The 144,179-nt window shown below is 40.0% G+C and overlaps 3 protein-coding genes across 4 annotated transcripts; 2 read left to right on the top strand and 1 right to left on the bottom strand.

Moving 5' to 3' along the window:
* Nucleotides 1-49,866: 49,866 nt before the first annotated feature.
* Nucleotides 49,867-93,755, top strand: LOC113163055 (RNA-binding Raly-like protein). 2 transcript variants are annotated; one of them, XM_026361368.1, is made up of 8 exons: nt 49,867-50,122; nt 80,286-80,361; nt 81,368-81,415; nt 82,676-82,857; nt 86,276-86,389; nt 87,452-87,621; nt 90,285-90,323; nt 91,862-93,755. In XM_026361368.1, exons 1-7 carry the CDS (start codon nt 49,867-49,869, stop codon nt 90,315-90,317), a joined length of 879 nt encoding a protein of 292 aa, XP_026217153.1. In that variant the 3' UTR covers nt 90,318-90,323; nt 91,862-93,755. The 2 variants fall into 2 exon arrangements, with proteins under 2 accessions (XP_026217153.1, XP_026217152.1); XM_026361367.1 differs by having other exon boundaries at nt 86,273-86,389.
* A 22,439-nt stretch (nt 93,756-116,194) lies between these two features.
* Nucleotides 116,195-119,010, bottom strand: rbis (ribosomal biogenesis factor). The gene is made up of 4 exons (XM_026362096.1): nt 118,934-119,010; nt 117,124-117,239; nt 116,898-117,014; nt 116,195-116,813 (listed from the first exon to the last, which is right to left on the bottom strand). Exons 2-4 carry the CDS (start codon nt 117,232-117,234, stop codon nt 116,745-116,747), a joined length of 297 nt encoding a protein of 98 aa, XP_026217881.1. The 5' UTR covers nt 117,235-117,239; nt 118,934-119,010; the 3' UTR covers nt 116,195-116,744.
* Nucleotides 119,011-120,729: 1,719 nt separating this feature from the next.
* On the top strand, nt 120,730-126,590 carry LOC113163459 (carbonic anhydrase 1-like). The gene is made up of 7 exons (XM_026362095.1): nt 120,730-120,922; nt 121,173-121,370; nt 122,709-122,827; nt 123,119-123,211; nt 123,328-123,390; nt 123,482-123,637; nt 124,901-126,590. Exons 1-7 carry the CDS (start codon nt 120,889-120,891, stop codon nt 125,018-125,020), a joined length of 783 nt encoding a protein of 260 aa, XP_026217880.1. The 5' UTR covers nt 120,730-120,888; the 3' UTR covers nt 125,021-126,590.
* The last annotated feature ends 17,589 nt before the right edge of the window (nt 126,591-144,179 follow it).

The following is a 144,179-nucleotide window of genomic DNA, read 5'->3' as shown; positions in this document are numbered from 1 at the left end:
ATTGGACATTGTCACCATGGCGCGCTAAGAAATATTTACAGGAAATTGCTGGCATTTTGTTCAAAACCTAGACAACGAGACAATTTTACAATTTTAGAACGGCAGCATCATTATACAGAAAGCAGATCTGCAGCACATTTACTCCCCAGGCAGGATGGGTTTTTAGGACTATAACAGGTGCACTGTCAGATTCTGTGCCTGTTAATTATGTTTGCCTGCGTAAGTAGAGCTTGTAATTTTGTTTGCTTCCTCCAGTAGCATTCACAGCTTCTTGTGCATGCACTTAAGAAGGGAAATAGATTTTGTTAGTGCTGAAAAGCCAGACAGAATTGCATTAAGTACTTTAGGCAAATGATATATAGCTTATTATTCAGGTCAGCGTCAGTAAAGCTTTCTTAAGTGGGCTTAAATGGGTAGAAGCTGCTTATATAGGTAACATTTAAAATCATGGCTATTGAGTTTTGTTTAATCGGTTTTAATTTAAGGATATGTTTTAGTGTTTTAGCAATCAGCATATTAAACACAGGTAAACCGCATTTGCTCGGTGCATATCTCTTCGTAGAATGCAGTAAGTCATATGCTTATGTATGAATGTCACAAGAGAGCTGAAAGTGGAGAGCGGCTGGAAAGGACAGAGCCTCAGAGCAATTAAGAGTTTAGTGTCTTGCTCAAGGAGACACTGAGAGGAGTTGACGGTCGCTGGGGAGCTAGTGACCACCTTTAACATGAAGCCTGTCCCAGTTATGACCATATCTGAAAAAAAAAAACAAGTCCTGCTAAATGGCTAATTTGGGCCAGATTTTATTTTCATATTTTAGTAGGCTGCCGTAAGTCTTTCCATCCTGCCTTCCAAACATGATTTTATAAGCTAGTTTATTTTAGAATTAGTTTTAATGAATACATTTGGTATGTGTTATTATGTCATCTGTGGTATGTCTTTAATCATCAGAATGGAGAAATATTTATGTTTGCTGTTTCCCTACAGTATCTACGTCAAGGAACCAAACCATAATTAACATTTTATATATATTTAAAAACTCACAGCAATTGGTTAAAGCGTCTGTCATTAATATTTTTTTTACTATCCTCTTGTGTAAAATATAAGTTTACACACTTTAAAATATAAATTTACCAGTGGTAATACATGACAAAGAAACCTCCTTCAACTTTAACTTGAACTTCAACTGTTTGCAACTGGACTGCAGAGATTATCAAAGGACTGCTGCTCGATGCTTGTACACGTCCTGCTTTGGTTATAAAGGAGTACCTCCAGACCTGTTACAGACGGTGAATCCAAAGCAGGTCTTAATGTAGAGACGAATCAAAGCGGCACATTGATGCATTATGGGAAAACAGGTAAAGTAAGGAGTCTGCAGTAAAGTTGCTTACAAGCTCAAATTCCCTGGCTCCTCTCCAAACTGTCACTCAACTCTTTGTTGACTTACCCAGCTGTAATGAGAAACACTCAGCCGTGGCCACCCCTTGAGTCCAGTTAGCTTTTTGATTTATTGAAATCCACTGCTGGCCTGTGCTGAGTCACCAGCTCTGCGGTGAAAGTCAGACTGATACTTCATAGCCCCTGTCTGCTTTCACTCCACTTAGTATCATCACACTGTCAGACATTTTTCTTTGTCTCTATTGTTGCAAAGGGGTCAGTCATTTATCTAGAAAAGCCACAATAGTCCAGGGACACTTAACTGAACTAGCAACATCATTACAATTACATTTTCTAGGCTGAAAGAATAAGTAAAGTATTTGCAGTAGTTATGTCATAGAGGAGGAAGTCAGGAGGAATGCCAAATAAAATTACACTAATGTACCACAGTTGTGATTAGGAATAATTAAAATCATAAAGCACTGGACGACATTAGTCCAGCTGGCTCTGGTTATTGCACAAGACACATCACACAGCATTAATTCAAGCGTTTTAGTTTCAGGCTCTTTGTAAAGCCGTGTCTGAATGAATACTTTCCCAAAGATCAACCTTTTTTTTTAAATGTGGTGCTAATAGAAGTGGAACATAATTAAAAATACATACGGCGCATAGACGTAAGTCAGCGCATAAAGCCCTGCAGAGTGCCCCTGTCTCTTATGAAGCATTCGTTTGCAATGGGGATTCACATTATCAGGCCACATTCAGTTTATTCAAGTAGTTCATGGACAAATAAAAGTAAAGGAGCTTTATTCTGGAGGCTCTGGTGTTCATGTCATGTCTACTGCTTCAAGTCGGTTCGTAACCATTAACAGCTTTGTTTCTTAATCAAATGCTTTAACTAAACCAATGCTTGTTAACTAAACATAACCATGCCCAATATTAGTATGACTTAAAAATGTATTTCAATCTCCTCTAAGATTTTGTCTGCACCTGTGATACTGATCACTGATTAACAATACAAGTAGACACACCATCCTCATCACAACATAAAATAAACAAAATGCAGCAATCTGTGTGTTTTTTTCCATATTGCGACTTTGGGTGAAAATTGTTCAGAATATGTAGAGCATGTAAATCAATCATAGGCAATTAATAAACTTTCCAAATCAGTAGTTTTTAGGAGCCTTATCGGAGCTTCCTTTCAGCATTCGCCTGTTCCACTTGCTGTATCTTTCTTCAGCCTGCATCTCTGGAACATTGATGATAATCACAGAAACTTTAGACATACGCCATCACCATCTTCAGACATCTTGTTTTTCTGACCAATAAACATCTCACTGTTGTCCCATTACACAAGTTGTCAACTTGCTTTTAGACGTGCTACTTCAAAGTCCATATTTGTTAACCTTCATTTGTCATAGACTCCCTAAGCCGATCCCAGGCAATTACTCATTGTTGAGGATGGGAAGATGAGCAGTCCATAATCAAGCAGCTCAGAGTTAAGAAACTCTTTGTGATTGATAGCGAGTTGTCATTAATGGAAAAATAATAAATGCACACTGTGCCACGAGGATGCCTGACAGGCAACGGAATTGAAAAAAGATGAATTAATTACACATCTTCTCATTGAAACAGTCTATGGATCACATTGCCGCTACTCACTCGAGTAGTGTTGCCTTTTTGTCCTTGTAAAAGTTTCTTTTTCAAGTTTTACTGCTTCTGCGGATTTAGACCTCAGAGATATATTGTTCGACAAGCCTTCTGATTGTGGTTGGGTTCATTTTTTTAACTAGTTAAATTGATTCTCTAAGCATAAGAATACATCTGGGGGGATTCAGAATAAGGTTTTAATAAGAAGTTTGGCCAAGTCATTAAAAAACTTAATAGTCATAAACCATTTATTTCTAATACTAATAATACTGAAGACAAAATAGCATCCAGCAGCCACAGAACTCTCCTCTGTACTGTATGTGAACAAAGATGATCTCTAAACCCTCTGAACACACCATGCTCTATTTTTGTTTAAATATAACAGTGGGGGGAAAAAAAAGCATCGGAGAACAATGCGAAGGAATTTTGCAAAGAAATTCACTGTGACAGAGAACTGTGTGAAAATTGTTCAGACACAAAAGCCACAAAATTATCCCTCCTTAAATTTCTTATAATCACTTCTCAAATATGTGTGTGTGTGTTTTCAGGAATAGAAAACGCCATTAAAAAACACAGAATAGTCTGCATCGCTCTGCATTAACTGTCATTGTTGTGTTGTACTGTGGGATTTTTCTCAGGGGGATGTGTTAGCAGACACAGTTTGTTAAAGCCCAAGTGCATGGTGACATATTAAAGAGATACCACCTTATGTTCTTCAGATAGCAAGGATCAAACTAGTCCCCCCAAGGGGCTGCAGTCCATGAATGTCAAAACATGTTAAGTCAAACTGTGAATTTTTGCAAAACGGGATCCAACAACGCTTCAAAGTGTTGGTCATCTGACCATTGACTTATCTATATAATTTGATCAATTTCCACAGAGAGTTAATTCAGTTTGTAGTGTTGCGGGGAGTTTTTAAAGTAGGAGCGAATCTAAAGACTTTCCTCTTGAGAATGGCACCAGCTACAAGAATACAGGATTATAACTGGTTGTTTCTTAATAGGAGCAGAAGAAAAGAAAAAAATAATAAATTAATGGTAATATTATAATATAAATATTAAATATACCAGCTATGTCACTCTGTTTTGTAGCAGTAAGTAAAGTTAGTATTAACTCCCATCCAGCCAGGATCAGCTCTAAATTCATTGTGAATAAACCTCTGCCTTCTTACACATAGGACACATTCCCGGATTCACAGATCCAACATGGGGACTGAGTTGACATATCACCACCAATAAGCAGGAAGTGGGTCAGGCAGCATCTCCATGTGTATACAGTACTATCTATGGGTAGCATAAATATTTAGAACAATCCTCTGTGTGCAAAGATGATGTGTGGGCTCATTTTGTCTTCCACAATAAAGCACTATGGGGATTGACAAGAACCACGCTATTTGCAAAGCGTGCCATGCCAAATACAAAGCGCACACTTAGCAAGAGGCCGTTCTGGTGTACAGCTACTAACAGGGCATGTGGAGTTTTAGCAGACTCGTGGCTTTGATCAGAAATTTATAATGTTGTCTTCCTTACAGATTCCATACAGAGTTTGTCGTCACCATAATGCGTGGCTGATCAGTACATTATTAAATATATTGAGTTTGTGGGAAGAGAAGTTCTCCCTGTTTGCAGTGATGTCGTTTCTAATATGAGTTTCTGTATTGTTGTAGCACATCTGGCATACACCCAGTTTCTGGTACTGTGTAGTTTGAGGAAAGAGCAGGATGAATTTTCACTCATGCTCATATAACCTCTTATTGTAACAATATAAGACTAATAACCGAAGGACTGGATAGTACTTAATTGATTCAGAAAATATGTAATCTAACATATAATCTAATATATTATAATGTGAGTACACTACAAAAGCATAATCGTGTTTGCAGTTAGTTGCATACAAACATCTTATAAGGTCACATCCCAGATCACCACGTTGCCATGTCGTGTGCCAACCCCAGAACTATTTTTCATCAGTTTGTATTAGTATTTTGCTTAAAGCAGAATTTGTAAATAGGCTGCTTGCTGTGAGGAAAAATCTGTCAAGGTCTTACAGGATGTATTTTCATCACGGTTCACCAGTGATGCTTCTCATCATTCTTTCAGTAAAAACTGGCAATACTTGATGCTTACATAATAACTGGCTGGAAAAGCATTAATGCATTGCAGAATCACTTGTCATTGTTCACTGCTAGATGTAGTGCATCTGCTGTCCTACCAGAGATCTACTAATGAGCTGTTGAGGCTTTCAAAAGCCTAGAATTTCCAAAAATAAAAGTCAGCAGAAATGACAGCAGGTTTACACGGAGTTCAGCGCGCACTTTTCATCATGGCACAACAAACAACTGCGGCACAGCGGGGGGTAAAGCAAATAGTAATGTGTATGCCTGGGAGGAATAAAACAACTAGGATGAGAGCAAAGACATGTGAAAGGAGGCAGGTTGAAAGAAATCAGTTTCAATTATGCTGATAAAGGTCAACTGTTGTGATGACAGATTGTTAGGCATACAACAAGAATCTACATTATTAATAATCCATACTTTCATCAAACATGCTAAAGATTCCTGAATACTAATGATTAAACAGCGTATATGGCTCATATTGCTATGTGACTATTGGCAGTACATCTCCTCACCATCGGGCTATGATGAGTCGTATGATTCTTCAAAACCCCCCAACAGTCTAGAGAAGACACCAATTATTTTGACTTGATTTGACATGTAGGTCACATATCTCGTCTCAAAAAAGTACAACCTTGGTGTCATGTTGGAACAAGTGGGTGATGAGGCGAGGATGAACTGGAGGAATTCTTAGATTCCTCTTATATTTCATGTTGCATGTGGTAAATATGAGCTCTGTAGACAGTATATGAGTGCATCTAATGTATCTCTTGTACCATATCTTGATTTATTTATTTCTTTTCTCTTTTCCCCTTTTTCTTATATAGATATACAGTATTTAAATACATGTTCTTTATTTTATATTTATTTAAAGGCATATTTTTTGTAGATGTTCATATGCACACGTGAAGTTCATCACTTTTTCATTGTATATAATATTCAATAACATTTCATTTGAGCTGATGGATGCTTCTTGTCAATTCACATAAATAGCTTTGTTCATCCTTTAGTTTGTTCCAGTAATCCGGCATGTTACAGCTGTTTTAGTAGTTCAACTAGCAGACGAAGGTGAAGATTGTGTCTAATCTCAAATTCACACTTTTTTTTTTTTTGGTGTTCCACAAAATTCAATTGTTTGTTTACTTCTGTTTTCTGTTCATACTCCCTTTGGACTGAAGTTAGCTGTGTCCAATTATAATTGCAAAGTGTCTTTAAAGTAAGTAAGAAGTACAACTTTCCTATCATAAAACAAAAAAGAAACTTTAGTTTTTTTTCTTTAACTTCCTCCTCGATTGCATATCAATTTAAAGGGGCATTGCAGCTGCTGTATTTAGTGTTTGCACTTTCGCTTTGCATTAGTGATAGCTTTAAAAAAGAAAGATCAAAGAGTATGCAGTATAGAGGATGTACTTATTTTCTTCTTGCTATTAAATTGTCATATTCAGTGTTTTAAATTGTACACATCCCACCTAAAAATACTTTTTAATATAGGAATTAATGTGGAAAATAATCAAGTGCCCCTTGTAATTATCCAACCGAAAATGTTAAATGTGGCTGATATATATAAGAGTGCATACTGTACATTGCAAATGTACCCAGTGGTCTTAGTAAGTGTCACTTCCAGGCTCACACACATAGATTTCTCCAGACAATGTGACAGCAAAGTCATCTTATTTCAAATGCAAATGAATGAATGAATTCATTTATTTAGCAACATGCTGATTTTCTACTTACTTCACATAGCTGCCTGTTTTGAAGAAGAGTGTCAAGAAAATGCCCCAAAAAAAACAAAACTAATTAACAAAAGTGCAGATTGTGTCTGGTCCCACAGCACAGCACGAACATGACATGCAGGACTAATTAATTATCAGCTTACTGCAATGTGATCTCAACTGTCTGCTCCTCACATTCATCCGTTGCCTTTATCGCTCCTCTAGCAGCAGTAATTAAGCAAAGCTTTGTGTATGTTTGTCTTACATTTGGGCTAATTAGCTGTAATGCATATTTAAGCATACATGGCTGTATCGCATGGGCTCATGTGAATGGTGCTATGAAGTTAGACATGGCGATGGGGATGGAAAAATAAAGGGGAATTGATGGTTACAAGAATCATGGGTAAATCTGTTTTTCAAATGCACCCAGTGATGATGTATGAAACACTGTGTTTAAAACTACTCTATGGCACAATACTGGAAACTTTTTCCCATTTAGTTCACATGTTCAGAAAATGTGCACATGCTATGCTACTGTATCTGTTCAAAAAAGCATTTCAAAACCCATATGGAGCTGCTGATTTTCTTGTCTTCCTCTCTTTATATTGTAAAGAGTTTTCCGGCAGTGTGGTAAAAAAAAAACCCATCAAGACCGAACAAGTAATGATTAATTCATGAAAATTTACATAAAGGTTTTACAAAAGAAGTGAATGATTAAACAAATAGCTGAGTAAGTGCTTCATAGCATGTTTGTTCTTTTTTTTTTTCTCATGTATGCATTCAAAGAAAATACTATCTCACTCAGTGAGTATGTGATGGTCGTCCTTGCTAATAATACTTGTGTGTGTTGATGTTAGCAGAAGGGCAAGCAACAAAAACACTTCTGTTAAGGGTGCTGGATATAGTCAAGGTGAGAAAAGCAGATGTCTATATGCATTTATATGTTTGCTCTCTTTGCTTTTACATCTCGCTTTTCCACAGATTTGATATGTGGAGGTTATGGGCCTGTAACCTTGTACTTTAGTTCACTCCAAGTTAAGACATTCTCCAAGGCAAAGTGCTGGAACGCATAGACTGACAGCGCTTTCCAAAAAAACACAAGCTTTCAAATGTAGTTTCTTTACTTTTCCCTCATCTGCTTTCACTAGCAGATTTAATTTTAAACAAATGCGAATAAAGTCTGGCTCCTTCCAAGTGACTTGAGAATTAAGCTGAAAGTGCAAATTAGATGCAGGCTAAGCCTTCTGTGTGAAGTGTATCGTTTGGGAGCATAATTAATATTCATATAGTTAGCAAATAAGCTACAAATCCCTCATGAGTAAGTGCAGTGTCTCAACCAGCTGTTTATGCAGAGAAACAAGCAGAAAAGGAGTCAAAGTCAGCATTTGCTACAGGATAAACTCAAATTAAGTTCAGCTAGTTGAGAGGGTCAGAAATACTGTTCTCTGTTAAAATATACATCATCATTTCCTGGGAAGATTACTTGAATTTGTCCCTGAGATTAAGCTGAAGCTTGTCTAAACAGTTCACAGTAATAAAAATGGAAGGATGGTGACAGGGACACATCTATCTAGAAGTTTCCTGATTGAATAACTAATCTTTTCATAGATAAAGACGAGTCATAAATTAGCTTTTTTCAGTTCAGAAGCCCGTCATTAATTATAAGTTGTGCTTGAATTCATTTTTGTTAAAAAACTGTTTTGATTCATTTTGATTTTCTTCCTCTTTGGAAACTGTGCTAATGGAAGAGCCTGAGGTACCACTGGTAAACAATTACATTTATGAGTATTTCAGTGTTCCAGTGACTTTTTCCTTTTTTAAATAGCCTTGGCCAAATAGCTCCCAAAAAAGCATAATAGGAAATGTGTCCCTGAAGAAGTTTTTAGTGATTATGAAACAGTGTTTGTGCAAGAAAAAGTTCTGCCAAAGATTGAAGTACACTGCAGTTTTGTAAAGAAAACATCCAACACTGCTCCTTCATGTTCCTTTTTGTCTTACTCAGAACGACCCCAAAGAGAAGGCTAATCTTTGCAGCGTGAAGGTAGTCTTAGTCCGGCTGTGGACCACCACTGGCTGTGCCCACAGATTCAGTGGATTCACATTCAGCTGTGGCTGCTGAATAGCAAGTAGCATAGCGGCTAGATGGATGCTGTGACTAAACGGAGCTAACCTGCACTCGACACTGTGTTATTAGGCTATGACGCTGACTGACGGTGGCTGGCACAGTTGATTGTGGAAAGTTTGCCTGTGTTTAACTGTTACAGAATAATTCTGATTTTACACATTACCTCATGTGCAACAGTCATCTAGTAATCCCAGGGTTAGTGGTTGGACTCCTGGTTCCTCCTGGCCACATGCCAAGTTGTCCTTGGGTAAGACACTAAAACCCTGTAGTAGAGCTGTCATCTATTGTATGGCAGTTGTCCAAAAACAGTTTCTCTAAGGGAATCAATAAAGTATGTCATTATTATTATGATGGTTAAACACTTTATGAAAACCACACAATACCACAACAACAGCTTCACTCAGCAGAGCTATAGACAGCAGTAATTGTATACTGTTGACATTTTTATGACAAATTAATGCAGAAAACCACACCATACAACCATACATACTTTTTCCTGTCACTGTATATCCATGAATGTGTATCTGTATTACACAACCTGACTTTACAGTTTGGATCAGATGGATTGATGGAACTTATTTCATCTGTCTGCTGATAGACAGCAAATTCAAGTCCAGTGCATTTAGGTATCTGCATAGCAGAATATGAATCTGCTCCAGCACCCCCCCACCATGACCAACATTATGCATTTACTATTATATTTAGTGGTGTATTAACTAATACATCACCTGGCTGGACATGCTATAGCACGGTGGCTTCACTGTAGCTGGGATTATGACTGGGATGGCGCTGTTGATTGCGACTATGGTCCTGCCTGTGCTTCACTTGTTGTGTTTCTGACATACACTATATGAATCACTAAGTAGCAGAGTGACAGGGCACCTGCAGCTGCAGTGAATGCATATAGTCGATCACTGGGGGGCTGGAGCTGATCCCTGCTGTCACTGGGCGAACAGGGTACAGCTCACTCTAGTTCTCAGATCTATACCTGTTATGCATAAACCTGAATACACAATAAACAAAATGTCTCTCACTTTCTTTAACCCAACTTCACTAAAATGTACCACATTTTCACTGCTTCACCCCAATGTCTGTCGAATTAACCTACTGTATATATCTATTGCTATGTTTGCTTCAATTTTCAAATAATAGCTGAAAAATATTAGTTTCCGTGTCCTCTTGTCCTCACTTGCACTACCAACACATTTATCATTTTCTGGAATATCACACCAAAGGACAGAGGTTATTTTTACCACTATACAATACTGACACATTTATACATTTTTGTCGCACTTCACTTCCCATTTCCTCACTTTTACGGTGCCTGAGATATTGCAGGATAGTGTTTTGGAAGTCTGCAGAAAATTTAAATCATGTCAGAACAACCTGATCCTGCAAGTCCAAGTCATCCAGCAGTAAAACTGTAGCACTGTGGGCAGAGAATTTTAAAGCCACGGGGTACATGGCACACTGCTGAGGTTGGAAGCTGCTCCTCTAGCTGCAAACCTCACATGCCAATGGCACCAAAAAAATCCATTCACTAACACTAAGGTTCAGTGGCAGGGAACAATAGCAGGCGAGGACCCCTGGACTTCATTTTGCCCTCTGCTTTTTGCAGGATGTGTATAAGCAAGACCTGCATGGATCCCAAAGTATTACTGGCCACTGAGAAGCCTTTTTCCACTGTAAACCTCTGCAGAATCTGATGAGGAAGGATGTCTGTAGCTTCTGCAATGACCACTGGGAGATCTCCTTTCAGGAACACCTGTACATACAAAACACCAGACAGACAGCTGCAGGAAGCACAAGCGTATGTGGCCTTGGAATCGAGCCTACACACATGCACCAAAGCACATCACATTCCGCTGTTTATCCCTTTGTAAACATGTGTAGGGGTCAGTGTTAACCACCATTCATCAGACGTGCAGAGTTCTTTAATAAATCAAAATCAGAGACATCCCAGGTGTTGTTTTTTTTTTTTTTTCACACTTGCAGTCAGACATTAAAATGGGAAACATACAATGCTTGAATGCCAAATTTTTCTCCGTGGATTTCATAAGTGGCCTTGAATATCCTAAGGGCAAAATGACAACTTCAGGTGATTTTGTTTTTGGCCACATCTGCTGCTGACAAATGATGGCGCGAGCCGTTACATAATTTCACTGCGCGTTCACTCGTACCTCGCAGCTCCTTTGTCATTATGGACACTGAAAAGAGCAAGAAAGAAGAGGCAGCAGTCGTGTCCTTCAATATCCACGTGTTTTGACCTAATTTCTCATCTCTTGCTTGCTTTTTCTTTCTCTGCATTTATACAGAATATTCATTAGTAAGTCCATGCTATTACCATCCATCTATTATCCCAACCCTTGTGCCCTCATAAAGGTTGCGGTTGTGCTTGAACCTGTCCCAGCTGTCATTGGGGCAGGAGGTGGGGTACACCCTGGACAGGTCGCCAGTCTATCACAGGGCAGACACGTAGAGACAGGCAACCATGCACGCTCACAGTCATATCTATGGGCAATTTAGAGCAACAAGCTCTTACCATGCACTGCATAACAGGATATTCCCTTATCAATGCAATCAACACTAAAGTTTGCCATTTATGTTTATTTACAGCTAATTACTAGTTACATACCGTAAACTGCACTGTAGTGGAAGTCTGTTTCCATGGCTTTACCAGGCTTGTACCACATCCTTTGTACCTTTCCTGATAATTCCTATTGTTCATGCACTAAACACAAACGTTTACCATGTATGTGCCGCAGGATTACCAAGCAAAACTTGACTGTTTACACACTATAGAAAGTGGAACTGTGTTGTAAAAGGAAGCTTTGTTGTTTCCTCGGTATTACCCGGCTCTAACCATGTCCATCTTTGTCTGTGTAAATGCTAAGTAATTAGCAAAATGTCTAGTGAAATAACCAAGTGTTTAAAATGTGAGAAATATGTTCAGTACGACTACATTATTCTGAGAAAATCAGGGGGAGCAGCCATGCACAAAGCAACATATGCGCCAGGTACAGCGAGATTCTTAAGTAAAACATTAAACGTCAGTAAACTAATATTGTTGCAATCTAGTCTGCACAGTCACAGTTGTACCAATTTCATGCTTCTGTGATTGGACTAAGTAGTTAAGTGGTTCAGCATCTGTGTAAAACTCCAATGAGATGTCCGTCATTAGGAATCCAAAGAAGTCCTGTTCCTACCTGTCCCATATGCTTCAATTTTCAGTGCCACAGAGAAAGGGCAGAGCACTCAGAAGAATAGTAATGCAGCATGTAAACAAATTGACTGTCGTGTACTTATGTTAATTAATTATCAAAAGGCCATGCGCAGCGCACTCCTAAAGCAGTATGTCTCAGTCCCACAATTGTCCTGGCCACTACACGGCCAGGAGAGTCCTACTATTTAGTGGTGAAAAGGTCATCCTCCCCGGGTGCCTCTGGCAGCCACACTGAAATGGAAATGTCCCTGTGCAATGTGACAATTAATCTGACTGCTGTTAACAAGGGAAGTACCTGCATCTGTTCAGAAAGACCTGACTTCCTTACTTCCTTCTGCTTCCTCTTTGTGTGGGTGTGTGTGTGTGTTTCGGCTGGGATGGAGCTGTGACACTGTTTACCTCCTTTTTCAAAGCCAATTATTTTGTTCATCAGAATGTAACGACGTGAGTTATTTTTTCAAGCGCCTTGTCAGTGACTGAGCACAATTAATGCAATGCAGAGGCCAACATTTCCTCAAGACTCCTCTCTCTCTCTCTAAACTTAATTGGAAGCGTAAATGCTTGGTAAGATGACACTGCAGCACGCTGTCAGTAAACTCGAGTTAAGTTCGGTTGCTCGTGTGGGTCTGACCGTCTGACTGTCTGCGAGCGTCTGAACCTCTGACCTGTCAATTCATAGTTTTGTTTATCTCACTTGACAAGACATCAAAATGGGTATTACTGGGAGGGGAAGGAAAACACGGTGTGAGTGAATGCAGAACGCCTGTAATTGGGTCTTTTTTTTACAGCCGGAAAACACGGAGGCGACGTGCCTTGGTTTGCATGAGAATTACAGCTGTTGACTGTTATTTTGACAAGAACCACTTTGACTATTCAACTCAGTACATATATAGAATGCATCTAAACCGACAAACAACCCAATTCAGTCTGCAGGGGCATGGGTAAAAAAAAAACAGTGGTGGCCTCTCATACAGAATATTAATCTGGGTTCGGGATGCCTGTAAATCAGCCCCTTGCTCCATGACAATCATTTGGCTGACATTTCTCCACCTGGGTGTTATTGTCATTATTGTGGCTGCACTGACTCGTGCGTAAAAACAATTTAGCCCTTGTCAGCCCCGAAGTATATGATAGCTTTAAGGAGGTATGAGGAATTGTTTTATTTTTATTCTCCTTCTTCTAGATACTGACTCAAACAATGTCACTTTAGGCAGTTTATAAGATTTGGTGCAGCTGCATCGGGGGAAACTAAAAATTTTATAGAACTTGTTTCACATATGCATTAGTACTCACTGAATCCTGACACACAAACTGTGTTCTACATTCAACTTTACTTGAGCTCATTCAGCAAATGTCTCTTTGTGGTAGTATGGTCTTTTACATATAGAGCTCCAAATGTAAGATAAAATTGGTGGACTTGCCCTTTAAGGATAAACCAGATTTTAGAGCACAGAAACCAGGCTAAACTGTCTAAAAAGGACGTAAGTCAGTCAAAATCAATATATGATGTATGACCTGCTGAATGTTCAGTGATTTTGCACTTGCAAAATATGACATACCTTTTCAGATCAGAGGTTTCTACTGATCATTACCACCACCAGGTTCCACAAAGACTGGTCTGCTGCACTCTATTTACCTGACTCAAGACTCGAGAAAATGATTGTGAACCTTAAATTAAGAGCTACTGTAATGTTTTGTATCTCCAAATACAGATGCATCTATCTGCATGAGTTTGTGACTCTGATGAAAGCGTTACCTGACGTGCTATCCAAAGTCAAAAAGATAGTTTATCTAATTTAAACCCTGTACCTGTTCTGATATCTGCTTTGTCCCATTTCAACATATAAATGAAGCTATAAATGTAGAGAACCGTTGTGGAGCGGCACAAAATAAATAAATAAACGGTGTAGGATCCTCGTGTTATAATGAGATGCTTTTATCTCGAGAGTATGAGCAGCGAATCTCATAAGCTGCAGCTGAAGGTTAGAAAGAAGAACAAAGATAGCGGAACATGCTGCGCCATAAAGAATAATGCAGCCTCAAATTTCACTTTGCTTCTCTGCCCGATGGAGTAGACAAAATCAAATCCTTTATAGTAAGTTCACATTGATGGCAATTTTATTAAATATTGTGTTACTCAGGGAAGATAAAACTTGACAAGTTCATTGTTTTTTTTTTTTATATTAAACTAATATTTTCCACTTTAAAATAAAAGTCATCAATCAGATTTTTAAAATGAAAGTGATATGCGGGTGACTGTATGTTACACACTGTAACTCTGAAGCTGTATCCCAGATTGATCTTGCCGACACCCTTGTTCACTCGTGGAAAGACCAAGCAAACAGCCTTTAGGAAACTACGGTAGTTTGTCAGAAATTCAACAGAACACCTACTGGTGTATCTTTTTCCAGTGCAGCCAGACAAATCAGTGTGCCTACACAATAGCAGCTGGGCACAATGGAAGGAGCTGATTACCTTGCTGAGGAGGTGGAGGTGTACAGCCTTTCACCTGTAACTCTTCATCTAACAGGCTACAGGCGACTTTTGCTTGTTAGATTACTTCCAAAAAAAAAAAAAAAAAGCTCTAACAAATACCTGAAATGCCTATTTGATGAACAACCTCTGCCGTCGCTGACCTTTGCTTTCTCTGTGACGACTTCACAATACAAGACGCCGTGTTTTGAACACTTAATTCGAGGCGGTGACATCATGAACCTGGGCTTTAGTTCAAGATAAAAGGGAAAACTGTGAAGCTGCATACTAAAAGTGTGGAATGCTAATACTAGATTGTTGGAGTGCTCATTTAAAGATTTAGCATGAAGAGTAATTTTGTCTTTTAATGAATCAATCAGCTCCATCGAACGGCTAAACACTGTTTTTTGTATGAGAAGAGCCGTCAAAGACTCAGGAAGATTGCATGTCTGCTCATGTTTCAACTTGGCCAGAGCACAATCCATTCAACTGATTCTTATAACTAAAATGCCCTCATTGACAAATATCCAAGACTCAAAGTCTTGTTTCTTACCCGCTTTAGCAATTCTTTAGCATGCAGGTAAATTGACCTTTGCTGCAGTGAACACTGGCCCAATCATCTGTGTTGCACCTGTTTCAACACAGACTCTCTGATGTTGTTGTTTTTCATTGCACACAAGATCAAATAAACTTCAATTTCAAAATAATGCAGTTATTGTAAGGCATCATTTAGCATTTTAGTGATGTTGCACACTGCAGTTTTCTTGTATCCTACCTTTTCATTTTGTATAATTTTATATAATCCCTCCACCTCAAGCTGTAGATTTATAAATGTAACCCATTTATTGTAATAGGCATAAAATCCCCTTACAGTTATGTGTACACACTCCATTTATTTTTGATTAAAATATCCCACACAGTTTCTGAAGACTCCTTCACAAAATGGTGATTAAAGAATACAAATCCTCTCATTGCTTTAATAAAGCAAATTCATTCAGTCCATTTTTGTTGTTGTTGTTTTTGTATTGCAGCAGGACCCCGGACACGTTTAGGTGAAAACTAATTCAATTGACCACGAAATAATGGCACAAAAGGTACTTGGAGGGAGGATGTCATGTTATACAGCACATTCTGCTTGAAAATCCTTCACAGAGGGCGTTTTGTAATTTATCACTCAGAGAAGTCAGGGACACTCGTCCTTTCACTAACATGTAGTGAATCCCACTAAAAATCACAAGTTGTTTTTTTCTATATTTTGCATTGTGCCTGTTGCACGCAGCTTGTTAATAATGTAAAAGCTAAATATTGATTAATGCACCTCAAAAGGAAACACTCTGTATGTGTAGAAAGGCCCAAAAGCCCAAATGTTTTGAGCTCTGCCTCTGATTGGCTCTTTATAGCCAAAGGCAATGTGTAGTCATTCCACTGTGTCATGCTAATGGGGATTTTATACCAGGCAATGAATTATAATTATTTTTAGCTTCATATCTTATTTGATTTGTAAAACCGCCATTGGCAAACACACAGCAATTCAGGTTAGTGCGAAATAAAAGAATATGTGTCTTTTTGATGTCTTTGACCATGATGAGGCTGCTGATCATCCACAAAGATCCCCCCCCCCCATGTCAGAAGGTTGATATAATTGATATTTCATATTTCTGCTATTCATAGAGGGTGTTCCTTTAACCTTGCAAGTCTCTTTCTGGGTGATAAACAGCACGGACCTGAAACCTGAGTGTGCATTTGCTGTAAACACGACAGCATCTTCTAGCTTTACGGTCACGCGTGTGTAAATCACGTCGTGCGAGACATAAATTCTTTATTTTCCTGTATATCTTCCACACCGTGCACTAAAACCGATGCAACATTAAACTGGGTGAAAGCTTGTTTTTAAGCCAAACGACTGTCAATAGTGATGTCAAGCATTAGTCATGCTCTTATATAAAGTGTGGGATTGGATTTAAAGGAATTATGCTGTCTGCCTTTTAATGACATCATTTCCTTTGTCACCTCTGCTCTGCTCACATATTGGCACCATATTGACATCTGTTTACTATCCGGTTCTTAAGTCAGACCTCTGTTGCTTTCTGAATCACCTCATTGACAGTGAGCTAGGTCATTAGCACACGCAGGCATCGATAATTACAGTCTGACACGCTCTGCATGGCAACACGCTGACCGTCAAGTTTAGTTTATAAGCACAGAGATCAATGTGATATGGCAATGCTGACATGTTGCACCAAATGAGCAAAACTGTACAGTACAGCGTGCGACCAAAGCAACGTGGGCGCCTCTGATGGCTAAATGAAAGAAGAGGTAAACACTCAGTGATAAAGGTGCCAAATTTGGCTTCAAGGAAAGTTTGATCACTGTTCTTGGACAACCAATGCGTTGTTCGGCGACTGTAAAGCGTTTTACACTGTGGCTCCCAAAAGGCTTGGATGGGATCTGAAAAGTAAATTAAATTAGACAGTGCTAAAGGTGGAAACAGTGCACCAACCACGGTTATGATGAATGAATGGTGACAGTTGTCTCCAGCGCTGTGCGTTACATGAACTTGTACAGAATTTCGTCTGACAACTGCAGTCAGACGCTAATGCATCAATAACACATTATTACTTTCCTGTCTGGCACAATCAGCAATAACCTACATTTCTTAGGTGTATTTTTTTAACAAATGAGAGCGAGGTAGAGAGGGTTTTTTTTTTTTTTTTTTGCAGGAAGTCGCCTACTATAGTGGTTATGAAAGAGAGTTATCTCTTTCTGGGCTCTGGACCATAAATAAATAAATAAATACACACAGGATGTATTGTATTGTATTCTGTTTTTTTGAAGTTTTCCACTTTTAGCAACACCTTATTAAGACTACAGCTGTGCAAAATGTACTCACCATTCAATTCACTGTCTTTTTCATAATGTATAGATAATCCCGCAATTTAAAAGACATTAAATCGATTCCACTGTGAAGAAAGTTGAGCACAATCCATGGTCTCATAATGGTCTAATGAAGATCTACAAAACAAGCTACATATGCACAACTACCATGACAGAAAGTGACCTTGTTATTCTCAGAACTGTTTTGCTGTTGTTTACTTGCCATCGGTCATTTTATCTATTCCTACATACTGTGGAATTCCCCATGTGGAGAGCAGTGAACAGAGACAAAGTGACAATTTTGGACACAGCTTGTAATATTGTTGTTTGCTGTGCTTTACCCATGCAAACCAAAAATATATCATCCGTTTGTTTCTTCCGGTTTGTTATTTACACTCACGGTCTCAGCCGTACCTTTGTTCGACTTCACTGTTTCAGCACCGTGGACGAGGCGTTGGTGATTTTAAGAACGGGGAGCTGCTGTTTGTTTATTCTGGGTGTGCTACGTTGCAGTTTCTGAACCATGGCCTCATAATAATATAAGAACAGCAGTGTCTGCATCCCATTCTACACATGCTGTCTTTTGCAGTTATGTAAAAACAACAACATATACGCCACCAACATAAAATGATACACAGTAATATGTGTTGACAATACATGCCACTTAGCACCTTCTGGGGTTATTTTTGTCTCCAGATCTTTGTCACTCGTCTTCACCAAATTAATGGAAGATGGATAGCGCCCATCCACAGCCCATTAAAGATCTAACATTATGTGGTCAATGCTAACTTTCTTGAAGTGATATGAAGTGCTACAGTGTCAAACCCGGCTTGGAATTAGTATTATTGTGTGGTGTGTAACTGGGACACAGCTGGCCTAAATACCACCTAAGTTTCAGCACCATGGACAGAGCTCTGGGTCATTATTACAGCATCAGACTTTACTTTGCTCTTCCTCGTTTCTACCACATTCAGCTTCACCACCACAGACACATACTGTTGCTCGTTTGTCGTTTTCACGCCATTTCAGCACCATGGACAGAGCTGGCACGAGATTAAAGGTCTGATGCTGCCGCTAGTTTGTCGCAAATGCGCTTTGCTTCCTCATTTTCGGCACCACGGGCAGAGCTGCGTGCTCTGAGAGTGTGCTGCAGGTTTCTTTTTCTTAATCATTCTTATTCTTCTTATTATCATTTCCCCTCTTAAATGTGCTACCCCACCCTCGCGTCCCTTTCGGTTTGCTCTTAAGAACAGAAACATGCATGTGCATGTGCATGTGTGTGTGTGTGTGTGTGTGTGTGAGTGTGTGCGCGCTCCTGCTTCCACTGAATGAAACGAAAGCATGTCTGCATCCCGCCGTGACGCTGACACCGAGTGGGCTCCGCATCTTTAAAATAGCCAAAGACAAACACACACACACACACACACACACACACACACACAGCCCCGCTCGGTCATAACTGTGGGATGATAAGGACTACCTCTTTTTTACTTTTGGAGAGAGCCAAGCCGTTAGGAGAGCATTCAGCATCAGCTGTTCAACACTGGTCTCTCATTGCTGGAAGTCGGGGCTGAATCAGTCACATGACAGAACTGGAGGCAGAGATCTAGAGAAAAGGCACAGCACTCCGGCTTGCACCGCCATACTGTATTTTGAGCCATATCACATTTTTATTGCAACATTTTACTCCCGCTCGGTGAGTACATTTCCAATGGCTTTTTTTTTAATAACCATTTTTTGTCTTTTTAATTGCCCCTCCTTTTTTTTTATTTTTCCTCCTTTTGCTGGTGTTTGAATTGAGCATTGACATGGTTGTTTTGAGCGTTTTTCACATCTCCAGGCTTCAAGTTTTTAGCATGCAGTTATTCTGATCGAGAGTGCCAAGAGGGTAAACTGGGTGCGTTATCGGTCTTGAGAAAGCTTTTCCTTGCTTGCAGTTTTGTTTCGAGGGTCGAAACCAAGCAGGTTTTGTCGGTACTGAGATTTTTCCAGACATTTATTGGTGGTTTTGGAACCTTTTTATTTTTTGGTTTCTGTCGACTTTTGCTGTTGCTATGCTTTGGTTTGCATTTTGCAGTGTTGTTTGTTGCCTTCGAGTTTTGTGATTTTGATGTCTCGGTGAGATCCCACCGATCCAAACCTTTGCTTTTACTTTGTTCCTCTTTTCTTTAGAAAATGGGAGTCATTTTTAAAGCCCGATGACGTCTTAACGTGCTACTTTTCTTGCAGCTCAGCTCACAGGTTTGTTGGTTTTTTTTTTTTTTCTGTGTTTCTCTCTTTTTTCCATTTCGTTACTTTTGCTGGTGGCTGTGTCGAGTATTTTTTGGATGTTTCTCGTTTTTTTTTTTTTTGACTAGATGATGCTGGGTGGACGAGGGGAGTTTTGATTCTTGGGGGAGTTCAATGCGTTTTTTGTTTTCTGTATCAACGAGGATGAACAGACATTTTCCCCTCTGCAGGTATATAATATGAGTGGATAAGTGACACGTTTCTGTATTTACAATAAAGAACAAGGTGACAGAAATATGCACCTGTGGCTGACGTGTTATTTTGTAAGGCTTGGCCAAATTGCTGATTAGAGGAGGCATGCTTTACCAATGTTATCTGAAGGTTACCTGATGTGATCGATTTAATGCTCCGTAATGCTTCATAGAAAAACGACGTGTTCAACCAATTCAAGACCAGAAACAAAAAAAACCAAAACAAATAAATAAGAAAATAAAAAGGAATGGGTCGTTTGATCACAATGTTTCCTTTGTGTTGAGTTCAACAATCTTCAAGCCGTCGCAGCTGAGGATTAAATGTAAGTAGCTGCATTCAGGTCCCTCGGAAGGATGCACTGTGACGCCTGTAGTGATCTCTCTCTCTCAGATGAAGTATCAAAACTCCAGCCATCCATGTATCGACTCGCAGGGGCAGACATAACCATTCCCTTTGCTGCAGCATGCGACTCTTTGAACTGCAGCAGCCTGGGCTTCACAAGTTGACAAAATACCAATAGGAGAACTGCAGTTTGCACTACACTGCTGCAAGCTGGGTGCAAAGTATCATGCAAAGTACTTAAGTGCCCTTCTTATTTGCTGGACAAACTCAAAGTAGGCCTAGATTTCTAAATACTCAGGGATTTGTCTAATTTGATTTAGCAGGAAGTGAATGGAGCTATTGGCTGCACTGAAAGATGACCTGAAAGTGAATTGATCCTCAGGTTTGACGTCAGGTTGTTGACGTGCTGCAGGACATTCAAACGTGCAAACAGATACATATAGATTGGAAAAGGGCATAGGTCAAAATCAGTTAGTGTCTTCTCTAGGCTGCTGCCGTGTGAGTTTTCTATGAGAGGTTTTTGAGCCACTGTGACGTTGTTGTCTGTCAATGAACTTTTCCTTAAGTTTGAACAGATGAGCGTAGCCTCAACTGCAATCCACATCCCTTCTCCCACTTAATCTGAACTACTGCTAATCTAGATCAGTTCACTGCATGCTCATCACTACAGTTTATTTGATCCAGGCTTGGGCTTTTTTAGTGATCCAATCATTTTGTTTCATTTTTTTAACCCCCATATGTTTTCAGTCTAACAGAACACTGGTTTGTCAATGTAATATTGCAGCTCTATAAAATGTATGAGTTGGAACATTAAGTTTGAGTATAGACTGTTAAGTCCTGGTGTCGTTAAACAGGCTGCCACGGCAGATGAGAATCGGTACAGTGTAATGTGGCGAACTGGGATATTGATAAACACTGAGTGCATTTTAATAAGGCGCGCTGATTAAAGCAAGCAAGATAAAAACGTCGTGTCGTTATACTGTAAAACTGTCTCATGTGACATCTGTGCAGGGCACGAGGCGGGCGTGAATGGTTTTTAACTTGTGAGTCGGTGGCTCAATCATGAAGACACCTCCTCGTCTTGGATCAGGTTCCTTGGAGACAGAGCTGTCATTAAATAGCTTCAAACCAGAGTGTTAGTGTGAATATAGGTTTGATTTGTCTCATTCTCCATCGTTGATTCTCACATTTGGCACATGGGATTTTTCTTTAGAAGCAACTCTGCAGAGCTGCGAAAAGCTGCTAAAACTCACCCAGTCATTAATAATTGAGCACGTGTTACTGTAAGTCACAAGTTGAAAGGAGCGCCTTTAATTCCAAGGCCTTTATATTTAGCCTCAAAGCGCAGCAGCTAAGTGTGTCTTTATGGTGATTTCAACTACTTCTTCAAGGCAGCACACTGTTCCTCCTTTGTCTCTGCAGAACAGAACACAAACATTTGCAAAGAATTTATCAAACCAAGGTTTTATCAATATGTTTTCAGCTGTGCCAATACTTTCAGCAAAAAGTCGTTTCAGTTGAGTTCAAATAGATCGAAATCGGTTCAAACAATTCACATCTTGCCTTTCAAACCGCAAATTGTTGCATCATGACGCACCGACATCTCTTGTTGCCCCAAGTTGAGAGGTATTTCTGCAGAGGCCGTGGACATATCTCCTGCTAAGCATTATGATAGCTTCTATTACATCCTGCGGTGTTGTGTCTCCCCTCCAGGCACGTTTTCCTGTTATCTGGGCCAAGCCAGACCTGCGAAGGAGAAATATGATAGCTCGTGTGACGCTTTACTTCCCCCTACCACAAAGAAAACATGCACACGAGTGCAGGTTGCATCGACGAAGCATGTGCTTAACAGTGAGATGTGTGCAGCTTGCATGTAGTGTTTCGGTGAAGTTAGTGCACTGACTGAATTTTGTATCCACTCATGAGGACAGGGGACATGTAATTAACACCTTATATTGCATCCTTTATGCACATGTGTAAATATTATGGGATGTGGGATTTGGTAGCACGTGCTGTGACCCACATGGACACCTACAAGACTCATCCTCTTTTATATTGTCATTAAGCTTGGCTTTAATTTAGCTTGTTAAGTCTCGGTTTTAGAACGTGCTGTTTGAACCATTAAAGCTGAAAATGTGGAGACAAGAATCCAAGTTTAGGACGACTTTGGTTCATAATCAAAGGCCCTGTGTAATTGCTTGATTTCCTTATTCAACACGTTGAAAAGGCAGTCTGAGGCACGTTGTTTAAGATGCAGTAGTGGGATTATGGTCTTTTTTTTTTTTTTGGTCCATCAGTGCATGGAAACCGTTTTAAAATACTCTTTCATGACCTAACATCAACGGAATGTGTGGTACCTGTAAAGTCAATCTGAAGTCGACAATCACGTTTTTGCTTTTATCACATTTTTCTCTGAAGGTTGCGTCCATGCTCTACCGTGTCTTCAGTTGTAAACTACAGGTTCATCGTTTGTTCAAACAGAATTCAAGTCCAAGGACATAGTTTTGATTTCAGGAGTCAGTTAGGCACACTGAAGAGGCTATTCGATGAAAGGGATAAAAAAGTAAACGCCAGTCCCTGCATTTATTGTCTATCAGTGTAGAAAATGAGAAACGATGATGACATTCACTGTTTTTTTACTTCTTCTGACTGTTTAAAACAGTCACATAACCAAACAGTCAGAAGGAGCCTTTATGTTGCCTGAGAGGCAAAATCCAGGGTAGTAAGTTTTTACAAATCGCTTTTAAATGCATGGCAATGAAGGCGACTCAGTCATTACTATGCATTTGAAAGACACATTTTTATTGACTCAAAGCTTCTTTTATCTAGATTTTTGGCAGCTAATCACTGTTGTCCATGTCTACATGACCCGGAGTACCAAGCTAAATCTGGCATTTACATCATGCTACCCTCGTGTCCCGCTTCAACAGATAAACAGCTTACCTTTGGCACGACTCATTCTGCTGTACCAAGTGTTAATTACTTTACTGTCCTTTTCTGAGCTGTTAATTTGATAAGTGAGGGGATCTCACACTTGATATTCTGGGCAATTAAACCCATATCTGAAGAACAGGGTCAGGCTGATTGACTATTATGGGAACCATTTGAGTTAGAGTGCATCACTTCTGTTAGTCTTGTGCAGTGGCATGCTCAGATAAGATCAGACCAAGTTTTGCTTTAGTCGTATTTTATGAACATTTGTTCCTGAGTGCTTCAATCTCTGTAACTTGAAAGGATGCTAATCAAGACGTTGAGAGAAGTTAGGAAGCAGCGGTTTTTAACTGAATTTTCTTCTATCTGACCTTTCATTAAAAACATTAAAAACATACAGAGAGGTAGAGCTGCGCTGCGTTCGCACGTGTTTGTGTCCAGGGCAAATTCACAGCGATGTCAGTGCACTTTAAAATGGCCAATTAAGCAGCAATCACTTCCATTTCTCTTTATCAACAGCCAACAAATTCACAGGGGGGTTATTTTGAGAGGGAAATAGAGTTTGTGCTCTGTGATGAGAAGTAACCTAAACTCACAATGAAACAATTAGATGCTGCAAACCTTTTGCGTATCACTTTACACCAATCTACTGTTTACTAAAGAAATACGGTTAGGTATGTGCTGGCGCACTACTTTTGTGAGTTCAGTGTGCTTTTATCAATTCTGATACCTTCCAAGGCACAGCTGTGTCAGGTTGAATTGACGTATTCAGCGCAATTTTCTAATCATCAAATTCCTTCCAGCAGTAGCAACAGCATCACATGGGATCAAACCAATCAAAAGGAGTTTTCAGATCGCACATCGATTCGGCATTGCTGCTCCTGATACACTTAAAAATACACATATATAATTCACAACATGCTGTTTTCTGCAGCAACATCTGCTATTAAACTGTAATTTTAGATAAAAAGAGAGAGAGAGAGACAAGCTTGTTTCAACACTCTGAACTTTTTGGCATGTTAATATGTGTTTTTCACATCCGTCTGCAGAGCATCATCATTAAAGTTTAACTCTCAGGCAGGAAGATGGCCGTGCAATAGATGACACCCTAGTTTTCTGTCTTTTCCGAGCATCACGGAAACCCTCTGCTTATATTAAACAGTATACACATCAAACCTTTGCTGTTTTATACTTTTCTACTTTCTATTCTTACTCTTTGTGTGTTGTATTTCAATCCTATTAAAGATTGAGAAAACATTATCACAGTTGCCCGATACATGGTAACAGCACATTCGTTCAGGTCTCAAGTAAATAGCCCCAGATTGCAATAACCTAGTAACTTGTTTCTACCTCATTGTGTTTGTTAGTAATGAGCAAAGGGGCAGAAAATTAAAATCCATATGAAAGGAACAGAATTGTTACACATGTATCGGAGCAAATATCATATCAGAGCAATGTAAAGCTAAGGGCACTTTAAACAGCTAAATGTGGCATTACAAAGACCATTAAATAGCACTGATAAAACAGAAACAGGTCTTACAGTTCAATTTGAAATGAGTTTGAAATTCTGATTGTACTTGTAATAAGAGACAAACCCAAAGGTAACTTATAAGGCACACTTAATTCATTTTGCATTAAAATGCAGAAGCGTAAACTGAACTGAAATTTAGAAATGACCAGAGGATGAAGATAATAGTTGTACGTCCTGCATGTAGCATATGAAACATGTAATAAGGGAGATCATTTTTGTTTGCTGCTCATTGGAATTAGTGCCTTGGACCTTCAGTTTGTCTAACTATCACAAAAACCAGTTGTTTCTTTGAGGCGATAGAGGTTCCGGCAGAAATTTAATCCACGCTTCTCGGACACACATCTGATTTGTCTAAGTGTGATGTGTGATGTCCACAGAGTCCAGTGGGAGGAAAGTAAACAAACAAACAAACAAACCTGAAATAAAAAGAGGCAGAGGAGCAGCGTGAGGCCTTACAGAGCAGCTGGTGGAAGCCTCCAGATGCTGCACAGAAGCAGTGAAGCAGATAATGTCCTGCCTAGATTACCTCAGGGACCCCGATTACAGTGGAGCGTCCTCATCTGGGTCAGCTCCAAGCTGGTTCTGCAGGGATCAGCTGTTCTCACTGTCATCCTGCTGGCCTCAGCTGTCTCTCACCTGCTTGTGACCAGTTGTGGAAACATTGACACACTGAAAACCACAGTCTCAACAGACGATGATACCGTGCAGTACCTGTTGTACAGCTCCGGACACATTTTCAAACTTGCTAGTGTAGACATTGAATATGCATGAAGGCACTTTTCATAAGCATGGAGAGATTACTAAATAGGGCTACTGCACCCAGAGGCCCAAAAGTCAAATAAATGACAACAAAAATGCTCACAGTTAGTTTCAAAAAGATGTAAATGACCACAAAGAGCTACGATGCAACCATAAAATAAGATGCAAAATTGCTACAAACAATGAAAACTGACCACAGGGAGATGCAAAAGGAGAGAAAAAAATAAAATCAACTGCAAAGAGACAAAAAAAAAAAAAAGATCTGAAAAAGACAAATAGACAAAATGACGACAGTGTGGCTGTCCAGAAAAACCAATGTCATGAGGAAATTTGAGACAGGAGGGAGAGAAACAGAGTCAGGTCACGTCACAAATTAGTGTTTACCAGCCTGGACACTCTGTGATCGCTTTACACCAAACAATGCCAGAGGCAAAGAAAAGTTAAATACTGGGTATATGTATGTTTTGACAGAGTGCTCATTTACTGCGGCTGCTCTCAGACTTTCACGTTAAGTTTGAAGTTGGATTTTTCTATTGGACTAAACCTGATGCCACATGTTGGTATGATGGTTCTAGCTATGGAAAATTTAACTGTTTTGCATATTTAATCTCTCTTAAAGTTAATTTAATGGTAATTAGACCATTATTTCTGCACGCTAGCAGGCAATAAAAGTTATTGTGTTGTTAAATAATAACAATGCAAAAACAGATTTCTACAACTGTTTTGTTCATTTATTAAAATTCTAAACGTTTGCACGGGCATTTGGAAGGAATTGAATATTTCGGTGGATTCTGTTTTTATTATTATTATTATTATTATTACACAGTATTTTGTCAACACAGTACTACAGAGAAGATCCACGCATAAGTAGGAGTAATCTGAATTGATATTTCATGGAGATGTTCCCTGAAACAGAGAAAAGAGAGAGAGATTTCAACACAGAGGCATCTTGACTCGCATGCTCACGAGGATCATGACCTCAATTTTCAGTGTCTGCCGCTAGGAAAGCACAGGTGCACTCAAGGAGAGATGGCTAGCTGGCTAGCTAGCTATTGAGTTTGTGTATCCCTGAGGGCAAAAGCATGTCCACCGAGCGAACCTTTTATGTGTCTCTCAACAAATGGTTCACTCAGGGGTAGCGAGGGACCGTTGGTGATGGCGAAAATTTATTCCACTCCACATTCAAACTTTGATTGAGCCTGACAGGGAATCTTTAACTGACAGTCTTGAGGCCTTTCATTCAGGTTTCACATGGTTATTTACATGCTGCCTCCCTTCAGCAGAGTGGTTTTGTTGTGCAGGACAGATCAATGCTTAAATTTGTTGCTTTTTTTTTTACACTTTGTTGCCTCACATTATCGGCTTAATCGGGTTTATCAGTATCAATGACACAAAGTCAGGCCAATAATCCCAACAGCGTGCGCGTGAGTGCACGCATCGCCGCTATTGCGCAACACGCACAGGATTGCACGCTTGCCGGATTGAGATTAAGAATGGCTCACGTCCGTCCATTTGATTAAACTCCGTCACAGAGGCCCTCTGAGCTAAATCTGAGTCGAAAAAAACAAAAAAGGAAAAAAAAAAGACAAAAACATCTGTCTCAGTGAAATGTGACCTTACTCACCAGCGAGCATAAGAGTAAAAATAGAACTCCCATCATTTAATTCCCCACTTATCCGCAAAAAGCAATCTTCTCCTGAAACATTAATAGCTTGTTGACATCTTGCAATGAGCCACAGTCTATCAGGTGGCGTGTGTAAATAAGGCTTCATTCTCCATATTGATTTTTCCTCAGGTTTGACATCAGAGGAAATCAAGGAGCTCATTGCTGTGTGTTCTTGCAGATACCAGTGGCTACTACAGCTTGTACGTCTGTTTTTATCCACTTTCTCCAATAAACATCATGAAACCTGTTCTCATCGCTTTCTAAAGACACGGTTTAGTGAAAACCTAAATGAATCTTAATTTTCCTATAAAGCACTTTAAGTCTAGACGTGTATTGGAGGATATTGATTTTATTTTAATAAGATATGACCTCTTTCTCTCTGGCACATTTGTATGCCATTTCGGTGACCAGTGTTTACAGCACATTTGAATAGCACAATTAAAACTCCTGTCTGCAGGCATTTAGTTTTGCATAAAGACTAGGATACAATACAGATAACACATTCAAAGTAATGAACATTAACATATTTCTGTTTGTTTTATCTGTGCAAAACCTCAAGTATAAAAACAGGGATTTTTGTTAAATGGCTAATGCAGTGGCTGCTTGCTAAGCCTGGTGTTTGACACACAGGCATGAGAGTAGCATCAATCCTATGATCTGTCTGCAAGAAAGCAAATGAGTGTGTTTTCCAAAATGTCAACGCTTTCCCCTTCAGAGCTTGTTGTTTTCAGTGAAGGAGGAAAGAACCTATTACAACTCATGCACAATTTAACAATCTAAGAGTCATTTCATTTCAATTAAAAGTCTGTAAAACTGAAATAGGATATAAGTAAAATTCATTTAAAAATTATGTCACCAAAGCCAAAGGCTAGCCAAAAACTAGAAATGTTTTAAGGTGGTATGTTTTAAGCTCAAACTGAACAGCGGTCCGAAACTGGTAAGACCAGATCACTAAAACAGAAGAAAGCTATTATATTTCTTTTTTATTATTATTATTTTTAGGAGTTAGGGGGAACTAACTGCAAAGAAAATCCATTTCTGTCAGCTTCTGACAAGTCAGTGGAAGACATTGAATATATTTGTCAGGGGTAGATGTAAAGTCGTTGCGAGCCACAGGAGCTCGACTGCTCTGTAATGCAGGTAGAGCCACAGTATCTGCGCACTACAACACTGGCGCAAAGTTGAATGAACTGAGACATCTGCTCGGATCCTTTCTTGTTCTACTATATTCTAAAAGACACCTGTCGATGACATCATGAGGGAATACAAACATACCTGTAATTATGTAATCAAACTGACACATTACATATGTAAATGACATTAATTGCAGACATGGGTTTGAAATATTCATTCAAATTAGTCACATCGTTTAGGCGGGGATCTCTTCCCAGGGCGAGTAATCACTGAACTAATTGGGTCAGTCAATGCAAGTTGATACAATTTGAAAAGCAATTTCAGTTTCCAATTAATTCTCCAGTAAGAGAATGAAACTAATACAGGATGCAAACGTGTGAAGCAATAGCAAGAACAGAGGAAAATTCAACACGCCACCATGACTAGACTGACAGAAAAATAAACCTGAAAGACCAAAAGAAATTTCACTATGAAACAGCTTATGTCATTTTTCAGATTTGTGGGTCAGAAAGTGTTTGCCGGGCTGACAGGCAGTATGGATTTCGACTGTGTCTCGGGAAGGCGATTCGGTGCTTCAGAGGGTCAGTTGAAGGCCAAACTACTTTTTTTTTTTTTTTTACCTTTCTGTTACAGAACAAACCACTTAGGAGAGTTCATAACCAGCTGGAGCGAGCATCAAAACAAATAAACTCAATGCACCAAGCTACCATTTGGACAGTTAACGCTTAATGTTGTCTCACATCTTGATGTCACGATGATCTGTTTTTGTGAGATGATTAAAAAACGTGATTAACATGTTATTGTTTTCATGCAACATGTGTAGAAATGTGACTAAATATGACATTATTTAAATAGAAACATGTCATAGATTCATAACAGACTCACAAATAATCGTATTGGGTCTCTACTCCTGCAAACAGGAGCCTCTTCAGACAATAGTAGCTTAATGTGTAAAGCGTAAACAAATATGAGAATAAAATATCTTAATATATGCAATCTTAAGTTCAAATATTAAGACAAAAGCTCCATAACCTTTTCTATGTTTGCACCAGATTAGTTGTGAACTAATGTTCCACTGGTATTATTTATGTTCATCTGACCCAGAATGACTTTTACATTATTTAATTTTGATGATATACAGTAAAGTTACACAGCAGTTTTTTTAAGATTTAGTCTAAATGGTTGTTTTATTGTTTTATTTATTTAAGTACATGGTCAGAATATTATGCTAATTGTGTTGTTGGCAGGTCAGTGGTAACATTTTACCTTCAGTCAGCACACACACACATAATAATAATAGTAATAATAATAATAATGCAGTTGAGCAGTAAATGGGGACATGGTGATTTGGCAAATTGCATCAGCTCTTAAAAATAACTGCACTGAATTTTCATCCCTCATCCCTTTATAAAGCATTCTCCAAAGAGGAGTCAGAGCTGTTAACAAATACAATAATAAACATGTATCTAATAGTTTGTATGACGAGTGAAAGCCAGCCGAAAACTATTTTACCTCGATACTGGAGTCGAGTGCAGCTGGTCCAGATCTGACTGAGCTCTCCTTTACCTGCCTCTTTCACACATGTAAAATGTTCCATTTTGTGATTTGCTTGGTTTTCTGTTGTTACGTCCACATGGCCCTGAGCTCGTCTACAGCAGAGCACTAATACGCTCATAAGGCTGCGTGTGCTCTCACTAGGCTCCCGTGCCTTCCAGTGTTTATTCAGCTTTTCCCACCTCATTCTCAGCTTCCACCTGCTTCCAGCTCCGTCCATCTCTCCGTCCTCAAACATCTCACCAGAAGCCACTAGAAAGACAGATGCTTTGTCCATTCATTCTGTAATTACATTCCACTGCCAGGTCTTTGCAGGCTGATTATTTAGCTGTCTGTCTGTAGCTTTCTCTTTGTCTTCTGGCACGCCACTTCTCCTGTGATTCAAGTGCTCAGGACAGCAGCACATCCACTGATAAGACCCACATCCAGTAGCATCATCGTGATGACCAAGCTTGACGATGAAAAGAGTTGATACCGATTGACCTGCCAGATTTAGGGGGTTTATTTTAGCTCCTGTTGATCGAGTAAGAGCAATAATGAGTGTATCACCAATGACAAACAAAATAGATGTGATGCATTCATTAAAGTGATGGGAAGAGCTCAAAGAGCAACATATGGAAGATGCGTGCTGGTGAACTGAAGCAATGAATAAACTTATGTAACATATACAATAGCAATACAAATGTTTACAGAACTGTGAAAACATGAAGTTAGTTCTCACAGAAATGGGAACAAATGCCTCTGGGCTTTATTTCTTGCCTTTCATTTTCCTTTTTGTTATTTATATCACACTGTTACCAGCTGTTAGTGCAGATGGGCAAAGCACCAGCCAATTTAACTCCATCCATTTCTGTGTGAGTACAAAAGAAACTGCATATAGTCCTTCTCTATCGGTGCCTCTGTGAATGGCACCATGGCTTTAGCTGTCTCACCCAACCTGACTCCCCCCCCCCCCCCGCTTCTCTTTTGGAGAACCCATTCTTTGATTGTGACACACAGATTTGCCAAGATTTGCCAACATAAAGCTTCTAGTGAGACTGTTCGCGACCAGTCGCCACAAAGAGGAGCGGTGTGGTGCTACAGGAGATGTTGAAGAGGTTGATAACTCTTCAACCTTTTCAAGCAAGGTGCAGAGACAGGAGTTGACGGCAGGGAGGAAAAGTTGAAGGGGATGCTGCTGTGATACACGAAGAGCCCAGATCAATGTTTAAAGAACACATGGTGTAATTAGTAGGACTCTGTTGTGCTTCTATAATCTCTTTTGACACGTCTATGCATATTTTACCAATGTAGGCATGGGCCTTAAAGATCCAGCGGTCCAAGCAATAACTACCAAACAGCTGCACTTTATCACACAGCCAGCACATTAACCTGTCTTGTTACTTACTGCGGTGGTAATAATGAGAAATGGCGTGGGCACACCAGCATGGTGATGAAAACTCCATATGCATATTAGGACATACAGTACATGCATGCATATAAATATTTACAGACAGGCGCACTGTGTTGCCATAGTGTTGCTTTCTTCATTTCTACTGCCGCCATTGGTATCTAATAATTACTGACACACGTGTCCCTGCCCAGCCACTTGGCATAAAGTGCATGAGTGGGAGGACGTGGAGAAGGTCATCTTAATAATATTTGCACTGACTACAGCCTCAAACTCAACAGGACTGAAGGGGTTGTTTTAATCAATTTCAATTCAGAGGCACTACAGGACATCTCCAAGCTGCCAACTGATGGAAGAAAGTGTGACCATGAGGACTGCACTGATGCAAGCTGCAGCAGAATAGCTCTTGTAATATGCATATTAGACAGGATATTCACTCTGAGACAACATATAGGACAGTATGCATGCATTTCTTCATAGTTTGTTTAAAGTGGAACTATCATAAACAATAGTACTGTTAGCTCATCAGCTTAGCACAGCTATGCAAAAAGATTAATGGAAATAGATATCAGCTAAGCTAAGCTAAGCCAAATATTGCCTTTTAAAAGAGAATAAGGGCATTTCTCCAACTGTGCACCTATTTCTTTCTGATAAAGACTTTTTAAAACATGTGTCACTAGTTTTCAGTTACAAACAATTGTTTCATCTTGATGTGACAGGTCTACAATGAGATTAATATAAAAATGGGATGCAAATGAGACAGTCCTTTAACAGGGGTTTGTAAGGCCGAATAGCACAGTGAAGCAATAATTCAGTTCAGCTTGGGGATCATTATGTTTTCTGAGTGGTGTGTGGACACTAAATAGGCAGTTTACCCAAGGCAGTGTGATATAGCCAAGAGCAGGTCCAGAGGGGTTGCTGCGATTGACTCTGCCTTCCAGATATCTAGGGCTGGACTTAACAGCCTCAAACGTTAAATTAAATATGATTCATTTGGACATTTCTGACATCATTATTTTAGCTATTATATTTTTAGCTGAGCACAAAAAAAAAAAAAAAACCTAAATCCATAAACTAGATAACAGTTGTAGAACCCGGATGTGAAAATGCTGAGACATGATCTGCCTGTGAAAGTTTTCATTGTCAAAACTTTTGACTCTAGAGACTTTTGTGAATTTCTTGGAAACTGGAGTCTGTATAAGCATTCACTCGTGCATGACTCCACTGCAGCACGCTAGCAGCAAGTATGAAGCTACATAAATACATTCATTATGTCAGGAATCATTATAGGAGCAATAATATTATTATAGAGAAGACCCATTAGGTTGATACGATGGAAAATAAAGTCATTTCCCAAAGCAAACGTATGACATTTCCTGTCTGTTATCTTTAAGATTAAGTGAATCCTTATGATAAAATCCAGTCATTCATTCATATTATCTGTTAATATACAGTAATGCTATGAGGAATCATGTTTGCTACATTTTGCTCTGACTCATCGTGGGTAAAATAAATGTTTATAAAGTTTCCCACGCAACACCTGTGCTTCCATCCTTTGTTCAATCTTTGCCTCAACCTGCAAACTAGGCTTGTACTCGATATAAAACTTTCTATAACTTTCAGTGTTTGACCTCACTTACAGTAGATGCATATGCAGCATCACCCACCGTCTCGCAACACTCGCACAAACACTCAAAAGGAGTATCCATTTAATGTGTACATATGCATATTATACAGTTCTGATCAGAGAAAGCAACTCTGCAGCCCACACTAACTGTAACTGTAAAACCTAATTTCCCCAACAAAAAGTCTCAGAAGTAAAGGGAAATGCAAAATATTTTCAAACTGTGCTGAATCATGCTGCCTCGCATGGGAAATCAACATATGAAAAGCAACAGAAATATCTCACATAGACTTTCAAGATGGGTTTTCTGTGGCCTTGTTGTGCCTCCTCCTGCTCGTAACGATGTGTCGGTATGTGCCATTGTCATATCCAGGCAACGATTTTCACAGTAATGTTTTAAGAGCTCGACTTTTTGTCCCTATTTGGTTCGGTGCTGCAAAACTAGTCGCCTTTAAACACATCTATGGGCCTTAGCAATCATTATAGGAGCAGAGAAGAAAGCCATGCTACTAAGAAAGTAGCAGAAGATCAGGATGGAGGCCGACGTTCAAACCAACCATCACCGCAGTTTATGTTAACTGTCACAATTTCATAACCTGAATCTCATGTTTATTGCTTTAACATTATGAAAATGTTTTAACCTTAACAAATTATTACCCATTATCTTTTCCTAGTAAACAAGTAGCTTGTGTGCTTTTGAACATTTCATAAACTCAGGTTCATATTTATTGTTGCAGCCATGACAACAAAGGTTCAGTAATTAATGAAATGCTTCGATGGTCTGGATCAGAGTTAAGGGGCAAACAGTGTATGGTTAGAGGATGGTGTGCTGCACACACACACACACACACACACACACACACACACCACCAGGAGAGTGTTTATTTTTAGATGGCACCAGCCCTGATTGTAAGTTGAGTGATTTAATAGGTGTTGAGAAATTTGGAGAAACTTTGCCTGGTTTGAGACATCACCCTGGAAAGGTCAGCAGAAATTAGTGGAGTGGGAGGGAAACTTAACCTTTCCCTGGGTTGACTGACAGAGAGACAGAAGTGCCTTGATTGCAGCCATTGTGTACTCTTGTGTTTGATGATAATTACATATCCTGTTGTTTGCCTGGCTCCATAAATATTTCATGAGCTCCTATCATCGATTTCAAAAAATAGAACATTTTTACTGTCCTGTAGCAGAAAATGACTATAATATACAGTATCTGCGAGGAGGAGTAGCCATGGTTGTTACACAATACTAAGGTCTGCTTCTAGAGCTGACATTCGTGGCCTTTTGCCCTGACTCTTGCCCGCTGGTTTTTGCTGCACATGGAGCATGGTAAACGTTTGATTTGATCTGAAACGCCATTACAACAGCTTCTCCCAATCACCGTAAACAGTGTGTGTCGAAAAGAGAGTTAGCGAAATTCACTTGGTTTGGTTTGGTTTATTTTCTTTCTTGCAAACAGTTAGACAAAATGATCCATGAAGGTGGTGTTTTTGTTTAAACTTCAGTGACGCCATTGTTGGTGATGTGGATTTTTCTGTGGTAGCCAGCCTGCAATCTTTTCCTGGCTTTAACCAAGTGCCTGAATCTAGTAATAAAAACTTATACTAATGATGATGGAGACATAAGTCAGCAAGGTTTTGTACTGAAGAATGGGATGTTGCAGACAAAAAAACAATGCTAGTAATTGAGATGTTATACGTAAACATATTTCAGACCTGTCATTTGTGTTAATTGTGAACATATGGTCATTATGTTAACAGAAAATGTAATTGGGTTGCAATTACATTCCCCACAAAAACACATTTACGACTGCAGTTTAGTTGGAAATAGAAATGTAGTCATTTTTTTAAAACAAGGTTGATAATTAACATGTATCTATCAGTGGTAAGTGACCTCATTATGACTGACTGAAGTACAGACTAAACAAATGAGCAATGATGTCAGTGAGCTTTACTGGTGCCAGTGAGCTTTTGATGCAGGCTTCCAATCTTTATATTAAGCTAAGCTGATCTACTTTCTCAAATTGGTTAATATTAAAGTCATGAATTAAGCTGATCATTTTCTGTATTGTTACTGTTTTCAACAACGCCCATACAGAGACAACAATGAATTGCCTTTACTCACCACTGTATCCATTGATCTAGAATTGGATTTATCGGTTTCTTCTTTGCCCATTATGGCCTGAAAACAATTAAAAATCCATCAGTGAGCCACACTGCTGCATGTGTGAGAGAGACATCATCTTTCTTCCTCACAAAAGATGTCACTGTAATTCTTTTTAATCTGGTGATCATAGCATCACACTGTAAAATACTATTGTAACGTGTAGTATAAGAATACAGTTCGGTAAACTACACATAAAGACACTGTAACAAGCTGGCTGAGTAAATAAAGTGAAAATCATGCACATGTGCAGTTTACTTCTGTATAAAGCGATCACCCAGTGCAGCGATGATGTGGTGATATGATGTGTTTGTCCAACAGCAGAGGTCTTTGGCACAGATAAAACGCTAAATAAAACTCATTACTGTTGTACATTAGGGTGAGTAGAAGCTATTCATTATGTCTTTAAGTCTCTGTGTGGGAAAAAAGTTGAAAATGCTGGAACTATAAAAAAAAAAATACTTATTCTTTGGAAGCATGTTGCTTTTATAGCTGTCAGCATTACATTACCTGTATCTATATCTCAATGGCTCTACCGTGGCGTGTTGCTGTAACATTACAATACCATTGATCCTATACTGAGGAGGTAGAGGTGAAGACAGGACAACAGCAGCACTTAGAGTAGCACTGAACTGCAGAAGTGGCATCCGCACCGCTTTCTGCCTCCTCTGTGTTGTTCAATGAAAATTCTTTACGCCAGCAACTGGAGACTTGAGTCCACTATATACACTGCATAGTAAACATGGCCCAGCGGCGCAAAACAGCATACTTCAGCATATTGATTACTCTACAGAAGGATCAAGACTGTAGCATCTGGAGACACAGTTGGGTTTTGATGAACACACTCCCTTTGAGGACACTTGTGGTTAAATTCAGCTGAACATTAAGATTCTCTCCATTTCTGATGAGCTGTTCAACAGAGGTATTTTTTAAATAAGACCCAGGTGAAGAGTTTATTTTGCTGCCATCTATTTTAACATCAGGGCATAAAAACAGAGATACAATAGCTTAAAATGGCTTCACTCATTGTTTGAGAGTGAGGAAGCCTGGTATAGAGCTACGTTAGCAGAGACACAGAAGGAGAATGCAGCATAGCAATGACGATTCAGGGCATCGCTTTCCATGTGCTTGATGCATGTAACCTGTTTGTTTTGCCTGTTTTGTTTTTCTTTTTCTATTGATTGTCATCTGCTCTGACATGCTCAGGTATGACCCAGTTTTTTTTTTCAATATTTAAAGGTGAACACATTTTAGTGTGCATCTAAAAAAATAAATAAATAGACAAGAAAGAAAAGAAAACCCACACATACGCCCCTCAGCTGCTCCTAGACTCCTGACAGTCTAGACAGTACAGTGCGAGCACCAACTGGGTGCAATCTAAACCTTTCATTATGAGACATCATTATCAGCAAAAGCTAAAACACTGAGGCGCATACGGTAAGAGTTGATACAGTTAACTGCCTGCGCCACAAAGTCAGCAGCGAAAACTGTCAGAAATCTAATTCCTATCACTGACTGCTTGAAGTAGTTTTAAAAGATTTTGGTAAAGTTTGCAGACCAACAGCAAACAAAGAAAATAAGGAACGTACAATTTAAGACCAGCAGAATAACAGTGTCGATGTAGCATCTTTGTACAGCCTTACTGCGAAGGAAAGTGGATGTTTCAGATTCCGACTTGGTGGACTCATTTAAGAATATGAAACATGCAGTACTTTCAAGGATAACAATGAAAACAAGACCAACTTCTAAAGAGGTCACACATTGGATGTCAACATCGATACCGAATGGGTGTTTGCAACAATAGCTGCTGCTTGCAGCTCTGTTACAACTAACAAGTGCCATAAAATCAATACCTTGGTATTTTTCCAGAGTACACCTAGTCTGAAGAACCAGGACCTGGAAATGTGACATGGAGAATATGGCAAAAATAAGCAGATGTCCTTCACCATGTCATATCATCCAGCTGGAGTGATAAATAACAGCCTATTTAGCTGATTTAACCATTGAGATAAGACATCAAACTATGGGAACCAAATAAAAATGTAAACTCTAAACTCATCGATAAGCCTTGGAGAAATGACAGTGAGCATGTTACATGTGTTTCATGAGACGTTTTTTCAGATACATGTGTTTGTATTCATCTCAGCCTCCAGCTTTAGTGTTTTTTTATTATTATTTGCTGTCTCCATTTCCTCTCATTTACCTGCATTTATGAGTCACAAAGCCACAGGATAATTGTACATTTTTTGCTGAAGGCTTTTCAAATGACACATATCTGCATCAATTCACGCTCCTCCAGGCAAATTTATGTCTAATTTATGTCTTTCCATTGATTTGATATGTAATGGAGCCAAGATTTGTTTCCCATTCTGTCTGATCACGGAGTACGCAGTAGTTAGTCTTCTTCATAAATACAACCATATAACTTGAATTTAAACTCTAACCGAAACGTGTTTCAAAGGTGCCAAGACTTTTTTTTGGCTGAATTCTAGAGAAATACACTGTGTATAAAAGATAAAAAGCATTCACGTGTTTGTCTCCTTCTACTCTAAAAATACACTTTCATCAGTAAGTTCCCAGGTGAATCATTAGTAGGAGGAAAAAGTCATTTCACTGCATGCTGAGTGATGGAGCAGGTTCTAGTCCTCTTTGTCATTCAAAGGTTCATCATCAAGACGCACCGTTACCAAGTGAGTTCTTCAGGATATTCCAGACTCTAGACACCAGAGTTAACTCTTTCACATAAAAACAATAAATAACAACTTGACAAACTGAATGAAAAGTTCACAGATTCTTTGTCATTTTACGTCATCAGGACGTACAGTTATCTGAAGCGACAGCAACGACACATACAGTAAATACACTTGTGCCTTTTCTCACATGTTGTGGCCACAATAAGTATCAACAGTTTTAAGCACAATGAAGCGGTGATGTTCTCTCCATTTCTGTTGTTGTCTTCTCAAAAAAAGCTGCCAGGGTCTCGGGTAAGATGGAGTCCCCTTTAAGTTAGCTTTGTTTGTCTGTGCATTCATGCTGCATACATCAGATTATAGCAACTGCGCTGCTGTCATGCGTGATAGATGTCAGAATGTCGGCCATGTAGCCAAGGACTTCAGATGACTTACTTGCAAGACAGACAACAACCCAAACACTTCCTAAACCAGTGAGCAATGACTGTGTTGTATGTCTACACTAGGGAGTTCATACATATTCTGACCACTATCTTATTCTTAAGGATAATTTTTAGCTAGTCTTTTAGCTGTTATTATTTTTCTGCTGGCAGGAGCGTTCCTTAAAGCTAATTAATCAATACTTATCAATGTATAATGACTACAAATAATAGATGCCTCTCCAATGATAGACTCAATTTCCCTAAGTTCCAAGGAACATTTCAGCATGTTTCAGTTGTGTTTTGGTTTCATGTCCCTCAAAATGACCTATTTATTACCTAAACTTACCTATTTATTACCTAAAATGACCTATTTTAGCTCAAAACAAGTCTAAAGCGAGCAAAAACATTGTTCAGGTGACCAGAAATATAGGCTTAATTATTACAATAATTAATCTTGTTGTGCCGCCTATGTGTCCAAAACATGAATTAATAAAGGGCAACAACAATGTTTCCAGTAATCAGGTTCTTTCAGCATCTGTCCTGTGCCTGTTTGGTAAAATGCTGCATGCTAATGACACTCAACTGTGCAGTATATAAGACGAACGTGAGGGGCTGCAGTCAGACAGTTGGTGATATAGTCTTATAGTAGGAGCCTGAGAAGGGGTGCAGTGCAGTAGGTATCTGGTGATTTAGCGTGAGAAGGAGCAGAGGTGATGAAAAAAACATCAGGCCTGTCTATGCTGTACTTCCGAGCTCCTCAGAGAGATGTGAGGCCGTAAACACTAAGCCGCCCGCAGCTCTGTCATACATATTATTGGGTTAGCTGTGAAGGGAACCCAGGCTTAATCCTCTTCAGCTCTGGAAGGCAAAGCAGGGAATCAGCACGTAGTGATAATCATATGACAGTGTTTATAGTTTTATTAAAGTAAATCCATAACTTCGCAACCGGGCAAATAACACCGTGTGATAAGCGGGAATTAGATTTTTAGGTGATTCATTACAGGATTGTAAAACACTGAGTCAAGTGGCAAAAGAGAGAATCCACGAAGGAGGCTTATTATTGTGTAATACTTGTTATTACTCCACCAGCACAACAAATTAACAGGATTCAGCCTTCCATGAAAAAGCTGTTTATCTATGTATTTTAAAGTCCCTCAGGTTGGGCAGGCGCGGCGACAAACGCCCAGTTTGTCATCCGTTACCTCACAATTCTTTGATCATTCTGTGACCTCTCTGCACTCCTCCTCCCCCCCCGCCACAGCGGTTTATTCACATGACGATTCACCCGATACTCTATCAGCATTAATAATGTAATCTGACAGATATTGTATAAGGCTGAGTACGAGGTGTCGCTCACATCAACAAACAAGTGAGAAAAGGGATGATGTGATAAGGCTTGAGACGGAGACAGAGGGAGGAGGATCAAAGGTTTAGCAGTTCACTTCACCTTAAGTTATTTTAGTATTTGACAGATATAGAGCCCCTAATCCTTGTGGATAAAATTTAATGTCTTGCTGTTTGTTTGTTTGTTTTTTTAACCAGTGTGCAAAATTGCTGTTTCATTACTCACAAATATTTTTCGGTAAGAGTCATTAATCTAAATTCGAACTGTGAGGTGTGGAGAGATGCGTTTCGTTTAGAGAATGACAAACCATTGTCACACCAACAGATGAAAGCTGTCCCGTCACCCTCCGAGCAACGTTCCCCTCATAAGAAGCCATGTCATTTGAGTGTTTGAGTCATGTATTGCTCTAAAGAGGATGTGCGCGTTCGTCCACGGCTAGCATGTCATTATGTGGTCTGACTTTTGCACTGTGCTTTAAAGCTTACATGTCATCCAGTGTGGCGCTGAAAGGAAATTATAGGTTTCAGGGATTTAAAGTCCTTGACATCCATTTCTAAAACAGATATGATGCTATTGTCTGATACATATCAATTCTCAGATGTGGTATTTTGTTAAGAACTTCTGAGCCATGTTGTTGTGGCAGCAATCATGAGAAGGCAGGTGACACTTTTCTCTACATGACTGACGTCTTATTTTGAAGGGAACATATTGTCTATGTTTATAAAATATTTGTTGTTGTCTCGTGCAAGTGAGGTTCCCCGAGCTTGAGCAGTGTTATGCACAAGGCAATATGTTACATGCGCTTCATTGTTTTATTATTAAGAGGAGAAGAAGTGTCGAGGGCGGCAGGCAGACTCCATAAGCCTCTTCTGCTACACAATAGACAGCATAGGCTGTCAAGCTGTCATAAAATATACGTCAAGGATCGCGGTCGGTCCACTGTGTGAGGTTCTCCATCGCCTTTATGTCTGCGGTGTGTGTGCGTTAGACTGGCTTTCTGCTCGAGTGTGCACGTCTGCCTGTGTGCAGACGTTTGTGTCTTTTGCGAGTGCATCTACATTTGAGTGCGTATGCACGATATGCCTGCTTCTTTTTGACAAACCTTACACTCTGATCCATTTTACTGAAGTCTGCAGCTCTTCTACTGAACGACAGCAGACCTGATAAATAGCAATATGCCAGAGCGAGCAGAAAAAAAAAAAAAAAGTGTTACACTTCATGAAGCATGATGACGGCTTCATTGCCCAGGGAGGCCCTTGAGGGTTCCCTTGGGCTCCAACTAGCTTTAAAACTCAGCAACTGTGCCTTGCAATTACCGGCTGGAGTAAGTGAGCTGTGGTTTGTCTAGTTTAGAAAGGACAGAATTAGCAGTAATTACTTCCTGCTGAAACTGTGTTTGTATTGCCCCTCTGTAAGAGACACTGAAAGATAAGCTTAAGCGAGGTTTGGGCCCCGTCATCAAGCTCATCTCACTGTGTCTGCAGTTCCTCACAATCCAGAAAGATTCAACAGTGGACTTTTAAAAAGTGTGGTTGTCATGTAATATTGACTAATAATTAAATAATTTTTGTTTCTTTAGATGGTGGCTAATTTAAATAGAGACACAGCATGAGTCAATTAATAAAGCAACATTCAACTTCCCATTTTATGATGAGCAATTTAATCATGTTCTTTTTTCTGCACAATACACTGCCACCTCGTGTATTTAAATTCATAATATGCATTGTTGAGAATATAGTCATATTGTTGAGTCATATTTTCAGTCGTAACAGCACTGTGGCTCCTTCGAGACCTGTGGATTATTTGGATTGAGCCCTTAAATTCACGGACATGTTTCATTTCACTTCATATGCCTTTCACTGCAACAGCTCCTTCACAATTAGTGGGTGCTTTTTCTTCCCAGTGCACTTTCATAGCAAAATGTGTTCAGGTTGACAGGTCTGTTAATTACGTGTCTAAAAATTCGTTTTCAGTGCAACCAGTGAAGTTCACTCTTACTAGGGAAGAGTCACAGAAAAATACCCTCTACAATACATGTGTTGACTGTATGTGATGCACGTGTGCACAATTTTGGCCTCATGCGACGTATCTGTCATGTGCACCATAGTACTGTACATGAGTGAATCATGTATCAACAGTAAGTCTTTCTTAAAAGGCGAGAACAAGTACCTTAATGTGAAGGTATTTGGATTTTTAAAAAATCATGTCATCAAAAACTTAAACATTCAAACACAACTACAATTAAAACAGAGGTTTTAAGGCAGCAGAGCATGTACTCTTATGTTTGTTCAGAAATATCAAATACAGCATTTGCAGCAAACAGTAACATAGCAGCCACAGTTAGAAAGTTGTTTACAGAGATTTGGGGAAGATTTAATTAGCTGCGTCGCTCCACTATGTGATTGAAACCCTCAGTAATGTGCTAATTAGTTATTTCACCCTGTTTTGGTCAGGGGACACATCCATTGTCGATAAGTGAACCGATACTGATTGAACAGGTGCAAACAGAGAAGATTTTAGAATATCAATAATTTCATCACAAGGGCACAACATCCCATCTCCAAATATGTCGTGAAGGAGCAGAAAGATAAAATAGATCTGGGTTAAACGTGCTAACGCCTGGGATAAACGTCCAGTATCACCAGTAATTCCCCAGTTTGCCTTAATGTCTGGCTTCAACCTCTGATGTCGTAGTCATTTGACTGATTGGTTCTCTGGCAGATGTAATTACCAATTGTGTTCAGCTAGGGTCTTTTTTTTTTTATTTCACACAGGCAAGGAATAGACCTTGTCTCAATTAGCTTTTATCTCCTCTCCCTTACTCTATACCTCACACCTCAGTGGCACTGACAAGAATGTTTGTACCTGCTATACACAGCGGCACTATCAGTTCAATCCTTGGCATGACTTTGAAGATTAGTCACCGAACCATGAAGAAGCGTTTGAAGTGTTGGGGATTCTTTGAAGTTTGCGATGCAAGTTTTCTTTTCCTTGTCAATGCATTACACAAAGTTTCAGCTACCTTTGAACATTTAGCCTGGCAATAAGAGGAGGCAGCAGTCACAGGCATAAACACAACATGATGGAGATTTGTATCATCAAAGTCCATCTGAAGGGTATTTCAAACCGATGTTCTCAGCGTACATATCCTACAGCAGCCTTCACACAGACCTGTCAGTGCTATTTTAAGTCATTATCATCTCTTTCTTTGGGAGTACTACTGTACCAGAAAGAGAACTATGCACACTTTTCTATTTTATCACATTCACATATAATTTTTTCCTAACTGACCAACAAGTGGATTTAAAAACGACTGACCTTCGGCCCTAAAAAAACTGTGGTTTTGAGATGTTTATTCCTGCCATGTGGGAAACGATGAATGACTAGAATAAACCTCCTTGTCCATTAGGCAGGCAAAATGGTTATGAATAAAAATGAAATTGACATTGGAAAACCTGCTCATTGAAGCCTGATGGCCACATAAAATACAGCACTGGCCAATTTTACTTGGCCAAGTCAGCTTTTGTGGGCTGAGTTTCCCTGGCTGCTTACCTCAATATGAAATTAATGAATTTCCGCTGACTTGATTGATTGTGTGGCTTGCGGTGTGAACATACGATCAGGGCAGCTGCACTTCACAGCAGACACAGAGAAGGACTTTGCCTTTATGCACGTCCTATTCACAGCTCCCTGCTACAGCACCAGCAGAAATATGTACACAGACTCAAGGAGGGTAACAAAAAAATCATCTTCTCTTGAAAGTGCTTTACAGCGCTATGGGCAAGGGCAGCTACCGCTGCACAGGCCTCTGCTGACACATGGGTCATGGCAAGGCTGCAGATGGTGGAGCAGCCCCTCCGTGCAACACCACCAGACAAGAGGCAATGCCAAATATATCGTGCCTTAGAATAAACCAAACCACACAACATTCATATGCAGAGCCCACAATAAGAGGAAAGTGTGTAAGATCGGAAAATTTAATGACCTTATACAGATAATAATCCTTCTTTCTTCGTAGCAATTCTACAAATGCAACCTGTGAATTTTAAGGTCATTTAAATTCCACTGAGTTGTTGCCAAGCCTTTGAAGCCAAAGAAATTGCCTGTCATCCTCTTACAATACAGACTATTGAGCACAGCATGACACACAGGGGTGCCCATAAATAAGAAATATCCTTCTGCAAACTGTTAATTGTAGGGAGCTGAGAACAAGATTAAATGAAATGTCCCCTTGTCTGACAAAACCTACTGCTGGCTGCATGGCCTGGATGGCTGTTGTAGACGCTGAACTTCAGTTTTGCAGTTTCATTAAAGTCAAACTCTTTTTATAAGTGTAGATTAATGCTCCTAATGGAGAGTTGGTACTTCGTTTTGCTTCTCCCGCAGAGTAGATGTTGACGAATGCTAATTTGCTCCCATTAAAAATTTGTCCCAGCTACAGCTGCAACTTGGAACGCTAATGATGAGACATCCAGATTTAATGAGGAGAACAGAAAGGTCAACAGCAAAATACATTAGTCCCACCATATAACGGCATACCTTTACAATATTCAGCATGTTGGGTTGCACTTATGTCATTGTACATTAATGGTTTGTGTGTATCTACTGTATGTGCTCATTGCAGGTTGCTGATTTGTTTTAGTTTGAATTTAATTACACAAGAAAGGATTTCCATGTAAAAAAGAAAGAAAGAAAAATCACAAAAACAATCACCAACAGCAGTGTGCCATCTGTCTAATTTAGACTCAGCACACTTGAAGGTTTTAATTATTTGTTGGTGTGGTGTTTCCACAGCAATCTGAAAGTATGTGACAAATCCAAAGTGCAAGTGAAATACAGTCTTCAGAGAGTAGGAGTCGGGTTCGCAGAAAGCTGTTATGATATTTTGTACATGCATGATTGATTGCTATAGTAACAGCCAGTTGACTCAGTGCCGCCTGACCTTACGTATGTTATCATTGTTGCTTTGCTACTTATGCTAAGTGAAGGATTTTAACACATCCCATTGTGTTTACTGTATGCTGATTTTTGTCTGATTTGTCTGATGTGCTCATAAACAACCTGATTGTATTTAGTAACTCTAAAACAGATGCAATCTGTCTGCATGTCAATTTTGAGAAGGTAAAAATACTTTACAGCACTGTGGAGAGACAGCTTTTTAAAGCTCCTGTGGATATTGTTCTTCTCAGAAGCTTTCAAGACAATCATGCAGGGTGGGTTTTCATCATAAAAACACCCCTGTGTTGTTTTTACCAATGCAATTGGATTAAAACCAGGCAGAGATTGATCTGCTCTGCACTTGACACCTCCCTATGTTTGACCAGATTAGTTTCAACTTTGTGCAGCTGTACACTACCATAGAAAGAAATGCAATCTTGTCATTGCAGCTGAAGTGTTCTCCTGTCCATCACAAACTGCAGACTCCCCCTGGACAATTACAAATCCCATTCGTACATCATCCCATGCCCTGGCACACAGGACTGTCTACCACTGATTACCCATTTCTCTACTGCAGGTGAATGAGGGCCAAACAGAGAAATTGCTCCATTTGCATCTTAGCTAATTGTATCATTGCTCTGGGCTTTCTGCTAGTCATAAATTTCCTGAGAACAGAGTTTGGAAGGAATAAAAAACGGCTGCAGTATAGCCACTATTTCTAGTGAAATGAGGTTTGCTGCAGGTAAGACGAAAATGCCTTGCTGAGAAAGGCTAAGCTATTGAAGTCAGATAAGATGTATTAGGTACATGTGGTACAGTCTTTCCAAGACCATGCAAAAACCACACAAGTAAAAAAAGGGTCTCGAGAGTGTGGCAAATACAGTGTTTAGTAAGTAACCCTGCATGTTTTTCCATGTTCAGTAGAATGTTAAAGCTAAACGAATGGAAGCGTCACAACCAGCGTAACCTATGATGGAGGAAAAACAGAGGAAAAACACCCCTTTATTCAGCTAACACTGTCTAGTGCCAATAAATGTGAGCGTTAAGCCTAACCCCAAACTGTTACAGTGTCATTTATTATAAGCTTTATCCATCACTTTACAAGCAGCGCCATGATAACAAAATCATTCTGTTAGTTTACATTTACGTCACCAAGCTCATAACCTTCCATATCATAACTTAAAGCAGTATTAAGTGGCCTGATTGTGGTTTTAGCTCTAATTTAGTCTCCTCACTGATGTCTTAACTAACTAACTTCCAGACTTTCATAACCAAAACCATAACCATAACCATAACCAGTTTTTTTACACTAGAACGACAACACACATGCATGTCAATATCTGATTTGGTATTCTTCTAAAATGAGCATGGGAGGTAATTATCAAAGACGTGTCAAACATTAAACAGCTTGAGTTAGCTATTTGAGGACAGGCTCTTTGATATCTCCTCAACCCATTATAAATAAAAAATGCACCTCAAGAGATTTCATTGTCTTTCTGTATTAAAAGTATTGTTCGGGAAAAATAATCCCCAGGTAATGACTTGTAATAGTTGTAAACAGTGATGTCGTGTAAATGTCCCATTCACTGTGAGTCATTTATTCTTTTACGAGCTTCATGCACCCTTGGCTGGCAAAATTAAAGTTGTTCCTTTTCCTTTTATATACATTCTTTACTGTATGTGTCTACTTACTGAGATGAATTCCACAAACACTGTGTACCTTGGGCCATAAAGTCAAAGGGCAGCAACTGATTGTGGGGAAAATTAGGTTTATGTTTCTCTATCTTGACTAACCGTTTTTTAAGAGGCAGATGGAACCCTTTATTTTTTTTTAATTGCTTTAAAGCCCTTATCTTTAAATTAAATTTCCTAAGCTGTTATTTTGCCATCAAACCAGACAAGATGTTGTGACTGGAATTTGTCGTTCTAGGGCAGAACAACTGACCACACTTCACAAATTTACGTCTGGGTGCGTTACAAATGTGCTCTGCAGCCCACAACATAAATGGATGGCATTGATTTTAAAATAGAGTGACTTTCCTCTCAGTTGTTGCCATTGCTTTCACAGGCAGAGAGACACATTTTAGGACAAGATATAAATGGAAGGAATCCATGAAGCAATTATTCAACCTCTGCAGTACATGGCAGCAACACCATTGCGAAAGGTGTATCGGGGGTACCTTTCTCTGTTCTGTTTCAGTGAGCAGCTTCTCCAGCTTTTCCTCAGCCCATCAAGCTGCCTTGGCAACAATCAGAGTGGCTGAGGCATGGCGAAGAGAAATGTACAGTGGTAGAGTGGAAGGAAATTACAAAAGGAATCAATTCAATGAGTTCCCTCCCTGCATGAAAAAATGTCTATAAATCAGGCAGGTGGCCAGACCCAAACAACAACCTTTTAAGAGCCGCGGCACAATACATTACAGAGTAAGGCAGAACTCAGAAATATGACTATTTCTGCACTAAGTCCACTCCTTTTTCAGTCAAACTCTAGCCCAACATAGCAGCGCTGTCAACCTCGTGATCTTGAGGCTTTTTCTAGTGACCTTATCCATATTTCTTTATTATTGGCATTCAAGACTGACATAATGATTTTTTGTACTGTATTAAAGGTAGAGCATGCCAGGAATTTCTGTAATGCCAGAACAGCATGGTGTTCCAAAGGCAAGACATCCACCTTTTGAAAAATGTGACACCTATTCTGACATGACCACGCTGGCATGAAAGTGAAAATGAAGACTTATCTGTCTTCTGCTCTTTACTGACAAAAAGGTGGCACCGTAGGAGCTGTAATCACTTTTAAAGTGCAGGTGTTGAGCACCAGATTACAATTTTTCATCTGAAAGCTGTGTGCAGACTGCATTTTAAGGATGAAGCTCTTTTTTGTGCTTTTTTAAAAAAAATAACAAATGTCAAATCCTCGGAACAATTATTTTGCCAATTGCGCTGCTGGTGTGTAACACTTTGTGTGTTGCTTTCTGGTGTTTTTCCTCACGACGCTATCACCTTGCAGGACGAGAAGCTTAATGGAGGTTGCAAATAAACTAAAAGGCAAGGTCAGCAGGAAAACCACTGATGGAATAAATTAGTGTCCTGCTGTAAAGAAAACAACAAAGAAGACAACATGAAATATAACAGTAAGAAGCCATAAAAGGGCTCCGTGGCCATACCCTTCTACTGATTTATCTGACAAGAGAGGCAATCTAACGCTTCTCCGGTGATTTGTCATGCCCCCTGTGACCTGTCCACGGACATCAATATGGGGTGGGTGTCAGATTGTGGGTTTAAACCTCTGTTACATGGTTGTTGTGGAGCTCATTTGAGTTAGCACATCTACAATATGTGTGTACGAATGCACCGTGTTGTTTTTACTGTCTGGCACTGATAAATGTCAAGGCCACTTGAGGGGTGAGGGGTGGCGTACAGCAGTTTTTTTTTTTTTATATACACCCACATGCAGAAACAACACACACCAATGCAGCACTGTAAACAATGAGCTCACAATGAGCTCATGGGAGTGGCGAATCCTCAGCTGCCCGTAGTGGATGTTGAATAGTCATGGGAACGTGAATAACATTAAACTTTAGGTGATGTAATGCTAAAAACATGTGCTGTCAAGTGAAATAATATGTGTTTATCCATGAATGAGCAGCTGAATGTCTCGCAGTCTCAGGTGTAATGGATGCCTGACAGAGAATCTCTACTCTGTAAATCACATGGCTGCTCTCATATTTCTGGATGACTGGACAGTTTCCTCCTTCATCTAACGTAGGTAAAGAACAAGTGACCTTACAAAGGAATGTAACCATCACTCAGTTTGTGAATCACATCCTCTTGTTGCATTTCCAACAGAATCGTATCCCGTGCTATAATTAGCTGAACAAAGCCATTAAAAGTTTGCACTTCAAAATAATTACAAAAAAAATGTAATCGTGAAGATAATGAGGCCACACAGTGTCCACACATCACCTCTTGCAAGGAAAAATGAAGTTAAATTAAGGGGGAAATAAGACTGCCAGTGACAAACTATATGTGTGCATGCAGTATTTCAACAACATTCGTGTTACCTTGGTGACTAATCCTATTTACTGAGGATTGGATCCATTATTTAGGTTCTTCGTATCAAAGCTGAGTAGTTGTTATCACCGTGTGTCAGGGACAGAAGCTCAGAGGAGGTAAAAATTGGATATTCTGTATTTTCTTCACAATATTTTGTAGCATTTAATCCATTTTGAAACAGAAAATACAAAAAGACAACCCTGATTTCACAAATTTTCATGAAAATGAAATCATTTGTTGATATATATTTAAGAAAATCTAGAACAGAGTATGTTTATGTACTGCATCTGCTGTAATATACGAGTTGATGTGTTCAATAGTGCATCCTTTCCTTGGGTAGGTGGGCTACTATACAGTCTCCCCGATCGCGCAGCCAATCATGTTTCATGCAAAACTAACATTATGAAAAGGTCATGTAGAAATGATTGCAGGGAAGGCCTACAAAAGCAGAGGCTAATGTACACTGATAAGTTGACAGCACACAAAAGTCTGAATAAAACTGTAACATGAATTACAGCCTACGCGTTCTGTGATCAGTGAAATGACACACAAAGCATTAGGGATGCAACAATATGGCTATTGAGATAGCAAAGCTTTCTCAGTGACAGCTACTGTATTTGGTTTCTCACAAAGCACAGAAAGCTGCTGTGACATTTCACATATTGTTGCTTATTCTAATTTCCCCATTCAGATATCCAGGGGTAGCATTTCAACCACACAAAATGTGCCTTATAAACAGCTGACTGGGCAGTGACCCCTTTCCTAGGTTAGATAATGGAAACCTTTGCCAACTAAAAAGTGTTTATTATTATTATTTTTTTAATGATTCATCATATTGATGAAATTATTTCTGGTTCCAACTGATAACTCATAACATACTTAATTGGTGTTTTATGGAGCCCAACAGTGTTGGCCATGTAAAGTGAATTAAAAGATGGGTTCATTGCAAGTGAAGCTCAACGTGAAAGTGGTTTAGTTTCAGTACTTCACTAGCTACCTAACGAACTACAGCTCGGCATTACAGTGAAGAGCCAAGGTAATGTCATGATTACCTGTATGATGGCAGTATCAACTTTATCAAAGAAAAACCTTAAACTACGAAGAGAAACAGCATCTTTCACTGTTTTGCGGTTGTGTATTTTACTACACGATTATTTATGTCACAATGTTTTTGATTTTGTGGCTCCATAGTGTCTTCTTTAGGAGCAGAATTAGCTGGAGTTGGCCTGTCCTCTCACCTCTAAAGACCTGTCCTCCTCCCCTCTGTCTGTGTCCCAGGAGGGCAACTGGAGGAGAATGACTGGTAAAACCCAGACCAGCAACGTGACCAACAAAAATGATCCACGCTCCCTCAACTCCAGAGTCTTTATTGGCAACCTCAACACAGCCATCGTTAAGAAGACCGACATAGAGGTCATCTTTGCCAAGTACGGCAAGATAGTGGGGTGCTCCGTGCACAAGGGTTACGCCTTCGTACAATACATGAACGAGAGGAACGCTCGAGCAGCTGTGGCAGGAGAAAACGCCCGCATTATCGCTGGACAGCCTCTTGGTGAGTCCTCTCTGCTTTTTGTCTCTTCTCTGAGAAATGTCTGTATGGCTTCCATCGCTGATGCTTTTAAGAACTCATGAAGAGGCAGCATAAGACACAGTCTATATAGCACTCCACAAAAACACAGAATGTTTTGCTAAAACCCGTGAGGAGAGGAATGGATTGTCTCTCACGGGAACACCAAATTCCTCAGGCACCTTTCAGACTGGTAGTTTAAAACCTCTCTTGCCTCCTCAATGCTGAAGTGTCTTTTTTTGTTGTTATGCTGTTTATGAGGAAATCCCTGCTGAATCTGTTAAGTGATCCACTGGTGAATGCAAGTACAGTTTGATTTCAACATTTACCAGTCAGCTACTCGCAAAAAAAAAAAAAAATGTCAGACTTTATTTTAACACACTTCTCGGAGCAGAGCAGAATATGTTAAGTGGCATGGGATGCAGAAACAATGTGCTGTGCGAGAATTGATTTCCTACTGTGTGTGCACTTTGCAAAGGTTTGTTTTTGTGAATGTTGCCTGTGAAATTGTTTTTATTCATATTTGCTTTGCACGTGGCTACAAGGCAAAATATTTGTCCGACTGGAAGGAGTCATTCATCAGGTCATTTTCTAGAGAATTTAGGGAAATTAGAAAAATCTTGTTTATGTAGGTTTTTATGTCTGAGTTTACCACCACAAACTAATAAAGTAAACATTCAAGTTTCAATGTAGAATTTGTTTTGTCTGTGAGGGGCATCGTCTCGGGCCTTATCTTGTTAAAACATCTTTGTGAGGTGTTGGAATGAATTGCAAAGATGCAGCAGAGCACATTCATAGACACTACTGCTTTGAAACACAATTTTAAAACGATCATGATGGAATAATAGCCCATGTAGGCAAGAGACCTTTTGATTAAAGTCTGCAATGTGTTTGGTGTTTCAGCTAGTGAACTTGGGGATCAGAGTGGGAAGAGTACAAATATCACTGTGTGTCAATATGTTATAGATAAAAACATCATTATGAGGTCATCAGAGAGAGGCAGATGGATGAGCAGTCAGGAACTAGCATGCATTAATATGTAAAAGCAGACATGCAACCAGCAGTGTGCAACCGTGAGATTTGGCTGCCACATTTTGCCCTCATCACTCCTTACAAGGCTACATCAAATTCTGCACAGGAGTGACAATAATAACATCTAAAAGGTGGACACTGGGGTGGAGGTGGAGGGTGCAGCAGGCCCGGAAGCTCATTAGGACCAAGCTCTGCACAGTTGGGGTCGCGTAGTGATAATAACTTCACCTCTAAGGGGAACGTGAGGGATCATGCAGGTCAGGCACAAGAGACACAATAGGCAATTTAAGGTCTTTATTCAGCCAAATGTCAGTGTCGGTGATGAGGAGTCACATTTTGACTCAACTGTGGACACACTGACAAGACAAAATGTTATAGCTCTTCCTGGCCCCTCATAAAATGAGGTCAAACTGAACTGTGAGCATGCTCATGTGCACATGACTTCAAAAAGGGGACCTTTAAAGCTCTCTCGACAGACACAAGGGGGGGGGGGGGGGGAGACAACATCACTACACATTACTACTCACTATACACAAATTAACTAAGATGGACCCGTGATCCATGTTGACTGGGGCTTCACAGGAAACATATGTAGCTCAATCAGGGACTGGAATGGTTTCTCATCTGAATATTTACAGAGTTGACATTTGGCATCAAGGCTCTGACCTTTCCACTCACTGTGATGATAAATCCAACTTGGCACAACAGGAACAGAAGAGTGAAAACAAGTGGCCTCTAAGGGAACATAGACTTAGACACAACAGGTAGGCTCTGGGATGTAGGGGCGGTGAACTACAGCATGTTTAATGGTTCAACCAGAGTAAATGGGGGCCAAGGTTTGCATAGTAGTGGCTGGGGAGTGACAACGATAACTCCCTGCCTAATGGAGCACAGCTGTGGTAGGAGCTGGAAGGGATTATTTTGTGAATGTGGAATGAGTTTAGAGTTGAGTTTGAGTTTGATTTTGTCCACTCTGACCTTGTTGCTCATAAGGTATATGAAATATTTTTTATTATTTATTTTTTAAGTGCTTAGGATAAAACATATAATTGTAATTTAAATCATTTTCCTTCTTTTTGAAAGCATACGTCAGTACATTATAAGAGGAAATGTGTCTGTGGCGCAGGTGCAGACTTGCTCCTCGCCTGGTTCATTCACAGTCCAGGTATGTTTCTGGATAACTACAGAGTCTTCATGGGCATTTCAGCAGGGCACATGTTTAAGTCCTCTGACTTGAAGATGATCTTTCTAACAGCTCATGCTCTGCCACTCCATTACACAGTATCCTTAGGGCAGATTTGGGGGCTAAGGTTGGCAGTAAGAAAAGAGAAATTTGGAGATAATCACCACAGCTGAGGTAGAAAACCACACCAAAATCACATCAAGGGCCAGTGAAGATAATAGTCCAGAGACTGTTCACTCCTGTGTTAATGAACATTAGCTATATCTAACACAATGTATGTCCAGATTATTTAGAAAGAACAGACACTGTGCAGAGCTTGTTTAAAGGTTGTTGTGCATCATCTGCATTGACTGGACGGGTTATCGTCTGCCTTTTTTACTACACAGCATTTATCAACCTAAACACCAACCAAATAGTCAAATACATCAAATAGTCTGAGTCAACTCTCTTTCTAATCGTGTAGATGATTGTGGTTGTTCAGGAAGGTCTGTCCTTTTAGACAGGTGTTAATTCTGCACGTTAAGGACTGTCCTTCTGAAAATCCTTCTACGAAAGATTTAAGATTTTAATTGCATCTTTAACTTAGACCTTCACAATCAAGACAAAAGCATTGCTCTTTTTATGATTCATGGTGGTTAATGGGTTTTGCATTATGGATGTGGTAATCAGCAAATAATCAGAAAAATGCATCAGTCATTAGAAGCCAATCAAATCCAGGCCAGTTAGTGCCAAAATCCATATTGGAAACACTATCATATCCATAATTATAGCTTTAGTGATTTATTTGTGATATTATTGACTCACCTCACGTGATTGATTGTTTTCAGTTGAGAAAGCAAAGACGATCCAAAGTCTTCTCATTACTCTATGGTTCATTTCAAACCAACATCGACGAGGCAATCCAGCCATTATTTTTATCTCTCAATCATGTGGCGGGAGTGTGACTCGAAGACCCATTCATAATTGACAATTAAAGGCACCCCCAGTCTCATCCTCTCAAGCTGATGCTTTTTACATTAACATGACGGAGAAATGAATCAGCCACATAATGATTTAGAGCTGAGGAATGACCTCAGCAAAGTCTTCCTGTTCAAAAACATTTAATCAAAGTGCGATTACCTGCGAGCTTATTGCACCTCAATTTCAAAGATCATGTCTGTAGGCAAGATGACATTGTTACTGGAGGAAATGCGTTTAGATGGTTGATGCTGCAGCCGTCGTGGCTGCTTACTGAGTTAAAGTCCAACACCTATACATAGAAAGAAGCAGGAGGCAGAGGTTCATTTGAAAAACCATACTTTTCTGTTGCCAGTGGTCAGTGGAAAAGAGGTCAGTGGAATAGTCACATCATGGCATGAATGCACATCTTCTGCTCAGCCACATTGGTGATTACTAATCTGTGCACTTGGTGTCAAAGGTCATAGTCTGCCACGACCGCTGAAGACAAGACTGTCACTGTGTGTGTGTCTATGTGTTTGTGCGTATAGAAGAGCCACAGCTGATTCTGCAATAACACAGATGGCAGCACCTTCCTCCCGCTCAACACTGAGTGAAAAATGGATGCTTCATTACCTTATCAAATATGAATAGACGTTCGTGAGAACGCGTCGAGGATTCTCAGCACAGAAATCATTACAGTAATAACAGTACATGTGATGCTTTTCCAAATAGCGTAAGTTCACTACATTTATGCAAATTAGAGTTATGAGCATGAAGACACATTTTCCAAAAGCTCCTCACATGAGCACGGTTGTTGAATTTCGGAGTCTCACGAAGCGCGTATGAAGAATCGTTCTCCTCTTCTCTCTGCCTTTCCGTGCTGCTGAAATATTTAAACCAAGGCTGTGACCCAATAAATACTGTAACATATAGGTACTTAATAGAAAATGTTTTGGGACTAGCAACAGAAAAAGGAAATTGAAATAGATTTTGTGGCCAAACAATACTGTAAAATAAATATTAAAACACTGAAAGTGTCTAATTATTAAGTCCTTTCATTGTGTTTAATGTTTTCCTGCTGTCAGCTGGAATACTAATAGCCATTGTTGTATTTCTGTCCATGGTGCTGAATTTAAAGTTAAACACTGATTTGAAGCTATGTACATACATAATTATCAAACTATTTTAAAAGGATTATGATTTCCATGCTTATACTTTTGTATAATTAGGTTTTCCATACATGGTGCCAAGACTTGGAAACCTAATGAATACTGTACAATATAAACTAGAAATGCTTATGTGTATATATGCACACTGACTTTATAAAAACGATATTGTAATGATGCAGACATCAATTAAACAAGCAATCCTACAAATTCAACATCAGTTAAAAAACAAAACAAAATGATAAACATGATAATTGAAGTTACAAAACTCCACATGCAGTGCTACTTGTCCTGTTCTGTCTTCACAAGTGAAACAAAGGGAACAATAGAGTGAGGGAAATGTTAGTGACTATACTCCATTTAGTTGGGATAATGTGCTACTTGCAGCAAAACTAAAGAAAAAAAAAGAACTGAAATGGGATTCAGGCAACAGTGTGATGTTAAATCCCTATTCACTGAGAATCAAACTGCAGCAGGCAGTGGAGATGCTGTGATAAATTTTAATTTCTAACAGCTTGTGTTGGCAGAGACACCATGGTACCTTTTCAGATTGTATTCAGCCATGACAAGCCATTTTAAATACATGTGTTGACTAGTCAAGCTCAAGCTAGCACCGTGCCAGTGTTTTGGAGTGCACCCAATTAAGCATAGTCTGTACATGCAATCAAAATCCCCAGAGGTGGTCTAATTAGCCCAAATAATTCAAATCACCAGTGTGATCAGTACATTTAGTGTGCATTGTTGACTGCATGCAGTAGAGCAAATTTTGTGTGTGAAAGCGCCATACTCAAAGTCTACTTACAATAAGTGTGTTCTGTGTCCTGTAATTAGGACACAGCGCCAGTCCCTCTCCATGAATCTGTCCAATTTGCCCCCAAACAAGTTTTTTTTTTTTTTTTTTTTTTTTGTTCCACTTCACAATTACATTGCTGACAATCATATAAGTGAGTTCAGGTCAGCTGCTCTGTTGTGGCAAAACTCAGGTTAGGAACAAACATCTTTATATCTCCCTTGTGTTTTTATATGTTCTCTTCCCCCCCTGGCTGAAAACTGACTGTGGGAATTTCTTGTGACACTGTGACATGATGATTGGTGGCATCCATGAACCTCAAATGCATCTGAGCAGTTTCCGTCTTCACCCGCTGAGATCTAGCTGCCGTATCTCTCTGGCCATGCACTTTAGTTGACTCGATGTCCTGTCATGGAGACAAAGAGTGACAGCTTTTATGCCCTAAACTGTCCCAGCATGCCCCAGCCTGGGACATGTTGGTGCTGAATCTCTGATTCTATAACTGGAAGTTATACGACGTTCAATGCCACCGCACATATAGAAGCCAACTAAAATCGAATTCAGGTTTTTGACACATTTCAGAGGTTTTGAAGAGTTATGATTGTGTAAGACTACTTTGATATGTTTGCATCAGACACTTGATACAGATACTTGATGCATATCATTCTCACTTTCTATGTTGTGAGATCAGTATCTGCCTTTTCTTGCTTTTTGTTTTTCTCATCCTCAGAGGTGGTTGTTTTAACTATGTCCTAATGTGGCACTGTGTGTGTGTGTGTGTGTGTCTGCCTAGAGGCAGCAGATACTTGTGATAGGCAGGTGGTGATTGAAGCCCTGATGGAAAAAAGACAATGAAAGAATAACATCCTATATTTTTCTATGAAAGGCCATGTATGAAGATACAAGCTGCTGGGCAACCTGAGAGCAGCGAGGACAGAAGGAGAATGGCAGAGAAAGGTTAATAGCTGTGAGAGGGCGAACTAACAACACCTCTGGAGAGTCTGTCTGGTAGCAAGCACACCTGATAATCTTTCCTTCTGTTGAATCCTGTTTTGAGTCCCTGACCCAGAAGAGATCTGCATTCCCTCACAACTAGAAGTTTCATGGTGAAGGTCCATCCCATTACAATATTAATGACCACAGTGAAGGATAATGTGTGATGGATCACCAATCATACTGCCTCCAAATGGCATCAGCAAGAGTTAGGCACATAAATAATAAAGTGATTTAGATGCAAAATCCATTCTAAGCGGATTACAAAGGCAGTGGCACTGCAATCAATCGTCATTTTGGGCCAACATGATGCATAGCAAGCAGCACAGGACATAGACACTAAACTATACTGCTTAGAAGAAGGGGACCAAGCGAGTACAAATAAAAGAAGAATGTGCACGGAGTACTGCTTAAAATATGGGAACCTATTTCCGGCATATGTTATATTTCTGAATCTATTTCGATGTCTGAATTTACATTCTTGGCCAAGTGCTATTTTGGAGCAAACCTGCAGTGTACTGGCATAAGAGGCCCTGTAAAACTTTTCTTTTTTTTTGTGCAATTTCATTTTGCCAATTCAAAAAGGATGATTTGAGTGAAATGCAGGCTCTATTGAAATTCTTATAGTGTCTAAAATTTAGGAGCATAATCCTGCTGTTTGACTAAACCAACCCACTAGAATACAACACGAAATGATGCCTGCTGGGGAGCTAAGAAAATGCTAATGTTGACCTCGCACCGTGACCATCTTCACAGTCTCCTCTTCATCCTTTTGAGGTTTATCCGTGTACGAAAAACTCGTCCGGTGTTTTGTTACATAAAACGTCATTGTTGTGCACATGTATAATGCGAGGTGATAACATGCCTCTGCTTGTGACTATATTTAGCCACGCTCACGGAGCAGCTCCAGGGATGACAAAGTCAGTCGATCTTGGTCCAGATGGATTGCCCTTTAAATGTTGTCCTGACACTCAGTTTCTAGGCAGTGTATCCCTTTGACTTTGACATTCATCACAAAATCTCCCGTGGTGGAAAATTAACACCACACAGTTGAACTTTCCTATGTGACTATACAAACATACTGTTGCTGGAAAAATACAATAAAAATAAATCAAACTGCAACAAGTACAGTTCAACAGTGTCTAGCACAAATCAGGCGAGTTGAATGCACTGACAGTCGCAGGCCTAACATTACAAATGAAAGCCCAGGAGGGATTTTGTCTTTAGTGTCTATCCAAAGCAAACCTCCTGCCTCTGCCTTAGCTGGCTGCTGTAATTCTCTCCATCATTCACATTAGTATTCACAGGCTCGCTCTCACTTTGAAATTTGCATAGATAATTCCAACTATGTCTACAATAACTGCACAGCTCAGTAACTTTATTTTGAGAGCCAGGTTCAGACGCATGAACAGCCATGAGTGAGAGGCCTTGTGGGAATTGCAGTGTGCAGCTAGATGGGCCAATTCATCCTGATCTACTGGACTGAGCTTTGCAAAGCTAACCCCATAAGGCCCCCTCTGTGTCTCTCATGTCCCCTGGTTTGATTCCGAGCCTGTGAGAGTATTCGGTGTGTTTGACTGTGTGAAACATTAGAAGATTCAGGTTTGTGCTTCATTCATTCAGGGACTTTAAATCAGACGGAGACATTTCACATAAAATGTAACATCAATATACAATCTATAGCTCTCTTTCTCTTTTTCTTTGTTCTCGTGGTCTGTCTTTCTTCATTTTATCTCTTCTTGTCCTTGCGGGTGATTAGAATGCGCCCTGGTTGTCCGTCTCCTCCCTCATTAATCACACTCTGAGAGACTGGGTGGAGGTTGAATGCACAGTTGGCCTGACCCAGCGCTCGACAAAAGCATCCATAACACCAGGTAGAGAGCAGTGCGCCGGCTCGCGGTCGCACAATAACATCAACGGTATAGCCAAGCCAAGGATTTATCTGCTCTAATGTAATTCGGAATATGAGAATGTGTTCTTCTTCTTTTCTTTTGTGGAAACAATACTGAAGAATTTTAAAGATTGTCATTGTGCACTTAATAGGCTTTAATAAAGCCACCCAGGAAAGCAGGACAGAACATTTCCCCGGCTGCCAGGATCTCTTTCTGTGTCTCTTTCTGTCCCTTTCTCTATCCCCTTTCTCTATCCCTCTCTGTTTCTCTTTCATACATACTGACAAATGCTTCAGTGGGACATGAGCCACAGTGTGGACAAAGTGAGATGGATTACTGTGTGGATTTTGGCAGGGGAAACTGCAGCTAATTCTCTGATTAGAAACCTGGGTTCAGAAGGCAGAGAAACACTGAGCTGTGAATCAGAGTCATAGCGCAAAGGCTCAGTGGGCTCAAGAAAGCTACGTGTGTGTGTAGGCATATGTGTGTGTGTGCTTGCGTGGGTGGGTGCATATGATAATATGTGAAGTCAAAAACAGGCTTGTTTTAATTGTTTTGCTGTTTGTACATGTTTTATCTGCAGGTGCTTCAGTCGTGCTAGTGTATTGTTATGGTTATAAAGTGGATATGGTTTAATTATCCGAGTGTCATCCTTAATATGAGCCTGTTGCTTGACTTCTGCCAGAGAGAAGCAGGCCAGTTAATACAGTGTATTATATAAACTCACACTCACACATGGGGGGTTTCAGGGTGTGTGCTGGTTATCTGACAGGTCGCATTTTTGATCCTCGCGAAACATCCAATGTGTTAAAAGTGCCTGTGAGCCAAACAAAGAAAGCTGCTTCCTCAGCAAAGGCAAAATGCCCAGAATGAAAGAGCTCATATCCGCTCCATAGCCACCGGAATTCCAGTATATATCCAGTGGATTGCATCTGTAATCTTTGACACCATGTCAGGAAACAGGCGTGATAGTTTTTTTTTTTTTTTTTCAATTATGATTCAAGTGATGATGCATTGCACATATATTATTCATCACTGATATTACATTGTAGCTTATGAAACAATGCATGTATTTTAAATCCCTGTGTTTATTTCAGCTAAAACGATGTTATGTTAAGCTTCTTTCAGATTTACATCTGACAGCATCCAAATAAATAAAAACAGCAGCAAAAAGAGAAAATTCCACCTAATCTCACACGAATGGACGAGAAGGCTGCTAATTAGAAAAGCGCCCAAACTCTGCTTGGTGCAAACATGGACTGAGCTACAGAGTTCAGCGTCACAACAGTGACCGTGCAGGACGGTACGGAAGTGTGAGAGACAAAATCAATCCACTCTGCTCCATCCATCCTGCCCTGTCCCTGCTCCACTGTGCTCTGCTGCGCTCTGCTGTGCTCCATCGATCTTGTGAAAAAGATGCTACAACAATTTCCAGTCAAAGAGAAATAATTGACCTCCTGTGATTGGTTAGAAAGTTGAGGCTCTGTCAAACACTAGTTAGCAGTGAACATCTTTGTACAGCTGGCCTGGAGCAGCACAAAAGTCTTTGACAGCACCTCTCTACTTTACATTTTGGAGCATTGTATAAACATTAGGAGGATTGATATATCTGATAACAAAACAGTATATTTAAATGTATATATTTGTTTATGCACAAGCAAGATTACCTTTTTAGACATGAAGAGAAATCTAAGCATGACTCAAACCTGCGGAAAACTATGGAAAACGTGAGGCAAGAGATGATTTTACATTTTATGGTAGTGATGTGCTAAACTCCTTTAAAAGCCAATGTTTACCTCCGAAGCTGACCCCGTCTTCATTCCCGTCTCCATATCTTCCGACTGACCGACTAGCCACCTCAGTGTCTGAGGATCCCTGCAGCGTCTGTCTTATTTCAACTGGTAGCACTTGGTGAATAAAAGGATGAAAGCCCACTGTGAGATGAACAGTTGGGACAGTGAGAAACAGGATTACCTAGAAGCCTAACAAGCTTCCTGGCTAAGACGTGTTCATTAATATTACATCCATCTGCAGAGAAAGAGACGCAGACAGCGAAGGGGAAGTGGCTTTGGACATAAATAAGAAGAGATAATTGTTCTCCATGCATAATCAAAAGTAGCTGTTTACTACTGAGAGTTCGGGTTCACATTTAGGGCACTCTGACGTAGACAGGGTGGATTTGATTGAATGGATGTTTGGTTGAAATGTAAGATGTTGACTCTCTTATAAAGTAGAACGATATACTAAATATGCTTGTTGGTACCCTGCCTGGTATGTTTAGACTGCACATTTGGAATAAGCACATTAACTAAAGAGGCTCGTCTTCACTCTGACTTTATCTGTAATCGTCGCAGCGATGTGTATCAAGAGTAATGAGCCTTTTGTGTGGGATTAGTGTTCTTACAGATGCTCTACTTGTGCAAGCTAAGAGATAATACTTCAGTAAGAAAACTGTCTGCCAAGTATGCAGTCTTGCTATGACACAGACCACTGCAGTGCGACCTTTATGTGGAGCATCAGCTAAACGGACGGACCTTCATAACAGACCCCCGGAATGGAAAACCTGCCCTTTAACACTCCATAATAATTGATCCAGTCAGTCATGTCTCTTAACTGTCGATGCGCTCCTCAGGCTGAACAGCCAAAGAGAAATCCAAGCAATAAAAGTTGACATATTGTGTGAGTAATGGTTCCTGACTTGTGATTACACATGCGGTGATAATTACTGCGACCCCGGAAGGTTTCTGTGGACCCATGCTCACAGGTCTCTGCAGCGTGACCCCTCCGACTTCCCCTCTTAGTGTTTGAATTAAGAATCATTGTGACAGACTCACTGGGGACTTCCCTCCCCCTGCATGAAGATGGACAGTACAAACAAGATAACATTAAAAACAGCCTATAACCTTGCCCCTAGCAATCTCCTACTCTCTCTTATGTGTTTACTTTTCCTCTCACATTTCCTTATTTGACTTTGCATTTACTCTCCGTCCATCTCCTCGCTCTCTCATGCTAGTTTGCCTCCACCCTTCCTCATTCCATCGCCCTCTTAGTCACAAGGCCTCCATGCCAATTACGCTGCAAAGCTGTGGGCTTGTGAGTCATTGCATCCAGTTGTTAATGTGGAATACTGACTCACAGCTGGAGGAGGGGAGCCGGCCTTGGGGTCTATTGTCCGGTAAAGGTCACACCAAGCATGATGGTGGTTAACTACCTCAACTTTATAGTAGTCAACACTTTGTATTAGCTGCTGCCAGGAGTTACTTCTTTGACATTATCCAGACACAGTTTACAGGCAAACAATAACCATCCCATGGTACTCAGAGCACTGTTTAGAGCACTGGTGCATGACAAAACTGGCCACTTGGCCTTCTTAGACCTCAAGCCTGTGCTATTTTGGGAAGTGAAGGAGCAGCTAGGAGGATTATTCTGCAACTGAGATGGCAAAGATGTGTTCCAGACAAAAGATCCACATGCAAACATAGTATGTCTACTCCAAAATTCTGTGTTTAAGCAAAACCTTTGCTACCTACTGCACATTCTCTAATAATTTTGCACAATCTCACTCATCTCAAAACTATTTTTCCCAAACTCAGCTTCTTCTTCTTCTTTATCTGTGTCTCCGCCTCGTGACTGCTGTAGATTTAATTAGAGAAATCAGCAAAGGATAATGACTTCTACCTGGAGTGACCTCTTTATAAAAAGTATCCTGACGATTTTGCATATTCAGTGAAGATTTGATTAAGACAGTGAACTGTCTGCTCCCTTGAAACTCACTTTGGATAAGAGTTCAGTGGTTTGAGCTGAAGAGAAACTCAATAAAAAGGTGTACACTGTAGTGAGCTAACAGGGTGACCAAATGTCTATTGCAGCTGCTGAGGGAGAGGAGGCATGACACACAGCTGTTGGTCTGTGTTTCCAAGGAAAACTGACAAATCCAAGCTTTATACGCACAGGGAGGAGTTGTCTTTAATAGAGAGCATCTGGTTTGAAGTGCATTGCTGACCTTGACGGTTCCTCGTGGCTTGTTCACACATCGCCATTCTGTTATCCATCCAAGAGATAATCAAGTTGCATCACTAATGACCATACAGACGGAGGAACAGTTGTTGGTGAGCAAGTACATACATGATAGATGGATAAAGAATGACCAGAAGCATTGTGTACGGGTGTAATCCTACATGCACAAATGTGATGTAAAATCAGCACCAAGGTGCTAAGCTTAGTTTTCAGGCTACAGCATGTGAACAAACCTAAGGGGGCCCTCTACAGCTGATGGGATTTTTGGGACGTACAGTGCCTGGGCTGTAAAGTGTGTCACCCTTTTCTCCGTAGCCTACCTGTGTGACAGAATTATTAATGAGCTGTGTCTGTATTTGCGCACCTCATCTAACAGGGGAAGATGGGCTGCCGTCATTACTTTGAGTTGTGGAAGCCGCCCTGTCAAATGAAATTTGAGCCTGAGCCAAGACGAGCACTCGTTATTTCAAAAGGGGAAATTCATCAGGTGGTAATTTGGTTTGAAATGACGGGTCAAGACAGTGTCAGTCTAGACCCCTCATATGTGGAGTATATGAAGATCATGGAACAGGGAGTATGTGTCTGTAAAGCATATTTTTTTCCACTCCGTGGTCACTGAGCACCACACTGTGGTACACAGCGGTTACTACTACTCAGAACTGCAGCAGTCAGATGTACTGAGATGCAAACATTTATCTACACATTGTTGGTATGTATTACTTACTAGTGCATTTAAATTTGTAGTATCAATTTAATTTCTTATTTAGTACATGAAATACATATATTTTAAGTATAAAGTACATATATCAATAATTACCACAATTATTCCACTGTCTTATGCTGCAGTAGCTGCAGCAGCGCATCATTCAACATCATTCAAATAATGAAAGTAGATTTTTAATTAGATGAAGTAAAAGTTGATCTTGTGCGGACATTAAACCTTTGACAATGCTTTTGCAACTCCGTAAATCCCCAATAAAACCTCAAATAAGAAACTGACTAAGTACTACTATTTGAATTCTTGTAGTTCTTTCTTTAACTAAATGTTCAGATTTTTTTAAGGCTCATCTCAGCCTCCACAACTACCTCGTTTAATCAAATAGATGGATCTATTCATGCACGACACATGATTTAACTTTACCCTGCCCACCTAGTCTGAAGAAAGACCTCATTTGTTTTTTATTTAAACCCTAATCCCCATTATCCCTCCTCTCTTCATCCTTCCTTCCCCTTCCTCCGTTTTGCACTCACTCGGTTTAGTCTCTCTTTCAGCCTCTTGCTCTCTTGCTCTCTTTCTCTCCATCTGTCAGGGTCAGCAGAGTGAAAAGAATCACATTAAGAAGTATTCAAATGTTGAACTAGTCGCAATTGCTATTCATACATGCATTAGAGCCTGCCAAATTTAATTCAGCTCAGTTGCTATCTGTGCCACGGCCCTTCACCCAGTCGACAGCAATAACACAAACCACGCAGAGTGGCAGGCGACAGAATAACCCAATACACTGACAATAATGTCTCCTGGATATAATGGAGACACAATGACTGAATCATTGCCTATAGAACGATTTTAACCAAAGGGGTAAGAAAAAGGAAGCAATTCGATAGAGTTCACGTCTTTCTCTCCCTGCTGCAACTGAGTTTAACAAGGCTGTGATGACTCTGCCACGAGTTGGAAAGTGGCACTCAGAGAGAATAGAGTGACTAATGCACCAAGGATGATAAATGGCAGATTGTCAGCTGTGCTTTTGAGTAAAGATATCTTCAAAGTGCACTTCAAACTACACTTAATGTATGTTAAGTAACATTCTGACTGGCAGAGTTAAAATGGACAAGGAGACGCTCTGTGTCAGAAAACTGAACACCGGCACTTCTGTTGGAGCATCTGCACTAATACATTTAAATGTAACTCAATCAATGACTTGAATGTTTCTATACTTTATGTTGGCATCACACGTTTGTTTTGCAAAATCGAACAAGACATTTTCAGTAAACAAACATTTTGGCTGCATGAACAGATAGAGCACTGCATGGCAAAATGTAAATTAACAAGTACACTAACAGCTACATGTACAGTAGATTCATCAACGTGCTGCTTACTGTGTATGTTTTATGGAGGATGTTGTAGAAAATAATTATAATACTCTAGTATAGCAGAACCTTCGGTACTTTTTTGCATCTACAGTATGAATATATTTGCTCACATCGTCGGGGTTACTATTCTAACTCTATTCTAACTCTGCTCTGTAAAAAAAAAAACATGGTTTGCAGCTTGAAGATGTGTTTTTATCAAACATTGTTAGAATGATTCACGGTTTGGTTGTTACAGGTTTCTGACTATGTTCTTACGTGTGTGGACCCAAACTGACATAACACATTTCCCCATCCTTTAAGGCTAACATTAAAGAACATGCAACTCTTGCATAACCGCAGCCTCTGTGGCAATTAGTGACAATTGGAGGATAATTAAAAACACTGTGTAACATTAGTAGAGTCACAATAAGATGTCATAATTTTAAATGGGCTTGAATTAGGTGAATAGGAAAAATGCACTAATGCAGACTATTCACCTTATTTCAATCTGTTTCTCTATGTAACGTCTATCGAGCAGCTCTAACAGCTGCCTGCCTGTGTGGTATCATTAATAGAATCTGCCTGTGATGTTTTTTAAATGATGTAAATTCTGTTTTTACTGTGGATTTTCATGTTTCCTTTATATCTCTCCGTTGGATGCTGACGTCTCTGTCGTGCTGTCCGCTTCCCACTAGAGTGTGCAATTTTCCTCTCCGTGTGAGTTGCAATCAGTGTTTGAACCATATTTCTCAGTGGGAAACTTGCTGAGAGGTTTCCAGACATTATCCACGTGGAGAAGTGACTCATGTACTATTAGCAACATGTGTAGAATAGGGTGTTTTTGTTCTCCTTGTGAAACTATGAACACAGTGACCCTTTCAGTACTGTAGGCAGAATGTGTATAAATTTAAAAAGGAAGACATGAATTAATTAAATGTATGCACGTAAGTATGTAAGGTATGTGGCACTGGGTTATGGTGGGATAAGTCAGCAGAGCTCTCCAAAAAACTCACTGTGGATCCAGAGAATTCAAATGATCAGAATATGCAGTTTCAAAGTTCACTGCAACAATCAAAAGTCTTAAAGCCTGAGGTTGTTTTCTTTTTTATCTCTCCTGCTTTACCGTAGCTCCCAACACCCTCAGCTTGACTTTGGTCTGTCAAACTGGATTGAATCCAGCTGAATGAGTTATTCAGGCTTTGTGTGTGTGGCATTAGCAAAGTGGGGCGATTGGCTGTCACAGACTACTAAGCAGTTGCAGCAGTTGACACACTAGATATGTTTGCAATTACTCACTGCCAAAAGCAGAGCTCGGCTAATGAGCTAAAAGAGGCTGTAAGTCATAGACCAATGAGATGTGATGGCTCGAGCAGATTTATATCCATCATGTAGAAAATCTTCCCCTTGGGCATCTCTCCATCTGAGCTATAAATGAGGGTCATTTGTTAACAGGGGGTGTGTTTCAAATGCCAGCAGAGATTGTCTGAGGATGCGGAGCACTTTAAATTCGTTGATGCATTTGCTGCATCTAAGGAGCTGTTCACGTTGTTAAAGGGCTCATGATGTGCTTAGTGCTTTGGAGGCTCTGTGAGCTTCCTGGAAACCCAGGTTATAATCTTCATCTTTGTAAAAAAAAAAAAAAAAATCCAAGTAAACACTACTTAGTAATTCCACATCATTCATCCCACTTTAAAGACACTTCAGTGCTGTGGTTGCTAGATGAAATTAGTTTATGTCGCTCTAAATAGCCTAGGAAATAACAGTGGTTGCTTAAGGGGGCTGTAATATAATAATAGCAGTGATTGATGGTGACTGTGGAAATGACACAGCACTGTAAAACTCTGGGATGATGTGTGTTGTGTATTAACAAAGTTTTTACCCCTTTTTGCACAAAACATAATAGTTAGATACAAACTTAGGGTTTAAATCCAACTATTGATTGTTGTTGCAGTAACAGTTATGACCTCCAGGGGGCAGCAGAAACTATCTGTAACTATAACAATGGCAATATAACCTTTGTAACAAACAATAGTTTATTTTTACATCCAGCTGACAGGTTTCATTTTTCAGGTCATCTTGTAAATGTTAATGCAATATTCAACCTTATTTAAGCTCTATTTTTAGTGTTTTAGCCAAAATGATGTTAGAGAATTGCAAGAGAACCAAAATGTTTTCACTGAAGGCCAGAAATCCAACTTAAAAACACAAAAACACGTCTCATCAGCAGAGTTCAGTAGCATCTCTCTGAGAATCTGACATATAAAAATATTGATGATAGACATTTTAATGGTTTTCTGGAAGTCACAGAAGCTTTTGTCTTCTAAGTACATGTGCCCCTTGTGATGTTTTCTTAATCTAGACATTGAATATTGTTATCCAAACTGTATCGACTAGGGTATAGGTATATATATAAAGGTATATAAAAAAAAAGTTTTTCTCAAAGATGAAGACAAACCCTCAGAATTCAGAATCTCAGAGGGAATGACTACTCATCAAATCCCCAAATGTCCCATATTATTTATTCATTTACATTTACATTTAGTCATTTGGCAGACAAAACATCTGCAGATTTATTGAAATTATTATGTAAAAAAGAAAAACTGCAAGGGTTAGGCTCACTTTGTTAGGATATTATGCTCATTAAAAAGGCCCTACGTCCTTTTGTATTCTCTGGAGAGAAATAAATGGCTATAAAATTGTGCCATGTTGACCACATTCTTCTTTGTATTTTATTCTTCGGTCTGTTTTGCTGTATTAATCTATTATGGACAGCAGAGGTCCCTGCTATACTGTTAAATGTAGAATTTTCTCTTTGCTGTTTGGTGATGATAATAATCTGAGTCTACCTCCTTTTTTATTTTCCTCATCCATTTTTTTTTTTCACAAGAAGCACTCTTGTCCTACAGTCAAGTGCATGACTGAGTAATCAAATCCTCCTTTCCATTATCCTAAATGGTTTTTCCTGTTCCTGAGGGTCGTGAGCTGTCATTGAGGAAAATCGAGTTGTACCCTGGAATGGTTGCCAATCTATGACAGGGCAGCTATATACAAACAGAACATAGAACAGATCTAGAGTCCTAATTGCCTAATCTTTGGATATCTATCTTTGGAAGTAGCCACAGGAAACCCATGCAGACACAGAGACACACAGGAAGGCACCTGGCTGGCCGGTGGATTTAAACCCAGGTCCTCCTAGCTGTGACGCCACAGGTGTCTAACCACCCCGCCCCCAGTCATGTCCACTGTAGCCTATTGATTTCTTTGTTGTGGTCATTTTCACAAAATCCACTTAGAGGGATTTTCATCTTTTCTAAGTTTCAAAAGCAAAAGAATAAAAAGAACCATTTGTCATTCTGGAGCACGTGAGAGCAGCAGCAGTTTCAGAAGAGAGCAACATTGATTGAATTCCTGCTATTTCCATGCAGCTAGCTTCCAGAGTCGTTTGTTCCCACTGCACAATTCATCTTGGCCAAAAAAAAAAAAAAAAAGGTTAGTGTTATTCTCAGGCTACAAGAATAATGTAATATAATGGAATGAATTGCACAAAATCAACATCAATCAACAGACCACTTCCTTATCCCTGTCTCCTTAGCAACACAATCCCCTTTGCAAGTGAAATGAGATGCACCTTTTCTCAATGTGCGACCAGAGGTTGTGGAGAGAGTGTTAATATTATTTTTATGCCAATGTAACTGTATGCACATGTGGAGCAAGATAATAAACAGGCAGAATATTACAGTGGAGAGTGGTTGTGAAGTGCTGGTGCATTTAGATTGTGGATGCGCCCTCACAGCTTTTCAGTCAGCAATATGGATCAGACTGATGTATCTCAGCAACTATTGGACATTTTTTACAGATATTCACGGTGCCAGGAAGATGAATCCTAATGGTATTGGTGATCCTCGGACTATTTTTATTTTTGTATGAAATGTCTCAGCCTTGAAACTCCATGCAGACTAGCGGATGCGTCACTCATTTACGGTGGAATTGCAATAACAATGTTTGATCTAGTTCCATCATCAGGTTTTACCTCCGATGTAGACCTACAGTACTTTGTGTTTAGTGCTAATGAGCAAATGCGAGCATGGAAACACACAGATGGTGAACATGATAAGCATCGTGGTCACTGTTTGTTGCCATGCTAACATGTAAGCATGACAGTGCAGCCTCACAAACGTTGACATACTAACACTTGTTTCAACATATGTATTGAGAGCAGTGGTTTAACTTTACATCTTTAACACATGTATTAATCTACATCCCAGTTTTGGCAGAAAAACTAAATTCTCAAAGCACAGGACAGCCTAGGGTATATAGACAATAAACAGGTTAGTGTGCTGTTTGTTAAAACTGCTCCATTCTTTATTTGAAATGCCAATTGGGCATGGTACTGCCAATCGTAGTGTTTTACATATTATTATTATTATTATTATTATTATTATTATTATTATTATTATTATTATTATTATTATTATTATTATTATTACTAAGGGATCATTTATAATTTTCTTTATTGATAGTGCCACGTTTTTTTTCTCCCCCAATAAACTTTCCACTGGAGCTTCATCTCCACTGTTAGTAACAAAAACAGTAAAAGGCAAAATATCAACACAGATCTTAAAGGCAAAGCTTTCTGTTGTTCTACGCTTTAACAGCTTCTCCGGATTGTGGTTTATTCAGCTGTAGATGAAATGTTGATTCCTTATCGTCCTTTTAATGAATGTTGATTTACCATATGAATGGCACATTTGTTGGAATCAAACCAACGAGAGGAAGAACAGCTGTCATGGTCACTTAGTCCAAACAGAGGCTAATAGGAATCGATATGATCAGAAGCAGTGCACATGATGCCAAGTGTATATTTGTTTTCGCCTCGTTTTGTTGCTTAGTAATCGGGGCCGTGTGGATGGGATGCGCTGGACCCCCCCCCCCCCTCGCCCACCACCCCCCAAACCCCTCTTCCGTCTCAGAGCATGGTATGATCCTCGCTCAAGAAGCGCCTCTAGTTCTCCGTCTGAAGGGCTCATTTATTTCCAGTCCGAAAGTGTCGCAGCTCGTCGAACTCCTCGCCCCCCCCCCCCCCCCACTTCTCTCTGTCTCTCCAGTAGCCGAAAGAGGATCTGAAAGTGCGCAAAGCTGGACCCCTACATAATGACCATGTACAAGGGGAAGCGTCGCAACCATCGATGTAAGTTTCCACACAGCATCATTACGCATGCACGACACACCACGGGCATTTCCTTTACGCTGATGGCGCACTGGTCAGTGCAGAAGATAGAAGTTGCAAATGCTGAGTCGTGATCCGTGCGCGTCCAGAGGACTCGCAGTTACGTGTTTGCATGAAATGTGGTTTTTACGCAGACGCTGCTCAAAGATGCCAAACTTAAATGGCACCGTGTGTCATCTTGACCGTGTTTTTTTTTTTTTATTATTGTGAAGTTAATGACAAGTCAAGTCAGCTCCTGATCAGTGGCTGCTTTATTTCTTTATTTTATTTTTTTTAATTGAAGTATTAGTGTGGGGGAAAAAAAAATCCATCCTCGCTCCTGCTCCGTTGCGTGTTGTAATGTATTCATAATTCTGAACACAGCATACATTATAATGAAACGTGTTGACTTATCGGGGTTAGGAGGTAGCTATTAATAATGGAAACCATCGTTTTGGGTTCGGTTCATGTTCTATTTTAACGCATTACCCCAGAAATGCAAACACTGTTCCAAAAGTGAAATTTCCAATCCAACTTGCTGCTGCTGGCGCGTTACACTTATGCATATTCCACTAATTCATTGATGCATGAGGTGGGAAAGTCAAACAGGCGTGAGGATGTTTAGTATGAAGTGGTGTGAACTCAATTTGGTCCACCACTAGTGGGCTGATGTAGAATGATTAGTTGATTTAGCAATTAGTCAGTGATGTTATTAGGAATTATTGTTTTAAGGAACAAATGATGATGATTTGCAGATTAATTGGTCATTTCTGCAGCCTTGTGACAGTGTATTTTCTATTGTGCCGTCCACAATAGTGTTAGAGCTCCAGGGGCCAGTACAGGCTTTGATATTTAAAGTAAATAGTCTCAGTGAGTGTGACACAGAGAGATAATGCTTCTCTACTTTTTAGCTTTTCTTAACAAGCCACATGTGTAAAATCAGTGCCTTGTTAGTGCTAATTAGACTAACTTGTTGTTGATGCAATGTTCCTCAAGTGCACACAGTCAAGTATATGATGACTTCCCTCCCCTCTCTCTGTGCGGGCTCTGAAGGTTTCATACTAAGAAAGGACAGTTGGGTTTTGATGAAGCTACACGATGCACTCATGCGTCAGGCTGCATCTCTTTTTGGATATAAAGCTTGTGCGAGGTAGGAAGAAATACAAATTTGGATGCCGAGCTCCGACAGAACAGGAGTGGAAATCCAAGAGCTCCTTACCCGAAGACTGACAGAAAAAAGAAAAGACAATGAATCTGTGTGTGTGGATTCAAACTGGAGCAGATGTTGAGCTCCGTAAAGAGGTTGTTATGGACTGTGTCTGCAGCTGTATGTCAGAGAAACAAAGAGCCTGGACCATAACCCTCCACTGTCTGTGTAATAAATGTACTGACCTGTTAGTGGTGCACATTCAATTGGAGGGACAGCTTCGCCCTAATTAAAACGTTAGCTCAAATATATACATGTTGTGAATTAAGCAACGTTAAAATGGTCATATGACTAAATGTGAGAAGGCTTATGTTGTTGTAACTCTTTGGGATGAGTTACTTCAAGGCTTTTGTGCTGTATTCATTATTTCTTGGCCCCAGCTTTTATTTTGAAATGTATTCTAAGAGTAGAAATAGAAAAAAAAAAGAATAAAATAGTGATTGTGTATTAATTATTAAGAGAATTATTAAGTAAAGACACACCTGGTTGTGGTGAATGTGTTGTGTAAAACAGATTTCACTTCACTGATAACAACTGGGAAATTTCTTCTGTGCGCTTTTCACTTTGTTCTTTATCACAAAGCGAACTCAGTGCCTGTGAGCAGGTTTATAGTGTTGTCTACTGTGATTGATTTAATTAGGAAAAGAACACTTCTTGGCTTTTTTTTTTTTTTTCTTGTGAGTCTGAGCACGAGTATTTGAGTTGAAGTCTATAAATATTTAAGATTTTGCAGCTCAGGAATCGTTGGAGATCAAATGGGGTTCCAGCCCTCTGCACCACAGGGATTTGTCTTCTCTGCATGTGTGTGTGTGTGTGTGTTATATGTGATTGTGTGCGATTTCATCTTCAATCAGATGAAGACTTGGAAGCCTTATATATGAAAATTGATGATGATATGATTTTTCTTTCCCCTCCACACTTCGGTCTCTAAGCTATTTCTTGTTTCAGGAACAATTCCTGCCGTGATTGAAGGCTGCAGCACATGACAAATGAATGTGTCTCTCTCTGTGCTGCAGATGTTAGTTTGTGGCTGTATGTGTGTGCTGTGCTGCTGATGGTGGAAGGACGGAGGGATGGGGGGGTTTGGGGGGGCACGAGAAGCAGGCTGTTACAGCTTGTCAGATGCCCTCCATGTATCTCAAGCCATGTGTCAAGGACAGTTGTGTTTGTGCAAATGTGAAAAGAGTGTGTGTGTGTGTGTGTGTGTGTGTTTGCCTGCCTTCCAGACTAGACTTCTTTTCAGCGTAGCAGGTCCTTGCCCAAAATTTCGGTTTCTGTGTCCATGGGAAGGAATACAAATCATGCGCAACACAATCCTTGGTGGAGTCTGCAGCTCGGCTTCTCGTGAATAAATCAAAAGCAATTACAGAATATAATCCGTTCCACGTACTTTAGTTGCTACCTAAGATGCATTTGCTATGGTTTAAAATTTCCCCAGCCATGCCCCCACCCCCACGCTATTTAAAAAAAAAATATATATATATATATATAAAATTTTGACCTGGACGAGCCACTGGATCACACTCGCCGCTCTCCTGGAAATGTGATTTTATCTGTCAGGAAGGACTTAATGAGATTCCTCTGTCGATGATGACATAATGTGACAGAGTTGTCACAAGATGTCGCTCCCCCAGAGTCCTCGCCTCTCCCACCAGCAGCTCCACTCGCATTTAGCGGAGTAAAGGCCATTTGGGCTGTTGCCAGGAGAAGCCCCAATCAGTGTGACATAAAGACGAGCATTCAGTGGCACTCGCTGATACACTGATATCTGTACATGTAAGCACAGAGGAAACGCCAACACTCCAAAATAACACCTCTATATATACACATCGCTGTGTGCTAAAAGCTTTTGTGGATGAACATTTTGCAAAATCACAGATCATTTTAAATTCTTTTTGTTAAGAAGATTAATATTTAGAGCAACAGACTTTGGTGAATGGCGTCTATTAATATTGGATCTAATGTGCACAGTCGACAAATACGACTTGAGCAGTATATTTTATCCATTCATGTCCTGCTTCTGCGTCTCGTGTGCGCCCCTCCACACCCATGCAAAATTGACCCACACTGGTTTTTCAATGGGAACTTTGCAATTATTTCGCATTTGCTTGAAATATGCCTTTCCGGCATGTCTCAATCAGCAATTCTCTTGATTTTCTGGTTTAAATGAAATATAAATGTGCAAGTGGGATTTTTAAAGCAGCGCGATCTCAGAAGAAGTTTTCTGATGTAGGGTCGATGCTGGAGAACCGAAAAAAAAAAAAGAGGCCTATTTTTAGCAGTGGGGAAAGTCGATGGCAATAACCTGATTATCAACGGTTGTCATGACTGTCTCTAGGAGGAAACACTAAATGCTTACGTGCTCGCGGATAACCACTTTGTTTTCATGCCTCACTCTCCACCGCTAAGCTCCCTCACTGTGCGGGTTCACTCGTCCAGCCTCCCAAATCGTCCTGCTTTCTGAAGTGCATCGCTGTTGACTTGTGTGAGACAGCTCACTGGGTTTTACGGGTCACACAGAGGGATGTGATCTCAAACCGCTGCCGTGCCTTTATCTGTTCTGTCGGTGCCTGAAGGGGCCGGGGATTATGAGCTGATCCCCGTGGACTTTGGTCCATGGAGCTGCAGAAAGAGGCACCGAGGCGGCGCAGCTAACTGAAAGTCACACTTGCGTGTTTACAAACAGACAGATGATCCAGGTTTGTAAATGGTTGTTCACTGAGATGTTGTAGTCATATACAGTCTAATGAAATGGCTGTTTAGTGAGCTGTGGTTTGTATCGAAGTGGCAAAAGATAGAAGGTGGATGTTTGTTTTTAGGCACAGGTCATCAACAAGGCAGGGAGCTAGACGGACAAAAGAAGACTTCACTTTGGGCACTGGGAACATTTTTTTTCACAACTGGACAGTATTTTCTAGAATAAACATTAGGAGAAATTCATTTTAAGGATCAGATGAATCCGTAATGGAAACAGTCGTTGAGTTTGGTGTTTGTACTGTAGCTGATTCAGGTTATTATGAAGACAGTTGAATCTGCTCTTCATGCAGTGAAGCAATCCACAGTAAAATACTTGAGTATAATCAGTCACAAATTTGAGAAATTGAAGTGTAGCTACTGTGACACAACCTTGTGTTCTTCTGAAAAGGAAAAGAAATATTTGGAGCAAAAATGCACCCGTGTGTTAAAGCCTGTGTCACCTTGGAATTTGTGATGGTTCAAGATTTTTTTTATGATGGGAGGAATGAAAGGCTTGGAATTTTAATTATGTACATATTTTTCACTGTGTGAATAAAAATGATTACTGAGTGCTTCCTGCCAATATTACATTAGTTTCATTGACTTTGGACTATTTCAATCTAGTCCACTCTTTTTTGGCACATTCTTCCTCTTTGTTGCTAACAAAAGCATTTCTGGATTGAGTTGCATCTTTTTCTTTCTTAAAGTATCAAAAAGAGCAAAACCAAAGGACCCGCTAGTTTCAGAGCGTAACGAGTCCAAAATAGCGCACACTGCTTCATCACAATGACGCTGAATTGCTGTAGAACTGTATTGCTCATTGATATGCAACATCACTCACAATGGCCTAAACCTTGAGCCACTAGGGATTAGAAAGAGGTTGCTACAGTGGTTTAACACTGTATTACACTACAGTACTACTGTATATACAGATCATCATATCACCTAACCCTAAGTTAGAGTCAAACAAATACATATTATGAATATAATAAACTTACAATGTCTTTGAATGATCAGTGCACCTTTGGATTTGTACCGTTCCACTGATTCACCCCATTAGATCCCTAGATCAGCAACTTCGATATGCAGGTAGTCACGTCTCTTCTTCCATGTAATTAGACAAGCAGTGGTCCAAGCTGTTATCCTGCTGTGCTTCTACTGCTGTTGAGTGGTGTCAGTAAACAATCTGTGAAAAAATGTCTCAACACAGATAAAGGAAAAAGCTAAATCAGTTGGAAGGGAACACAGTGATTTGCGATCTTGATTGAGGGCTCCACAGGTACAGAAAAGTAAGAACAAGGCTGGTATCTGAGAGAGAAATGAATGAAATGTGAGGTCTGATTAAGCACAGAGCAGGAAGGCCTTTGTCAAAATGAAAACCTGTCAGTGTGCACCGAGACTCCACTGTGAATAGTTTATTTGATTGTAATTCACTCTGAGATTTTGGGGAAATCTGTCAGTTAAGTTGTCAGTCCGTACCTGCAATACGTCCTTTATCAGTCCTTGGAAATAAATCAGAGGAGCAAAAATGAAATGGGTATCTGGAGTTTTATGATGGCCAGACCAGACCAGGCGCCGCCTGCAGTTCATGATGTACGGCGTTGGGTATTAGGCGCGGCAGTTCTTTCATCTCAGACCTCCTGCCTTCCTCACAGGCTGGTCTAGCTTCACAATTCGGAGAAGTGTTCACGTCAAAGGCAGCCGAGCCGAACATAGCGCGGAGACGAGCGTCCCACATACTTACCTGTCCCTTTTTTTGGCGAGTCCAGCATCTGCATACGTCAGCTTCTCGTCTCTTTGCTTATATCTCTCCCGCTGAGAAACATTTTGCATGATTAGTTACTTTGTCCCATTAATTAAGACAATGGAGAGATCCGTCCCTGGGCTTCCTGTTCCATGAGAAAATGATTGGCAGCTCCCTCTGCGCCCCGCTCTCTCATTCTTTCTCTTTTTCCATCTTTGCCTTTAATGTTTATCTCATCAAGTAGACAGTTGGCGTTTGCAAGGAGAGACTGAAAAGAAAGAAACATACAGAGAGGAAAAAGTGACAAATGTAAAACCTTCCGCTCTGGTCTGCGGGGAGTTTTTATCTGTTTTTGGAAAAGAAAAGAACACATTTCTCCTCGCTAATAGGTCTGAAAGGCAAGGAAGGCTTATTGCAGTCACCTGGCTGCTGTGCTGCACGTCGGCGATATGACTCTAAAAGAAGACACTAAAGCTTTTTAAGTAATCAGGAGGAGAAAAGACTTTTTGTGCCTTGATCGTGGCAGGGTGCTCTAGGTTGGCAAGGCTGCACTTTAAATTAAATATCACAAGTTTGATCCCTGTGACGTAGACGCATGACTAAGCTTGAGTGGAAACGTATGTTTCTCAACCTAAAAAAAACACATGAATAATGTAATTCATGTAAAACAGCTGCATGCCCCGGCCACTGGAGTAGTTGGATGTCGCAACTACAATACCCATGAATCACAGATGCTGTAGTGTACTAACAACACTTCAGTGCATTGTCCAGCACCATGTGTTCCTAACACTGCAGCCATGGTTTGTACTGGTAGACATACCCATTGAAAGCTTGGTACATTGCCAACTAATGTTGAAATGTTTTATCTCCCAACTACAGTACAACAGTATTCCACGTTGATAGTATCTAAAACTATTCTCTTGGGTAAAAACAACAGTTGTTGTGGCTTACATATTGTCTATTATCTAGGTTTCTTTCAAAATAATCCTATCGTAAGCAGCATCTTGGTAAGCAGCTATGTGTCCGAATACTTACCTGTTTATTGTGTTTACATTTTTCATATGAGGGCCCAGACTTATCTTCTGTCCTCTGACGTCTGTGCTGCAGCACAGCATGTGTCCAAACAGGTCATTTGCTGCATCAGAAACCAACAAAACCAGCCAGCTGCTGCTTTTTTTTTTTTTTTCCCTGTGGCTGCTGAGGGAAATCTGACATAAAAGGAAGGTAGTTTGAAATGTAAATTACTGCTTTTGTTCTGGTTTTTGACCATATAGTTTGCTGTAATTTCAAACAAGGGCATGAGTCACTTGTGGGTTTTGATTCCTGCTGTAGATGTAAACGGTTTTGAGCCTGTTCAGAACGGCTGTTGCACTTTGAATGTTTGTTTGTGTTGATTATCACTTACTGCATTGATGGACATGGCTCGCCGTATAGCCATACAGTCTTAATCACAACACATTTTAAAGAATAGCCTGTGAACAAGCGCGTCATAGCTGATGAGAACATCTTTCAGAAGAAACAGGTTTTAAGGAACGTGCCCTTCTGTCCGTGTCCAACACTCTGCCCACACTAATACAAATAGATTCTCAATCTATCCATCTCTCCCTCTCCCAGACCTTGTGGTGACCCCTGCTACCTGGGCCTGTTAGCTTTCCTCTGAAGCCTCAGGCTATTAGATGGTTTTCAATCCTCCCTTTGAGATAGGAAGAGAAAAGGCAGGCCATCTTTTTTAACGACTAAAACAGAGACAAAAAGATTAGAGTCTGATTTGTTGTGGCTTCAGCAGGACGAGCAGGTTTTCTATCTTCTGCAGAAGTTCATTCATATTCCTTGCAGAAGCATAAGGGTCCTCCTGTTTCCCCGCATTCTCACAAGATCCACCCTCTCCTTATGCTTCTGGGTCCTGTTGATTTTCACAGCAGTGCTTCCTCATCCCAGTGATTCTTCCACAATATGTTGCCGTATGGCTCAGTGTGCAGCCCTGATTTATTCAAAGACTCAACTTCTATTGCTCCGTCATTCTTCATCCCCTGCTAATGAAAGGCGGGGAGAAATAAGACAAAGCCCTTCGCTGGCAGCACAGGTGTCAAATAGAAAAGGCCCCACAGGTGATGCTCAGCACTGAAATGTCTCATAATGAGCTTCCTCGGCGCACGCAGAGACACAGGAAGGAATACAGGATGTGAGAAAGAGTGACGGATGGCGAGGTGGCGTTAGATATCGCCTTGTGTGAGTGCCTGCGAGAGAGAAGCGAAAGGAAGGCGACGGAGAGAGGGAAGTTGAGGGGAGGTGGAGACAGAGAAAGAGACGTTGATGGATAGGTTAGGGCCGAGGGCAGAAAGGGAAGCATGAGCACGAGGGAGACAGAGATGTAAGGCAACAAATGAGGCCAATAAAACACATGGGCAGGTTCCTTCAGGGAGTCATGGATCCTTGTTTTCGTGACAGAAGAACACAGGTCTGTCTTCTGTGATTACTTATGCTCCGTGCCTCTGTCTCTTCACTGCAATTTACCTCCAGAACAATGTATGCTTTCCAATTCCTCAGCCAATAACAGCATTCCCTTAAATATTTATACATACCTAGGTTTTGTTTGCTTCAGTATCTATAGACAGACAGACAGCCTCTCTATCTCTATCTCTCTATCTCTCTATCTCTCTATCTCTAGGAGATGGAGAGTCGAGCTCAAGCATATGTCGAAATTACATCAGGACTGTAAAATTCAAGATGCACCATGTGGCTGATCGTACAGCTGCAGTGTCGAGCCCTCTTTTGTTTCATCCCCTGCCCAGACAGAGCAGTGCAACAGACCTTAAACACCCTTTGTAACTTGTTCACGGAGAGCTCTGCCTCCGTCGCTGTCTGACCCATCTGTAGACTGAGCAAGCAGACGCACAAATGGTATAAACCAGTGGGAACGAGGAGGATAACTGACACACAAAGGGCACAGTTTTTGTGCCTGTGGTGCTCAGTAAACATGTCATTCTTACCAAACTTAGTCCTAGGTGCTGCACAAATACAAATGCTTTTTAAAAGTAGCATCAGAAATCATCTGTAACAGCAGTTAAAGCAGCCATGATATGCTTTTTTTTTTCTATGTTTAGGCATGTGATGATTGATGAGTGTCCATAGTAAGCAGTTTTAAAATATGAGCTAAACATATATAAAGGAAATTACCCACAAAGTAGGGAACATACCAGTGTGCTAGTATCAAAAACCAGAGGTCACAGTTAATCTCCTTTGTTTTTTCCTGCTCTTTGGTGTTAATATAAATTTTAATGTAGTGTAATTTCACCAGACGACCTTTAGAAACACTGTACGACCTCACTCCCCCGTTTGTGAACTCTGCTCCGTGTGCCACCACACGTGTGCTTGATGGTGCCACTGACTGCCACCCCAGTGCACAGCATCTGTTCGCGCCATTGAAATCTCTGACGTGCACAGACAGTTTCATATCTACAGGGTGGCGTTCATGTCAGTCAGTAGCATTATGCCGACATGTTCTGTCCTGGCACACATGTCTGAGTCCTGATGACAATAATTACTTTTGTACATCTTTACATTACTACTCAGCCCTTAACTTTAGCCCTTAACACTACATGTCATTGGATGAATAACTACTTACACACACTCACATATACACTCGTGCAGCGCTGCATAAAATGTTTGTGTTTAAGCATGTCTAATTAGGTAGTATACAAACAGACCAGAGTATAATCCTTTTTCTCATGAGAGCAGCCACTGGGAGAAGGAGGCAAGATTTTTGCCAGGAGCTTATTTTCACCCTAGTGCGATTCCACTTACAGGGATAGGGGGCTTCCACTTGTTTGGTGTTGGGGGATAAGCGGGGCAGGACATATGCATAAATTATTTAAGCCAATGTGTATTGCTGGAAGGGATAAAGTGATAGTGAGAACATAACACACACACACACACACACACACACACACACACACACAAAAAAAAAAAACAGCATCTTGTTAGAGAAAGTCTTTAAAGTGATCTGTGTACCTATGAGGCACTTAGCCAAAGCTGTTATTCAAAGTGACTTCTCAGCAGTGAACAGGTTTGGGTTTCTTCTCTGAAGGGCACCTTGTTCATCGGTACATTGTTCTCAGTCTTAAACTTTCATTCTTATGCAAATGATTGGGCTTTACTGCCTTTGGCCAGACGGCGCAAATTTTTTTTGTTGTTTTGCCTCAAGTGGTCCTTTCCCCACCGCCTCTTTTGTAGCCGTCTTTTTTTTGGTGCTAATGTTTGCACTGCTCATACCTGACCTCAGATAAGGAATTGACTTTCGCCTAAGTGAATATGGCTACATGTCGGCATCCATAAACTTTCTGGACTGTTTTCAGCATTTTACTTTGGACTGTGTCTTTATTTTGACCCATTGGCTCTGGTCCCAGAAGCCACTCAGTCTGTGTGCAAAATAAAAGGACCTTGGCTGTACACAGATAGCGATTTGAAAAATCCTTCCTCATCGACTGGCTTGGTCACAAAATGTCCACCTGATGACAACGGTTTTCTTGTTTTCTTCCCACACAAAGAACAAACAGAGGGTTATAAATCAAAGCTCCCTCAAACATCTAGCTTTTGTTAGGGTTTGTTTTTGTACGTTTATTGTGTCTATTGTTTCACAGATTTTCTCCTGCCTCGCAACATGAATTTCATTTTGTAATCTTTCCAGTCCACAGTAGCAGCGTCTTCAGTCCTGCCTTAAAACATTGGCACTTCCAATGCATCTCCACACAAACATGTCCTACGGTGTGCCGCTTATTTGAATGTTGCCTGAAGACATATACAGTGGAAATGGCAAGGGGCTTCTTGCAAGCTTGAATTGATATTTGACTGTTTATTATGAAGTTTCACTATCAGCTATATGCAATACCATGACTATCATCATAAGCTGGGCCTGCCTGTGCGGGGATTTTTGAACAAGGGAAGTTGTTTTGCTTTCATTGACACAGTTCTTGGCTTTTAAATGAGGCTACACCGCACTGCATGAAAGTAGTGTTAGCACACAACAAATGAAACCCAGAAAATATATAGAGAATATCCATGAATTAATACAAATGGTGGCATTAATGTAGCTGCTGTGTAGATTATAATAGAGCCCTGTTTTTCTTAAATGGTGTATGATTACACAAGTGTTTGTGTGTGTGTGTTTTTGCAGATATAAACATGGCAGGTGAGCCTAAGCCATACAGGCCTAAAGCAGGCTCCAAACGGCCGCTCTCAGCTGTTTACAGGTAAGATTTTCCCTCTGCAACTCTGTCCGTAAAATTAACAATTCCACATGTTCCTGCTCCCACTGATGCAAACGTGGAGTTAGAAATCAAGGATTCCTATTATCTCCACTTGAATTTGTACTTTTTACATTTGCCAGCCTTGACTCTTACTTACTTGGTTTATTCAACACAGAGCTGTGAAGCTCAACAGAGATGCTGTTGCATGATTCCTTTGCTTCGTACACATGTCGTGGTCACAGACAGATCAAATCAAAGCTTGGTGCTTGTTTACTGCAGTCTAATGTGACCGAGGGCCAGGGCGTGTTTCTGTATTCACCGGGACACTTGTGCATATGTCTGTCTGCTCTGATGGTTAGTCCACTTGGCAGAGTATACATTCCCACCCATTTACTCCTTTCTGAATTGTTGGTTTGTTACATTGCCTTTCTTATTTAGCCTACTAATTTATTAGTTTGTGCGTTGTGTTATTATAAACCCTCATTTGCATTTTATAGCTGCAGCTGAAAACAGCCAGGATGTAACATGGTAATTATGGAACAGCAATAGCCGAGGCAAAAACCCCACACTACTCTAAATTGAAATAGTAAGTTCATTAATCCTAATTAAAATTCCTGTGAGAGTAGCAACATTTCAAAACAGCTCCTTCTTTGCGCCTCTTGTCTTTATTTTATTTCTCGCTCTGAATTCTAAATTAGTTGACATCCTCAGTGTGTACTTAACATTGATTTTCCTCGCCAGGGTCTAAGAAAAGATTTTTTTCGACTTTAGTTTTTTTATATTTCTTTGTTGAGCTGTAATTCCTGCATGCCAGGCTTGCTACTTAACCAGTGGTGAGCATGAGGCATAAATGATAGCATGTCCATTAGAGTCAAAACAGCTGGATTAGATTTGTGTAGTTTTGAAAGACCCAAAAATGAGTCCTTTTAATTCAAGCCATCATTTTCCTTTTCTCTGTCTCTCTGCACCTTCCTCCCCCCTCCCATCGCTCCGTTTGTCTCTCTCATAGTGGTTATGAGTTTGACTACGAGTACTACAGAGATGATTTCTACAGCAGGTATGTATCATTCACTTGATGCTGTTATTGTATGTTGTTATTCACATTATAAAGTATTTCATTGTTGTCAGTATGTTTAAATGAAGCCTAATGATGTCCTCTCTAGTTCTCTTCTCCCTCTGTTCCTCTGTGTTAGATACCACACTTTACAGTGACAACAATGGCAGAATCACAACTCATAATTCTTCTTAAATAAGCAGCAAGTTCTCAATTTCACACATGGATCGACACAATCAGCCTTCTCATAACTAACCTTCAACTGCAGGTGAAGGTTGTATTTTCAGTTGACATCTCACAATATATACTACATAAAATATAAATCTTAAATATAAAAGGTGTCATGCTGCATACTGTAAATTCTATATATGTAATAGAGATCTGGCTGATCAATGTAGAATACAATGAAATAAAGAAGTTAGTCGACTTAGAATATGTTATTCTTCTGTTTTGTTGATTGTGCCTGAGCTGTTCACGTGCTGCAGCCACCGCTGCTTCAGTATGTGGAGAGTCCAAAGCCTAACAAGCCTGTCACCCCTAGTTATAGTTTCTGAGCTGCGATTGGAAGGCACCTATTCAGATGAATGCGTTTCTAAATGGTCAACAGGAATTCGTGTGAGATTTTAACAGACTTTTCCTCATTAAAAGTCTCCCTTGTCAGATATAATTCAGTAACCACAGAAACACCTGCAAATAGTCAACTTGGCTGTCAGTCAGAATGGCTGAACAGACTCAGCACGCCCCTCGAACATGCTGATGAAGGAACACTTGTTTCTCTCTCATTTATCTGCCAGTGATCAGAGCAGTTATTGGCAGAGACATTTTCTAAATGTCAAACTTGTTGAGAGCCGTGACAAACGTCTACTGTCACTGAGAACAGTCACAGCTGACACCTTCATTTGACATTTAGCACCCCTTTTCTTTTTATTCTCCTCACTTTTAAAATATAAATGTGAGGGGATTATTTGCATGCATTTTTATGGCCTGGATACTTGTACAGAAAAAGGGGATATCGGTAGATTTGAACTGCAGTGCCTGCCTTTTGATTTGTGTCTGCCGTTTGAGAGCAAGAACCCAAGAGAAATCCATCGAGAACTTTGAAATCCAATACTGGGAACAGATAAAAGGCTTTAGAAAGAGGTGATGGTGAAATGTGTACTGAAAAACCTTACAGCTCCTGTAAATGGACTTTTAGACAAAGGCTTATAGAAAAGGTGTAAGAAGTGAAGTTAATATTATAGGTTTTTCTCTTTTTTTTTGGAGGCTTTTCGACTACCACGGCAGAGTGGCCCCCCCGCCCAGAGCCGTCATCCCCCTCAAACGCTCCAGGGTGCTGGCTCCCTCCTCCCGTCGTGGGAAGACCTCCTTTCCCATCAAAACATCCTCCTCTTCCTCCTCTTCATCCTCCAGACCTCCCACATCCTCCTCCTCCTCCGGGCTCAAATGTACGTACAACAAGGTGCTTTTTTGCTTGTCTCGTGTTTACGCTGGACTCGGCAGATGGAGTTTTTTTTTTAATTTAATTTGCATCTTTCAAATAACGCTGCCTAATTACACTAATAGCATTCAGTTCTCTTCAAAAAAAAAAAAGGAAAGGAAAGAAACTGAAGGCTTAATGCAAATCTCAAAGCCGTGTCTCGGAGAGAGAAAACGCAGCAGCATGATTCAGCTGTGCTACTTACGCCACGCCACTATAAAAAGCTATTTAATTCACTCTAGCAGCTCAGAACAAGTCACACTGCAATGTAGAGCAAAACACTAAATCGCAAACACAAATATAATCCGGGCTTTCTGAGAAGCACCCATTCGGCAAACAGTGCTATTCCTGTCACCCAGGATCCATCTGGATCTCATTTGGTCTCCCAATTAACTGGTGATGTATTATGAAACCCTAAATGCAATTAATGTGAGATTGGGGGCATCTCTGTGGAGCTGTGGTCAGCTGTGTTTCCTAAACGTTAGTCTCCATCCGTAGCCTGTGTAATTGCCTACAGTGTTTGTTTCATTGTTGCTTGTCTAGGCCAGTGTTATCAGTGCAAGCAGCTTGGTAAGGTCTGTCAGGAGAACCCAGTTGCAGTTTTATAGAAAAGGAAAAAAGCCAATCTCCCATCCTCCTTTTTGGACGGAGTCAATGAATTCTCTCGCCTCTGTCTAAGCAGCGCTGCTCTATGTTTGGGAGACTAATTTGCCACAAAAAAAAAGTCAGCGTGTGTATTGGACTTGGCCTAGATAGATTGGACAGCAAAAAGAACTGTATCCTAACGACATGGTGGGTTAGTATAGGCGGTTTGTGCTGTACAGCGTGCCATCTTCTAAAGATACACTGATTCTCAGCATTAAAAGTTAAACACTGTGTTATTGAAATGTACATATAAAGCGCACAACTAATTATGAATGAACTACATGAGCATCGCCAGCCCCAAAACTCTTTGTCCAGTTTAATCTTCATAGATCATTCTCAGTATCCCCGAGATAGAATTTCTGCAGTTCATGTAGAGGTCCTAAAATTAGATCCATTACTCATTCCTTAAATCTTATGCTTATTAAATAACAATGGCGTTTTTTTTCTCCATCGCTTTCCTTTTAATGCAGGCTATCTAAAGATGCTGTGTTGATGAAACGATGTCGGATTAGGATGTGTATGTTTTCTCTCCGCAGCTTATGTGACTGATAGCACAAAAGGAATAAGGCCTGGAGGCGGCGATAAATTTGAAACTGTTCCACACTTTCTTATCATCAAAAGGCGGCTAGTAAGCTACCCAGGGCGAGCTCAGATAATGTTAGAATACTGATGTGAGTGCACACTGTATATGTGTGCATTCATGGATGTTGGTTTGTACACGTGAAAACAGGTGATACCAGGAAGGAGACAGAGACACTTTAGCGTCTCAGCCATGGAGATGGTATCATTGTATGTGCCCGGGTTTCTGCTTTAGGGTTGATGGCTACTTTGCAGAACAACATAAGACTAGGTCCTAGGATTTCATCACATATATTACCTGTGTATTGTCTTCAGTGTGGCATTATATACCCCCTTCCTCTCGGTTTGTCCTGCACACATTAATCACCCGCTGCTCCATTTAAAAAGTTAAAAAGTAATGTATTGACAAATACTGTACTATGTGCATCTGATGTTGCCTCCTGTAGGTTTCATTTGTTGCTTTTCAGCTTGAATTTTAGAGAAAGATTAAAGTGTCTTTTGAGAAACCAAGTTTACAGCAAGACAATATGTCAAAAAATCTTATCATGCGCCGAGGCCTCCTCTAAGCGTAGAGATGTTGATGTTTTATGCATCGATTTAGCTGATACATAGCAGCGCACAGACATAGGAGGGACTCTGCATTGCGATGTGGTGTGGGTGTAAATGTACATGAAAGAAACTAACTTAAAGAGCCACATGCAGACATGATGCTAGACAAGTAATGTTTTGATTCTGTGCGTGTCTCCTGCCTCTGATTTTCCAGCTAAAGCTTTACAGAAGCTCGTGGGTTTATTTACCAAGCGCTCATCTATCCTCACTCCAGACCTGACAGAATCTGATAGGTGTCAAAGAGAATTTAATGTTTTCATCTCAATGTCTGATGCGTGTTTTTTTTCCCCCTCCTTACAAAAGATGACACATTTCAGCGGCTGAGGGTTAAGGAATAAGATTATCTTATTACTTTATGGTCTAAATTCTTTAATCTGCTCAGTTGAAGCGGCTAAGGAGTACACCCTCGTTCCAGCAGCCGTGAGACAGGACCGATTGAATTAATGGTGACTTCCTTCAGATAAATATGCATATAAATATATATATATACAAACTTTGACATGAGGCAGTTACGCTTCATTTACCCAAAGCTCAGGTAGGTATTGTAAAGTGAACATTAAGACCCAAAGCAGAGCAGAAAGGGGACAGAAATGATTCATAAGGCAGTAAACAGAAGCTGTGGGAGGTCAAACTGTGCCCCGTGTTTCCTGCGCAGTACTGCTGGTAACGCAGAGATCAGACAAAGTTACAGCATGTGCAAGAAATGGAAGAAGGGGGTAGAAACGTATTGTTTAATCCATTTTATTTATATTTCAATTGCAAAACCAAAAGGATACAAATTCCATGTATCTTCATAGGAATGTAGTGAAAGCCACTTGACGTTGGACTTGATTGCTTTTTAAAGAAAAGCTGCAGCTGTAAGACTCACTGCATTAGCAGTATACCTGATACAGCATTAGACAACAGTAAACTGTGCTGCTGAAATTAAATGTTACAACAGTAATGCTGTGTTGTGATGCATCAAGTAAAGGAACGGCACATTGTGCCACTAACAATAAAACCTACTGTGTACAGAACTAAATGGCTACTTCTGAAGAAATGCAAACTGTAAGTAGAATCAAATGCAGGGTTTGATGTCATGAACACATTAAACATTTAAAGGTTTAAGACTTCTAACCAACATATAGACTGTGCACTCTACCAAACAGCTACTATTACTGTAGTGTAAAAAATACACCACCCTTTATATAAAGCTCATGCCAACAGACTTATGGCACACAGTTTGTTCAGATATTGGCACTACAGAGCAAAACTTGAGCGACACTGCACACTGTGGTGGGCGTAAGCTGTGTGCTAATCTTCAAATTGAAAGCAGCAGGTCCACAGTTTCAGCTGGGTAACTTTGCAGTTGGCCAGATTGAGATGTTCTTCCATGAAGAAAGTGTGACTCTGAGCGATCGTATGATATTCAGAACTATAAACTAGGAGTATTAACAGATAACAGCATGCAGGCGGTGATAAACTGGATGAAGCAGCCGTGGCTGAAAATTAGAACTCAGAGTAAAAGTAAATGACAGAGACGTCTGTTTTTCTGTGTATCTGTGTCTCAGCAGTGAAGACGGACCAGCTACAGACTATTAAACGGGAGCTGACTCAGATCAAGATGAAGATTGACTCTTTGCTGGGACGCCTGGAGAAGATTGAGAAGCAGCAGAGAGCCGAGTCTGGTGAGGAGACAAAACAATCAGAGCTGGCAGGGAAAGAAAGGGGAGAGGACAAGAGCACTGAGGGAGAGAAATTAAGAGCACCCACTGGCCATAAGTCTTAGTGACGTCGGAGCAGATAAGAGCAACAGAGCACTCCGTCAAAATGGCAGACAGGTGTCGACGACATGCTGACTCAGTTCATATCGGAGGTCTTTGTACAGTAGATGCTCCGCGGTACAGGACAGTGCAGAGAGCAGCTCACTGTGAAGGTCAGTGAGAGCTTGTGCCACATAGTGCCTGTTATGATTTTCACCACCACCACCACCACAGCAGGTTTTTAATTCTCCTTCAGACAAACCATTGTGTGGTTTGTCAGAACATTGAAATCCAAACCAGATGAAGGATCATTACCTCCAACTGGCTGAATACCAGCTGAATACCAGTTTCTGGGATTTTGGTAGAGAGAGAACATCTAATTATTAAAAGATGAAGAAAACATGATTCAGTGTGTTTATCTCAGCTCAGGCTGGCGTCAGAGATGATGAAGATATTGATCATTTCTTTGTTATACACTAGATAATAATTATAAAACTTTTTTACTATTTTAGTATCCTATTAGCCTCAAATTAAACATACCAGGGCTTAAAGCAGCTATTCTCCAGTCTCTTCCCATACATGTTATCAGATTATATAATTTTCTCAAAATAAAACTATCTTTCTGAATCTAGAATAAAATTTAAGCGATCAGAGAAAACACAAACTGACAACCCCTCATGAGTCCCACAGACACAGCCAGTACACCCACTATCATCTGTCTTAAAGATAACGTACAGTTCATAAGTTGCTGTTTGCGGTGATTAGCACCAACAGTTAAATTTGTTCGGACAGCCATGCTAGTGGCCTGCTGAAGTCAAATTTCTTCTGTCCCGTGACGTGTAAGGAGCTGTACGACCTCTAGGGAACTTTTTTTTTTTTTATTTCTGCACAGGGAGTAAACTTTGCAACTACAATATGAACCAAAAAAAAAAAACAGACCGTAATCACACTCTGACTTTTTTCCGTGTGCCCTCTTTTCTCACACAGAGGCTCAGAGAAAATACGAGGACAACTGTGACTCAATGCATGACGGGTCTGTGTCAGAGACGGCAGAAAACTCTGGGGAGGAGGCTTGTGAGGGGGCACTGGATGTGGAGGCAGGAGAGATGACCGATGGAGGCGAGGACGACTATGATGAGGAGGGCAGCCACCATCTGGTGAGAAAAAATAGTTGACAGGGCTGACAGGGAGGAAGAGAGTAAGGCACTTTGGGAGATCTCAAGTGGGCAGACAGTCTTCGCTTTCTGAAAGTTAATTTTCCAGAATTATTCATGGCCACAGATCTGAGAGAGCGGGGCTTCACATGAGTGAATGGTGAGGGCGCCTGGACTGACAGTTTTTCCCTGTCGACCCCAGCTCAAACAGTGGCAGCGAGGCTCTTCACAGGCCCACACACAGGCACAGGCCCACACACAGGCACACACTTACAGACTATAATTAAAGCAGAGGGTTTAAGACACATAGGAGAGGGTTTTATAAAGGACTTGCATGGACTGGTATGGATCTGTCCATGAAGTGGAGGACGTAGAAGCGTACTGAGGAGATTATTGTTTTGCAAGGTCACTGAAGAAATAGCAGCTCTAAAGGCAAGCCAATGAAAGCCGATCTGTCGAGAAGATTCAATTATTATTATTTCTTTAATAAATAATATATTTCAAAACCTTTTCATTATAAATTCCAGCAGCCCAAGGTGATACCTACAAATTGCTTGTTTCATCTGACGAAAACTCAGCGTTTTTCAGTTTAAAGTAATAATAACACAATTGTTTAGAGAGCACTTTTCTACAAAGTGCCTCACATAGAAAACAGAAAGAGAACAGCGATCACAAGTTAAATTCAAAAGGAGAATAGAAAAAAGAAAACTCAACAAATCCTACTTGAGCAAGCACTAGGCGATAGTGGAGAGGAAACACTCCCTTTAGAGGAAGAAACCTCCAGAAGAACCAGGCTCGTGTTAGGCGGACATCTGCCTCGACCGGTTGTGGCGAGGGAAATGTATAATGGAAAAACAAGTAAAACTAATAACACTAGACAAGTATAATAAAAACAAGAACAACGACAACAGTTTTTTCCTTTTGAAAAACAGTTTACCAAAAGTAAGAGGGAGGACAATCTATCAAAACTAGTACATTTGAAGAAATCAGGAAAGACTAGTAGAAGTATGTCTTAAGGAGAAATTGAATCCGCTGATCTTATTTACTGCTTAAGTTGTTCCAGAGTTTGTTTGGGGGCTCTATCTGCAAAAGCTCTGTCACCTTTAGTTTTCATTCTAATATCAGGGACACACATAAGATCTCTACCTGAGGATCTCAGGCTACTTGCAGGTCCATAAGTTTTTAGCAACTGGGATATATAGATGGGGGAAAGGCCATGCAGGGATTTAAAAGCTATCAATAACATCTTAAAATCTCTCCTAAAAGATCCTGGGAGCCAGTGCAAGGAAGCTAAGACAAGAGCGACATGTTCATTTCTTCCTTTTTCTAGTTAAGAGTCTGAGTTCTGAACAATCTGGAGCCGACTAATAGATTTATGACTGAGACAGGTAAACAGAAGGCTGCAATAGTAAAGGCTTGAGGAAATACGATGAAAATTCATATGAAAATGTGTAAAAGGTGCAAATTGTCACAATGAGCCAGAAAAGGTTTTGCATTTTAATTGCAGGTAATTTTAAAATGACAATTACATATTCGGACTTTCAAGACAAATCAGCTGATTTATTTCTAATCGTACCTCATGCTCAGGATTTCTGATTTCGATGGTTTTATAGCTTGTTGATTAAGTTAAAAACTTTTTTTGCTGACTCTTGAGGAGTCTCATTATTACTCTTTTGTTAAATAATATCTTTGTATGAGAATCATTGATATAATTGACATTTACTAGATTTAACACTCTATTTCTATGTCATAAAAGAGACAGTACATATATACACATATAACATGTAGTTTAATTAATGTAAATTAGTATTTCATCTAATCTAAGTACTACATTTGGGATGTTAGCTGTGCAGTGTTTAGCCAAAAAAGCAATGCAGTGTTCAGTCAGTCTGTTTACTGGTTAGCTGCTGTCTGTAGAGAAGATCTTTGCTAACTTGTTGGACAGGTGTCTGATGAATGCCAAAAATGCCATGTTAACATTGACTTCCATTGAAGAATGTGGTTTAGTTGAGTTTGTGCTTTGAAAATTATAAAATAAATGGCAGTTTACCATTTATAACTAAAATATCTCACTTCTCTCTTCTTCACACTGTTGTGTCCAAACGTCTGGCCCTTTAACTTAATGAAATAATGTTTAGCTTAATAATAGTTATCTGCATGCTGGAGGCTTTAAAACTCCCACAGTGCTTCATATTAGCTGTGTTTTTTTTTTTCAAAAGCATTAATCAAACCAGCAGCCACTCTGTTTTATTTTGAATCTCACTGTTTGCCAAGTTCAAGCAGTGATATCAAAGCAATTATCCTCGGTTTCATCTGGGCTTAGCCGTGCACTGTGGCCACGCTTCTGACCGTGCCTTCTCTATTAGGCGATATTTATTAGTTCTTAACCAGGGCATGCTATCCTTGATGAAAGCTTTATGTCATCGCTAATGGAAGAGATTATTTTTCAGACACATGGTAGAAGAGATTATTTGTTTCCTGAAGGTCACGTCGATCGCTGATCATGATAATGTACTAGAAAGACTGTTCTGCAAGTAGGGATCGGTGGTGTTGTTGAGCAAATATCAGCAATGACCTTTAGAAAAGATTAAACAATGTGTGTGCTCGGTTAAAACCGCTGCTTCTTAGTTGCGATTTTAACGTCCTCTCTGTCCTCTCCTTTTCAGATAGAGAACCACGTATCAGATATTGACAACTGAGATCAGGTAAGAGCTTCGGATTTCTTTCCGTTACAGCACGTGTGAGGTTGTTCTACAATACTGTTAAAGGCTCTCAGAGCCAGTCCCTGTTAAAGACCTTACATCCGGCCCTCATTAAAAGCTGGAACCACTGAACCATGGCTTGAGCATCTCTAAACATCTGTTAATCAGTCAGAAGCACCATGACATTTGAAAGACCAGCTCCAGTGAAGGGCAGCTAATGCCAAATTCAACAAGGGGAGCTAGAATGGCATTCCAATGGGCCAGAACTCCCCATAAACAACATTCATCTAATTGAATTGTGTGAAAGGGGGGTATGAATGGTGAGGCCTAAGGTGGAGAGTTTCCTGCGTGTCGCCTCTCAGGATGTGGGTAATGATGCAGCCACATCATCAGTTGGCTCAGCACGGCCTGGCGCTTCATAGCGGGGGTGCTTGGCAATGCTTATGAGTTGCAGACTGTTGATGTATTACTGAATCAAGATCTGGTACAGTTTTGTTTTGCTGCTGGATGAGCGAAGGAGATCTCTGACACCATTAACCACTATTTATTACAGTGCATTATTTTGGTTTAGGATTTTTAAAACTTTCAGTTTAGTCATCGTCATTTCCTGAAAACTAGTTAAATCATTTACTTCCTCTGAGTTTTAGTCTAACTTTGGGTATTTTTCATTTCAATCATGTGTCATCAAATACATGATGAGTACAAAAATGTGTACTCATCATGGACACCACTTTTTTTATTACTAAAGTAGATTTCACACACAATAAAATAGTGGACAAAATACTTTTCCATGGAGCTATAATGCACTTCAGTGTATGTTTAGATGCACATATGTGTTCATATATAGTAATGGTGGTTCCCTGCACCCTAACGGCCATGTTATATCCAGGTTAAAGTGTATTATAAGCTATATCTACACAGTCTATTATTTAAATATAGCCAAATATACAGTGGTTAAAGACACAACTTTATGCAATTCACATTTAAAACATTCATGTTTCAGTGGAAAAAAACAGGTTAGCTGGTTTCCAAAGTTTCTTAATGTATGACCTCACCAGTAACATCACACAACTTTCCCCATCTACTCGTCCAGACACTCGGTGTCCCAGTTCTGTCCACGTCTTAAAAACCACTTGTTACACTTGAGTTTTCCATTTCATTTCCATGTGTCTGCCCTTTTTCACATTCTATCAGTAGCTGATTCACAAAGCCTCCTCACAGCACATACATTTAAAAATCTGAAAATCCCACTCGAGGTTGTGGAGAATATATGAATGTTTTGCTTGAAGGCCTACCGAGGATAGAAAATTAGTGAGGAGAACCTCAATAAGTTGTGTCCAGAAGGATTAAAGAGGCAGCTTAGGCTACCAGCAAATACTTCTGCATTTCCCAAGATATTTCTGAGGCCATTCAAAACGGACAAGCTTTAAAACTCAGCCTAATCCTCATCAGATTTACAACATTATAACTAGCCACCATGTTTGAGGAGGAGACACAGTGCTGTAGTGCGTTTTCATCCGTTTTCTCCTTTATCTCTTCAGGGTGAGGAAGCCGACACCCGGTCAGTGGAATTAGACTCCATCATCACCTTCGGGAGGCAGAAAAGGATGTCTGAGGGATCAAGACACTCATTCTGGATTGTAAGTTGTGTTCAAGAGAAGCTGAATCTCATTTAGATGCCCGGCTGTGATGCACAACTGAACGTGATGTGCACACTAAAGAAAATGTACAGTATTCAAGATCCATTTTAATGCATTGGCCTGAGTTGACCTCATGGATGTTCTGTGCCACTTATATTTCATTGCAAGAGACTGACAGTGTGTTCTAATCCTGAAAATATGCAGAAGTGAAAGAGCTAAAGGGATTTATTCAGATTTATTAATTGAATTACGTTGCAGGCACAGAAAAATTATGTTGGTCAATTGTTCCTGCTTCTAATAATGTCTGTTTGCGTTGTAATTTCACAAACAGTTTTTCAATTTCTTTCTGTTGTTGTTGTTCAAAAATCAAATGAATAAACAATAGAACAATCTGCAGCCACAGTGTAATATTCAGAAAATGAATGAAACATTGGTGCCGTCTGGTTCGGCTTTGACTCATATACATAAGCCAATAGCTGTGAGCATAACTTTATCCCGCTTTATCCATTTATCACACAAATGCCCTGTGGGGCTGTTCCATCATATATTCCAACTCCTGCCAAGTTTTAGAAGCAGGAAAGGGCTTCGTGTGCTAGAGAGCCAACAGTGGCACAGACCTCCTGCCAGGGAGCAGTGCCCTAACATCTCAGAGCACTCCTCCCCGCTCTGCCTGTGAATCCCAACATGGGCTGCTGCTGTTCAGCAGCCAACGCCCTCCTTCTCCTTCAGTCTGCCTCTGCATTCCGCATTGGGTCTGTTTCACGCCAGCGAGAGAGCAACTGCAAGGTCTTTCGAAACGTTGTGCTATTTTGAATCATACATATTATTCAAGTATATTAGCCGTGATTCATGTTGCCTAAATGTTTGAATAAATGTGGAACAATTACCCTTAAAACAACCTTAATAGCAGCAATCCAAAACATAATATGTCCATAAAAGCCAAACTGCAGACAGATAAAGCTGAACCAGGCGGCACTACATGATTCATCCACTGATTTGGATAACTTTACTAACTGTAATGCACAAGATTTCTGCCAGCTCAGATTTGTCACTTACATTGCTGCCATGTGGAGCTGCTAACATGCTTCAGCAGAGCGATTATAATTAACCTGATTATAAAGTAATTGCTGCAAAATGAATTATGTCACCAGTGATTGGATGCCAGCATGCTCTACTGTTAATTTAATTTTTTTTTTTTCCACTAACATGTATCTATTAGGAAGTATTTGTTGGGAGCTCCAGCTAATGTAAACCAGGCGATTGCTCAGTATTTTCAGTTTGGTTGATGATGTACATGAGGTAACGTTATGAGAAACAAATTAATTAATGTCAAAGCTGTCAGAGGACCTTATGGATGGAAAATTTGTTTTTTGGGGGGTGAACTAACCCTTTAAATCAGTAACGTCAGCTCGCACAGTTTCATGAATACACAAATGAGCCGTGGCAGCGCCGCCTGAAAACACACATACACAATAAAAAGTTAAAAAAAGCGACTGTCCTGCAGCTCATTCAAAATAAGTGTCTGGTGAATGATGACAATGTGTAATATTTAGCACTATTTTTGTATCCAACAAATATGTTCAAGGGAAATGGCTCTGCTACATGTTTCTTTTTTGCTGGTAGTCTGTAATTTAATGAACAGTATGGTGACGTGTCAAATGTTTCGCAAAGAGAACTAAAAAAAAAAGAAAAAGAAGAAAAAGAAACATCTCATTACTTTTAACTGTTGTAATTTATCTGGGTCACTTTCAAACATTTCTGGCCCAGCACTTACTTTTCGTTTGCCATGTATATAGTGCATAAACTTCATGAAGTTTAAAATAATATTGAAACAATATACTGACAGTTTGTTGGAATCATTGCGGGTTTTAACCAGGATCGTGGGGCTTGTGGAGACGTGTAATGGACAATACTGTTGTATAGAAATGTAAATTTTTTGTAAAGATATTTTTATCAAAGGGCATGTTTACTGTAACTTTGTATTTTCAGTTATGTATAAAAAAAAAACAGCTTACTCCAACTGTTGTAAGGCTAGAAGACTCATTGTCATTGTAGATAACTTCTTGTGTTCTTGTCGGTAAATATAATGTTTGTGTCATATATTTAACTAGTCAAATGTTTCAATGATTAACACTTTATTTTACAAATAAACATGAACTGAAGGACAAAGTGGCTGACTTTGTTGTAAAGTGTCACATGAATACAGGCATAATAATTAATTACAGATGATATGTAAATATTGGGCACGTAATTAGGGCGTTCAACCTAAAAAATGCATTAGTTCTATGTAGTCTGCTCATTTAATCATGATTTATAGAGTTGATTATGCAGCGCATGTGCGGCACTCGCCATCAGAGTGACAGTTTAACAAGTTATACAGCACAGTGTTTGAATACATGTCAAATTAACATCAGAAAGCTGGACACTCCTAACAGCAGCTTGTCATATTGTGTTTCACTAATGGCACCAGTCACGGCGGCTGACAGTTAATGTTAATATCAGCGTGTTCCTTCCACTGTGAGCTTTGTCTAAATACGAAATGACCATGTAGCAACATGTCTACCTGCAAGTGGTGATAACGTTACACCAACCCAATCAAGTCCAAAATAGTAATTTCTGAAATAGATTTAAATGCGTGTTTGCTTATCTCTATGCTGAATTGAGCACAAACACAGGAGGAAGCAGGAGTAACACTAACAAGGTGGGCTTTCTATTGATTTATGATTTATAAAAAGAGTTTCTGTGGCTGGCTATCTTTACAACAAGGTCAGATTCCAGGCTTAGCGCCAGTAGACGTGCTACTACAGATGATGGGGAATCACTGTCATGCTCTAGGACACGTTTGCAGGACACATGGGACTCTGGTCCAGCAGTAGTCTCCGAACTCATTACACTCGCCCTCCGTCAAATTAACAAACAGTCCAGCTCTTATTTCCTATGCTTCACCTTGGAGTGCACACTGTGATTTAAAGGCTGATTATGACCCTTCACATTGATAGAGGATGTGTCACTGTGCAGATCCTGTTCCTCATTTCCCAAATGAGTTTCATAACTGTGAAATGTTTCAGCTGGGATGAACGTCTTCCTGCAGTTTGTCTGTCCACTGACAACTCTGGGCTCTGCAAGTCATTTCAGTGTGTGCGGCACAGCCTTTTCACAGTCGGTTAGGATTTGTAGTCCACACGGACTATTCTATTTTTATTTGTTTGCTCCTGTGAATGAGTTTCTCACCAGTTTCCTGTACTACTTTTCCCTGAAATCAAATCAACAACTGACATGTTGTGAGCCCAGTGTTGTAATCTCTAGGGCATTAGTCTAATATTAAAACAAGCAATTAAAAAGAATATATTCGTATTTACAGCTTACAGAGTTTACAGAGTTTCTTTGCATAAAAATCAGTATTAAAAGAAACTAAATCAAAAGCAACAAAAAAAGCTTGTGACACTAAAGCCAATCCTTTCATAAATGAGTGTTTGTAGTGACTTAAAAGATGCTAACAGTTCAACCAGCCTGAGCCCTGCAGGGTGTTCTTCTGTGTCTTATTAGAAATTCCCTCCTTGTTAGACCACAACATTAACGTCCTTGAAAGGTTTTGGTGTGTCACCTCCACTCTGTTAGCAACTCTGTAAAAGTAGCAGGGCTGCACAGAATGCTGATTTAAAGCCCACCATGTACCCGCAGCAAAAGGTAATACAGTCAAGGTTAATGAGGGCCAACTTTACTGCCACACACTATTAGCCTGCTGTATCCAGTCCGCACCACCAGTGGCAGGCACCCAGCTGTTCCTGTTTAACCCACAGTATGTTTGAGAAAACTTCCCACTCCCTGCTTAATACAGTGCACTTTAACAATTTACACAGGAATGGCTGAAGAGAAGATAGGCAGCCATGACAGTCAGCCTTAGGATGGAATTGACTACATGGTTTTAATTACAGTATAGCTCTTAAGCTTCTGCAATATTGGATTTTTTTTACTTTCACAGCTGTGAAAATAATAATAAAATAAAAAAAAAAGATTAAATGAGTGGTGGTGTTGCTGCTACAGCTGCTGGCCATTACATTGATTTGGAAGGGCAGGCATCTTTTGGAAAAGCGTATATACTTTTTTAATTTAAACAAATTTATTACCATTCTGGCCCAGAACCATCAGCTGGCATGTGTTTACAGCAGCTGACAGACTCAATTTATTAATTTTAACTTGTCTCTCTCCATTTGGGAAATAAATGATGTGATCAGCTCTGTTTCATATAGATTTACGCACTGAAATGCAGAAGACAAGGATTACTGTGATGGAAAATTAGCATAATTTCGAGCCAAATTTGCAACATATTTAGAAGCACGGTTTGGCTGATAATGCATGCTCTATCTTAACCTTAGAAACACATAGTGTGTTTTTTTATTATCATTATTTCTCTGTTCTCATATGTGTGGCATAATATCCCTTAATACTGTATTCCATTTCCCAAGTTTGAGAGCATTTGTTTTATTGCAGATACTCATTTCCCCTGCTTGCTGCACAAATCTTAATTAACATTTATATTATATTAGCTCAGGGGTGCATGATGAGCATATTTGCGAGGTTTGGTTTGAAAAATATTTAAATGAATTTGCATTGGCAATAATCTGAGTGTCAGGCTGCAAAAGCTGGATGAAGAGTCTTGATTTTCATCTCTGCAGAGGCTTTAATGAAATCAGCAGAATCTTTGACAGCAGTGAAGGATGAGATGTTGCAGTGTCATTAATTTCAGTGGGAGGTCGTGCTAATAGCCTTTAGCTCCTATATATGATCATATCAGCATCACTGTATAGTGAAATACTGGCTATAGTTGAGCTTCTCTTCCTTGTTGAATTCGTTAAGTTAAATGATTCTGTAATTGAACAGTATGGACATGCAGTGGCCTGATGAGGGATGAAAGCATCTGAATGCTACAGTATGTCTTCCTAAATTGTATTATTGCCAGGGCAATTTAATGCCTATTGGATGATATAACAGTGATTCAAGAGCAGGGAAGAACAATCGGTCCTCCCTGTCCAAGCTGCAGAAGTCATCAGGTTCTTCAAATGACATTCATCACAGGGTAATCACAGTGATGTATGGCAACGGTAAAGCAGGGAGCAGGTTGAACTGCGAAGATTAATTCGGTTAAATCTAAGTCAGAAACAGACAGCTGCGTGGTATGTGTGATTTGGATTTGCAGTTTCAGCAGAAATAAAATGTCACACGGGAAGTGAAAATCAAAAAGACGAGACATGAAAGCTGAACGTTTATTGATCCTTAAACAGAGTGAAAGAGTGAAAAAGTAGCAGAACTCGGAAACTGTAAGAAAATAAAATACACACTGATCACATGTACAGAATACCATGTGAGGCTGAAGAGTCTGGATCAGTCATGTCATTACTACAAGTGTCTTTATTTTTTGTGTTAAATCCACACATATACCACTTTTTGTGTGTTTTTGTTGTTGTTGTTTGTTTTTTGTTAGTTTTTTAACACACTGTTAAGTACACACTGCACATTAGCTTTTAAACACAGGAAACTGTTAACATCCATACTTGCTTGGTGCCTAGTGGAATATCTTCTCATACAAAAAAGAGATCATGAGGCCTCGATTTAAAAAAACAAGCTGTTAATTTGAGCTCAGTCTAATATGGCTCCTTTTTTTTTTGTCACGCTCTAGCAAATTAAATTTGAGGCAAAATGCTAAACACAGACTGTCATTTATCAACAATGAAAGATAGTTTGAGGATGTTTAGATTGAGTATCATAATCAATTAATATATTAGACTGGATTAAATACATTCAAGTTAAATAACGTGTACTACTCTGTACATGTGTATTTTCTATATTTTCTGTATTTTGTTTAAAGATGCAATAGTTACATTTTTCAGGGGCTGCAAAATACTGTAGACCTTAAATGCAACACTGAAATTGCCAAGGTATATTAGCACAAACAGTTGCTAAAATACAAATACAGCCTTGGCATCATGTTTCTGGTCACCTGACAAATATAATGTAAATTACATTTTTGCTCTCATGAGGAAAATATCTAAATGTTCTACTTTCTTCACCAGCTAGTCGTTCTTCCATTTGATGGCCGCTGACAGTAAAGTGGGTTGGAAAAATGAAACAGTTTCAAATTCCTGGTACCATATTATAATTCCCTTTCACATTACCTCGAGAGCAGCCTTAGATGTAGAGAACGATACTGTAGGTTTTTAACTCTAACACCACAGACTTAATAAAATATTATCAGAATATAATACAACAAACGCGACATGTTTTAACCTGGTGAAGCAGAAATTCTAATAAAATGTCAAACAGCCAGTACAAAAAGTTGAAAGAGGATGAAACATATTTCCCCATCCAGTAGAAGATCCGACTGCTGCAAACAAGAATAATGAATAATCCTCATTACCTATGCAGCTGTGTGGGCTGAGTTATCCCTTCAGTTCTGCACTAATTGCTCTGAATCAATAAAACTGTTTAATCCAGAGCAGAAGTTCTGAGTCACATCCAGGGCATTGTGACCTTGTGAGCCCTTTACCTATGAGACATGAGACATTTATCTGTTTTAATACTTCCCACAGTCACCGACTTGAGAGAGAGTGGGGGGGACAGACAGGCAGACAGAGGGAGATAAGGCAGAGGAAACATTTTGAGTGATCTCTTTTGAAGCAGCGTGGTTTTGCTACATGCCTCAAGGTGTCACTTCATAATTGAATCCTTCCCTTTGTATTGCGACGAGGCCAAGGAGGTTTGAGGACAGCCTGAGGACAACGACGTGAACACCTCCAGGACCCGCAGGCCACGGTTTCCCCCCGCTAACACTTTGTATGAGCAGTATCACCACCTGATAATTCTCCATGGAGACAGGCTCCTAATGGAAACAAGTTATTATGCATCTCAATAGAGAAATGATAACATGGTAGAGAGAATTGTCACATTATAATTATGAGCAGTGAATTGGTAAAATAGGAACCCTTCAGGTTTTGTGACTGAATCTGCTCCTGTTCCAATTACATTCTCAAGAGGCCAGTGTCCATTCATGCATGGCCACAAATTATTGTCATTTTAGTCCCAACTGTCATAATTATCGTTCACAATGTGAGAAAACTTTGAAATGAGGTTGGGAAGGTAATATGATGTTTTTAAAGGCGGTCACTGTGAATTCACTTAATTATCATGTGTCTGCACACAGGAGGTGGACATTTTCCAGGAAGCATTGGGATCTGTGATCAAAGCACCGAGACCGCAATGTAAAAATGCCACTCCATCGCGAGTAGGAGTCCTGTATTCAAAACAAATTAGTAAAAAGTAAAGATTGATAACTAATAGAAAATGGCCTTAAAATGTGTTAAAAGTGTTAAAGATTAAAGAGGTCACATTATGCATTCTGTTTTTATTTTTAGTACAATTACTATTTCTAAGAAATGTTTCTTTTAGAATGAATTAAGACATTGATCTATTTTTTATTATAGAAAAATGACTTTTTTCTTTGTGAAGTATATGGGCCAGGCATGAGTGAGCAGAGACAATGGTGCACATGTTGTTGACATAGTACTTAAAAACATAATATACTGTATGTGTGTGTAGTACTCGTGTATCTGTGATGCTTCTTCAGGATGACGTGATTTCTTTATGGAGCATTGGATACTTTTATCTCTTTTTGGTCTCCACTCGCTCTTAAATAAAACAATGTCAGATGTTTAGAGGTGGAAACACTATTAACTCACAGATATACTTCATTTGAACTGCTTATCAAATGGGCCAACAACATTAGAAACACCCCCGACACCCTTCTGAAGTTGGAACTGTTTCCGATTACTTCCAATCCAACAATTCACACCCACAATAGTGAGGCAGTAAACAAGCTGGGTACCTCTCTCTCTCTCTAACTCTCTTTTTTTTTTTCATTTTGCACAACTATTTCTGACAACTGAGTGCAGCATTATGAATGTCTGGAACTGGATGCTATTTCTCTGTGTGTTTAAAACAGTTAATGTATTTTACTCCTGGTTTTCATCTCATCTTCAAGTGTGGCCACAGGGGAAAGCTACAATTCAGCTACAATACTCCTTTTGATGCATAACCAGGTTACGTGGAACTGCAAACAACATCACAGCCATCTGAAACAAGACACACCTATTTAAATTTATGAAGGACCAAATCCTAAAAACTTTGGGAACCACTAGTTCCATTTTACTGTCAGCTGTGACACTAAGCCAACATGAGTTGAATCTCATCACCTCATGTCTAAATGTAGAAGATACAGTAACTCAATATACCAGTATGTATATAGAGGTACTTCATTATTAGTACTGGAAACAAAGCAGGTTTTCTCTTTTTTTGTTTTGAAAAATGAACAAAAAACATTACATAGGAAATACAAGAACAGTATGTTTGATGACAGGTACGGCTCTTTCTCAGCAAATTATACATACCAAAAGTGCAGATGACAAAGAAGCAATCTCCCAATCTTATCTGCACTGCCGAGGTTACAGGCCGATGAATGATTCACTGTTTTACTGTACTAGTCGTGAATGTTCATCATACTTTCTCGACTTCCCTCGGCTAAGAAAAGGAGAATAAAATGAATTTTCTTGATCCATTCCAGCCTCATTCCAGGGCCAAATTGGCTATTGATCTCTGTCTCTTTGTCTATTAAGGGAGAGCCTTGCATGCCAAAATCGGTCACCACAGTGACGGCTGCCCATATCTCAATGCTGATTGATTTTGTGCAGGCTGTGGCCGGCCAGGCCAAACCAAGGTTGATGGGAAAGAGGATGAGGATGATTGTCTGAGGTTGCTGTCAGCCCAGCGGTTGATGCACATGATCAGCAGAGCTGGAATTCACAATGACTGCCTCGTTTGCCTCGTTTCTTGGATCAGCGCTGCCCACTCTCCGCGCTCGTGCCATCGGGTGGAAAAGGAAATGATACAGAGGGGAAGGTTATTTCATTCATCCATTTAGAGTTTGGACCTGATGCAATCAATACTGGCAAAGTGGAATGAGGGAAGTGTGGCCAAGGCAGTGCGAGGATTTAGGCTGTTCTATTGTATAAGAAGCATAAGAAGGACAATCCTCCCACTGTGACCCAGTGAGAGAACAACAGTCACTTTGATTGCTCTTTTCTTTTGAAGAGTTTTCAACTGTGCCTTGAAAATGAACCAACTCTCATTCACTGGTTTGAATCCGACAAGTTTGGAAATGTGATTGCACGAACTCGCTTTTTCAACGCGTCTGATTCCTGTTATTGAGGGTGAGACTACATTCTTAGCAGCACACATCCAGCATCAAGCTACACAAACAAAACCCTGATTAATGGCAGAAGAAATCTAATCTCCTCCATAATGTGGTATTATATTAACTTCCCCGATACAGAACCAGGGAATGGAATCAGCTCATGTGTTTAGTTAATATACCTAATGGTCGTGCATAATAACCTCAAACTTTAATTTCATCTACCTATTAAAATGTTGTGCTCTTTTCTGGCTGGTAAAATGACTCAATTAAAATATCTTATGGAAAAATAAAGGGCCAGGAGCAAAGTCGCACATACAGAAGTGGAGAGTAACTTTATTCACTACCTCAAGTACTGTGCAAAGATATAAACGTTTTTTAATTGATGCTACTTTTACCGCTTTCTACTCGAATATGTGGACCTGAAAGCTGTTTAGTAGTTTGCTGAACTGTAAAAACCAAAAATAATGAGTTTATAAAATACAATTATTGTGATGGATGTATTGTCTCAGTCTCTACTAGCTACAACAAGAAAATGCTGCGCATACTTACACATTCACGTATCAGAAGTAAAACTCACATAATAACATGCCCCCCCCCCCCCCCCCCCCCCGCATAATTGCATAGTTACAATTACATTTCACTGATAAACTGATTTTATTGGCCACTCGGGGGCAACAGATAACAAGCTGTAATGAGAATACTGATGTACTTTTTAAGCGGATGGATTTAACAGTGCAGATTTTGCATGCTGCAAACATCACATGTGAGAGTTGACCTGAACAGTAGAGGTGCAGGCCGTTCAACCACATGACCGAACAGAGGCGCATGGCGAGAAAGGCTTTCCGAGATATGCAGTGGAGCTCGTCCTTCTAACCAGGCTGAGAATTTCAAATGATTTCTGCTTGATTAATTAGATTTGGAACATTTCTCACTTACTATTCTTTCATAATGATGGTTACCTTGCACTAGCTTTGTGGAGCATAGCAGACCTGGGAGAGGGAGGTGTGGGCAGAGTGGATTTGATTTTTGAGGCTAATCATGCTAAAAGTATGTTGCATATTGAAAGCAGCTTATTTAAAAAAGATGACTGTAACAAGGTGTTTTAGTAGAAATCCATTTGTATTATTATTTTATCAAAGGTCATATAACTCCTGTTAAACAAATGTTCTAAGAAATTAAGTGGAATGGAATAGTGCGTCTCTCCTGTTCTAGCTCGTGTCATGTTTCTGGGTTATATACAGGTCTGTTGTTATTTCAGTGAGACTGGGTTGGTATTTAAATTATGGTCCTCACATCGGCCCTGCACGTTTGTGTTCTCACATGTGCTCACACAGGTAATGTGTAGATATATTTAGGGTTCCAGTGCATATCTAAAAGCTGTCAGATGTCACTGCATTGCTAGTGTACAAAGACACTTTTCAGCTAACAGCTCATGGTAGCTTTGCATATGGGCATGGCACATGGTGAGTGACATAAACAGGACAGTGTGGCTATAGTATTGAGTTTGTTTTGGTTCAGAGACGGCCATATGAAATTAGCTATTGGTCCTTTAAGAGTGTGATGTGGGTGTGTTTTTTATTTATTTTTACACTGCTAAAATATAGATTAAATATGATCTAAATATAAATATTAAATAAACTAAATTGTGAGTGTAATTACAAAGTGTGGGTAGATGTAGCCTTGCTCACAGAAACTCAGAAGTTATATTTGTAAAAATAAAGTAAAGTTTACATAGATTATTGGTTTTAGTTTTGTCACTTTGAGATAATAGATGATAGATAATAGATAATAGAATAGATCTTCTGCTACTTATATACCACTATCTAGTAAATACTTGAACATTTTAAAAGGTTAATCACCAAATAACTTTAAAAAACCTATTTATCCTTTAAAAAAAAACCCTCACAGCCCACCGAATGTTTTCTAGGTATTGCATCCAGTCGAACAAAGAAGTTAGGATTGTCATTCAGTAATGGTGTGCCTGTTGAAATAAATGGGCTGTTTCTGAAATGTCAAATGAAATGGTGTAACCTTTTCAAAAGGTTAGACGTAACAAGGGATGCCCTACTGTACAAACCCCACTGCCTGACAATCAGTGTGTTCCCGGCACAAGATTAACCTCCCTGCAAACTGACAGAAAGATAATAAAGACATCAGAATGGGAGCCGATCATAAATTGTGTCTGATGAGTCTTAAGCATAATGACAATATTAATGTCTGCTCCAAAGTATCAATAAATCATGAGCTACACTGAGGGTGGTTGGTGAATTTAAATTTTATCTCCATGCATAATTTGATTTTCCCAAACAGCTGCTGTGGATAATGTGGAGGACTTTATAGGGGGGTGATGGAGCGAGCTCTGGAGGATCCAACGAGGGAGGAGGGATCCAAGAGAAGGCCTACAGCTCGACGAGAACCGTCCGATTTAATGACTTTTTTAATCAAGGGATGTGGCACGATCAATTCAAGGTTGTCTGCGTGTGAAGCGGCTGCTTTTGTTTTTGATGGAAAAGTGGATGTTGTAATGAGGTGGGATTAAACCTCTGTATGCTGCAGGTCAAAAACTCACATTAACCCTCACAGTTTCAAAACAAACCCACCTGCAGTTGCTTTGCAGTATCACTGTCGCGGTGGATAATGAGGTTTGTCTTTAACTTGTGGCGGGCAGTTTGCAAAAACACCTCGTGGGGGACAAAAAGAAATCAATTGACAGTTTTGGTTTTAAAATGAAATATTGAGTATGTTATTTTATTTAAAAAAAGGTGACCTTATATTTATTTCTGTTCTCTCTCTTGTTACTTAACAACTATTTTAAAGCTGCGCCTGTCAGAATTCATTATAAAAACTTAGGTTAAAGGTTGTACTGTGGTATCTGCTGACACCAAGTTCAATCTGATACTTTTCTTATTTAATATGTACAATTCACACTAAAATAACAGCTGTAATCTGAAAACGCCCTGTTGGACATCAGGAATAGTGTAGAAGGGATCAGATCTGGATCAGCTTAATCTGACCTGATATCAGTCAAGTACTGATGCTGATCCTCTCTTCGAACGCACTGTTTCACAGTGAGGAATCCACGTCTTAGCATCTTAATACTGACATCGTGTATGAAGACATGCGTGGATCATTTTCCACTAAAAACAGGCTGCATTATGTAACATTTTGAATAAACCTTATTTAACCATGGATCAATTTTCCTGCCAGGGTAGTAAGTGAATATAACCATGGCTGTGTTTCTCTGTGTGGGATGAACTCGGTCTTAATGACGATGATGTGATGATGATTGTTTTGCAGTGTTGTGCACAGAGAATTGATTTTCTGCCATCATTAAGGATCAGCTCTAGCCGTATTGATCCACTTCAACTGCAGGTCACTTTCAACAGACTCAGATCCACAGCAAAGTTTTATTTTATGTTATGATGTAGTTTTTTTGTTAGTTTTTTTTTTTTTCTTTTCACGCTCCACGTCTCTGATGTCTTTTTCTTTGGGTGTACCATTTGAGAACTGTGTTTCCGTATCGCAGACTCTCTATTTACTAGGACAGTTTTGCTATTGTAGCCACTGTCGCTCAAATGCTCAGAAAGTTCTTCAGTCCATCCCAAATGAAACACTGTTGTTGCTTTAAAATAGTGTGAAGAGAAAATCCTACAATATTGACCAGAATTTTTGAAGAATGAAAAAATGTTATGGAATATTTTCCCAAAACTGGCCCAACACTTTGAGGAAGTCGTCTCTGTTAATGAATGTAGCTATGTCGAAAACATTTTTATTGAACTAACGATTGCATCTTTCTCCAAACGTTTCACTGTGCCCAAAATGGATTCTTAATGACCTGTTTGTGAAGATGTTACACCGCGTTCAATGTTATCTCGAATCCAATCTCGAGATTCCGCACATCAATATGTTGTGTGCTGAGAAAAGATGCAACATTACAAACATTACATAAAACGTGTTGGCGAGATCATTAAAAGCATTGCAAAGATGTGCCAAATTGAAAATGGAACACAGATGGGTTTTCACACAGTTCATTACTTAAATTGTCTTTTGAGAACAGAATTGTGAAAATACAGTGTGTGTGTGTGTTTGTGTGTATTGTCGAGTGGTGTAATGTATGGGCAGCAACAACTGTCTGCTGTGGCTCTGAAGACCACAGATGAACTGCTGTGAAACAGATACTGTGCTGGAGCCCTCTGTGTAAAGTCAATGGGTGCTGCACTGAAGAATTTACACTGTTAAATAATGAATCCCCTTCACTGTTGAGTCAGTAGATTCACTGTTACATGTCCTGTTGATAGGAGTGTTAGTCAATACCTAGGTTACTGAAGAACATCTTGGGGGGTATAAATCAAAAATACATTTTTGTATTTTATGTTTTCAGTCATATAAGTCAACTGTACTGAAATTTCACATTATCGACAGTAATCATTTCAAAAAGAAGATGCTCACATTACACAAGACAAGATGGACGAGCATCAAGTGTAACACGGAGCACAACGTAAAGAAAAGGCGTCCCACATTCATTAATAGTAATATCAGATCATTTATTGAGGCATGTCACAGCCAAACTGACCCTGCTCTGAATGATGGTCAGCTTCTATATAGAGATTAAAAATACATTTCAGTTCATTCAGAGGGTTTAATGTTTAATGTTTCTAATACTTCAAAAATGTTGAGCGTTAGGTTGAAAGTAAAATAAAAAAAAGAGAAAGAAAATGATAAAGAATAACAGAAAAGGTCAAGCTGTAAATACTTAAAAACCTTTTCAATGAAGCCACAACACTCACATCTCACATTTCACTTTCAAGTGTGATTTAAAGAAACTTGCAACACTTTAGAGTCATGTTGTGAATAATGCATCAAAACCAAAATGCGTTTAATTTCCCAATACAAATACAAATACCGTTTTAATGTTTAATGTGTTTGCTTCAGATAGAGCACTTTCTGTTCTTTTAGATATTTGTTCCTCCCTGTGCTTCGATACACCTTTTGCACCCTCCCTAACTCCTTTTAGGTTCTTTAAATCTTCTTTTACATGTTTGCTTCTTCACCCATTTTTGCTACTTGTTTTAAATGGTGTCATATAACTTTATGTATTACTTGTCACATTTTCCCCCAGGAGTGAGAAGCTAAATGAAACAGCTTTCAATTGTCACATACCGTACATCAGAAATGCTCCCGTAAGCGTCCTGTTACATTTTTGAGTCTTAATTAATGGAATTAGGGGTAATTTAAACCGAACCATTAATTTAAACATTGCGTACACGTAGTATATATCACTGTGTTTACCTCTGCTGCAACTTTTAAAGATGAGATCTGACACGGCTCTAAGTTGTTCGGTTTGTTAGACCCCTCCACAGGAATCTTTAGGCTGCAGGAGTAACTCTGTTTTTATTTTACAAAAGCTTCCTCTGAACCATAAAGTCCTGGCTTTAGACTCTCTGGCTAACAAGTGTGTTGACTGATAAAGAAAAAAAAATGACACCAAAACATCTGAAAGGGCTTCTTATGCATCAAAGTATTATTTCAGTTCAATCTTGCAAAGGCAAACAAGACTCATGCTGTGTATATTTGCCAGTGTTGTTAACTTTGGTGCATTTTAAATAAATACAGGGTCAACACAACTCAAGACAGATTAAAAATTGGACACTGAGAGATTTGAACTCTTGTCATTGATCTTACATCATGCTCAGTCGCTTTAAATCTGTATTTATCCTCTTTAATAGTGGATCTCCTCTCCTCAGTGTCTTCAGTTGATGGCGTGTATTGATCCGAAACCTCCTCCCATCTGTTCCCTCATCTCCGATTGTTAGGTGTACCTCCCAATTTGTCTGTGATGTTTACCTGTGTGTGCCTTAACTTTCCTCCATTTTGGTCTTCTCGGTGCAAAGCCGCACTCAAAAAAATCCATTTCTTCACAACTCCTCCGGGCTCCTCGCCTCCCTGGGGTGAGGTGAGCCCTGCTGTCATCATCTCCTCTCTGCTTGTCTGCAGTCTCAAAACTTCCCTGCCTTATCTGTGGGCTCTGAAGAGGCCTAAACACGAGACAGAAAGGCACAATTTTATATCTCACTCATCAAGGCAAACATCATCCAACGCAGATTCACAGATTAGCCACGCAGCATACACATAGGAGTGTTTCCCCGCATACAGCTAAATTCATTTCCACTACACGCCATGTATCCTTTAAGAGAGGAGACTCCTATTTTTAAAATTTTATTTCGGTGACATCCTGGTTGCATAGCAGCCAAGTAATCCCTTTTCTGGTATCGCCTGTCAGTCAAATGCAATCTGCAATAATGTGCAATCATTCCTCATTTTTTTCCGGTTCTTGTTTTGTACGTGGCTATAACTGCTCCACTTCTATTTTTTTTCTTTCTCACATGTTATGCTGCAGCTCCAGATAACAAAAAATAAATAAATATTTTTCAAGGATTTTTATAACTTAGACTTCTTCTCTTCAACAAGCACTTCACGTCCTTCTTTTACTCTACTGAATCACAGACCTCGCTCTCTTATTGCCCTCCGCTGCCAACGCTGAAAACGTTCCTCCCTTTTACGGAAATGAATGAATAACATTTTCTTTTGTCCTTGTCCAGCGCACAACTTCTCTTCTCTCTCTCATTCACAAACTACCTGTTGCTTGTAATTTTGGCAACGACTACCACTTAAAATGCAAATGCACACATGCAGCAGTTACAGGTGATTTCAAGTCTGACTTAATCAGCTTGAAATGGTCTGGAAAAGCAAATCTGGAAAAAGGGACCAGGCGCAACACAAATAGAAAGACCTGGAACAGAGTCCTGTTTTGTGTATTGTTAGAACAAATTGGTGGTGAGAGATCAGGAGGGTTTTATTCTTGTTGTGCACTCAGGGGGCAATCTTTTGCTGAGATTGCATACTCTTATTCAGCATCTTCACATTCACATACATTACATTTTTGCATTCCCTATAGTGCTATACAATAGTTATCCACTGCACTGACACTGAAAAGATCCAACAACCAGCACTTGCTTTGCTCAGGGATTCTTCCATGGCATCTGTTTGCAGGAGAGGAAACATCGTGTTTCTTGCCTATTGGTTTTTTGAAGATCACCTGGGATTTCAGCACACAGACCGAAAAGTTTTCTTCTGCAGTAGCACCATTGAGAAACCTTGTTAAAAACATTTAAGTTGGACTGAACAGTAAACAAATATATATACAGTGACTCATAAAGATGATGGGATGTGAAATCAAAATTCCTGATACAGAACTAGGACTAAGTGTTCCAAAACACTGCAGCCGACTTTGAAATTCAAACGATGAAACAGTCTTGCTTGTTATATCGTAACATGTAGCATGAGAAGCCAATATGATAACTCTTCAGTTTGGCTAACACACATAGATCTTTAGATCTTGTTTTTCAAACACAGAGAGGGAATATATTTAAATATTTCCATGTTTATAATTTCTAGCATCAACATTTTGAAAAGGTGAAAAAAAAAAACTTAAAAGGTGTAAAATGTCATTAAAATTTTAACTATACCAATAAAGAAAGTGTTAAAACTGTTATTCTCAGGAAGTTAACAGTCAGCTGTGGTGTAAACACATTTGACGGACAGTAGTGGAAACACAAGCAAATGTAACTGTCATCGCGCCTGAATTTAGTTCAATCAACAAGTACAAGCGACACAAACACCAAATGTCTCTCAGCTGAAATAAAACAAAAATCACACAGCACAATGGAGATAGTGTCTATGGCGGCATGCTGCAGACGCGTAATTGCTTCAGGCGTACAGAATACAGAAAAGAGTATAAATTTGCAAAGCCATGAATGTTTCACAAATGTAAATGAACGTAACATTCAGTTGCTTGACAATCTCTCGCCTATGTTGATACTAATGCATCACAAGTTGTTAAGTTCACTCTGCTGCACATGTAATTGCTGCAGTAAATTTGGAGTCAAGTACAAAAAAAACAAATCAGACATTTAAAATGTATGAATCATCTTTTTTATTTATTTTTTTCGCACAACCTCACAAATACAGTTGTCTGTTCCAATAATCCAAATTACACAGAAATGCTGTAAGAAATAAAGTAAGACAGCTTTGCAATTTAAATGTTTGGGAGGATTAAGACTCTTGTGGTTTCTCTTGAAATTTTAGAAGGTGCTATAACTATTCCAATAAAAGGAAAAAGATTTTTCTTTCAGTGTTATTGGAAGGATAAAGTTTTTATTTCTTTGTACACTTGGTTTGAATGATAGAAAAATATTGCAGACACAAAAAGAAACAGACAGTCCAAGCCAAATGATTAGGTTAAAAACAAGAAGCCACAGAAAGCGGATGACAGATTTCTGAAGGAAGCACAAACTTTATAATGCAGGAAATGTATTATCTGTGCATTGTGGTATCGCTGATATTTTCCAACATCTCTGTTGGTTTTTGTGTTCATACAAGTGAAAAACAAAGAGACAGATGCAGCAGGCAGAAATAAGTGTGCTGTGTTTTTAGAAAGCCCTGTTTTTAGACAGTGACATCTGACGTAGGAGGAGGGAATGCACAGATGTACTTTGTTCATGTGCCTGACAGGTGCAGCAGAAAGCTTTCTCCACTTCACTGACAAGCGAGCACATGCTCCTCTCCAGATCTCCTCTGAGCCATACGCCTCTCTCCTCCCTCTCCTGTCCCGCAGTCACAAACCGGCCCACAGTAGCTGCAGGTGGGACCTCGCTGGCCACTCGAGCAACGTGCCCGGCATCCCATTAAAAAAGCAACTCTGTGCACCGTGCTCTCTCAAGTGTAAAGCCTATTTCATTCCATACGAGCCAAACAGCTTGCAGTCACTTGTCGCTCTGGTGGTTTGTTGCAGATGGAAAATGGAGCTGCAGAGATTTGGGCTTGTTTGTTTTGCCATTTGGTTGTGATCCAGATACAGTTTGCAGAGTGGAGTTGATGGGTTCTTGACTTAGCTGAAAATAGAGGCTTGTACCTATAAACTCGTACTGGTCACTCCCAGGCTTTGGTCAGTAATTCAAAACTGGGATTTTTAATAATAGGTGAATTGTGAATAAGAGTTGAATATAACGTCAGTAGCCTACAGTAAATGGTGATTTCGAGCCTATGATGATGATTTCATCATTTGAAAGACCACAAATGTAGTTTTGATGTACATTAAATATGTTGGTGTCCCTTTCAAATCCCAGTCTATGGAGTCTAGACTACATCCAACAATAAAAAAGGGGATTAGTATGCACACTAAAACTACAGCACCATGCTTAAAATGACTTTTTCCTGACCAGAAACATCTGGTGGAAATGTAAGTGAATGAGTGCTCTCTCTCAGAAATGCATGGCGCAGGCAACAGAAAGTCAAGCTTTCATGCAGATGTAGTCAAATTTTAAGGAGAAAATCAGCAAAAGGAAAAGTGGATTCAAGCGAGTTTCTATAAACCGTTATGTCAGCTCCAGTTTCTCCAATACACATCAATGTAGAAGAAGATGACCCAAAAAAAGCTTCAAACTTTAACAGCCACGAGTCAATAAAAGGCATCAAGTAGTTGTCATAAAGCCAAAAATCTGCAGTCTCAAGCCCTGTTAAAAATTTAAAAGGCATTTTGAGTCCAGAAGAGGATGAAGTAATGAAAATTTATAGGACGTTAGATGTTTTCCCCAGTGGAAGTCATTGTTTTAAAAAAGAGCAGTTTATTAGAGTCTGGCTGAGACAAATATGTGGTAAATAGTGCTTACACAGTCCAGATGACTGAAAACTGCTCTTAAACATATAAAACAAAAAATCGTTTTAACAAGTTCATCCCAGGAACCAGCACTTGTAGTCTTGGCTGCAAACCAGGAGCGGTTCTAGGATTTCATACTTTGGGGGACTTAGTCATCACTACTCAGATTAATCTCCATTAGCGTTCAATGGGGAATTACATTATGTATTAGCATCAAGCTAATAGGCTAGTTTTGTAGCACATCATGGCTGGATGGGAAACATATTCTGTCATACTGTTGTAGATATTTAATTTCAGTTTTACAGTGTTTTCATTTGGGAGGCAAATAGAAAGCCTGTACTAGCTCTTGTCTCTCATTTGGGAAACGATTGACCGCTCTGCCAGACTGGACACCCACATTCAGAATATGCAGAATAGCAAAGAGAATAAAAAAAATCTTTTGCACAGACTAAAAAGATCTTTTTTTAATCAATGTGTCCTGCATTTCTTAGTTTCATTTTTATTCAAACGTAGGAGAGATGCAGGAGACTGGGGGTTGAATCCCAGCTGTGGCCTACCTACCTTTACAAGGGGTCCTTAGGGAAGACCTCCTTACACCTACCTTGGCCTTGTACCCTGTATCTCACTTGTAAATCGCTTTGGAAGTTTAACAGTTGATAATTTTAAGGGGACTGAAATGTTAGTAAAGTCCCCATAAAAAGGTCGAGAACCACCTCTGCTGCAAACCCAGAACAAACCTTTATATCAACTCATTCAATGCAATAAATCCAAAAATCTGTGTTTAGTTTGTTTCTGAGTTTTCTCATTCCCCAAATAAAGGAAAAACTATCACCGGGTTTGAATCTGTACAGTCTGTTCTGTGCTTTTTCTTCGCTGACCTTGATAAAAAGTTTTCATATACTGTATTTCTGGAGGGGAAGGAATTGCAGAATATTAATCTCTCTTAAGCTAAAGGAGAAGAAAAAAAAACACCTTTCACTCCTGGCATTAAGTGAATATGAAATTTTAATCACAGATACCAGTTACACTTTAATTAACTCTGCGAGGAGTCATTTTAATCAAGACTTTTCAACTGTACCCCAGGTGTTACGAACAACACATGCGAAAGCTTTAATTAAATTATAACTGGTCTGAATCACAACTGCTCAGAAAATAAAAAAAAAAGGTTTCAAAAAGATACAGAGTCACTGTAAAATTGGAATAAAAGTTGAATCCGGTATCTCAAAGATGTGAGCATGGCAATATTTGTCTGGTTGACTAGTTTTTTTCTCAAACCCGGTGCCAAAGGCACTGGGCTGAGGACTGGGATAGGGATCAGGATCTGAGAATGATTCCTGTCCACATCTTAAATCACACCATGTATCATTCAACTCCGGCTACCTGTTTTTTTCTCATCTGAGCTGCTCTGAGATTTCAAATCTAGCATGAATAAAATTACAATGCTAGCTCAATGCCAGCCGTATCACATCTGCCTGTGATGATAGTGCTGTTTCTCGGAGAAAGCACCAAAAGCTTGGGTTTAATCTTACTTTTTAGGAGACAGACTCTCGATCAAACAGCAAAATCACACAGAGGGCACAGTATAGCAGCCAAAACTCGCAGACTTCAACACAGAGATTGAAGCAGAAATATAGAGATTCACGAGATAAGTCTGAGGGCAGAAGAGCGTGAGGGGAATTTTCAGTTCCTGTGAAGATGCAGCAGGTCACTGCTCAATCGAACTCTGATCTACAGAGCAAACTTTAATCATATTTTGAATCTTGGCTGTGTAACCTGTAAACTGACTCAAAGAAACATTTACAGTCTTTGCCATGACACTCAAAATTGAGCTCTGGTGCATCCTGTTTCCACTGATCATCCTTGAGATGTTTCTACAACTTGATTGGAGTCCAGCTGTGGGGAATTCAGTTCATTGGACATGAGTTGGAAAGGCAGACACCTGTCTATATAAAGTCCCACAGTTAACAGTGCAGGTCAGAGCACAAACCAAGCAATGAAGTCCGAGAAATTGTCTGTAGACCTCCGAGACCGGATATCGAGGCACAGATCGAGGGAAGGGTACAGACAAAATGCTGCAGTAGTGAAGGTCCCAATGAGCACAGTGGCCTCCTACATTCGTAAAAAGATGAAGTTCAGCCTGAGGGTCACTCTGAAAGAGCTCCATCGTCTTTTTGTGGATAGAGGAGAACCTTCCAGTAGAACGACCATCTCTGCATCAGGCCCATATGTTAAAATGGCCAGATGGAAACCACTAGTTAGTAAAAGTTTGACAAAATGCACCTGAAAGTTTCTCAGACTATGAGAAACCAGATTCTCTGGTCTAATGAAACAAAGATTGAACTTTTTGGCCTGAATGCCAAGCGTCATGTCCGGATGAAACCAGGTCCTGCTCACCACCTGGTCAATATCATCCCTACAGTGCAGCATAGTGGTGGCAGCATCATGCTGTGGGGATGTTTTTCAGCAGCAGGAACTGGGAGACTAGTCATTGAGGAAAAGATGAAAACACCCTTGATAAAAACCTGTTCAAGAGCGCTCTTGACCTCAGACTGGAGCAGATTGGATTAGGACAATGACCCTAACAGCACGCAGTCGAGGGAACAATTGTGATTTTTTGTTTGTTTTTTCATTTCTCATAAAATTGTAAAGATTTGGAATAAGGTGCATTGTGAATACTTTCTCGATGCCCTTATGTTTCCATTCCAGGGATTATTATCTGATATTTGGTAACTGCTGCAGAATGAATTTTCATTATAATCATTTAATTTGAATAACATTTTTATCTAAACACTTTTTTATAAGCACCTGCTTTTTGTTTGTTTGTTTGTTCCAAAGTCAAGAGGGATTGGCTTTGAACACTGCACCGTGTTCTCTTTCAACAAAGCAAATAAAGCAGGCTGTCAGAAAAGCATTTATCGTTTAAAAGCACATTTCATTTCGATAATAAAGCTGATAATGTATGTCCTTGGCATTTTTCTTCATGCATCCATTTTTTATTTCATAAAGGGAATGAGAAGAAGTTACATCACTACCAAGGCTGTAAAAAAAAAAAAAAAAAAAAATCAAAACACACTGGTGTCTGGGGTTGTGACAACTGCTGGGATCTGAAATGGCTGTGAAAAGCAAATCTGCATGCGCAAACACAAGCGGGAAAACAAACACACACTTGCTGTGTCTGTCGCTGTTCCTGCGCAGACAAACACTGTGTGAGATTCTTATTTCTGTCACAGGGAGAAGTGCAGGTGCTGTAACCTTTCGCTGCGAGTCCTGTCATAGTGAAAAACCCAGCTGTGCTGTGGGAATGACATACTGCAAATAGGCCTTCAGCTTCTTATTGGCATTCAGCGAACACTCCTTTCTCTTTCTTGCTCTCTGTCTGTGTCCCCAGCTCACACACACACACACACACACACACACAAACCCATACAGATCCCTGCTTGTCATCATGCATACTGATAACCCCATCCAGAGCACCATCTTGTGGACGTTTCCAATCCTGGTGGTTGTCTACAATGTCAATTTTGATTCCATTCAATTAAGCAATGGACTAATCAGCTTCAGTCAAAAGCGAGTAGGAGTCTGTTTGTCTTCTCTTAAAGACACAATGAATAGAATTTGGGCAAACCTTGCTTGCTTTTAATTATAAAACACAGCACCAGCAGTGTCTGTCTCTTGCTCTCATTGGCTTTTGGCTTGGGTGCAACACGCTTCTAATATAATTAATGATTTTTAAACTTGAACTTTGATCAAAGGCATACGTTTTAAATCAACATGCACAACTTCGGCAGTGATTTGTGCATGACTAACAACACTCTGGCATGACAAACACACACCCTCACTCCATATCCAGCAAACCCCCCCCCCCACCAGCTCATGTAGATCGCATTCAAAATTCGATGTGTGCTGGCACGACATCCGTCTCCCCGGGGTGTGTAGTGGTGCAACCCCACTGCCTGTGCTGCGGTGCAGCCATCTGGATCACAGTGGGAAGCACCTGCTCTCAGGCTGACACCTTAACGCTGCATCTGCTGCTCTCTCCTCACCAATCGTTTTCAGTCCAAAAATCTTTTCCCCTGCATTAGAAATAAATGTTTCTGCCCCACGGAACAAATGCATTTCAGAGAAAATCTCTCATGTTTGTTGAGATTTCCTGTGACTCCTGTGAAATGTAGGTTTACTGGCTGTTTTTCAGCAGCGTCTTGGTTCCAACAGTAGCACATTTCTACTTTTAAAGGTGTGCTAATCAAGATATTTATAATAGCAAAGGATCAAATGGTTATTTTAAATGTGGAAGATGTTGCTCAAACCCACAAAAGACATGATTACTCTTCAGACTCATCTCTCAGGTGGTGGTTCGCCAACGCTTCTTGTTCACATTGAAACGTCATTAGATAGCATGAATAAATGATAATAAAAATAAAATTCCACAACAGACTGGACACTGAACTCTATGTTGACCCATCACCTGGAAAACTGGCAGCTACACTTTTATCAAAGATCAATAAAGTAGTTACATTTATGCTGCTATTGCGGATTTAAGCTTCTCCAACTTTTACTAAATAAATAAAAACATATTTTCATTCAGGTGGATTAAAACCTTCACTCCGTCTGTCATGGTAACTATCTCCCCCTCGAAGATCTCATTCTTTTATTTATACCGTCACAGTCAAGAGTTGGTTTGTTTACCAGCCTCAGATTTATTGACCAACTACCTCAGTCAGAGGTCACGATGGAGACAAGCAGTCAGCCAGGCGCTCGTGACCTCCGATGTCAAGTTGCTTTCAGCAGGGTGCAGCAGCAGCAGCATACTGAGAGCATTCTGCTGTTCACAGGTGGACCAGAAAAATCTATAAGTTCCTAATAAAAATGACAGAGCGAAGCCCTGAAACAGAGCTTGTACATAAATAAGTGGACAAATAATGAAAATATGATGAATGAAGTCCAACACGGCAACCAACAGCACAAACTGTGGACTGAAATATGAGTTGAACTAACACCTGTAAAAAAAAAGAAAAAAAAATGGAGACTTGAAATGTTAATCACTTCTATAGGTACGAAAACTCTTCGCAGCTGTCATTCAGAGCGGCAGCTGAAATGACCTCCTTCGTGATTTGACTAAGACTAAAAGGCATGAAAAACGTGTGAAAAATGTTTTACTGCCTGGCAAAACTAATCTGTGAGTGTGTGTGTCATCAAGTTATTTCACTCCTCTAAAAAAGTCCTGTTCGAGAAAAATATTTTTAGGTTGCCTCAATTGCATATTGACTTGATATGATTAAAGTGCACGAATATTTACACTGTTTAATAAAGAAAGACGAGCTAAAACAATGATTCAATTAATCAACTGTCAATCAACAGAAAAGTAATTACCAAATGCCAAATACCCACTGCTAAGAGGTGCCCCCACTTATATTTTGTATCTGGAGAATGTGAAGATGCTATAATTGATGTTTGACATTATATATTTAGGGATGAATCAAGAAAAATAGCTGAAGCAAAGAGAAAACATATATAGAAGAATAATCATCAGCATAAATAATAAAAACGCGTTGCATCCAGAATGAATCTAACCAGCGCACACGTGAACTGGTTCCAGTTTGTCGTAATGAACATGCAGGATGCTTTAATTACACACAAGGTTTAACTGTCATAGCTGTCGCCTCTTCGTATCTGCAGTCTTCAGTTTGGCATGAAATGTCAAACCGTATTGGAAGTGAACTGACAGCTCCTTCGGGACTTCATTTCCAACATCGAACGTGATCAGAGTAGAGCAGTTCACTCTCGTCTGTCACCGGTGATCGTGACAGTCCCCCTTTCTTGGCCTGTTATAGTTGAGAGAAGAGCTGAGCAGCATTGTCTACGTTCACAGATTCCTTCGGTGGCTCTCTGGCAGCCTAAAAAGACAAGAATGTATTATTATTATTATGTCGAGAGAGTTAAAACGTTGCATAATAGATCGTATTAAGTTCCACTTTTACCTGGGGTTGTTTCTTTGGCTCGGGGGCAACAGATTTGGAAACGCTCTTAATGTCCTTCTGGACCTCTGTGAAGATTTGATTGAGGTTTTCCACCTTCTCATTTTTCACGGCATTGATCTGTAAAGCCACAAATTAGGCTTGAGCAGGTGCAAAGAACAACACATGCAAGAGAGAGTAGAGCTCCAAATACGGAGGGGGACAAACAGAAACGGGAAGTAGATATTACGTGTTTGAGTGTCGTCGTGACAGGTTTCGCTTTGTTCTTGTGTTTCAAGTGCTTGTTTGCCACTTGAAAGACATTCTTCTGTTTCTTCCCTTTTTGTTTATTCTTCGCCATGTTACCTGGGGAGAGAACACCGATCAGCTTGGATACGTTCAAGGAAGAGTTTTAATTTCTGTACGAGCGCTGCAGCTCTGATGATGCCAACAATCGCACAGTCAGTCACTTCAGATACTGTATAAATAAGTAATTCAAGTGTTTCCTAATGTGGAATATATTGAGGCCAAATGCACCAATTTAATATTTTTACAATTTTGCTGCTGAGTTACACCATAAACAAAACAAACCCTCTCAGTCCTGAGGGTAAGAAACAAGGATGTTCTTCACATGTATCTTAGAAAACACACACACCCACACACACACACACACACACACACACACATCTCTTTAAAGGCCAAAGCTGCTGGCTCGCTGCAGATCATCCTGCCTCCTGCTCCTGTCTGCTAACAACAACACGGTGAAGCTGCAGTAGGAGTGAGAGAACCGAAACTGGAGTGGAAAAACACGGTTCAGTCCAGACAGCAAATCACACATAGTGGTTGAGGCTGCTAGAAGCTGATGGCAGACTTTATATATAAACACTGGATACACCAGTAATTTTGCAGCCTGGTGCTGGAGGTGCAGTCCACTGCTGGCTCTGTAATGGTGAAGCCTTTCCTTGGTGTATTTTCCATTTAACTGCTAATGAAATTATAGGCCGTGTTTTTACCTATTTAAATTAAGAAGATATCATTAGATTAATTCAGCCTCTTAAATCATATTTACTGTCAATGTGCATTATTTGCAACAAAGTGGGCTACAGATTTTGGGATATCACTGTGTCTCTTTGTTTTTGTAAGCCGTGTCACCGGAGAAGAGGACATCTAACAGACTTTGATCTGTTGCTGTCGCGCAAGTGTCATACTAGTTGTTTTAGGGGGGACCACCGTCTTGCATTGTGCATGCTGTTAAAGGACGGCACTAGCCACGGCCTTCTATCAACTTTGTTCTAAAATGATACAGAGGCAAATTAATCATATTAAATCTTTGACATCCTGCAGCAAAGTGTGAGAACAGCAACCACACAAAGCTCAGTTCATGCTCAGTTATTCTCCAGATATTGTTATATGCCGTAAAGTAGAGCAAATTATTATTTTACCCCTTTACTCAGGCTCATAACACATCAGGTAGAGTACAAGTTTCTACGCTGCACAACTAGAGAATAGGCAACACAAATGTAAACCTTCAGTGATTAATTGATTATTCGTTTAATCAACTGTTAACAAATTAGTTGCCAATTGTTCTGAAAATCAAGTAAAGTTTTTAGTCATTTTTAAGCAACATTGCAAAACATTTACTTCTCAGATATTAAGATTTTACTAACTGTAAAAATAATATCTTTTGGTTTTTAGACTGCTGGTCACACAAAAGGTGTCACCAGGGCTGAATTAATTAGTAATAAACGTTGTATATTAAACAATCAATCAATACAAATAGGAAACAATCAGCAGGTTCATCTATACTGAAAATATTCGTGCAGTCAGTTGCAATCTACACAAAATAATAAATCTGAAAGTTTATCAAAACCAGTATAAATAGAGAGAAACATTCACAAACGTGAAGAGACGATTTTCTGTGTTACTGTCCTAATATGAAGCGCCTTCATTTTCTGATGATGTTGTCTAAAATGACTTGGTGATAAACGTTTTATTAAACGAATTTAAAGCAGGTTGTGCCATGATTAGCATGTCAACTGTACAGAAACGACAAAACAAACCTTGTAGATGAAGTTTCTGTCCGTGTTGTTGTTCTCATGTGCCACAAACGTGCCCCTTCTCCTACGTCACTTGTGCGCGACAGCCGACGTCAAACATGTGGAGACATACGGGCCATTATTTTGAAAGAAATGGAGGAAATTGAATCGATTATCCTCGAAACCTGCATAACTCCCCAAGGACAAAGTGTAGGATTTGACTGTTTAGACTCTGTTCTCAACTAGATTCATAGATACGTTCTTTAAAAAGACCCTTATACATTTATATGCGCAAAACCATAATTAAACCTTTTGTTTTTGTATTCGTATTAATTGTAAAACGAAAGCAACACTTCCGGTTTGGATGTCTAACCTTAAATGTGCAAGCACAAGCGTTTAAATCTATTTCTTAGCTTATATTTTTAACTTATCTATGGGGATGAATGATACTTTGACACACAACACGTCCTCAATAACCTTTCTACTGTAGTGGAAGGTCTGTGTTTTAATTTGGATGTTATCACTGGGCGTTACCACATTACACACCCAGAATGTACTCATTTAGATAAATTGATTAAGATTAAAATAAATTTTTGTTTGGTTAATGTTTGCCTATCAAAGATATCGGACGGGGGCGCACTAATCGGTCATGATCTTGAAACATGCGTTTTATTCTTATTGGCCAACAGCAGGTGGCACCGTAGTACCACCACAAATGTGCGTATTACAGCCTCTTTATGAAACACTGAGCTAAACGGGCCTCTGGGATGCTGAACAACTTTTCAGGAGGTACTTGAGGTCTGGAGCTCTGACTGACTGATCCTTCAAGAACACGGGCTCTTTTTCGCTGCAAAACCACGTCATGCAAATGCAATGATTAGGAGTTTTTGACTTGGTCAGACACTGACTTGCTCTACTGTCAGTCCCTTATTTATATCACCTGCAGTCATCAGAGTTAGGAAAATCATGCACAAAGCAGTCCTGGTAGTCACGAACCAAACAGAACTTCCACATTTCCAAAGACGCGATGTTTTGTTTATATTGTGTATTAATGTTCCTGGAGTAGGATTACATTTGAATCTTATTTATGCTTTTTATCACTGTTATTGTTTTAACACCAATGAATTTGTCATAATCACACATTAAATCACAACAATTACAGTGACTGTGACTTCTGCTGTGCCACTTTCGGAGCAGCATCCTGCATATACGTTTTAACAATAATGCATTTAACCTCTAGGAAGCTGATTTCTCTCTATTTTTCAGTTTAATCATCACGTTTTCTGGCTCAACATCCATATGGTATACACTGACGCCAAACAGACATTGCTGCATTATTTATAGGCATTGAAATAATTTGTGATAAAAGAGCCCGGTGTCAGTAGTTCCATATATTCTCCATTTGCATTGACTTATCTCTAGGCTGCTTCATATTTTCATGATGTATGGGCCTTTAAATGCCTGTGTGTGTGTGTGTGTGTGTGTGTGTGTGTGTGTGTGTGTGTGTGTGTGTGTGTGTGTGTGTGTGTGCTTCGGACGGTGCCACAGCTGCAGCACACGTTCACCTTTGAAGGTGAGACTACAGGTTTCATGTCCCCATTAAATGAAATGACAATAAAATCAACAAAAACCGGTTGGTGGACAGATGGGGATGCGCTCAGCACGTCGATAGAGGAATATGCAGCTCAGCTCGTGTTAAGTCACGTCACTCAAGACTTCACCGAGAGAGAGAGAGAGAGAGAGAGAGAGAGAGAGAGAGAGAGAGAGAGTCATTGATCCACAGAGTTAGAGAATTGCGGCGCATCCAAACTCCTCCCGGTCATTGCGCGGACATCATGTGGCTCACACCAGCCTGACAGATATACTGCACGCTGGGGACCCTATATAAAGTCAGCAGCTGTCAGGTGGAGTACACTGGCTGCTTTGCTGGGGGAACAGGTCGCCACAGCTCTCAATACCAATAGATCCGAACTGTAACGATGTCTCACTCTTGGGGATACGGAGCGAACAACGGTAAGGCGCACTCTCCACGGACGCGCTGTGCAACGTAGGGGTGACATTTCATTACTGTAACCAGGCACACTGTACCAGCAGGCAGTGCGCTGAATGAATGGAAGCACAGTGCAGAGATTGGTTTTAATTCAGCGCCTCTGAGGCTTCTGCCTGCGTTTTAAGCACCTCGCCATCCTCCAATAGCCTCATTTATCCCCTGATTAAAGGCTGATGTTCTACTGATCGCACTGTTCTCATGCAATTGTTTCAGGACCCGACACATGGGCTCACGGCTTCCCTGTTGCCAATGGATCCCGCCAGTCTCCCATTGACATCGTACCAGGTAACGCGTCATACGACCCGCAGCTGAAGCCGCTCAATCTGAGGTACGACCCGTCCACCTGCCTCGAGATTCTCAACAACGGACATTCCTTCCAAGTGTCCTTCGGAGATGACACCGACAGCTCAAGTTAGTATGAAGCAACACGGCGCAACGTACAGTGCGTGGCTCCAGTATGTAGGAAAATGTGTATGTACCATTGCACTATCTGCAGGAACATTAATGGGCTCACTGTGCACTGACAGTGTGCATGATGAGGACTTACATAATGCATTAAAATGCGGCTTTCTGGTTTAATGCATGGCTCCTGTAAGTGCGGCTCACACCGTCTCCAGCCCGGAGAACAGGTTAATAATACGCTCAAATGAAGACGCATGACTCACGTCCTTGACGCCCAGGCGGTGACATTAGTGCTAAAACGGAGTTTTTGAATAAGAGAAACGTGCTAATATGAGAGGTTAATGACCAGGCTGCAGAGGTTTATTTAAAAACCAAGCACAAAGTTCGCTGACACTAATTGAATTGGTAACGTGACCTCCACCGGTAAATCTTTCCCACGCTGACTCTTTTCTGCAGGCAGTGAGGTCAAAAGCCAAAAAAAAAAAAAAAAAAAAAACGAAGGTTGCTTTGCAGATAAAAACCCAGACATGGTTAAATATTAATTAGATGAACACGCGTTGGAAAGAAAATTTGAAGTACTTTACTTCTCTCTAATGCAAAATGGAGATAAATTGATAACATTATACTGGAAAAGGAAATCACAAAGTGCATGAGCTACATAGGTCTTTTATCGTGCCTTTCTAATTAAAGCCCGTGTGTCACTGTCATACATCATGTCATACATCATGTGGAAATGATGAGTGTAACTTTTTTTTTTAAGTTTACTGCTCCTATCCTCTGTTATCATCCCAGGCCGGCTACTGAAGAACAAATATCCTGTTTCAAGAGGGTGGTGTGTTGTGTGTGTGTGTGTGTGTGTGTGTGTGTGTGTGTGTGTCAGAATTTAAAGGCATTGCACCAGAAATAGAACAATATAGGATTATCATCTACTGTTTCAAATAGTGCATATTGTGTAAATAGCTCCATTATGTTGTGTTGGAAGGTGGTTTGATGTTAACAATACCTGGACGTCTTTTCAGTCTCAGTGTGACCCTGAGTTTGACCAGGGCCCACACAACAGGAACTGAGTCTGCTTCCATGAAATGGGAAACGTGAAGTGTGCACATGATGAGTGTGCACTCACATGTTTTCTTATGTTGTAAACCTGTGCTTTACTGTATGTTCCTATAGTTGCTGCTCAGAAAGATATTGCCTCATTTCCTTCTTGTGTTCTCATCTCAAGTCGGATGCATCATTTATAACAGCGCTGCAGCCAAAGCAATAATCAAAGCCTCGCTGTGGCTGACTGCATTGCTTCCCACATTCAGTGTGGGCTGAACTGATGGGAGATGTGTGTTTGTTCTGCAGCTCTGACAGGCGGACCAATCTCAGGGACCTACAGGCTCAAGCAGTTTCATTTCCACTGGGGAGCATGTGACGACAGAGGCTCTGAGCATACTGTGAACGGGACCAAGTATCCTGCTGAGGTTAGGATCAGCTGAGCTACTACAATGATCACAGCACTCAGACAGCTACAGTTTATGACAGAATGAGGCTCATACACGACATCAAAGAGAAAGAGAGGCAGAGTTTTTGCTGGGTTAATGGAGACAATAATACAGTATATATAATAAACTACAATTAATTAATGACATGCAGTGTTTCTCCATATGTACCAATAAATAGACACCCTATTATACACAAAATATTTCCACAGCTCTGATAATGGATGAGGATTATTTTTGAATTTGTTTTGTATTTATCTATTTGATTTCCAGCTCCATCTGGTGCACTGGAACACCAAATATGCAAGCTTTGGGGACGCTGTTAAACAACCTGATGGACTCGCTGTAGTTGGAGTTTTCCTGAAGGTGAGAACCACCCATTCAAACGTATCGTTCACTTCTACATTGGTCGCCATGGGTAATGCTGTGTTCTGATGGTCATATAATCAGCCTTCAACATTATACTCATTGTTGTTTTTCAGATTGGTAGTGAAAATCCCAATCTCCAGAAGCTTATCGATGCCTTTAAAGCCATCAGGACAGCGGTAAGTTTCTATTTTACCAAAACGTATTTTCATCCATTTGATTTATAAGATACCTGGCTGACCTGTTCTTTACTTTCTATATCATCTTCAGAACAAGCAGACCACTTTTGCAGACTTCAACCCTGCTACCTTGCTCCCTGGTTGCCTAGACTATTGGACATATCCTGGTTCACTGACCACTCCCCCCCTGTTTGAAAGCGTGACTTGGATTGTCTGCAAGGAGCCAATCAGCGTCAGCTCTGCACAGGTATGATTCATCACTGAGCCCATTCAGCAGCAGCACAAAATGTGCCTAAAGCCTAGAACAGCCCTCTCAGCAAATCCCATCTTTATTCTATAATCTAAATCATAGGGATTTATTATTCAGATTAGCTGCACAAACTCGAACAAGAAGAAAAATGTTTTGTAATGGGAAAGTAGGCAATACAGTAACCTGTTCCCCTTTCAAAATGAATTAAAATATACTTGGTCAATAAAAGGAAGAGGGTGAACACAAGTTCACACGTTGGTGATGGTGTCTTACCCTTACCCTTACCACAGCGAGTATATGGAAAGTCAACAGGAAATGCCTGTACCGATAATGTGTCTTATTCTGTAGATAAACTTTCAGTGTGGTGATTTCATCATACTTGCATCTGCAAAGTATATAGTTATATCTAAGTATACCGAATCCTACTGCTGAATTGAATATTTGACTTTAAACCTCCATTTAATCTAAATGTACGGCCTCTCTAATTAGATATGTCTTTGTGGTTGGAGTCTTTAGTCCAGGTGGAAATAAACACTGCCTGGTCAAATGTGTATTTCATGGAGACAAGTAGGCGTCTGAAGGGTAAACATGTGAGATGTGAATATAACCTTTAGACTTAGTATCATCTATGGCTGGTCAAGCAGATAATGACAAAGTCATTCATGAACAGTAATGCATGTGAATGATTACTTATCGTCTAATCATAAGAGGAAACCAACGCCAGCCAAATTGTTTTCCTCATTCACTGTGTACAATACATTGATGTGGCTTCAGTTGGGTGATTACATAGAGTAATTCATTAGCTAGAGTTCCCTAGAGTCCCTACATCATCTGACGCCATCCTGTAGACATTTATTTGAGCCCTGCCTGACTCAGCATGCTATATCTTGTTTGTTTTATTGTACCAAGTGTGGATTTTCCTCACAGTGACTACACCCATCCTGGATATACCGGGACGGGTGTCCGAGGATATACCGGGGTGATATCCTGCTCAAATGCATAAAAAAAAATATTTAGTTAGTACACAGACTTGAGTGTGGCATCTCCTCTAAATCTTACATAGAAAGAAAATATTTTATAGAATGTAAAACCAACCCTTTATGCATCAACAGGACCACGCCTAAGCTTAATTCCACTGTACAAGGCTCTAAATTCACGTCAGTGACTCAGTGGCAAGACTAGTGATGTGCTATGTGAGTGGCAGTCACAGGAGGTCAGCAGTAATGACTAACCCCAGCGCCGTCTTCTCCCTTTCCACAGATGGCTAAATTCCGCACCCTGCTCTTCTCCGCTGAGGGTGAATGTGAATGCTGCATGGCTGACAACTACCGTCCTCCCCAGCCGCTCAAGAGCCGTTCTGTCCGTGCCTCCTTCAAATAATACATTTACGTTTAGTCATTTGGCAGACGCTTTTATCCAAAGCGACTTGCAAGTGAGGTAATACTCCCTCGCCCCTCTGTCCCCTTTTCTGTCTCGTTGCCCCCTCCTTTTAGTCAGACACCCCTTTTTTTGCAGTTAGGCCCGAAGCGAAGCACACATATCTCCCTCTATCCGATTTTAAAATGAACTCAGTTTGATGGGCCCATTGCTTTTGAATGCTGGGCGTCCTAGCTGCAAGATGAAGCACTTTCAGAATTTGTTTCTATGTGTGTAATAAGCCAGTAAATATTCTCCGTCATAACTTATTTTATAGAGCAAACACTTCACGGGGGCTGTGGCATAGTTGCATCTGGTGCCAAAGTTTTTAGGAACATTGTCCACTGTGCTGTGTTGTTTTACCCAACATGCAGCACGAGGATGAAAAATGAGGATGAATTACAGTCAAAATGGTGCTCTTAAGTCTGCAGGAAGCAGAAAGCACAAGCTAGCTGCAAGAGGCAGGGGGAGGATGAAGCTATATCACCATCTGTGAGTAGGGTAAGGTGCAGATAAACGACACACATATGCACACGCACACACACACACACATATATACACAGGACACGTATACTCCCACTGTTAGTCTCTCTGTAATCTCTGCCCGACTGACGGCCTCTGCAGCACAGCAGCTTAATGAAACGCTCCAGCCGCCTCCATCACAACAAATTGAGTCAGAAAATCCCCCTCTGGCACACACACAGACACGTAGACACACACACACACACACACACACAGACATAAGATCGCATGCGCAGTCTCATGCAAACATGATGCCTATAGGCACTGACCTGCTTATTGATTTGAACTCACTGTACTGTACATCCAAAAAGGGCATCAGGAAAAAAAAAGCCGCTGCCAGTGCTAACAACGAAACATCAGGACAACAGATTATATCTGTTTTTACAGCCTAATCTCCAAATCTTCCACGTGTTTGTCATCCTGTCTTGTGTTATTATTATTTTTATTATTATTATTGTGGGTTTTTCAGCCTGACAGCTTATGCAAAACAAGTCTTAAGTAATTCCTAAATATGTTTTGTAACCAAAAGCTCTTCTGCATTTCTGATGCTCTGATAATATAGCAATATAGAGGAATAGCCCTCCTTGTCAAACTGAGATGTGTTGTGTAAAAGAACCCCGCCATGGTTTGCATTGAAACCCTCAGTGTGTCAAGTGCTAATGCTCAATACGCACAGTCGCCTTGTGGGCGATGCCATAGTGACTAATGCACAAAGCCAAGAAGAAAAGAACCTGCCAACAGATAAGATTATAATGTCAACCTGGTGTCAGGCCGAGTATAGGAAACTAATTAACAAAAAGCCATGTGAGCTTCTGTTCAGCTTTGGGACCTCAGGTTTTGTAAGTAACGTGAAAGACAAAAGCGATGTATTTCCAGAGAGATTGTAATTAGCATAAAAATGAAAAACGCCTTATGACAGTAACTTTTAGGGCCTTCCCAGGAATATATTTTACGGTTGTACTTTGAAATTATATGTTTTACTAGTGAAATAAAGATATTTTATGACTAACAAGTCGGGTGTTTTCTGTCTTTTGTCTGTTGTTTTTTTCGTACAGTTCAGCTACATTTCTATATCAGTGAATACAAAATCAAGTGTTATGGGCATTCTGAATTCGTTAATTGTTTTAGGTTCTTCTGATTTAAACGTCTTCTTTGGCGTGCACGAAGTCAGCTGTTCTTGGAAATTCATTGCATGCAATGCATTTTGATCCGTCAACACCTGCAAAGTAAGCAGGATTAACCTTACACAATTGTAAATGAAGTGTGGCTCAAACACTAATCTGCAACACAAATGCTTTATGTATCATGTTTCTAAATAGTCTGGTGCTGCTCTGTCATGTATTCTTCTAGTTTAAAGGTTTTTAATTGTCATTTTCATTGGCATGAAGTCCACAAATCATATGCACTATTATAAACTACAAAAAATTATTTTAACAAGCAAGTCATGAAAAATTGCAGCTTGTTGAACACAGATTGGTGAAGTTAGCTTATCTGTAGAAAGGCATCTTTGACCTAATTCAAAAACAGATGGTGTACATGTTTTGGTGTGTGCACTTAAAAAAAGCCCATGATGCTGTTATTACATAGAAATTAGATTTTATCAAACTTCCAGTGCACCAGTGCAAACCACCCGCGATTGTGCAAGATACAAGAAGCAAAACTATGCTGTGGGAAAGTCCTCCAATTCCAACTACTGCCCAAGTGCCACTGCAAATACGTGTATCTATTCTAGAAACAGTAGCTCCAGTAGCTGGGATTTTTAAGTACTTGTGAAAATGCTGTGCCAAGACAACAGGAACTCTCAGCAGTGGGAAAGGCTAAACGTCTTCTAATGTAATCCTATAGATATAATCAAGCTTATGTAATGTAAAATAATCACTCATCTTATAACTGCAGTCTGGGTTTGGTGTGGAAATCCTGCAAAGATCAACTATTTATATCTTCTTTGTTATGTATTTATTTCTTTTTTAAAGTGTTATAATTCATTAACACAAATTAATTGCGTCAACACCATTCAGATGGTGGGTGATGGGTAATGATCATGTGCAGGCAAGAAAATGCCTGCTGATAAGACTTCAGTGTACTGGAGATTTTAATCAGCAGTGGCATTTCACCCTCTGTAATGTGAGCAACACGTCACTTCTCACCTTTCTTATAAACAGGAAGATGAGGGCGATTTTAATCAAAACAACCTTTTCACCCCCTCTGTTCAATGGTAGGCAAACCAATTTTCGAGCTGGGCTTGATGTGGTCTGTGGAGGAAGGCGTGTGTCTCTTATGGACACAAAAAAGTTGGCTCCGTCACAGAGACCTGAGCTTATCCTCTGTAAATCCTCTGTCCCCGGTGTGCCCTCAGTCACTGCAATGTAGCATGTGAACTGCAAAACATCAATAAGAACAAGAGCTGCTCACTGTTGTAATGCCTGTCTGACTAACCCAGTGAGAATCAATGAATTTTAAAAACAAACCTGAATGAGATGAGTTAAAGTACACTGGGAAATGTTCCACCTGCTATTTTGGTGGCAGCAGGTGATAAATGGTCCCAGCATGTGATGCATGAATTCACCATTTATCTTGAGTGGGAGCTAAAGCAGTTGCAAAACCAGACACTCTTCCTTCTTGTTGTGTCACATTTGTGAAGCATGAGAACCACCTCAATGTAAATGTCAACATTTCTTTCTCTTGGGAGTTCTTTGTGACAAACAAACTCCACCCGATACTGTTGCCACGCCTGTCCAAATGTATAGAAGTAAGAGTTTTGGCTTTATTTATCCAATATCCATAAATAATGGGTCTTTGATTTCTAGAGAGTGACCATCAGTTTTGCTTGCTGTCCTGGCAGATTTGATCAGCAATAGCAAACTAAGTCCCCGACTGACGTGATGTTAAAGAATGTTGTTGGCCACATACATGATGTTATACTAACAGACTGACACTCCAGACACGTCACAGAAAAAAAAAACCTCCATCATTTGACAATGAATAGGTGCTGACACCTATTATCTAACCTCACGAAGAGGCCTGGTGAACCTGAGGAAGGAAGGACCGAGGAATAAGCACGTACAGGGCCTCTGTGGTACATTGGAGGGAGTTTTTCTAAATTCAGTAAAAATCAGGATGGGGCTGCTGCAGTTCACCAGTCTCTGATATAGCGACACCCAATAGGGAGACACGTCACAGTGGAGATGGGATATGGCCGTGCTGAAGTAATAGTAAACCATTGTTTTGCATTAAATTGTATTGCACCCACACACCAGATACGTGTGGGAATTAAAGCAGATTTATTGCTGGGTCATGTAAATACCTGCCATTGATTACCTTTATCTTTGCTGCCATTTCAGCGCAGCTGCCTGTCCCTACAGCCCTCTTCTGTCACGCATGTTGCCTTTGTGTTGCATCTTTTCATCTCGCTTGGTGTTGAGACAGCTGTGTTGGAGGAAAGATCCCGCTGGGTGCCGTCATGCAACACAGATGTGGCCACGCTCATTTACATGTTTTGTCTCCCCCAACACGTCTTCACGAACTGAAGAGAGCGTGGCACGTCACTCTGCAGCACGGCTTTGCCAAGGTCAGAAACTTCAATGTCGTAACAGATTTCTATTAGTTACACTGGACTGACTGAGCCCCACATCTGATAAAAAAAGGGCACAATTTCAAATGGATTTTATTGAACTAGGCTAGGCTGAATAAATAAGGGCTAAATCTTTATGGTCAGAACATAACAGAGGTTTGACACTCACTACGGTCAGCATGTCACACATTGTTCCCCCCCAGGCTTCTGTCCAGTGCAGCTTATTGCATAATCAAATGTGACAGTTGGGTGACATATATTAAGGAGACAGGAACTATGCACTCTTCCATAGTCTGTGGGAGGACAGGGTGAGAGAGTCAGAGGACAAAGCCAGCTAAGTGCACCCCACTGCAGTATGCAGTCGATACATCTGACGTTGCACTTCTCTGTGATAAACAGCCATAGTGAGATCTAACCTCTAGCCAAGGACAGCGATGCATCAAGCTACTATATTACAGCGACACCGCGTTACTTAATCTCTTCTAGAGAAGGATTTCATCATTTTCTACATGTATTTTTGTAAGAGTCAAATAAACATCTTAAGTAGAAAGAACAAAACAAAAAAGCAATTAGCTTAGAAAAATTTAAATTAAATTTGCCCTGGCTTCATTGAATTGCAGATGATTCTCGGTTTTCTGAGAACTTCAAGAACTTTAAGGAAAACAGCAACTCTCCTTGTTCTCAACCACTGTTTTCATGTTGGAGAATATGTTTTCCTCTATATGAGTACTGATTGGGAATTGAGAATGTGTCAGGACATTAAAGGCAACATGAGATGAAGTGTGGTCATTAGTCTTCAAAAGTCCAGTCAGTATCATCACACAATAGGTATTGATTCAGCATTATTTCTATGTTTTTATTAAAGGTAAATTCAACACTCTGTTGTTCGGGATGCTAACCCTGGCCCTACTTTCTCTACTTGCAATTGCAGTGATTCACAGCAGCAAGTAAAATGAATTTATACTCAGATTCTCTATAAACCGGGGTCAGATCTTCATGTACGTCACAAGTATACTGTATAAGTCAATGAGGTGCAATAACTACTAACTACCAAACACCCACACACAAACAATTATTATCTTTCATGACTGTATTGAACACACCCATTAAACTGTACTGGTTGTAAAAGTAGGCGAAACTTAATGATAACTAGTCGAACCTGCTTCTCAAACAAGAGCTTTTTGTAGCTGTGGAGACACTTGCACAGCGTGTTGCACCGTGGAACTGTGCCAATTCACTTGTCTAGTACATTCACATTTGTCTCGTGCTTTAAAGGTCACTCAAAGAAAAGAGGAGTTAACAGGACAAAGAAATAGAAATACTAATGTGTAGAAATCAGATTTCTTTTTCATAACGTAAAGCTAAGTTCACACATAAAATAAAAAAGGAAAGTAGAAAAGTGGTTTTAAGGATTAGGAAATAATCAGAAGATCTATGGGAGCCTGGCAGTAAACATGTGGGTATGTGGGTATTGTCAAGAGTTTTTAAAAACAAATAAAAGAATCTTAAAAGTCAATCTGAATTCTGACACATAACCGCCAGTTCACATAATGTGGGTGAACTGATTTTTTTCCTTTTCCTCGTACATACTACAAGATGTAGCACGTCTATCTGCTGCTTTTCGGTACTTCTTTACAGATGTGTTCCAGGTTTGCCGTGTTGCCAGGATGTCTGTTGTGCAAAGCTCTTTTAAAACCGTTCCAAAGCGTCTGACGGGTGAACAGAGATGCTGTTGGGTCGAGGTCTGGGCTCTAGGTCAAGACGGATTTGAAGTTGTTTGAAGTCGTAGATTTATTTTCACCCAGATTCTACCGAGCTTCGTCTGGCAAGCAGCCAACATGACACGCTCCTATAAAACAAACCATACGAACCTGGGAATTCATTTTCCCCTCTGCACTGGGACTGTGGAGGAATAGTCACCCCAAAACATGATGACACTCCTGAAGATAAAACAGCCCTGTGAGATGTGGAAGTAAACAGTTCATACCTACAGTCAGTAAGAGAGTACAGTTCTGATTCAGTTTGCTTTATAAATCACTCAGACCCATATTGATCCTGGCAGACACACATAGACTAAAAGCATGAATTGGTCTTTAGCTGGGCACCCACCTCCAGGGAGAGCAGCCACACAACTGAATCTTCTCCGTTTATTGATAGCTCTGCTAACAGTGGACTGATGACTCGCTAACTTCTTTACGATGGGGTACTTTATAACCCTTTTCAGCTTTACCCAGGGCAATTATTCTTGATGGTGAATCTTCTGAGACCTCTCTGCAAGGCACGATTCACATCACAAGATGCTTGTAGTGCATTGCAAATGCAACATTTTAGTTCTTAAATCTATTATGCAGCTCTACTCCACAACTTATTAACCATTCACAACCATCTTGCACCATGTACAGTAATGGTTTGAATTAGACAAATGGTTTTTACAATGTATAAGAAAAACACAATCATCTGTGTGTAACTAGTTTCAAGGAAACGTTTGTTTCTTAATGTAGACTATTGGGGATCACTTCCTTTTTCTTGTCATACTACTCTGTGGCATGTACCACAGTATGTTTCTCTTTATGTTTCATTATATAGTCCAGTGCTGCTAGGACACCAGCTGAGGCTTGAGTGATCCTGACTTGGTTACCTGGGTGAGAGTGTCTGATGCTGAAAGACTGTGAAATACCCGATGGCTCCAAGTTGCTTTACTAATGCAGAGTTCCAGTGCAAAGAAATTACACAATAAGTTGTCTGTGGGCTCCAGAATGACACATAGAACCATTTACTGATGTGACGCCCTTCTTGTCAGGACACCTTGTCTCTGCCTTCTCAAATCATTACAAATCATAGCTAAAAATAAATCTGATTCATTATGTGAGAGTGTGGGGAATGATCTGTTCACAATTTATTCTCTCTGCTGATGCTGTTGTTCTTCTTGGTAGTTCAGATCACTCCACTTATCGTGTGTATGTACATGTGTACAGATTATCGCAGTCATTTGGTTAGCGTGATGTTATTTTGTTGTATACACATGGTGATGATGAGGTAAGGGTGAACTAGTTTGTAACAGGCTGATGGAGTGTGGTGTGGTAAAGGACTTGGGGCGGAGACTCAACTGTCCTGATTTATGTTGATCGATCCACAACCTGATTTACAGTAATTTTTTAAAGAAATGTGTGTTGCAGGAAACACAATTTCAACTGCAGTTTTGTTTCTTAATCTGAACGCAGCAGGAATACTGCCATCAGATACTTGTGTGGTTCCATGTTGTTTCCTGCTTTTGGCTGTTGTTACCTTTGAAAATATTGGTGTAATGATAAAGTAGAAAAGCACTATGAATGACATATTCATTTCATATCTGCTCTGAAGCAAAACTCCTCATGCCCACATGCGCAGAATCTAGAAGTCATCAGTTCAAAGATAGTAGTCAGGAAGCGCCCCGCTTCGCACTTCATGTAAACATTTCAACAGCAAATTCTCTCAGTAATTTCCTGCCTTCAATCTTCTTTGGCATGTCTTCCTTGCTGTTGTTGTAAACATCCAGTTCTCCAGACATATCTGCGTTGCTGTGGCAAAAGTGGAAATAAAAGGATCGACACACACTTCCCTGTAACCTGGAAATATGATGCGTGAGACTGATCTAATTTAACCAAATGTATTCTTAACTCTCTATTCAGTGAATTATAACAGAAATCATGTGTTAGAGAATAATATATGAAACAAATATAGCTTATAGCGCATTTGCTTTGAAAAGTATATATTTAACAAAAAAATATTGCATAAATAAATTTTATTACTGTGGTTCCATCCAAGATACGTTTGGACAAGCAGACATTTCTGCCAAACATCAACAACAGTGTTTTCACATGTAAATCCATGGGGATGATACTGGTGGCCAGAAAACATGCCCTGTGTCAATAAACAAAGCAAAAATAAATAAGAATGAGTCCACTCTATTTAGTTTCTCATGAGGAAAAGCAGATTAATAGAAATATTTATTTTAGTCTTGTCCATTAACAGAGATCCAGATTTAGCCCTGTATTTATCATTGTCATCTCTCATTGTGGCCTCTTCTCATCTCATGTACTGGTGCCAAATAGGTCCAGTTTGTTGTTAAATATAGAACCTGACTTGATTCCTACCAACAAAAAAGTGATGTGAAGTGACGAAAAAAAAACAGACAGTGGGCATAAAAAAAGCCACTAAAGTGTGTTCTCCTGCTCTGCCGCAGCACTATGACTGTGCAGTACGTACAACACTTCTACTTACTGTAGCTCTAACTTTAACGAGATCATGGGATTATCCCTGTGAACTCCAGGGTTGTGCTACTGCTGAACTAAACTACTGCATCTCCAGCGATTAACCCGTGGGTCATTACAGACTCCAATGACATATGGACCATGCACTAACACACTATGCTCAGCATCTGTTTATACTCTATTAATTACTCATTGGTTAGGCTACTGATAACATCTGCACGTTTTGAAAGTGAGCCTACTGTCTGTGTGTCACAATGTAAAGCTATAATCATCAAGATGCTTATTCATCTTGATCACACCACAAGGCAAAGTGACGATGGTGTTTATTTCCACTCCATTTCATGAGCCTGTTGTAACACAGCAGCATTGCTTGTTGCTCCATTCTCATCCAGCTTTGGCTCAGAAATGGCCACTACCCTTTGTAGAACATGCAAACACTGCTTCTGTTTTTGCTTTGCGTGATATCTACAGCTATGGTGGCTATTACTAGTCATGGTAACCAGCATTTTTCTTTTGTATTTATTTCAAACATTAGTCTGAAATCAAGCACATTAGCAAGCAAGTCAGCTTTGTAAGTCACTGTACATCCAAACTGTCAGTCTGCAATATAAAATGTCTTTGAAAAACCTCTGATAGGTACTGACCTACATGTATACTAGGGTAGACCGCACGAGACTTCGATTGATCAGCTCATTAAAAAAGGTGCCGTGGTGTCAGTGCTGTTAATGTTGCCTGTTATACTTTCTGAAAAAGAGAACTGTGAAGTGAAATGTAAAAGCTGGGTGACGTGCTTGGAGTTTCCTGTAAGAAAAGAAGAAGAAATTCCAATAAACCTGTGCTGGATGACAGTGCACTATTACGATTCATCTCTTTAGAGGTGCTGTCTCTGGGCTGATTATGCGTTCCACTGAACACAATGAGCGAGTCAGGTCGTCTGCACAGCACCAGCAACTCACACTAGTCTATTGAGAGTGGAGGTAATCTCAGGGGGGAGTAGCATTAACTTTCATGCACTTTTAACGCTCTTTCAGTGAATCTTCTTGCTGGCAGGTGAAATGTTAACTATTTCTACTGGAAAAGACACATGGCCTATAGTCCAGCAAAGAACATAACATGAGGGAAACCGGCCTTGTCTGGCATTAATGCTGATCTCACTGGATGTCACTAACTCCTCCCTCGCTCAGTCGGTATATACAATATTTCTGCCATTTAGACATTAATGCATTTATTTTCACACACTTCATTTGGATTATATCCAAGTGGATGCATCTTCATAAAAGATACCAGTTTTTCCATGGCAATGTAATGTCACAACACTGAGAAATTCCAAGGAACAGGATTGTCTAGTTTATTGTGGACAATCCCTTTTGTGTTATCATAGTGGTTACTCACTTTGTGCAATGATAAGTTCATAATAATTGTCCATGCACGTAAGTCAGAGAAAGGCGTTATTTACGAGGTGTCTCACTTTCAGAGGATGCCTCACTTGCCTTACGTACTACATGGGAATAACCTTATGTAGGTCACCTTCACTGGACTTCTCCCTTCTGCTGCTGCTGCTCCACAAACAGTGTGATAGGAAGAATGAATCTATTCAATTAGGCTATGAGGCTCCTGTACCAGTCAGAGACATTTCTTTTGTCCATTAGATTGTTCATATCTTGGCTCCTGACTCACACGAGAGGCCAAACATCTTGAGGTGGAGAGATGTTTCACCTGAGTAGATAAGGACAGTCTGTTATTCAATGTCTCATTCCTCCATTTCTCTCAGTCCCTCAACCTAAAAGAATTCATTCATCATGTCGCTGCTTCTTCATGTATCTACCCTTTCATTGCTTGTGACCAAAGTCAAATTAAACTAGACTTGGGCCGGATTCCTGTTCATGCTCCCGTGCTCTCACGGTGGTATGCTGGCTAGCCTTACCAATGGGAGTAGAGTTTCCCGTAGAGCTGCAGGAGGTCATGTCTCTCACATTACCACCTGTTAGCTGGTACTTGGGAAGGTACAGTGAAATGCAGCCATTGGGTTATGCTTTTAGCAGCATTTAGCTATTCGTACCTTCACCACGAGAGATTTTATTCCATAAAACAAATCTCTAATTGATGTTTTAATGATGTTTGATTGTATTTTATTAACAGGTTGGACCGTGATTAAAGGTGTGTATGTGTTTGTTTTGGGTTATATATTAAAGATCTAATGTTTGATTTACCTCTCTTGAATTGAACTCGCTATCAGTTGATTACTGCAATCTGTACTGTACTTTTTAGTCATCAATCTTTCTTGTTTATTACTTGATATGAAGATAACGTGATTGTTAAGTGCAATATTTACATACTGACACCTATAAAGGAAAAACACAGCTAGCATACTGAATGAAAATGTACACCCATCCAGATGAGCCCAAAGAGGCATAAATCAGATTTCCCTAAAGAAATGGTAGACATTATTTTGAGAGGCTGCTCTAAGAATGCTAAATATCTGGATGGTTATGCAACACATTACACAAGATGCAGAGAGATGATTTACAATTAACATAGGAGCCATATTTGCTCAGACTGTTGCTGCTGCAAGTACATCTGCCTTCACACACTGATACATTTCTGTAATAGCCTTAAGTGTTTTTTTTTTTTTTGGTTTTGTTTTTTTTTTTGTGGAGGAACACTGCACATTGTTTTCGATTTGGAAATAAACAATAATAAAGACAACAAGTCAAAGGTTATGTGAAGAAAGAGATCAAACATTGATAGTCCGACATGCCCTGCATAGCTTCAGAACACAGGGAGACGTGGAGAAGTGCTCTGGGACGAGGGGATGATGAAGTGATAAAGGGCAACAGATGTGGCCTTCATCCATTCACACGCAAGGCACGTGTTCTGTAACTGTAGCTGACATGTTCAAAGCCTCGATGCAAATACTTACCCAAATTCATTATTATTAATGACAGGCCTGCGCTGTGCGTCTAACACCAAAAAGAGCTACTGGTTTTACTCCCATGACAACTATTAGAAATGTTGGGGTTCAGAGGGAATTTAATTACGAACTGTAGCAGTGATTAAACATTGTATAAGCAGCATCTTTCCAACCCTATCTCATAAAACTAAAGTTCACAATTTGCTTTGCTAAATAAACGTTGGTGCAAACACACTGGAGCTAATATCTGTATGATGGTCAGTGTCAGAACATGCAGAGTCATGAACTGGGTGAGCATTCATATGGATGCCTAACGCTAATGTTAAATTATGTTTTGACGCTTCACTTGACTTCACAGTGCTCTAAGTTATGCCATCACAAACGCGTTGGGGCCCATGATAGGAGGCTCCATTCTCTATGTGGTGCCTGCGTACCTTTCACCTGACATAACAGGTTTTAAGTTGCTTTGGTTTCTACCCTCACTGGAGTTATACTGATGAACTATACTCAACAGCTTGCAGCCCGTCTTTAGACATTGTATCAGACCAGGTTAACATACAGTGACTGACCCAACTGGCTTCATCAGAGAGCCATGTCCACTCAGGCATCCACTATTCCAGTCCTCTTTTCTCAACAACAGACATTGAAATTTTAGTCTTGCCAACAACATGTGGCAGAAAAAATGTGTGTGAGAGCTGGCAAGTCTGCGGGACAATCAGGTGGGTGATATTCTACTGAGATGGTCCCATGACACAGAGAAGGCTCATCAGTGTGTCCTAGCATCCCAGAACCATTTACTTGTGCATAAAGCACAGCTTCCAGTCAGTCAGCCAATGGTTATAACTAAGATTATATGCATTTAACAACACATACTTTATATTATCCAGTAAAGAGTTTAGTGTGTGGTATAACTTATTGTTAATGTCAGTGAAAATGAACTAACACTTATGTAAATGCTTCATTAATCTTTTTATATCTGGAGATATCTGGAGAGATGTGAAAAAGGGGTCAAGCACATAGCTGACAGATGTTTTGGCACACAAAGTGGGGGCAAATGTATCATTGCTCTGTGATAACATATGTACTCAAGTGTGCAATAAATTAAAGAGAAATGTTTAAGATAAGCAAAAAGTGGCTAATGTCCCAAATGTAAATATACCTCTTTGACATTTTTTTTACAATTTTTGATTATTTTACCTCTAATAACTTGTGTGATCTTTCAACTATTTCGCCCCTGGGCCGTATGAACACAAATTAAATTCATCTCAGCACAAGGTCACATCCAGCAAACAGACAAGACACACAAGCCCTTAAGCTGCTCGTGCGAGCTAAAGTAAAGAGACCTTGTGGTTGGTTTGTGAGCTTCTGTTTTCAAGGTCAAAAAGGAACTTTCATTTTTTTAAGTAAGAAATCTATCTCACTTCTTGATCACGTGTCAAATGCTATTTTGCAATCTCATTTAAATGTGTCCCGTATCGCTGTTGTCTTTATCAATCTTAAAATAACAGCATTTACTTTTTGCTTAAACCTTCTATTTTCTATACCTTATATTTATCATGCTTCAAACAGTAGCATGTGCTCACGATGGAAGAGACGCTGCAGAATGCCGGTGCAGTCTAGCAAAAAGTTAACGCAAGTGAAGTGTCATCTGGTACTCCCTCGCCTGCAGGCCCAGTGGCTGTGCAACAGAATACGAAATGACAGTTTTGTTGTTATTCTGACAAATTGTACATTGCGAGGGAGACCTCGGGGGTCGCCTGTAAATCTGTGTGATGTTGTTGTAAGCATGTTTGTGTGTGTGTGTGTGTGTGTGTGTGTGTGTGTGTGTGTGTGTGTGTGTGTGTGTGTGTGTGTGTGTGTGTGTGTGTGTGTGTGTGAGAGAGAGAGAGACAAAAGTGTTCACTGTCAACTGTTTCACCAGATGGACGTAACCTCTCTGTTTCTCATAGGCAGGTTTTTTGTTAAATTTATTCTCTGGGATGTTACACACTGCTCTGTGCACACTGTTTTGCAGTAGCTCATACATGAAAGTAATGACATTTCTCTATTTGTTCAATTGTTTGATTCTCAAGGACACTCAGAAGTGTCCTTGAGCAAGATTGACCAGGATTTGACCACTAGCGGTGCTAAGGAGCAGCTTTGGAGCAATTCCTAGCCAACAATGCGGCTACAGAATCCCACTGATACAAAGGCATGATCACATATGTGGAGCATTCAAGCCGTAAAGCACATGGATGAAGATACACAGGAAATGTTTAATAATCAAACTGAGGTTGATATATTAAAGGTGGCTGATGTTTGGCTGTTAGGCAGTTTTCTTCAGCTGAGTCACTTTGATAATATCATTATTTCATGTCATGTGATGATGACAAAACATTTCTCAAAGACTCAAAGAGGGTGGCACTCAACATCCGGGCAAAAGGTGCTGAATAAGAGGGATAGCTGCAATACTGTAATAGCAGGTGTCAACTATTTAGCCTATCCAAATAGTCCAAACACAGCTTTGCTAAGGTTAATTTACATTTCCAAAGGTTAAGTCTGCATCTCTGACAGATTTCAAAACATATGCCTTGTTAGATGAAGTTTAGTGAAGATTGTGCGATTAAGAGAGTTACATGAATCCAACTGTGAACACTCTAATGAACAAATGTCCACACAGAAAAATCCAACGTGCTTAGGACGAGCCTACAACAGTGTTCTCGCACGATGCCCAGTGTTTGACACATTTCAATGAGCCAGGCTGGATGTTACTAATCCGCTTATGTGCCATGAAAAACTCATTTGGATACAGAGCAATAAAGGATGCTAGAAAATGAGATCAGAGAAATTGAGTAAAAGCAGAACTGTGTGTTCTCCTCTGCTGCTTTGGTGGGTTGTTCTGATCTATTTGCAGATAATGATGATGCAGTTAATTATCATGCCGAATTCGCAGAGGCATCACAAAAGCTGGTTGGGTGTTGATTTCCATTACTTTGAAAAAGCTGTTCCAAAGTCTGCTGCATAAGCCTGTTGACCTGAATTCATAGTCTGGATGCTTGTTTTCTAGGTTTTGTGCCACAAAAACACACACAATGCAGAGAAAAGCTCAAACATAACTAAGATCAGTGCTCGATTTTAGATTCACTCAGGTCGAGCCATTAATGGAGAACAGGCTTCTTCTGCATGACATTTCTCCGACCTATACTTAATCTCACAAGAAGCCTTATCTGCAAAGCTCAAAAAGCACATGCTGACCATGTCTCAGTGTTGGCAAAGCAAACATAAATGCCTCCATCCTTTGAAGCACAGTACAAACAGACTAATAGGCCAGCTGATTGTCATCGTACTTCCTCCCCGAAGAGCTGTGGGGCGAGCACGAGAGAGCTGTCAACAAGCCTCTTTAGAATCCATTCAGACCGAGTTTCAAAGTGAGTCAAATGGCGCACACCTTCCCATTCTTTAGAATGGAGAAGTGTGTTTTCGCAGCATGGGTTTCTGCAACGCAACTTGACAAAGATTACAAAGTTCTGCCTTGGCCAATCATGTACATGCAAGCACGCATTCCTGCTGGATTATTTTTGCTACGTGCACCCGGTATTGCTGCTGTTTTCCCACGAGGTCGTGACAACCAGAGAAAAGAAAATTTAGGATAACTGTCCAGAGTCAACGCTTTCTGTGAGTAATGTAAACCGCCATGCTATGTTTCGGGCATCTAATAGAATTTAAACATGAATCCAATCCTCCCAACTGGACGAGCCTAGATCAGGTCTCATTGTTGCACGAATACACGACAGAACACACCCCCACCAACGCAGTCTGCTGCATTTTTTCAAGCAGGGCAAACCTACAGTCTAAAATATGTGTAAATACGGCCTCACCCAAGGTCGACTGTTTGCAGCTGCAATGGGAATATGACTCACCCGCTGACTGTATGTAACCTAAGTAAATGCAGACTACGTATGATGCTTAACAAATGAACAAATCAACATGTTAAATTAATTACTGGTTGTACTGTTTTATCTTGTGTTGATGGATTGTGTGTCTAACCAGCACAAGGAAAGTGTTAATGATCATTGTATCCTTGTGTAAATCTGAGGTTGTTTTATCTTTGACCTGGCATCAGGGACAGAGCACTAAAGTCGAAGCCAGGTTACTTTAATATGTTTTTTATTTGTATGAATACCTGTTGGTAACTCCCTCACTTTTATGGGAGGGGTTACATAAATTGTTCTTTTTAAAAGTAAGTGTCCTGCTAACTTGTTTTATTAAAGGTTTGAATGAGATAAGTTACGTTTCCAGCAGCATCTCAAAAAATGTACAAACATAGTAAACATTCAGTAAATAAGGGATAACTTGTTCTTATGCAACAAACTGTTTGCTTCAGAGGTTAATATTTTGAGTCACAACAAAACCCTGTTTACAGGTTTACAGGGATTACAGCAGCCTACTTCCTTGTCCTTCTTAAACCACCAGCATTTCCTTTAAGGTGATTAGGAATTAACAAAGCTTTGCATTTATAAATTATTATTAAAGCTGTTTGTATTGTGTTAATTTACTAGTGGTTTGCACCTGAGGCTTATTTATGCTTCTATCATGGTAACCTAATCCAGCACACAACACTCTTTCACTGCTGAACATCTCTTTGAGGAACAATAAAAGCCATTGTAAAAGTTCACTGAGCTGCTCTTACTCTCAGTTTTGTGTTAAGGTCATTCCTAAGATCCTTAGCAAGTAGATTGTGTTATCTTAATATAGCACACAACAGCATTAATCCAAAGCCTCACTGCAAACACAGTCACTGGCTCTCAGGCTGCAGACTGCTCACTGACCATTAAACCTGAAGCAGGTTTAATGAGATTTCAGTTTTTGCCTCAGACTGTAAACATGACTCTGCAGGTCAAACAGTTCACTGGCTTGTACTATGCATACATTTGTATTTTTAAAGTTCTCTGTGGTAGATCCCATTGCATAGTGAGGCAGAATTGAATTGGTGGCATATTTGAAGGGGAACTGTCTGATTGCAGATAGTAAGGCATTGTGGGCTCCAGAGGGACCTCAGTGAAAAACATTAATGCCAACTCAGTCTGAAGACTCCAAGTTTGAAAGAGAAATAAACTAGTACTGCGGAGAGACACAAGTGAAGTCAAGGAAGCTCCTCTATTGCATGCATGGGGAAATTCAGGACGCGCTGATGACAGTGTAGCTGCCATGCAAGGCAGCGAGGCAATTATCCATTAGTGGATGACCCACTGTGTCTCCTGGGACACAGTTTCCACTATAGAAGGGCTCTATATCTGTGGTTCTGCTGCATTACTCAGTGGAGTACCCTTATATGTCACATCCTTTTGTTGATGTAATGAAAGTACCTTCACTTGCGCTGCAAATTTAATGATCACCGTGTTTATACAGGATTTAATTCAGTCTCCCTGTGTAATAGTCTGAACACCGTAAGACGCCTTAATGCTTCCAGCTGTGCAAAGAAGATTGGCGTGATGCAGGGTTAAGCAGAGGCTACAATCAGTCATGACCTTCCGCATCAACAACAGTTGCATGAGTTTAAAGAGTATTACGTATAATCACTCCTGCTATTAACAAAACACCTGCACTTTATCCACAATTCATCTATTAGTAATACACAGCTGCTACTACTACTACTACTACTACTACTACAGTAACCACATGAGTTGCTCGTAGTGGTCATTAGCAAGTACAGTCCCAAGCCCTGTAGCCCTCTGGAGATAAGATATGGTGCAGTGTTATCGATCTGTGTCAGAATTGAGGTCATTGCAGCTGTAAAGGGTTCAGTATACAGCAGTGAAAAGGAAACTAGAGTATGAGAAGACAAACAGAATAAAAGAGACAATAAAAGGAGAAAGAAAAATGCTAAAAATAGAAGCTAGTGATTGGGGATGGTGAAAACAAGAGACTGAGGCGTGGGAATTGTAGCTGGCTATGTATGGATTTTTTTTTTTTTTTCATTATCAGTGTTACTAGATGTTACTTGGATTAAAGCAAATGCAGTGTGTGTGTGTGTGTGTGTGTGTGTGTGTGTGTGTGTGTGTGTGTGTGTGTGTGTCCTAAACTGGATTAAAGAATCTAAATTGTTTAATGGTGAAGTGACACTTCCAGGGCAGTCTCTAGAAAATGTGCAATGTACGTGTCTGTCAGTGAAGTACCAACAGTCAGAGTACTCTTTTTCCAGAATGGCTCATTTCACATCAAAGAATATGATATTATTCATATAATAGTACTGATACATGATCATGTTCATCACAATAATGTAGCAACTGGTAACAGCATTTAGTATTATTACTCAGATTCTGAAGCCATAGTAGTACCAAAGTACCATTTGTATCTCTGCATAAAGTGTGTAGTGAGCATATGCAGCACTGACATGATCCTATAACACAATTTCTTATTCCTTCATTATGCAAATTTCTACACTGAGAGAGAGGATGTCATTGTGAATCATTTGCAGAAGGAAGGTCAAGAAAGGATTTAGACAGACACACTAATCTCAGCATGAACAACGTCCCACACTAATGGCTCTGTAGAGGTGCGTGCACCTGCTAAATATCATGGAAACAGTTGTTCGCTGCTGCTGTTACATAACTGTGACTGAAAATAACCATTGTTTTTATAGACTACAATTTGCCTTTGGTTTTTGGAGTGTAGATACGCGCCTTTGACAGCTGTCACTTGAGGAGCAAACTACTTGACTTGATCTGGAGGCACACCTGCACTTATTTTTCTTCTGGATCAGGTTGGTGGGGTTACACCTCTGTGATTCGTCGAAAGCTGTGTGTGTAAATGAACCACAGGACAGGAGAAACAGAGAAACAACATGTTATGCAAGACTTTCACAGCCTGTCTGTAATCACTTCTCAGGTAGTGTCAGGAATTTCTTCCTCCTCTTTGGCACCCTGCCAGCTGGTGGCGCCCTAGGCGTATGTGACCTATGCCTACGGTGGATCTTGTGTGGCACAACTAAAAATGTTGTGCTAGCCCCTATTTATCTAATATGTGATTAAGTTCATTTCATTTATATGCAGACTTCTAAGATAATTAATCACTGAATGGATTATATAAACAGTGTCTATTATAACAAAGATATTAAATCAAATAAAAAATCATTTGTAATTTCATGGGCTGCGCAGGTTTTCCGGTAATCCGGTGGCCTGCTGCTATGAGCTTTCTGTCCTTTTATAATTTTACTAATCGCTAAGTCATCATTTATTAGAAGTCTTTTGAAATAGTCCTTCTAACCCTCCATACTGCTTAACACACAAAACCACATACTGGATTGTAACATAGTAATAAATACAGTGAATATCAAAGCAGCAGATATTATAGCTGATATACACATGGATAACTTTCAGGCCAACACTAGGTTTTATCTCAGAAACAGGGCTTTTGTTGCAAAGCATTTCAAGAATTTTCATTTTCGGCTCACCTGAGGAAGACCATCTGTGCAAAGCTTTATCAGTGATTCACATAAAATAGACAAACTGGCAATGGATGAGACTGCAGCATTTCTCTCTGTTTAGTCCCACAAGAAAACTTTAACAAGCACACACTCTCATTTGGCTCCTGTCTCCTACAGAGCTAGGATTGCTTTCTTGCCTGCAAACTAAGGAGAGCTGGGTTTCTGAAGGGCCACAAATAGCATGTGTGGGGTGTTGAGTGCAAAATCTACATGTGCCAAGTCTCCCCTCAAGACTGTTGTGTGTCCTATAACTGGGAGGCACAGAAACAAGGCCAGCACTTCACTCTGCCCGAGCGACTGAAAGCCCAGCAAATGCCTGCAGTGACACACAGTTCCCTCCATTTCACAATGCATGATAATAAGATGTGAATGTGGCGAATCATCCAAAGCCTTGGCGCCGCATG

This window comes from Anabas testudineus, chromosome 2 (assembly GCF_900324465.2).
Source record: "Anabas testudineus chromosome 2, fAnaTes1.2, whole genome shotgun sequence".
Taxonomy (NCBI): Eukaryota; Metazoa; Chordata; class Actinopteri; order Anabantiformes; family Anabantidae; genus Anabas; species Anabas testudineus.
The sequence above is the reverse complement of the archived record's forward strand: the minus strand, read 5'-3'. Positions and strand labels throughout refer to the sequence as shown.

Coding starts and splice junctions, on each gene's coding strand:
- LOC113163055 (XM_026361367.1), top strand. CDS start 49,867: ATGACTGGTAAAACCCAGACCAGCAACGTGACCAACAAAAATGATCCA. Junction 81,416..82,675: donor AGAGATGATTTCTACAGCAG/GTATGTATCATT, acceptor TTTTTTTTGGAG/GCTTTTCGACTACCACGGCA. Junction 82,858..86,272: donor CTCCTCCTCCGGGCTCAAAT/GTACGTACAACA, acceptor TCTGTGTCTCAG/CAGTGAAGACGGACCAGCTA.
- rbis (XM_026362096.1), bottom strand. CDS start 117,234: ATGGCGAAGAATAAACAAAAAGGGAAGAAACAGAAGAATGTCTTTCAA. Junction 117,015..117,123: donor TCACGACGACACTCAAACAC/GTAATATCTACT, acceptor GTGGCTTTACAG/ATCAATGCCGTGAAAAATGA. Junction 116,814..116,897: donor AGCCAAAGAAACAACCCCAG/GTAAAAGTGGAA, acceptor TTGTCTTTTTAG/GCTGCCAGAGAGCCACCGAA.
- LOC113163459 (XM_026362095.1), top strand. CDS start 120,889: ATGTCTCACTCTTGGGGATACGGAGCGAACAACG. Junction 121,371..122,708: donor AGATGACACCGACAGCTCAA/GTTAGTATGAAG, acceptor TTTGTTCTGCAG/CTCTGACAGGCGGACCAATC. Junction 123,391..123,481: donor TTAAAGCCATCAGGACAGCG/GTAAGTTTCTAT, acceptor TATCATCTTCAG/AACAAGCAGACCACTTTTGC.